Source organism: Strix uralensis, chromosome 5 (genome assembly GCF_047716275.1).
Source record: "Strix uralensis isolate ZFMK-TIS-50842 chromosome 5, bStrUra1, whole genome shotgun sequence".
In the NCBI taxonomy this organism is placed as follows: domain Eukaryota; kingdom Metazoa; phylum Chordata; class Aves; order Strigiformes; family Strigidae; genus Strix; species Strix uralensis.
Window position 1 is genome coordinate 65111110 of NC_133976.1, and position 144179 is coordinate 65255288.

Genomic DNA, 144179 nt, shown 5'->3' on the forward strand with positions numbered 1-144179 from the left:
TCCCTGTTCCCCACACTTCCCCAATCTTGTATCCGTAGTTACCCAGCAGATGGAAAGTCTGAAGCACAGTGCAACTTCAGGATATAAAGTTTTATGATAAGTCATCCTTGTAAAATGTAAGGTATTTTGATACCCTAATTAGCATGTCAGTCTTCAAAGTTTGATAAACATTTCACTTCTTAATGCTGAGCTTTAGCTAGTCAAGAACATGTACTTGCAAAGTCATGATTTATTTTACCTCTTCCTGGAGAGAAGTAATTTTGATGATGAGAGACTGATTTTCTTTTTCCTGATCAGGTTTATTTAGAGAGGGGAAAAAAAATAAAGAGAGGAAAAAAGAGAAAAACAAAATAGTTGTTTTTAGCATGTCTAGTTCAACATTCAAAGCCAAAAAGCAACAGACCACAAACACATCCAGAGCCCAACATGAAGCTGCGGTTTCATATTCTTTTGCTTCAGAGACCACAGCAAAAATGGGAGTGCTGAGACTGGTCCAGCTCATGAATTGTCACTGAAGGGTTTGACACAGGCATTTCAAATCAGAGTAAAACTCAAACCATTAGATGACAGGAAGGACGTATTCAATGCCAGAGTGAGCAAGTCTAGTTGTTCTCATGCTTGAGTTAAGACAAATCTGGAAAGCCTGTGTGCCACACTATGCTTTTTTCACATCAGATATGAAGAAAGGTAGTAGTATCCCACTCTGTGCCTCCACTGCGCAGGGAACAGTATCTAAGGGACTTATAACCACAACTACAAAACTTCTGATAATATTTCTCTCTCCCACCCCACCTCCTTCTCACAAGGTGAATTATGCATGTAATCTCAAATTAAAGCCAAACAAAAACATAAACATACTGCAGCAGAATAGCACCAAAAAAAAATCTTGTGTTCTTGCTCAGCATGAAAGGCTTTTTTTGATTTCTAAATACCCACTATCAGCAGCACACAGAGCTATGGAACACCAATTTACAGCTACACCCACACAGCAACACACAGAGATGCCACTGTAGTGTGAACAACACACATGGCAGCAAAGCAAACAAATGATCAGAGAGCCTAGCTCTGGTGTCTGTCAACACCTGCTAAACCTGCAGCCACATCAGCCTCATTACCAGACTGCTTTACACCTTTCACACAGGCTTTGCTACTCAGACACCTGGGGTACAATTCAGACACTCACATAGGCAGCTTGTGCCCTTTGAGACATGCCAAGGTGTGCTACCTGGCTTCCAGCTGTCAGTCCAGAATGGACAGGTTTCTGATAGGCCTTTATCATATCTGCCAGCCCATATGGACATCTTGTGTGGACATCTGAACAGAGTGTCCTGTCCCTACTGGTTCTAGAAAAGTCACATGAATTTCTGGCAGAATATCACAACTTCAAAACAGAGAGGGCTCAGTGATGGCAGCACAAGACCTGTTCCCTTTAGGCATAATTATATGCCAAACTATGCCTTTTAATTGTCTTCTTCATTGTAACAGACAATAGTTTAAAGAAACCATGAAAAAATTTCACGGTGTTTTCGTAACACTAATAAAACACATTTCAAACATTCTCAAAAAGCCTTAGTACCTACTGGTACTAAGAAGGTCATGCTGCTGGTTCTTACAGTCTGAGCGGTCATGCCATTGTTACAGCAAGGTGTGACATGCTGTATAGTGTAAGCAAAGAAATAAAAGCACCTACTAGCTGTTTATTCTGGCAGAGAATCTGCTGTCTCATCTCTTCTGACAGGTTCAGGTTGTTTTTTGCTTCTTCTAGCTCTTCTTCCAGTGATTTGGCTTTCAGCACAAAATGCTGGATGCTGCGTGGGGGGAAGTAAATCCAAGAACCTTTAGCAAGTTACTGTTGGTCATTAGATAGGCTTGAAATACCAAGAACATTATTTTTAGAAGCCACCAGGGACTTATTCTTTGGCACAGATACTTTACAGAAGAGCAACAATCAAGTTTAAGCCCGTTGGTTTTGTCCAGTAAATAAAGGCTCATGGATTCACCCTCTATTTATCACCCCCTTACACTCTCACAGTAAGGGATGAAACTCCAGGCAAATACAGCATCCAAGATAGCATGCTTTTGTTTGCATCCACCTAAAAATCTAGCTTGTCACAGTCAAATATATCAGGTTACCTGAGCACATAAACACATCTTTACAATGCTTTATTGTTAGCAGTTACAGAAATAATTTCAGTTCAGTTTTCAAGGATAAGCTCCGCATCATTTTCTTATCCTGATCTGATACCCCAAACAACATATATTTAACCAGTGGGGCAAGGCCCTTTTCCTGGCTTGCTCTGAGCTGCAGAACACCCCAGAGCACATGGTCCAACATGAGGGCACACATCCTATGCAGCTACACTGCAGGACTCTTGCCTTAATCTTCCCAGAAGATACTGGGAGTGGTTTGGCAGTTGACATAACTATCTCGCATTTGAATTAATTGGGTCAGATGAGCATTATAAACTCACTGTAAAAACAGGCTCATACTCATGGCATGCATCCCCAGGCTGCAGTAATACTAAGCTAGCGAGACAACTCATGTTAGTTCCTCAAGGGACTAGCAAAATAGCTCTTATGTGACCATTTCCCCTCTGCTTGGCAGCAAGTCTGTGGTCTAGCTTTGGAAGCCTTCCAGTGCTTGGCTAGTCTCTTAGTAATATTAAGCTTCCCCCCCGCCTTTTTTTTTAGGTTTGTTTGATTTTGCTTTACCCTAAGATTTTGCCTGTGTGCACCTGTAGTATCTCATGCTCATTTCATAAGATAAATGACTGATTTTATAAGAACCAGGAGGTACAGAGCAGAACAATCAGGCAAGATGATTAAACCTTACAGATACTACATTAAGTCAAGAAAGTTGCTGTCTTGAAGCACCAGTGAGGCTAAAAGCATAAAGCAAGGCTGGACCACTTGAAAGAAGATAGGTCTGCCCACAGCCATTACACTGTAGACCTGGTGCCATCAGGGTCTCCCACCTTTTTATTTGTTGATGTAGATCCTTATTATCTGCCAGTAGCTTATTGTTGGTCTCATCCACAGCTTCCAGTGTGAGCTTCAGTTTGTTATTCTCTTCCTGAAGCTTCTGATTGCTGTACTGCAGGTCCGCAACACAGGTTATCAAGTCAGAAGTCTCCCTGTTCCAGTAACAAAACCAGGAAAGATTGAGAAAGGCAATTTGATTTAATTTCAACTTTTCTAAAAATCCTGATGCTGTGTTGCGCTATCGCAGAGGTGAAAGGAGAGCCCACAGAATACTTATAACGCTACAGTGTTCTGTCATTTGCTCTGCAAAGAGATATTGGATCATCTTCAAATCAGTTCTCTAACAACCATTTTGTTTTTAAACACTTTTTTTTTTTAAATGTTCCCTGCAATTGGATGTCTGCATGACAGCGTCTTAAGCTTTTGCTAATCACCTCTTTGGCTATCACCAATACTTCTGTGTTAACTCCAAAATTGCTGGATCCTTTCTTTTCCCCTAGACCATCCCCCACTTATGCTTTCAACTGCAACTTGAACAAGAATCACCCTTCTGAGATCCTGAGAAATGATAGGGAAGCATCAGAAAGCAGATCTTAAGATTTTTGACTATGCATACAATGCAAAAGTTAACAAACACCAGAAGTTTCAAAGATAAGTGCTTTACTATTAACAGAATCCAAGTCAGTCATGCCTATTAAAAAACCCAAACAAAACCAAGGACCAGATTTTCAGGAGATAATGTCTTCTATTATCATACATCTAAGAACTTGGGAGAGGCAAGGAACCAGTTTGAAAAGAAACACATGGCAAACTCTGACCACAGAGAATTAAAAAGGCAAACGTACACAGAAGGACCAAGATATCAGTAGGAACAATTACTAGTGTGCTTTTAAGTCTGAGAAGAAGCTGTGAGGAAGAACATGATAGCATCAAGAGCTAGTGCAGACTAAGGTCAACATTAGAAACTCTGCCAAGATAGTTTTCTGCAACAGCAGTTCTAGGAACTGCTCTCAAGTAATTCAAAGCTAGGAGTACTAAATTCTGAGGAAGAACTGCTTAAATGAACTTACATGTCTCCTCTAGATACATCACCCCCAAAGGCCTCCAAGCTTCCTGATGTAACATTCATCTGGACATGTGTCTTTTTTGCTGAAAAAGGTGGGGGGTTTGGTTATAGAGTAAGAAAATGGAGTTTTCCCAAATAAAAATTGAATAAAATGGTCTGCACCTCCAGAGGTGTTTTGATATGTTTTAAATTCTGGGTCTTCCATGCTTGCCATTGGTTCCTTGATGGCACCATCTTCCCTGAAACAAAGAAGCATGAAGAGTCACAAAATCAGCATGACACTGGATTGCTTACCAACTTTTTAACATTTAAAAGCTTTCAGCCAAAACCCACACTGCAGTCAGTGTCCTGATACCATCTTCGTTCCAGAGTACAGAAGGTGCAAGCCACAGGAGAACTTTTTACTCTCCTGGTTTCACAGAAGCTTTTATGGGGTAGATTGATAAAAAGCTATTACCATTTTCTCTTACAGTCTTCAATCCATTCTTTCATGATGGCATGATATGTTTCCAGGTCCACAGAAACATCTTTCTGATCTGGGTCAAGCATGTTGCACAGCTCTTCAAGACCACTATCTTCCGATCCCCGACTAGTTGTATGTCTCAAATAATCAACTATCTTGGAAACTGCTACTTTTCCTAAAATAGATACAGGTGTCCACACATCAGACTCTGAAGTCTAGTAGGCCATTATAACAAGCTGTAAAAGGGCATGCTACTGATGTGCACTACTGTGTATTCAATTGGCCTCAAGAGCTGTAGACAAGCAATTGATCCCTGCAGCTCTAGTGTAACCTGGAAAGGAATAGTTTAGACCTTCTGTTTGGTTTTTCAAATACAGAAGTGTGAAAGTCCAGTTTACTAGTTTTGTGGACTTCAGTTTAAGAAGATCAAACTCAGCACACTTGTTATGTTACTACTTTCAGGTCTTTTATCAAATTGGGCAAACCCTGGGACTGACATTATCTTACTCTGCTGGACAACTCCTTTCTCTACAACTTTTAGTCAGGTGGAAATCAGAGGAATTATCTCTTGCTCTGAAGTTTCCCAAAGCTCTCTTTTCTAACAGGAAATAGTGTAAAAGAAATAAACAGTCATTTCCAATAAGGTTGATTGCTAGAAGCATGTTGCTCCTCTACTTCCTCTGCACTAAAATACAGCAAAGATCAGCAGTGGGGTGGGGGGGGAAGAGGATGAGGGAAGAGACAGGCACCATGCAGAAGAGGCACAGACATTTATTCTGCATCTGCCACACATACAGCCACCTAGCTAAGTGAGCTAGTTAGGCTAAGCATGTCACAGATTGGCATGTCTCAGGAATCATAACATGACCTCAGCCTTGAAAATGTGTTGAGAGGAGAATAAAATGGAGCCATGAAAAGCCACTGTCAAACCTGTATGCTCTATGTCACATGCACAGAAGATAGTGGTCAGTAGGTCTTCTTCACAGATCAAGCTCACATCATACGTGTTGTCAGCTCTGTACCCCACTGGCTGCTTCCATCCTATGAAGGGTAAGTTTGTTATTGTCCATCTTTATTTGCTCACAGTAACTTTGTAGTTAGAAGCTGTGGTGCAACAATATTATGTTTGTAATAGCACAAGCACACATAGCACACAACAGCTTGAATGGCACTTCTTAAAGATTTTTTTTTTTTAAAAAAGATGATATAAAACTCAAAAACGACCAGCCAGCTCTCTCCCACCCCCACCCCAATAAAACAAGAGCTTTTACTGCCAAATAACACCAGGAACTCTTCATAGCCAGAGCCTCCGAGTTGGAAACTGGTTTATGCATCTACTTCTACACATGCATTTTGGGCAACTTTGGCTATTCTTTTACATGAAGTAAACATATAAACCAGAATATTTTAAGAGGCCAGCTATTTCTTCCCTCCCCCCTCAGCTATATTGTAGCAAAATCATCATGGTCACATTATTAATAAAACAATAGTTAAAAAAACCCAAAAACCCCAAAGTCATTTACCTTTTAATATTAAAGGCAGACTAAATTATTAGCCAAATCTCTTATCCACAGAAAGGAATTAGCAAATTTGAAAAAGTTTTTGACTTGACTCATTACTTCCTCACTGCTCATTCACATTACTATTTTTTGGAGAAAATTTAATATTTTACTCAGCTCATTTTGCAGTCTTATTAGATTTAAGTGATTCTAAACTGTATCATTACTAGTTTAAGTAGTAAATAAATGTCATCTATGTATGCTGAATGTTCAGATGTCTAGGATTTTGGAGTGGGAGGGTTTTTCCCCCCGGATTTTTTACCTCTTTCACTCGAAGATAATCTCTTTGGCACAGGAGATTGGAGCACAGCACTTTCTGACTTTTTATCAGATGTGAAGTAATATAAATTTGGACTTGACGTAAGATACTTCTGTTCGTGAGGCACATCTTTAGATTCAGTATTTGATAAAGCACACATTTTGCTCTGGGTATTAGCATCTCCGGATCTGAAATAATATGGAGAACAGTCCTCCACGTGGCATACTGGCATCCATGAGTTTCTGGATCTCTCTTTGCTTTTAATGACTGAAAAGGTAGCACTTGCAGAACGAGAATCAGAGATACGCCTGAGATAAGGCGACAGCACCTGCATGTCTGCAGAGAAAACGCTGTCACTGCTGGGACTGATTAAGCATGGATCAGTACTATCATGACTTTTAGAAGTTATTTTCTTCAGTATTTCTTCTAGATTTTTTTTTATATTGCACTGTGGACTGTCAAAGTTCCGTGACTGAAATTTCGGTATCTGCAAAGCAGGGTTAGAGACTTGGTCCATCATTTGGATAGATTTGATCTTTCTGCATATACTGTCCACTGGGTTATGATGCCGTTTGTTAGCTCCATGTTCTGAAGACATTATCAATTCTCCTCTCTTGCAAAGTATCTGAAAAGAATAGGGACAAGATATAAGAGTCAGCATAATCAACATACACATGTTCTTCACACCAATTTTTCTGTTCAGCAGACAACTTGGAGCTTCAGTATCAAGTGGTTTGAAAATCCCTGGTCCACACACCAGCTGTGACAGAAACTTTCAGTCATGATGCTTAGCTCTCCAGGGAACTAGAAGTGATGTGGATTTGGAAAAGGGGGGGGAAGAAAGAAATACTTTCTGAAATCTCACTGCTTATTCTTAAATAACCACATTGGGGAGGCAGGAAACAAAAATAAAAACTGAAGGACCCCCTGCAACCTAGAAGCTGACTATCTTTTTTGCTTAAAGGAAACACTAACCAATATTACTCAAACCAATTTATCCCAGATTGGGTATTTCTTTTTATATAAAAAGCATTCATTAAAAAGAAACAAAAGCCTCACACAACTTTTGATCACATTTGTAGCATGTTTCCTGGTTCCATGGCTTTTTGCTCAGGTCTAACAGCAACAACTGTCCAACTATTTACTGAAGGTATCTCCTACAGCTGTAGACATTATCAGTTTCCGATCTCTTTCTGTGTCCTCCCAGTCAAACCCTGCAGCCACAGCCACACAAGTCAGTTGAAGTGTTCAGAGCTTGCAGCTTTCTCAAAACCATCCTGGGACAGGTTTCAGAAGCCAAGGTTTAAATGAAGTTTACTTTCAGGAAAATATTAGGCTGCCTTTCTGGGTTTGATCTCTGCAGGTACTGGGGGGGCAGGCAGGAAAAGAAAACCTACAAGAACAAAAAACCAAAAGCCGGTTGTTTCTTTTACTAATTAGCCACAACTACAGCTATCATGCTACCACACAGGGAATTACCCAAGAAACATACCCTACAAAGGCATTTCACTTCTGTTTGTACTTTTATCATCTATTCTCCCAGGCAATATTTTAAAAGATATTTGCAATAAGATATGTATGTGTGTGCGACAGTATTTTGCAGGGATAAAGCCATGTTTCAAGTGAGATATCCATCTCTATCATGCAACTTGCAACCACCTTCTCTGAGGTGATAGTTGGGAGATTTCATCTGACACTGTCCCACTGCAGTATTCACTCACAGTTTCTCACCCCAAAAAGGAGCATCTGCTGAAACATCAGCACTGAGAAAAGCCATCCACCAGCCAGTGTAACCCACTGAATGTGATTGGACTTGAACAGAGCACTGTGACAGGCATGAGCAGCTTGACTGAATCTTAATCATTGGAAAGAAACAAGAGGGAAACAAGCAATACTATTGAAAGTTAGCTATGACACCTACATCATTATAAGGGATATATTATTAAAAAAAATAATAACAGATAAAGCTAGATAAAGATCTGATTCTTGGGAGCTTAAGTGATATTTTGCACCCAATATTGCAGCTACATACCTACTTCCATCACTCTATCACTTTTAACTCCTCAGCTCTGAAAATACACTGTATTGTACATAAACTTGAGAGAAGTAGTATTAAAAAAACAAAACCCAAACCGCGCACACACAAAACACACCACTTTCTTTAGAGTAAGAAGCCGAGAAGATCCCAGTGTGTGTTAACTGTATAACCTACATGACTGAAAACAACCATCCTCAGATCCTCCAAGACTGGGTTTTACTCGTAGCCGGCCTATCAGACTAGCACCATCACAAACCAGACTTCTGTTAGGGGTAGAGGGAAATTAAACAACAGCTTTATAACTAGAGCTCACAAGGTGACATGTGAGTGGCACTGACATGGTTGCCTGCAGAACACCAGACTACCTTGACTCTGAAGGGATTTCCCCCTACGTAGTGCAAATACCAGCTTACACCCAAAAGGATATAGACTTCACTGAACTGTGCCTTTTTACTCAAACTGTGCATCAAGACACAAAATACATAAACTTCCACAAGTTAGCTCCCTGCTTTTCTTTCAGGTAGAAGAAATAGTTATTTTCTCAAAAACAGCAATGTGCTTCACTAACATTTAAGACAAGAGTTGCACTTGTATAAGCTTATGAAACAAAGAGAAAAATCACGTGTAAGCATTTATTAATCCAGGTTACAATAGACATAAATACTCAGTGTTTTACTTAAATTGATGTATTACAAGCTTCCTGCATGCCAGCAGCTGGGTTTTATATATACAGAGTCAAGATCTCAATTTATTTTTCTACTGTTATTTCTGTAAGTAGTAACATGTCCTTAGCCACAGGAAAAATTAAAAAAAGAAAAAAAATATCACAATAACTTTAGAGAAGAGACTGCTTTTTAGTACTACAGCCATTTTAAAATATTTACTCCTTAAAAATAAATGCCAGGAAGTTGAAGCAGTCTCCTATATTACAGATAAAGAAAGTCTTTTAAAAGAAAAACTTAAAAACATTGCAGTTAGATTTAAGTATGTTTTCTAAGTGCACAAGAGCCTTTAAGCAGATATAAGTAACTTTCTATTAAAGAATATTAGTCCTTTTAGCTACAATGTGTTTTTTATACATTGCTTGTAATTTCCCAGTTAAAAAAAAAAAAAAACACAGACCAAGACCTCATACTTACACTAGCATATGGAAAAATACCTTCTATTCCTCTCTAGTAAAGATAGCACAGGATAACAAAAAGCTATTTTAGCTGTTCCTCTGAGGAGGAACCTCCTCAGGATCCAAATTTAGTACTCAAATTAGGCGAGGGCTTATTTACTGGAAAATCAGCCTTACAAGGTACACCTGTGGCTGCCTGCCACTCAGCTCTCAGGCTTCAAGGGGCAGTGAGGTGCAAATCACACCAGTCTCCAGCTTTCTGGTTTTCTTTTTGTATTTCTTCTACAGCTGTTAAAAGAATTGCCTGGAATTTCAGTCTATCCTGAGGTCTCCCTGCTATCCTACCCTTACTTTTAAAACAGTGAGTAAATAATTATGCAGCTTACTGCTGTATCTCAACTTAGGTACCTGGGATGGTTTTTACTTCTATTAGCAGTTCCTTCTCACTTTTCCCACCTGCTGCAAAATTTCAGGCAGGAGCAGATCTCTCCTAGTTTCTTCTGTGACAGCTAGAGCAGAGAACCCAGAAACTGTATAAATTTCATATCTCTTAACACTTTTTAAAGGAAGGCAAGTGTTTAAGTCTCTTGGTCTGATGGTGTATTAAGGAGTCGCTTGTTGCTGTCCGCTCTGCACTTGGTTCTGTGAGCAAAAAAAAAAAGAATTTTGTAATTAAAACTGTTAACCAAGTCTTCTTTTTAGTATTATATTCTCAAACAAGATTTGCATTTTAACACTGTGGATCTTTAGGTATATGCTCTACAAATAACTGGAAATAGAATAATGTTGAGGGAATACTACTGCCTGCCCAGTACCTACTAACTGCATAGCCCATCAGACTTCTCCAAATGCTTGGAGAAATGACATCTCCCAACCTACCATGGGCTCTTTCAGCATTCCTGGAAAAAATGTAAGGAGTGCTCTCACAGATGCTTTATGATTAAAACCCAAAATGTGGAAGTGAGCTGACATTGCTGTTCCCTGTTTTGTGAGAAAACTCTTAAATAAAAGTGCTGTCACCCAGCAGCATTACCAAAGACTGTGGAGCTGATGCAATTGGTTCTGGTTTGATTAGCAGGTTGGTGTTTTTGACTAGACAGTCTCGATTCCAGGAATAAAGCTCCTAAAATGATATAGAGATAACAATTCTGAGATCAAACCAACCCAGGTGAGGATCTCTTCTATTTTCTCTTATCTTTGAGAGATTTATGTGTATGGGAAGACTTTTAACTTACTGGTTTGAAGAGAAGTCATCCCACATTAAAACAGCACCCCTATTTTTTCATATCCTGACAGGAACAAGTGACCTCTACGCAGGGAGGTTCCTCCAGGTAAAGATATTATTTGTGCTACTGTACAACTAGCAGAGTAGGCACTGTGCAGGTGCAGGAGCAAATGACCCTTGCCTATGGGCCTTGCAGTTTAAACTGAGAAAGATGGAAAGAAAAGCAGGGGCACAGGAAGCAGTGGTCTGAGACATAAACTAGGTGCCTGATACACTCCTAAAAGTCTCATTGATTTAGTCAGCTTCCTCTTCACATTACTTCAGATGATAAATGACACAGGACCTTGTAAAGAGTTAAGTCTAACCATGTAACACTTAAGCTATTAAGCTGCATGGGTGCAAACTCTTGTAATATAAAAATTCACAATAAAATTTCTAATTTTTAAAATAGCACTTGTAACAAGTCCTTTCCTTCGTATTCCTTCAGGACAGGTGGAATCACAGAGTCGTGCAACAACTGAATCAGCTTGTGAATTTTGTGCTATTTTATTCAGCTCTGCAAAAGGATGTGTAACTTCAGTGATGGGGGGAATCCAGCAGCAGGAAATTCCCACCGTCCCCATTTGCCTGGTGTGCAGTTCAAGTGCACATGGCTCATGGCCCGTCTTTGCTGTGCTACACTGTGTTTTGCTTAGGCTTCACTGTGGGCTGAGACAGGTAAGCACTGACAGACCTGGTTGAAGTGGTTTCCCACCTGCTTTGGGAACATCTGAAATGCCTGTCAGTTCTGATGACCTGGTGCATTAGGTAGAGATTATTTATTCTCCCCTAAATTGGACTTCTGCCTCTAGAACCAAGCTTTGTTTCAAACAACAACATTTGTTGTTACAACACAAAAAAATACTCTTATTTTAGTAGGGTTCCTGTTCTCTGCATGGTGGGATTAAAATACATGTTATTTAAGGGTAAAGCATACCTCATGTTAAGTATGCATGGGCAAATATTGAGACAAATGTTTTCAAAGTTTAACAAATGTTAATGCAGCAGAGTTCTTAAGTTACTTGGTTTGTCTTGAAAATAGTCCCCAGGGTTTTCTGTTTGGACTTTAACAACATTTTCCTTCACACAAGTTAGGTATTTTGCCTATAAATATGTGTATTTCTATATAAATGTATCAACCCCACTCCATCCCTCACAGCACGCATGGGCAAGGGAAAACAGCCCAAGAGGCTGCATATTTTACAGACCATGTTCACAGAGGTTGAGCTCTTTGTCAAGAATGTGGAGTCGGCTGTTGCAGTCTCTGACGCCTGACTGTCTCGTTATCATGCAGTCTCTCAGTGTAACTCACCTTTTTTCCTTTCTTCCAATTCTGTTGACTGTTTACAACAAAATGTTGGCATCCAGCTGCTCAGCAGCAGCATGTATTTCTTGCCCAGCTCCAGGGGTGAGACTGTGTGACAAACACACTGCTCAGCCAAAAGAAGACGACTGCATGCGTAATGCTCAGCATAGTTTGTTGCTTGCTAGGTAGCTTCTTGACAAAGACAAAAATGCTCTTTGCCAAGTTCATGGGGGTGGAAGAAAAGGTCAGATAATTCCTTGGCCTTTGGTGCTTCTGTCATTACAGAAAGGTATGTTCTGTGAGATACGTTCAGTAGTATCTGCCTGTCTGAAGAGCTGTACAGCTTCTGCTAATGTACTTTGTAAATGCCTGTACTTGAATGGGCAGGTCTCTTTTCCAGCTTGAAAACTGGAGTTTTTCAGCTGGTCTTTTTTTCCTGGTGTTTGCCCCAGACTTGTCCCTTACTGAAAAAAAAGTTGTACCATCCTATGGCTCACTGAACTTCAGAATACCTCTTTCTGTGATGTTTGTTTCTTTCAAATATTTGTGGATTTCTACTCTTTCCTGATACTTTTAGACATCCCTTACCCCACATAACATGTTTAACTTTTACTTATAATTATCCCTTGAAGTTTCTTCTCTTTCATCAATACCAGAATACCATATTTTCTGACCTACCTACTGGCCACCTACACACAACAGCTACACCTTTTACTCAAAAGCAAGCAATGGATCACTGGCGTCCTTACCAGAAGTTTAAAAATAGACAGGTACAATGACTGTAGTCTGTATTCTTAGGGAAAGATTTGGGAAAGTACACGGTTGTGACGCAAGTTAGTGATGTATGTTTGACTCCACTAGTTAAAACTCCACCACACGAGTACTTTTTTACCCAGCTCAGCACTGAACTCCAATCCCAGAAATTGGCTTTTTATCATTTACAGTGTCAGTATAAGCAGTCTCTGCCCTTTAGACTGTCTTTAAGAATAAGAATAGGTTATGTTCTTTCTAATAAGAGGTCCTGCTGCTACAGCAAGCTTCACTCTACTTCCCTCACTTAGGGTATTGATTACATGCCAAAGCCACTTCCTTATTTATGTGAATCAGCTGAGAAATGGCAGCATTGACAATGAGCGTTCCACGTACAGCTCATCATCCTGAAGTGCTGTAGTTTTTGTGTGTTATGATCCATAACCCAATTATAGGCTACTTCATTTTTCAAGAGTACAAGCTTACATATGCCCATACACATCCACACGGGGTTTTTTTGAATGTAAACACTCTCAGTACAGGCATTTCCTTCCCAAAATATTTCCTTCTGTTGCTGTTTGCAAATAAATAAGTCCCATATGCCATCCTAGAAGTGGTTAGATTTCTGGAAAGAGTGAGATGACCACCTTCTCATAGGATCATGACAGGAAAGCGCTATGAAGGCAGAAGAGTCTTTTAAATTTTAATCACTAAAGTAGAATTGACAAACCTGGAATTCTTTGTTCTGCATGTAGACTTCTTACACATTTCCAGGGAGGTGGTTTTGAAATATTCTTTTTTTGAAACACCAAAGCAACTTAGAATCAGTGGTCATAGTAAAAATAAATGGATTTAGGGCCCTAAGTCACAAAGGCAGAGAGAATTTCAGGGAAAAATAAAAACCTTCTGGGAAAAAAACGTTATGGAAATTCAATTGGGTTCATTTCACCTAATGTTGACTGTGCAAAATGCTGTCTGAAACCAATGAAGAGACACAGAGGGGAATTCAGTCCTTCTGATGCTCTACACTCTGCGGCCACAGAGTGCTCCTTGAAGTCCTCTTTCCCTGCACTCTGTGGTAGTGATTCAGATCCTTGTCAAAAGCAACTAGTGACATTTTAGGTGCCCTAGGGATTCTGCCTGCCCTTCCGCTGCTTCTCCACGAGTCCTGGGTCTCTTGCAGGTCCTGTGTCACAGCTGGCAGTCCCATGTACGTGTCTCAGGTGCCCTGGATGGTGTTTTGGGCAAGGTAGCCTGTCTCTTGCTACTGGTTGAAACTAAACACTTTACTTTTAGACACCTTAGTGCCATTGAGACATCTAATGGTACAGCATTAAACCCATTTAATTTAAGAGGATGCTGTCAAGGCCCTGCATTTGATCTTGAGCTGATGGTCACTTGACCCCACAATAAGCCAGTTCAGGTTTTGACCAGTCCAGTTCAGGTCCCTGCTGCCCTCCAGCAAGCCTCAAATAATCCCCAGTCTCTACAAGGAGGTGAGTGGGCCTCTGGAAATACAGCCAGGTTCAGAAGAGAGAGTGAGACTCCAGCAACACCAACTCAGAGCAGCTCAGACTTTGTAAGTGGTCAAAAGAAAAGAAAAGCTGAAGTTGTCTTCCTACAGAGTGGTAACAATGTAAATGCAATGCCACCATTCATGCCATCCATTCTCTTCCCCTTCTCCCCAGTTCCAACAGAAGGGGCTGGGCTGGTTGTCTTCACAGTTTATTTTGTGTTAACTTCTCTCATTCCAGTGGCAGGAGAACCAGGCCTTATTTTCATTGCCAACACATTCTGTTTTATCTACCACAAGGAGAACCATTGTGAAGAGAATATACTTTACATTGACCAATACCAAAGCTAGGGGGTTAATTTTCACAGACTCAGTTGTATGTTTTGATTCTGGCCCTGTGGACTGTACATAAAGAGAAGCTCTGAAGTCACTCCAAAAGGGAATAGGTGAGTAGCTTTATCTTTTCCAAGTCTCTGCTTGTTAAATGTTTCCTGGATGCAATGCACAGTCCCCTTCTAAAGCTAAGGGTTAAACATCATCAAGGAATGTCTCTGATCTGTCAGAGCAAGAGGAAAAGAGCAGGGAAAATGTAAACTTCACATTGAAGTAAATGCAAGTAGAATCCCTTCTGCTGTATAGGGTGCATCCTGGTATGGCCTTTTTAAAAAGATAGAGGTATAACAGCAGCTCCCAGACATCACAAGAGCTGCATGAGGCCAAAACCTGAACTTCCCTCTCATTTCTTGCACCTATACCAGAATGAGCTGCAGCTAACGCTGGTTCTGTATATTCAATGAACAATTCTGTCTGGCATGAACAGAGAACAGAGCAATATCCCCCCAAAAGCAGGAGAGCAATTGTACCATCTCTAACAGTGTGCTTCAGAGAAGTCTTCACAGACACATCATGTCAGGGAAAGGCTCATAACAAGCCTTAGCAGTGCCCATCTGCACACTCCTCATTCAGACTCCACATACATGAGCCGGTGTTTGTCACACATATGGGCTGACCCATATTTTGTTTCTGAGGCTGCCACAGTAAACTTTCTATTGGCCAGTTTTCTAATGAGAAAATTTCTAGCTCCCTGTTTGCTTTGCTTCTCCTTCTGCTCCCCTCTCCCATTTTACAAAGGAAAAAATGAAGGAGGAGAGATAAAAACCCTAGTTGCAGAACCACCAAGGCTAGGCATCAAGCATGATGAGCTCTTTGCCTGAGGACCAAACCCACTGTCTATGACTGCAATGAGTCCAACAATCACGTAGAAGTAGCTTATGGAAATGGCTTTTCTGCTTCCTGCTTCCTGCCTTTTTTCTGTTTACTGCTCCACCACTTGACCTATTCAAGCCCATGACCTGGGCTTTTACTCCAACCAATCCATGAGACAGAAAAGTGTTTCTGACTATTAGGCGTTGGGGTTTTTTTTGGTGGTTTTTATTCAGCTTTGTATTTTCACTTGTGTGTAAGAAAACTAGATGCAAGAGATCATTACAGAATCAAACAAGAGACTGCATCCTCTAAATGTACACTAACTGGATAAGTCACCTTTTTCTTGATGTTGACATGTTATGACCGGAGAGTAATTTACTAACTTTTCCAGCTCCCACAATGGATAGCAATCTGATATATGTTAGATTATCCTAGGTAAACACTCACCATCCATATTAATACCTGCTTCTGGCTGTGGTTATCGATCATCTAGCAAGAAGGTGACGTATTGCAAATGCACAGGGCTGATGCTGATGTATTCAGAAGGTATTCACCTGGCTAATGCAGTGCATCTCCAAGTGTATCCATCTTTCAATCATTTCTCTGTCTTGCCGCAAGACTACAGGTTTCCCTCAGGAGTCATCAGACCTTCTACTTCTCCATCTACAGGGCTGACAAGAGATCCCTTTAGACTACTCCGCCCTGCCACAGAGGGGGAGGGTACCTTCACTCTGAAGATTTAAAAAGGGACCCCCAAACCTGTAGGAGTTCTTGTGACACATTATTCCAAGAAAAGAAGACTGAAGATTTGCCACTGAACTAAGTATGAAGGTGAGTGAGACTCTTTTGGTGTGTGGGAAACATGTAGCTTGCAGTTTATGCTTTTTCATGTGAGTATAATATTTAGGAACTGCATGGGGCTTAATAATTTTAACTTTAAAATAACCTGAGAGAAATATACACATAGTTATATTCAGTGTGTTTGAATCAACTGCATTAAAAAACATTAATAGCACAATGTGCTCTCATAAACAAGATGCAATAAACCACTGTGAATCATAATGTTAGATGCTCTCTGTTGACCATCACTGTTATCAATACATGAATAAAAACATGGTCTGTGCGAACAAGCAGAGATGCAACTTGTTTGCAGAGGATTCATATTCAATGCTTTCATTTGCATGTGCTGCATCAGCGAACAAACTCCAGGCATCAAAAAAAGCCTGACATGTGTGTAATCATGGTTGATGCAAATAGTATGCTAAGTTTAAAACCTTTCTTTTCCTGAGGAAGTAGAGATCCACTCTCCTGGTTTGTTCGTTTATTTGTTTGTTTGGAATGGCAAGTCCCCTACGTTTGCTTGCTGTCTAAACAAGGTTTCAAAAGATCAAGATATATTGTCTTTCCCCCTTAGTTTGTACATAACTCTCATTTCTGGAGGATCCTTGTAAAGAGGAGCAGAAAAGGTGCTTGCCTAGATGGCAGTTCTCACCGGTATGGAACCTTTATAATGAATATGAGTAGAAAGAATAAAGTATGTTTGATTTAACATTCATCGTCCCATCAGATCACTGTATATTGAAGCTGAAATAGTCACTGAGCAAGAAGAGGTTTGGCAGCAAGACAGGGAGAAAGGAGTGTCTGGAATATCCTCACATTTAGATTTGGAGCTGAGAGGATCTACAGCTCTGAAAGGCTTTTCCTGTACCTTGTGGTTCTTTGTTGTGTACAGGGACTCCGTAAACTGACAGCATCTGCAATGGCACTGTTCCTGGCAGCATCCTTCATAGCTTCCTCCTGGAGCGCACCTCAGGTAAACTGCTCACTCAGGCTGAATGTGCAGCATCCATGAATCTCATAGGTTGGTGCTGTTTAAGTAATGGCATGCAATGCTGACATGTCTCTTTTCTCTTTCTTGGCATAAAGGCTCATTTCCAAAGGAGAAACTGGACTCCTCAGGCTATGCTCTATTTGAAGGGTGCACGTAAGTCCCAAGCTCACTGTGTTTTGAGGAGATAACTTTCTCTACCATTGGATTATTCCTGATCCGCTTGACTCCACACAAGCAGTAAATCCCCAAGGATGCTGTGGAGGTAAAAGTGCTGAGGCCTGCAGGGATGTGCTAATTAGTTATTTCTTCTTGTCTCTGAAACAGTGGCATCACCAGTATTATTATTTTTTAAAGAAATCAAATTGAAGAAAGCAAGTGTTGGAAAAAGAAAAGCAAAACAAAGTACTGAAAATGTATAGAGTTTGAAGCTTCATTGTAACACCTATTGGAAAAGCAGCTTCCTTAGAGGAAATAATATTAAAGGGGGTTTAAGACACACAGATATAGTTATCATTCCTTATTCTCACTCAGTAAGAGATCAAGAAAAATAGTGTTCTTTAAATTGAAAAAAAAAATTGAAGCTCATGATCCTGAGAGAAATGCAAAAGGGAGACAATACAAATAATAACAACAGAAAATAGAGGCCCCAAACAACTGTAAGTGTAACTGAGGAAGTTCTAGTGACATTAATAAAATTATTTCTATTCATAAAAGCAAAGAATTAGGCCCTTTTTTCTTTTGTTTAAATCTTCCAACTGAATAATGCACTGTGTTACTTCTATACTGACCTGTATATCATTCTTATTGGCGCATTATTTAATTTTTTTTATTTCTTATTGATGCATTATTTCATTTTTAAAATAGAAATATCCCTTTAAAAGACAATACTTTATAGTCCAGCAAAGAGATTGAAGGCTTTATGACTGTACAGCAGTTGAGGAAAGAGTGAGGAAAAGACAGTGAATTGCTCCCTGTGTACTGTTCCTACAGCAGATTAATATGAGAATGAAAAGTGCTGAAACACCAGTTCTATGGAATAAAGTATGTCTTGAGTGGTTCAGTTTAGGATGGGCTATTGCTGATTTGGAAAGATCCCAGGATGGATTTGTGCCTTCCATTTTATGCTCGCTGAAGTATTGCTGTAATTTTGTACTTTTAAAAGACTAATTTAGGGATCGTAAAATAGGAATTATAACAGATTTGCAAGGTTGTTTTCACCCTTTTCCCACTGCTTTTGTAGAGGGACGTCGATTCATTTCAGATGAGAACCAGCGAAAGGATCTGTTTGACAGAATGCAGCTTGGTAAGTATGTGTCCCCAGTTGTACATAACACATCAGTCTTTGCTCAGATTATGGGAGAAATATGTGGAAATTTGAGGGGATTTGCTTTCCTGGAATTACATTCAAGGAAGCCATTAAACTCCCTTTTGTTAGTTCCTTCATTCCAAAAAGTACACGATAAAGACCGTCTGACTTTCCTCTCTTGTGTACCACTGTGACTTCATTTACATAAGTGATGTTCCAGACTGACCTGGCTGTTAAGTGGGATTATCATCAGTACCTTTGACTTTCTTTTTCCACTGGAAAAAGTCATTTCAAGTTATTAATTGTGCTGAACTGACAACAGTAGACAACATAAATCTCTGCTAGACAATGTTTCTGGAGGAAACAGAATGCTGTAGCAAAGTAAGGAACATATGAAAAAAAAGAAAATGTTCTTTTTACCTTCTAAGGGACTTTAAAACAGCCTCCTTTTTAAAAAGATTGCTAGTTTCTTCTGTGTTAGATATTTATCAGGCTGGTTTTGAGCAGAGAATGTTATAGAGCGAAGGAGACAACAGTATTTTTTTCTCTTTGGGTCTCTAGTTATAGAGATAAAAAAGCAAAGAACAAAATAAATAAATGCCAGTAAGCACTAACAAACCATGCATCTCTGATTTTATAATTCTAGAAACACGCAGCCAAAACACAAATGCTTTATCTCTTTCTGAAGCTGCAGCACTGTTCCTTAGTTCCTTATGGAAAGCACAAGAAGAAGGTAAATGCATGTTTTGTCTTATCCTGCCTTTTTAAAAAAGGGTTCATCAGTATTTAATATACTAACGATTTAGTAAATTGATCTAAAAGGTTAAGATCTCATTTGAAATTAGATATTATTCCACAGAGTGCATTGTATTAGAGTCTACATTTACACTGTGTATTGTATTAGGGTGTACGTTTACACAGATTAGAACATGAATCAGATAAATGATAGTAAATTTTAGTAAACTTTCGTATATTCTGCTTTTAATTTGCTTTTCAGATTTTTATTGGTTTAGATTCAAGGGAATGGCTATTTTGAATTGAATTTTCCAAAACAGAACTCTACTGGGGCTTCTTTTTCTGCAGAATATTATTTGCTTGTGAAATTTTCATTCCTCCATTGGCTCTTATGTCCTGGTGTAAAGGCTAAAAAGAATCCTAAAAAGCTAGCAGATGAGCTGTGGGATTCACACCTGACTCGAGAGCTTTATCAGTGGCACAGCTGACAAGGGGTCCCAGCGACTTTTAGAGGCAGAGCCCTGAAATATCCTGAAAAATCCCATAATTCATTTATATGTTCCCAGCCTCCCAAAGATATTGTCTAACCCTCCCATCTCTCTGTCCTCACCACCAGCTACATGCTTCCAGCTCCTCCTTCGAAGCTCAGAACCCACGTCTCCCTTCCATAACACCCCCCAGCAAAACCCAGCTACTGAGTCAGGCTTAAATAACTTGTTTCCTCATCTCCTTCACACATATTGCACCCTCTTAGATGAGGGCCCCTATCCTATGTTCCCCAGCTCCCTCACCCTGCTATAGTTCACCTTTCCTCCCTAGACCAGCTTTCCTGCAAAGCCATTATCCTGAACACCTCATGGTCTGATGCATACATACAACTCACCAGGCTGAGACCCTAAATCTATGCTATTCATGTCCTCTGTCTTTCTACCTTTCACCTCTTCAGGTACATAGACTGGTTTTTTTGGAAATGGAGCTGGGAACGGGGAGGTTGTAAAAGGAGGATACACCCTGCAGGCTGTGGAGAGTCTGTGCTGTGCTCTGGTCCCTGGGTGCTGGCGAGGCTGTTGTAGCATATACAAGCCCAGGAGTTTGTCTAAGTTATGCTCTACCCCTCTCTGGTTCAGGACAGGGAGGAACAGAAGGTGGCTAGAAGATACCTTTCTTTCTTATTGTTCTGGTTGTGAGTTCCTTATTCAGACTCTTAATTTCTGTCATTATGACAGGAAGAAAAAGCACTTTAATTAGGAATGTGAAGTAAAACCCTAGTAAAGTAAGAGGTAGTTTGTACCTTTCACAGATGAGTGGTAAGACAGGCCTGTTACTGCCTCATCGCCCTTGACATCATCAACTGTGTGTGATAAATAACTGCCTTGCCATCCCTGCGATATCACCTCTCCTTGGTTATCTAAAGTACACACCTTTCCTGAAGTGAAGAGAGGGTGTGAGAAACACCTCACAGAATTTACCTGGTGTATGTGCAGATATGCTGGAACCACTCCTGTCTTTGACACTTCCTGAAAGCTCCCACTGTACCTCATGCAGCGCTGGGGGGGTCTGTGCTCAGCTCTCTCTTCCATGTCCTGGCAGAACTTTGCTAACCAAAAAAACTCAGTGGCATTTTGACTGAGAGAGAAAGGCAGAATTAACAATGAGCATAGTGCTTTGGACAAAATATATGAGCAATTCTAAAGATAAATCAGTGAAAGTGTCATTTGTGTGCTAACAAAAAGAGAAAATCCTCTGAAGTTCACTATTCATAAATTTTAGGGGTATTTTCCTGCCTGCTGTTGCTGTTCCAGAGGAGACGGTGGACAGCAACAGCCCCCTGAGAAAAAAGGTGACATATCTGAGAGTTAAGCAGCACTGGCAGTTTGTTTGAAAAATACTATGTGGAATAACACTGCCATCATTGTACTAGGGAGTAACAAGGCAGTGAAACCTGGGTAAGCCATACACTTTCAGAAGATCACTTTTAAGTGATTTTAGAATCCTCTTGACTGAGAGAAATGTGCAAATAAAGAACAAATACACTATTTTCTTCTGCGTGAAAAATTTGTGCTGTGTACTAAGATACCTCTCTGGACATGGTTTGTATCTTTGCTCTTCAGCAAACAGAAAAATTCCTACATTTAAAATGAGAGAAAACATGATTATTTCTACAGATGCCTGCATCTCTTAGCTAAGCAGTCATGTTACACTAGGCCTGTGCCTGAGACACATCTATCTTGTGAAAACTTTGACTGACTGAACTTTTCTTTATCTACAGTTTATTTTTCCCCATTGTGTCTTGTCTTACAGTTGAAGAAGAAAACAGTCATCACCCTGGCTACTTGACAGATAATCTATCAAACTGGTGAAATACTTCAAATTTCTTTAACATTTGTATTGCGTATACCCTGAAATCATGACTTGTGTAAACAGAGTATTTAAGTTCCCAAAGGGTGACGTATATATGCATTGCAAAATTTTGAATGCAAACGGATTAAAAGCTACTAGCTCAGATAACAAAAGCATTTGTAAAGTTCCTGCTTTATTTAGACCATTTTTTATGTCCCACCCAGAATTTAAAATACACTGTACCATTTTACCCAAAAAGATGATTAAAACTGTCTTTTTGGACAACGACTTCATTAAAAACAATTTTTCAATAGTCATTGTGACACCTTTTGTCACCTTCCACCCAGCTGTATACTGAAGCCTTTTTATTTCTGATAAAGGTAGATTCCTTCACCACTTCACTGCTGGCCCTGTAGGTTGCTGATGGTCAGTAAAGTCAGTGAGATATTAAAACAATCCAGCTATCTTTGACTCAAAGCCAGTGATTTGTTTTGCAGATATCTTTTACCACAGAGAATAGGCAACAGCACTTTCTTAGACCCCAGTGCTGTCCCATTTACATGCATGTTGAAACATACTCTGAACAATCCTATTGAGCAAGTCCCACCACATACAGGAATAGGTCTTACAGGATCAGGGCCTCATTATGACTATGGCATACAGTCACTACTGATGTCAGGAGGTGCAGCACTGCTGGAGTACACTGGTGGTGTACTAGGTACAAATCTAGTGTCACGCATGACAACAGGCACGCAGAATATTAATTGCATCGTTATTGTACTTTTTTCTTGGCCTGTTTTTTGAGCTGCAAAACTGGAATTATACATAAATTGGTTAATTATTATTCCATGCTGATAAGGATATGTTTAACATTATTTATGTAGTTTTGTGGTCTTACTGGAAAGCCCTCTGTAGTTCTCATGTCATTAAAAAGTAACCACATGATTCTTATGTCCAAGCAACTATGTTTTATTTTTTTAACCTTTAATCCTAGTCGTGCTCTTCATCTTATAATGCTACTTTCCTCTGATCTTTCTCATGACACTGCCAATTAATTTTATTAACTCATACTAACTATAATGGTGCTTCTCCTCAACACACAGAAATGCAGCTGGAGGAACAGAGGAATTAATTTCTATCATGGGACTATAGGTACTTTCAGTAATTGTTTATAATCTATATCATTTCATGGAGGAACATAACTGGAGAAATCAAAATGTCCTTGTTTGGTGATTTTTAAGCACTAGTATATCTTTCAATAGCTGTATATGTTGTATGGCAGAATGCATTAATGATGAACTTCATCTAAGGACCAATGGTATCCACCAGAATCTTTTCATTAATTTAATTGCTCTTGGTTTCAAGCCTACATTGAATATCTCAGGTGCATCTAAGTTATTTTTCAGCATATTTTACAGTATGATCAGTCAGTGCTCAGACAAAAAGTAGAAGGCTTATACATCCTTTGGTTTATTAGTATCATGAAATTCATATGCCTCTAAATGTCCCAGAAGTACAAAAACTGTACTAATCACATTCCCAGTTGACTGATTCTTGTACATATTCCTGATCTAAACTCACTAGCTTCAACAATTCTTTACAAATTTCATGAAATAGAATAAACATTCTGCCTTGTTGGTGAGCTGTTTGTGAAACTCTCTCATTTTCAATCTGGCAGATAATCGCTTATGTAACATAGCTGCTACCAAGCTTGTCAGATGTCAGTAACTGTTAGAAATGTGTGACATTTAAGTTAGGCAATCTGTTGCCTTGAGTGAATGAAAAGCCATTCCCTCTAACACTGCAAATTCAAAAAGCAGAAATGTTTTGCTGTAGTTAAATTGCCTTGCTACTGATGGGTAGTCCTAGCATTCAAGGCAAAACTAAAATAAGCCTAGAGGCATGAGGCAGAGGTCACTTTGGCCACTGTGGGACCGTTTCTGAGAAAAATGGGCACAGTATTCACATTAGTCATGTCCCAAAAACTGTTCACTTTCTGTCACCAGGCAGGTGTTCAAAGCATGTGAGCGTGCTGAAACAAACACAGTTGGGTTTGTGCAAGATGTCATGCCAGCTCTCTGCTCTTCCCAGGGAGCTCAAACACCGTAAGCACATCTAAGACAACCTGCAACCTGGATCATACATGTTGCTTATTTTTCTTGTCTGGGACTTGTCCAGAGAGAACTAGTGTAGTTGTTTTAATGGAACCCTAGCAAAACCTTTCCACTTTCCACGTTGCCTGTGCTGTGCTTCCATCACTTAGCAATATTTACAATATGTGCGTAGCGATCACATCTCTCAGCACTGCAATGAATCTGGGTCTGGAATGATGATGAACAGATGTTCACCAGCCTGTGGCTAGAACATTTTTAGGTAACAAAGTGCTGGATCACTCTCAGATGATGCTAATGCAATTCTGATGGCAGGGAACTTGGGGTGAAATGTTTTTCTTCCCTACAACAGTGCACTTAAATACACGCAATAATGTCAGATTTCTTGAAATAATATTTTTTTAAGAGAACATGACCTTTCAATCAATGTGCCCTTTAAATTGTTCTTTACTGGGACTCTCAGCCATTACATTCTTTGATTCCGCAAGGGAACTTTGATTAAAATCTCTTTGGGGAAGAATATACATTTCTGAACTCACAAAATGCAGTTGTTCTCCACTTTGTAAACTGTATGAAAGAAAATATTTGCAGTATCTTTGTTTTCACCACTTACACATGAAAAATAACTACTCATTGTTTTAATTACTTTTTAGATGGCTAAAAATAGTGACTTCTTTTAAATCCAATTAAGTTTTTGCCATAAAAACCTGAGCCTGTCTTCTGAGAGTAGTTATTCTTTCAGGTATCCAAATCAACTTAAGACTGAAAGTCCAATTTTAAAACTGATTTTAGGTGGCCAAAAATACAAATAGGCACCTAATCACTTTTATTCTATATGGCCTATAGTAAGAACCACATCATCAAATGTTGGTAGGTGTTTGAAAGGTAGGTGACTAATCAAAGTTGGAAATCTAGGTTCCCCCTGGGATTGACAGTGAAGGTAAATACCTCCGAAGGTTACACTGTCCTACCTGCTGAAGAACAGGCTGAATCAAGCCCTGGAATCTCTTTTCTTGAACAGCATGAGAAATTTTTGATGCACAAACTTCTAAAATAAAAGATGATTCTCCTTCCTAATGTCTTCATGTCAAGATCTACTTCTGAAGAGCATGTTCAGGCACTCTCTGTGTCTCTAGGAATCGAAATACTTTTGAAAGCTTTCTGTAAGGCAAATAAAATGTCTAATTCTTGTCCTGAGGTTCAATTATTCCCCAAGCACTTTGAAGTTTCAAGTGCTTTTCGAAATTATGTCTGTGGGGCAGATGTGTTCTTGGAATTCTTTTAGCATTATTTGTTATGATTAGGTCTATTCTAGAAGTGAAGTAGACCACGGACTAATGGGGCAATTGGAAGAACTAGAGTTACTCATCTTTGAATGTTGCCACATTGCTCTATGACATGTAGGTTTGTCTGCAGGGGAAGGTGTTACTTAAGGAAATTTAGTCAAGTCACATTAATTTCCTCCCAAACTAGTTTGTTAACAAACTTAGAATCAAAGACAAGATGAAAATAATGAAAGAGACATACCAGAGGAATCAGAAAACGAATGGTCTGCTGTTTATTGTGGGTCTACATAACTTCAGAAAGATGACTTCACTTGTCTCTAAAATTCAAATGCCCACTGCATAAGACTTTATGTTGTTCCACAGGAAGTATGTTTTACCACTGGATCAAGACACATCTGTGCGTTGTAAAAAAATGTTTTAAATGATGTAAGCTTACAATAAACAGCATAAGAAAAAAGAAAGATAATTTTCTTTTCAGTTTATCTTTCTTAATGCTGACAAGTTTTCACCAGTATAACACTTTTTTCTCTGAATTTTTTGAGCTCTGCTTTAAAGTTCATGTTAGTTTGGGAGGGGAAAAGGGGAAACATAAATGAAGCAGAAATTCATTTGGGACACCCATAATGGAGCTATCAGCATAGACTATGATTAATATAGATGATTATGTAAAGAAAGGTATGATCTGCAGTTTGTATAAGCTCCTGAGGGGATTGTAGCTTTCTCTAGCTTTATTAAGCCCGAGAAATCTTTTCTACCGCAAAGGGGCACAGAATTGTCATTTAAACTACTTTCAAGGTGAAATAATATTAGGCTTTCCAACAGTGTAGCTCAAGTAACATTTAAGATTCCCCTAATTACATCACACTGTCCTTAACACAGAGCTTGCCAAGCCTACAGGAGAAACTGTTGAATGGATGGAGAGACCCTGCCAGGGTGAGAGCAATGAATTCAGTTCCTGTATTCACCATGTTGCTTCTTCATTCCTTGTGGCAATACTCCAAGGGAAAAGGGAGACTTGATGTTTTGCCTATCTCTTTCGGCCTCCTCATCCTCATCGTATCTTTCATCCTCATCTTCATTTTCATCTTCGCTATTGTGAGGGCTGGAATGCTGAGAGACAGAAGGTGATGGTGGCACTGATGAAGGCCTGGGGTACCTGAAACCTTCCGTCTGGCAGAGAGAGAAGCAAATTGTATATATTATCACAGTGTTCCTCAATTAGTTGCACACAGCAATTGAAGGCTATCAACACTTCAAAGGAAAGCAATGGTGGGATGTAAGCTAGACATGCTCTGCACTCTAAAATTAAATTCCCTGAACCCAGATCCCCTCAGCCATCTCTGCCAGTAAGTACACGCTTAGATGGCACTGATCTTTAGCCTGTACCATAAACAATATGCTGCCCTTCCAGCACTGCTTTTGCAAAATACGACTATTTTTATTGAGACTTAAAACTGTCAACACAACATGAAATCCTATCATTCTGTACTCAGAACTGTAGTTCTGTAGTCAGAATATGCTTACTGAAATTCAGAATTCAGTCTGAAGTTTTAAAACAGTTTTCTAATTATAATGTCAGTATCTGCAAAACCAGAACCAAGCAAGGGGTTTTGGTCTGAGCCTCCTTTCTTCTTATTATTAAAAAAAAAAAAAAAGAGTTGCTTTCTGGAGGTGTCTGGAGGTTTGGTTTCAAATCACATTGTTCTACCACTGGATCTGAGCAGCCTCCCTTCTCAAATTGATGCTAATATGCACTATGGAAGAACTGTTTGAAGGTGTGCCTTTAAACTGACCCCTGGTAGTTCCAGCCACAGCCTCCATCCATGTTTTTAGATTAAGGCAATACTTTGCCTCACTTTCCCTAGAACATCCCTTCCCAGCTCCCCTTCTATTTGGTTTGTGCAGAACATCTCCACGGCATTTATCAGAAGCAAAATTAGAAGTTGCCACTCTTCTAACAGTAATTTCAAAGGCCAGTTCTTCAGCTGGTCTCAAGTGGCACAGTCCCATCCAGGTCACTCTAAATCACCTGAATTCCTATATTGCACCTGGTACCTCTAGTGTTTGCATCTGATACCATTACAACTCCTGACTGGACCTTTGGTCTGTGACTTGTTGAGCTTTTAACCATGAGTTCCTACTTCCCTTCAGTTAAAACAAAACTTATGAACTCTCTTCTCACTCTTTCTGTCACAGACACACACACTCTTTCTCTCTTTGTAAAGCAGCTAAAGTGCAGATGAATGCATCTCCAAAGGAAGACTTTACCTTTGGTGGAGCACTTGGTTCCATCTCAAATTTATCTGGGAATGTTCTGCTGAGGGCCAAGTGTCTGGCATGCATGTAATACTGCAACATAAAAGATATGCCTTTACAAGTCAGGGAAGTCTTGGGTAGATGTAAGCAGGGAAAAAAAGGAACATAAAATGCATATCTTCTAAAAGATCATGCTGAACAAAGGCTAGACAAGTTTTCAGCTAAGCAGAATCCAACTGATACTGCTGCTTGTAATGAACGCATTGCTGTGATAGTGAGCCATTCATGTTAGATTCCACACTGAAGTACAGTCTGGAACAGAAGCTGAATAAGGATTCTGTAAGACTAAGATGTATTAAGATGGAAAACAGCTCTTGTCTCAGTCAATGTAGTTCTTATTGAATGACAGGTATTCTTTATCCCTCAAGATAGAACTGGCTCTTTTTTAACCAGGAAATTTTATATCTTTAAGTGTGCATGTGTATACACATAAATTTGGACTTATCCTTGCATAAGAAGCATGTGTAACAGTTACGGAGAAGTAACATTTATGAGTTTGCTAAGGCCTGGTATTTAAGAATTTGGGAAAAATATTTATGGATCGACTATATTCACAAGCCTGCATCACATGTACAGAAAAAATAGGTTGTTGTGTCGGGGTCTTATGCTGTGTTGGGAACCATATAAAGAGAAAGGTTCTCACACAGATATCAGAGCGGGACAAGGTCCAAAACAGTTACAAAACTGACATACATGCATCCACTTCTTTGCTCCTCTGGACCTGAGAATACTGATTTGCTACACTCTTCTTAGTAGGTGGTACTGCAGTCAAATTAAAAATATGTCAAATTAAAAACACTATTTTGCCTTTAAGGCACAGAGGTAGTTTAGGAGTGTTGAGGAACCACAAGGCCCAGCAGCATTTTAGGAAGAACAGGTAGGATTTTTGAGAGTCCAGATGACTTTGAAGCACAAATCCTACTTAGTGTAGGGTTGCCAGCGTTGTCAGAGACACAAGCTTTTTCCATTGTCTTCAGCACCAGGAGTACAAAGACTGTGACTGGCTTCTGCTCTAACATATTAAGTAATATTTCTCCTTACCACTGGAAAATGGAAGCATTACACTGAAATGTAAAGGTAGGCTTTGCCTTTAGCACCTTTGAGAAGTGCATTTCAGAACAGGGATGTCTCCTTGCACTGTAGCATGATGCTGAAGACTGCTAGTTAGACCTATGTGTCTGGAGTTTTTAATACTTCTATTACATAGTTTCACACACCCTGCCTAGGTATCTCCAGTCCAACAGATCTGAGAGCCTTTCAGTTCGGTTTCTCTGGATGATCCTCTGGCGCCGGGACTGCTGACAAAATCCATATAGGAACTGAGTCAGCTGGTTGCATGATTCATCAGGTGAGCGGAACCTCCTGTCAACTATGTAGATGCCTGAAGGACACAAAATAGGTGAAGATGAGTGGAATTTAAAATGGGATCTGATCTCTTACATTTCCATTCGACCTTCTGTCACACAGTCTTACAAACATTACATGTATTATATGTTCTTTTTAATGTTAGAAGGCAACTATAACTGGAACATTTGTTACTACTCTGATAGAATGGAAAGCTACAGAGAAATATAGGGTTTTAATTTTAATTTTCTTTACCTTTCAGGCTGAAATTCAGCAAGCAACTCAGAGGCTTTGTTGTTGTTGTTGTGTAAGTATGTCCAAAAGGATTCAAGAGTTTCTGGATGAAGACATACAATTTTTATCTCCCATAATTTTTAAAATACTGACTGCTGTAAAAAGAATAATCTAGTGCTTTCCTAGTTTGTAGTAGAATTTATAAGTGTGGTCAGAATCAGTCTGTAGGAGAGAGGCTGTGTTTTCTGTAGAAATACAAGTGTTTCCATAGAGATAGCTAGCTCACATACATTAGTTGATATACAATTCTGGTAGAGAGAGGGCTGAGGTAAACTTTGCTTCTGTGCAGTTTGTCGAGATCAATCCTTTATTCGCACCACCTTCCTTACACCAGGGTGTTGGGAAGAAGAGGATACTAGATCTCAGCTGTTTTAATGAACAAGACAGACGCACAACTACCTTAACTGAAGTGCCCGGTGTCCCCTAGGAATGTACAGTAAGTTATGTCAATGCTCACATCTATGTTTTGCCAGAGAAGAGCAAGTGACCTGTGCTCTCAGTCTGTGACCTTTCTGAAAGCTCTCAAAGACATGTCTACTCAGGCAGGCATAGCTGTATTTTTCAACTGGCTCTACCCCTGCCCCTAGGTCAGGGCATAGTTGATACTAGTGTGGAGCTGTCATTGCCTGATTGGCAGACAAGCCAAGATACTTAGAAAGAGGCCCCACTTTGGGTACATTTTCAATATTGTCTTAACACACTAGGAGCTGGCTACCCTCCTCCTCACCACACTCCAATCACAAACCATTTCTAAACCTTTATGAGCAGATTCTTATTTGTAAGTAGGTTCCTTTTATTTTCACAGATTTATTTTTCAGTGTACATGATAATTTACTCTTTGTTTGGTGGGGGCAAGTTTCACTGGCCTCGAAGTCCCAGTGCATCCTTCTTGGACTATTCAAAGAGAAGCAGATTTTCACTGCTTCTTTTGAAGGGCTCAGAGCATTACAGGGTAACCAGAGGCATTAAAGGGAAGTGCTGGGAGACTTAAAGCAGTACGGAGAGTGCTGAGTTTAAATGGATGAAGATGACAAAAGGTTAAAGGGAGACAAATGAGAAAGAATCTGGACAGGGTTTGGATAAATATGACAGCTTGAATGGCTTGTTCAACATAAAGAGACATTCAGAGCTCTGAATATATTCCTCCAATGAACTCCATTGCACTAGTGAAAGCACAAAATTGAGGAGTAACAGCATCGTTGCTGTGCCTTTTTCTTTCCTAAATCAGAGGTGGTATTTTGATACAGTGTTAAAAATTTTACCATAAGCCGCTGGGTCAGCAACATGTTCCTGCATGAAACAGCCGAATCCAGAAAGGTTTGTGGTTACACTGGGAATGCCCATCACAGTACATTCAGCTGCCGAAAGAAACAGACAAAAAGCTTTGAATGGTTACACCTTGAGAGAAAAAAGAAAGAAACAGGCAGACAGAAGGTCCCATAACACTAGAGCTGCTCCGAAAATGTCAAGTGAAAACTATTATGCTTTGTTGTGGATTTGGAGAAAAAGAAAAAAATTTAAAGAGAAAATTTCACACTGTTTTTGTGAACATATCTTTGTGTTTCCCAGCAGCTAAACTGAAAACTCGCTGGGAGTTCAGTTTTGAAACAAAGAACCCCAATATATGGTCTGGACTGTTTCTTTGGATTTTAAATTGAAACCTATTGTACACATACGTTCATTACTTGTTCACAACTATTTACAAAACTGAATCTCTTAAGTGCAGCAGTGTGTTAAACTTTGTATTTTGATATTAATTGTTTGTAAACTGGTCCCTTTAGCAAGAAAAAGAACACAACAAACCCCATCATTAACTGAGGACTGCATTCAAAGTAGATGTAGAGCCAGTTTTATAAAACTAAAAAATATATGCATCTTTTGTAGTTATTTCTATCCTCACTGTAAGGATAACTGTTTACTCAGGCTTAAAGAGTTTTTGCTGATGAACTTAAGCCTAATCTAAGACAACATGCGGATATGCTGAAAGCCATCTACCTGGCTGTCATTCATATGACAATAAAACTGGTGTCTATAAAATAGAGCTATAAGTCTACCTTTAAAACAATCACTTTTTGTTTCTGGGAGAATTAAATGGGTATCAACAAAGAGAATCACTTTTGCATTAGTGAAAGAAAGAGAAACTACCCTTTTAACTGGTGTAAATCACAGCTTTCCTCAAAACTGCTAAGTACCAGTCTAACTTTTCTGTCCCGGTTTACTTTAATGTTCACTTCAAAATCATCCCTGGTTGTCACACTTTCTTTATACCTTAGCTGAGATTAGAACAGTAAGAGAAATTGCTGGAATGGAGGACAGTTGTCTTACTTGGAATTGAATAGTGGTCTTACTTGGAGAGAAACAGCTCTGGAGAATGAATAAATTTGCAAAATTTCTATTCTGATTCATTGGCTTACAACAAATGTTCTTCAGAGGGGCACCCCAACTTTCAGATGTGTATCAAGACTAAAGAAGGTATTTTGGAGGACATAAAAAACCCAGGCACCTTAGGCTTTGACCTTCATGGTGTTGTGGTTTAAACTCGGCCGGTAGCCAATCACCACGTGGCCAGTTGTTTACTTCCCCCTCCCCTCCCTGGTGAAATAGGGGACAGACAAAAAAAAAGAAATTCATAGGTTGAATAAAGAAAAATTTAGTAATAGTAACAAAACAACAGTAACAATAGTAAGTCCAAACAGGTAAAATACAGCAGTGGCTCACCAACCAGCGACCAGTACTCAGCCCACCCCCAGCAGTGATCCCAACCACACCAGAAATCCCACCGCACCAAATGGGAAACCGAAACCAAAACAGAAGCTGAGAGAGTACGCATCCCCTTATACTGAGCATGATGTCACATGATATGGAATATTCCAATGACCGATCTGGGCCCGGCCCTCCAGCTGTGCTCCCTCTCAGCGCAAGGAAAGTTAACTCCATCCTGGCCGAAACCAGGACAGTCTCCACCCTTATTCCATACCATTGACGTCATGCTCAGGTTCCAAATACATTCTAAGGAATCACCACCCCTTTCCCAGGTCTCACAGATATAATTTCCTTACCTATGGACCATCCTTCCAAAATGTCTACTGAGTTAATGTAGTCCATAACTTTGGGTAACATCTGTCATGACAGTCTTTAAGGCTGGAGAAGCGAGGTGGAGTTGGCTCAGTCAGTGGAGCAGGAGGCTTTGGATGTGGCATGAGGATGTTGCGGGGCACCAATTGCAATAACAGGCTTATTTAACAGTTCGATTCATTGGCTATTTTCACCTAAAATCAAATCCCCTTGAGGCACACATCAGACTTCTCCATCCTTCTGCATTACCCACCAAGTGCTCCCAGGTCCCTGGCCAAAAGTAATCCCACACATGGGTTTACCTTTACCCAATGCAGGAGTAACCCAGACTGTCTTCTCCATCATATTTTTAATACACACTATGGGGGCTTTATCCCCATGTACAGTATGTAGGAGGTTTGACTGAGCAGGGCCAGCTTGCTTGAAATATCCTCTGGTATTGACTAACCAGGTGGCTTTTGCTAAATGCACATCACAGTGTTTGAAAGTTCTACCACCCATTGCTCTCAGTGTAGTTTTTAGCAACCCATTGTATTGCTCAATTTTCCCAGAGGCTGGTGCATGGTAGGGAATGTGATATATCCACTCAATACCATGTTCTTTGGCCCAGGTGTCTATGAGGTTGTTTCGGAAATGTGTCCCATTATCTGACTCAATCCTTTCTGGAGTGCCATGCCACCACAAGACTTTCTTCTCAAGGCCTAAAATAGTGTTCCGGGCAGTGGCAAAGGGGCATGGTGTAAGTTTCCAACCAACCGGTGGCTGCTTCCACCATTGTAAGCACATAGTGTTTGCCATGCCGAGTTTGTGGGAGCGTGATATAATCAATCTGCCAGGCCTCCCCGTATTTATATTTTAACCATTGTCCTCCATACCAAATGGGCTTTAACCGTTTGGCTTGCTTGATCGTAGCACATGTCTCACATTCATGGATTACCTGTGCAATAGCAGCAATGGTTAAGTCCACCCCTCGGTCACGAGCCCATCTATATGTTGCATCTCTTCCCTGATGGCCTGAGGAGTCACGGGCCCAGCGAGCCATAAATTGTTCACCCTTATGTTGCCAGTCCAGATCTACTCGAGCCACCTTAATCTTAGCAGCCTGATCTGCCTGTTAGTTGTTCTGATGTTCTTCAGTGGCCCGGCTCTTGGGTGCGTGAGTGTCTACATGGCGTACTTTCACAACCAGATTCTCTACCCAAGCAGCAATATCTTGCCATAGTTCAGCAGCCCAGATGTGTTTGCCTCTGCGCTGTCCGTTGCTCTGTTTCCACTGCTGTAACCATCCCCACAGGGCATTTGCCACCATCCATGAGTCAGTATAGAGACAGAGCATTGGCCACTTTTCCAGCTCAGTGATATTCAAGGCCAGCTGGATGGCTTTCACCTCTCGAACTGACTCGATTCACCTTCTCCTTCAGCAGCTTCAGCGACCTGTTGTGTGGGGCTCCACACAGCTGCCTTCCACCTTCGATGTTTCCCCACAATGCGACAGGACCCGTCAGTAAACAGGGCACATCGCTTCTCATTATCCAGTAGTTTATTATATGGTGGGGCCTCTTCAGCACGTGTCACCACTTCCTCTGGCACCATTCCAAAATCTTTGCCTTCTGGCCAATTTGTAATCACTTCCAGTATTCCTGGACAGCTGGGGCTCCCTGTTCGAGCCCATTCTGTGATTAATGCAACCCATTTACTTACTGTTGGTCCCTCTTCATCTCTCCAGTCCATTACTGCTATGATGATGGTGTGCTCCGTACAAACTTCCGCCACATGGGCCAGGTTCACTAGACTTCACCTGGAACTGTGGGTAGCTGTGCATTATCTGGGTCATAGTAAACCATCTCCCCCATGGCTAGCTCCCTCAAGTATTGAATACCTCTCTCCATAGTGGTTCACTTGCTTGGATGACACATAACATCTTCCTTGAAGGGATACCTCTCCCTCACACTCTGGAGTCACCTCTGGAGACTGAGATATTGTGTCATCTTTCCAATTGCTTTCTCAATGCCCCTTTAAAATTTGACGGCATTAGGGTGCATTGAGCACCAGTGTCCACTAAAGCCTTATACTGCTGGGGGTCAGATGTGCCAGGCCATCAAATCCACATGGACCAATAAACTTGATTGTCACTGTCCTCCCCCTGGCTGGAGGCAGGGTCCCTCTAATGTTAGTCATAATACCTGCTGTCGACAAATGGGTTTCAGTCTCATCTTGATCCCTCACTTCTTGTGAATACAAATCATACGTTCTTCTCATAGGATCGTGAGCAAAGTCAACCTTTCTGCTCTGTTTGGGCACTTGACTGGAAACTGGAGCAGCATTTCTCCTAAAAGAACCCCGTTTTGTAGTTGTTCTTCCTTCCAACTCACGTACCCAGTCGTCTAGGAGGTAGGTAGGTTTTCCATCCCTTTTCCTCATGTCTTCTCCATGGTCACGCAGCCGATGCCACAGCTTCCCCCGTGGTTTGTACCGGTTCTCTCGAGTAGAGAAACAAATGCTCCGAATAGCCGAGATTCTAGTCCATGCAGGTGGGGAGTAGGACATGTCCTCTTTAAATTGCTGGAATTCTTGAGATAATTTCTCCACAGCTGTGACGAGGGAGGAAGAGAGACTTTCTTCATGTTGTCATAGTCGGTGAGCCAATTCACCCACTGTTGGTCCCTTTTCCTCTCTCCAGTCCATTACTGCTAATGCACTGGCATATGGTGATGGTGTGCTCTGTACAAGCTTCCACCACATGGGCTGGGTTCACTGGGCTTCATCTGGATCTGTGGGTAGCTGTGCATTACCTGGGTCATAGTAAACCCTCTCCTGCACAGCTAGCTCCCTCAGGTATTGAATACCTCTCCATAGTGGTCCACTTACTTGGATGACATACAAAATCTTCCTTGAAGGGATACCTCTCCCTCACACTTGACAGGAGTTGCCTCCAGAGACTGAGATTTTGTGTGTCCTTTCCAATGGCTTTGTCAATGCCCCCTTCCCTAGACAGGGATCCCAGCTGCCTCGCCTCCCTACCCTCTAATTCCACGCTACTGGCCCCGCTATCCCAGCACCGGAGCAGCCAGGTAACGAGTTGCTCACCTGGATGGCAGCTGAAATCTTTTCACATATCTCACAACTCACTCAGGGATAAGGATTGGGTGACTATCGCTGACTCTGCCTCCTCCTCCTGTTCTTGTGATGGGCCTGGTTCGTCATCACCCTGTACACCGTGAGGGGATTTTCTTGTGTATTTCTTCTTATGTATGGGAGCACCTGACACCATCATGGGTTGGTTCTCTGGTTCAGTTGCAGCACCCATCCCTGGGGTTGTAGTGGCTGCAGTTTTTGTTACTTTGCTACCAGATCCAGAGCCCTTCTCTTCCTTTTGAGGGTGCTGAACAGTGTTTAATAGCACTCGGTAGGCATGGGCTAGGCCCCAGCATGTTGCAGTGAGCTGTGCCTCTCTGGAATTACCCAGGCAACAACATACTTTTTCCAAATATTTTACTAGTCTTTCAGGATTCTGCACCTGTTCGGGAGTGAAGTTCCAATACACTGGAGGTGCCCACTGTTCTAGGTACTTGCCCATGCTACTCCACACCCCCAGCCACTCATAATTCTCCAACCTTGGGGTAGATTTCCAGGTGATACTCTTAAATAATTGCTTAACCCTGAACAAAACCTGAACCACATGCAGGAACACACTGGCTCCTAGCAGTGTCAACATTCCAAGGATATTTGAAAGTCCTGAATTTCTCAAATGCAATTGTAAATAGCCCCAGGACCGATGACTGCATTGTGTCATAGATCAGCATTATATAGTACAGCAAAAACAAAATCTTAACCCAACTCTCACGGGCAGTGAGCAACAGCATGGGAAATAGATACTGCAAATGAGGTGATAAAATCTTAAGGAGCCAAGCAATCAACATTATAACCCAATCTGTCATTATCTCAAACCTCAGGCCCCACATTGGGTGCCAAAAGACTGTCATGGTTTGAACTTGGCCAGTAGCCATTCACCACGTGGCCAGTCGTTTACTCCCCCCCCCGCCCCCAGTGAAATAGGGGAGGGACAAAAAAAGAAATTCATAGGTTGAATAAGAAAAAAAACAACAGTAACAACAGTAAGTCCAAACGGGTAAAATACAGCAGTGGCTCACCGATCAGTGATCAGTATGCAGCCCACCCCCAGCAGCGATTCCAACTGCGCCAGAAATCCCGCTGCGCCGACCAGGAAACCGAAATGGAAACTGAGAGAGCACTGTCCCCTTATATACTGAGCATCACATCACATGATATGGAATACTCCAATGATCGATCTGTGCCCAGCCCTCTAGCTGTGATCCCTCTCAGCCCAAGGAAAGTTAATTCTATCCTGGCTGAAACCAGGACAATAGGTATTCAAGTTCATAGTTTGACTGGTTTCATCAGGTGTTAAGTGCCTTTTGTAAATCTGGGACAAATTTTTAAAGTCAGAAACTATATACTCTCTGTATCTAGAAATTTCCATTTAATTCTGTGACATTCTCTACCACTGCACGTATTTGTGGTAAATATCTTAGTATGGTGTTACATAATTCTATCAAACTTGTTATCTTGAATTAAATCCACTGAACTATGTCAGCTGGTAGCATCAGATTTCTTGCCCTATGTTTTTCACTATTGTACGTTCCCCTAAATCTTCTTTAAAAATCCTTGAATCAAGTTAAGAATTAGGTTTAAAAAATGATTTTTTTTGTTCTAAAGCCACAGAAAAACAAAAGATTACATGTTAGTATGGGAAAGGGTCCAGCGCAGGGACAAATGTGAGTAGTTGTCAGTCAGGAGATGCCATTTTATACCACCTGGCCCCTGAATTTTGCCAGCAGTAAGACCTTTGCACTGCAGAGGAAACAGAGCCAAAAGAGTTTTTTCAGCACTCCAGAAGAAACTGCTGCAAAGGTATCCTGCATCAACAGAACAGGTATTCATCTTTCAATACTGGTTAAGTGTACAGATTGCTTACCTGGAGTGTAACCCCAGGGTTCATAGTATGATGGAAATACACCAAGATGGCAGCCTCTAACAAACTCCTCATAGTCCAAGGGCAGCAACGGGCTTGTCGAAGAAAGAAACTCTGGATGTAAGATCACCTGGATATCCAAAACTTACATTAGAGGTGAAAGAAAACCACCATCAATATATTTTAATTATCAATAAGCTTAAGCAATTTCTTCACTTTGGTCTTTTCCTAAGTATCTGGCCAACACCTCCTTTGACCATCTGTTCTCTAATTTACTTTCCACACTAAAATGTATCCGGCCTGGGTGCAGTCTTGTCCTGGAAACAGTACTGAAAATGAACCCTTTTTACGGACAAGTCTTCAGCTTTATCATTGTTGATTAAGGAAGACCATGTGCATTGAGAATTATGCCTAAGGCTGGGGCATTTAGCAATACTAAACTGGTTTTCTTGGTCTGTTGTACCAAGGTGCATAGTATCGGGATATCTTGTTCCAGAGGAGGCCTCAGGAGGATACAGCACTTCTGAGCTTTACTGCATCCAACTGCAATACAGGAATGCTTATGGTACTCAATGGATCTCTTGAGTACTGAGAGAATTTTGAAACGCCCATCATCACAATCCTGTGCCTAGGCTAATTAATCTTGCTAAAAGACAAAACTTATTAACTTAGGCTAATGTCCCGCTTTCAGGATCCAAGTTAATTTACCTGCATGACTCTGCAGGGCTTGCAGTCACTGCCCCATATTCCACTGCTAAGTAGAGAAGTGCCTTGTGTACGCTGTCCAGTCAGCTTTGGAGGAAGAAGTGGGAGGGAAGGGTTTAACCTTCTCTGGGCTTTTTTCCCCACATAAACATATTGAAGCCATTATTCCATGTCAAGGATATGCTTTTATCCTTTCTTAATAATATAGTCATGCTACTAACTTGAACAAATCAACACATGAATGTATTCAACCATGGGCTGTAAACTCACTATGCAATCTTATTTAATCCCAGTGAATCAAACAAGATTTTCCATTGGCATTGGTAAGAATATTTTTCACATGCCAACTGTTTCTGCATGGGTATGTCATACATCTCTCAAAATTACTTTCCTTTTGAAGTTTATGGAATTTTTGTCCCTAACATTCAGCTCATTAAGTATTAAGCCTGTTTAATTTTCCAGTGGTAATGAGAGTTTTGTGCAAATTTGACATATACCTAGCCAATCAAGTCTGCTGAGAAGCAGGAAGAGGTGTCTGCAGTGTTATATACTACTCGCTTTCTAATGACTTCAAGCAGTTAGTTCTGAGGAATTTTTTATTACATTTCTATACAATGCATCCTTCCACCCTACTTTTGTTACATCTAGTTTATTATTACCATATTATGTTCTCAGAGCTTATTGGAGACACACACTTAGCAGAGAATATGTTAAGCCAGGAAGAAGCAACTAGGAAGTTGAGGAAAATGATTACCCAGTTATTATCATGGATTTAAAAGCCAAAACACTGAGAACAAATGATATGTCATTGTCAGAGATTCTGTGGATCTGACTTTAAAAACAAGGTTTGGAAGAGGAATAATTTGCAATTTTAGGTTCTGCTTTGAATAGATAGATGATGAGACAGTCACAGTTAACAGAAAGAATGCCAGAGATTGCCAGACCAAAAAAAACTTTGGCAGACTTGTGAAAGCGGGATCTGATCATTTCTGTGGTCTGGCAAGATAGACATGGAAGTAAAGAAAGGATATATTTACATACATTTAGCTTCAATAGTTGACGTAAATATGAGCACAGCATGAACAGTGAGTATTTCTGCTCAGGATCAAAGCCCTGGTTACCTTCTACAGCAAATGCTATGTCAGGATGCTGTTCTTCAGAGATGAACCAATACTCCAGAAGTGTCTGTGCTCAAACTCTGGGCTTCCACTTTTAAGAAAATTAATCTATTACAGAGTTTTACATCTGGGTGCAAATGACCTGTGGCACTTTCTGGATTTCAGGAGTAGTAGCTCGTCATTCAATACAGAGGCAACAATGAAAACAATTCCCTAACATCAGATTCTAACTTGAAATTAACTTGGTTAAACAGCAACAGAGGATATCTGTGAAATGACTAGTTGTCATTCCTGGAAAGGGAGGAATAGGGAGGAAGTACTCTATTAGTATAATACAGCCTATCAGGAATTTGACTGCACTCTCCATACTAATAATCCAGACCGAGACTGTTTAAAGAAATTCCATTTTATATCTGAAATGAAAATGACAGAATGTACCTTTACTCTGTCTGTCCGGTTATTGAAAAGGCCAATGCGTCGGATGGTATTGAGGATTGGATCATTGCCATCATCAATCATGTTGTGGGTGGTCACTGGAGGCAGACAGTGTCGCTAAAGAAAGAAAAGGCAATCCATAAGCCAGACAAAACTGTTGGCAAAGGGTCCTGTTACCATTTTCTAAGGTCAGTGGAAGACAGTGGGAGATTTTGTCATTGATTTGAATACATTTTTACCCTTTCATTTTAAGGTAAGAAGGGAAAGTTATGATCATATAATGCTGTCTTCTACATAACTAAAGACACAAATGAGACCATAAAGTCTGTCACAGGATTGTTTCATCTACTTCAAAATAAAGTATTTGTTCTAACTTTTAGAAAGGCCTACCATTTAAAGGTTTTTAGTCAATATGTTATGAATCCTCAAGAGATTGGTTTTACACAAAGTTCACACAGTGCAGAAGAAACTAATTAGGAATTTTGGTGTCCTGCATGTGACTGGAGGAATATCCATGGATTCCCCGAAAGAATTAGTTTGGGTCATACTCTCATTAAAAACAATCACAGCTGATCTTTAAATGTTACTGATGAGAAGTATAATTGCTGAAAACTTCTTTTTAGATACATGCATATCACTATATGTCATCCTTGTACATACTCATGTTCATAACTTATACTAGATGTTTAGGTAAGTAATACATTTTCTGACCTGAGTTGAAAAGATGGCTCTTTTCATAATGGTTATATCATCTCGGTCAAAAATCTTGTTCAAGTCTGGAATTTCTCCTCTGCAGAGGCAACACAGAACCTATTTTACCAAATGACTTATTATCAGTTGTATAAAGAAAATGAAGGAACGTCAAACAAGCTCTGATCTGAAGTCTGCTGATGTTAACAAGAATCTTTCCTTTGTCTTCATGCCCCTTCTACATTCCCTACATTTTGTTCTCCCATACACTTGCTGACCTTTCAATTAGCTTCCAAAAAAGGTAAAGTATTCTTTTTTTTTGTTTTTCAGATACACCTCGTTTTTGCTGAAGTTCCGGTCATCTCATCTGTGCTTTGGGTCACTCACTTCCAACTGTCTTTTGAAAGGATATGACTAAACCACTAATACAAATTACTTTGTCTCTGGTGCTTTTTTAAGCTTGAGGTAGCTCATTTTTGACAGTGAGTAAGCCTTTGTGTTACTTAGACATCCCTCATGTCTCTTAAGACTCTTTCATAACAGGATGCTAGTACATTTAAATTTTTTCTCTGATTTGCCTATTGAACAAGTAACCTGTATATGGGACCCTTGTTCCATATCCTTCTCCTGTGCCCTTCCTATGTATGCCAGAATTTCTTACACAAAGAGCAGAAGCACAGAAACACTACAAGTAAGCCGGCTGAGTATGTGGCTCTGCAAGGCAGAGCAAAGTAACCTATATACTCACTTTAGTAGTGCATTGTAGAGTTTCTTTCCAAACTTTTCTTTCACGGATTGTGCAGTGTCCCTAGGAAAATAAATAAATATATGTACAAAACAGGAGAATCCAGGACCAAGAGAATAAAAGAGATTCCTACTGTTGGAAATTAAATTGTGCTTTCATGTATACTGATGGAACTGAGAATGCAGATAGAGGTCTGGTTCTCAAAGCTCTTTTATCCAGCCAGCAGCCATACTGATGGATTTCAACACAGCTGAGGATTTGACCTGTATCCAAAGATGAACGCACTGTGAAAGCCTGGAGCAGACCTCACTAGTCATTACTTCTGATATTTTGCTCTGATCAGTAGACCACACCTTCATCTCAGCTATGAAAAAAGAGAGCATATATATGACTCTACGTAGAGAAACATGATCATTAACATTGGACACTAATCAAGACTGAGATATCTCAAATTTAACTTGGCCTAGTAGAAAGATGTAAGATATAAGAGTTAAACAAATAGGGATTTTAAAGCAATCTTCTCCTTTCATTTTCTGCCCTATTTCCTAAATCAAAGACTTTTGAAAACAAGTGTTAGACTAAAAGGTAGTTTGCCATAAATTAGTTTGCAAACAACTTTCTGTAAAGCTCAGGCCATGTTTTAAGCTAATAATAAAGCCTATGCCAGACAAATGTTAGATTTTAGCTAAGAACGAACTCCAGTGAACAACTGTTCTGAATGCAAAGTCATTTATATTATCCTGCCCCTAGTTGAAATAACTTGAAAGTAAAGCGGGAAGTGCTGTTGTCAAAATAGCAAATGCACTCTCAATTTGAGTAAAACACACACTTCATGGAATTCTTCCTGCTTTTCTGCTTTCTAAGAATTATACTATGGGCTAAGACAAAATTTGTTAAGTGAAATCCTAAACTTTACCAAGCTGAGAATACCTGTTTTTAGTTGCTCTCCCAACTCACATAGACACAATAGTGAATGAGTCAATTTTGGGTGAGTTTTAAAGCAGCTAAATGTCAAACCAAATTGATTTGAATCCCAGCAAGCTAGTCTCCTCATGACTATATTTTCATAGACTCATGTCATGGACAATATCCAAAACTTAACCCAGATGGGATAGAATGGTTTTTCAGAAGCAGAAGAAACAAGAGATTTTATATCCCAGATCAGCCATCATCTATTCCTTTATAAGTGCCAACTTCTTTTTGTATTTAATTTTTGTGACATTCTTAAAATCATCTAATATTATTATGTGATACTGATATCAGGCGGTTTTATCCAGAGCTCCAGATGATGACAATGATAATGCTACATATGATGATGAAGATGGTCTTTTGCTTTTCACAGAGCAGAGTGGGAAGAGTAACTGGAAGCAGCATTTTTTGCATGATTTCACATCTTTAGGTTTACCTTTACTGTTACTATTGTGTCTGCATTACTGAGTACCAGAGAAACAACCATGTAGCAGAGATACAGCAGGGAAAAACCTTTGCATATTTAATTTAATTTAAACTTTCCTAATATCCACATATTATTTATTTAATACGTACCTGTTGTATTATATTCAAACATTACTTAGTTTATATAAAAGACAAAGCAGAGGCCAAAAGCACTTGTTGCAAGGATGGCTGTTTCTCACTGCACTCACATTATTTTCCTACAGTTCTTGAATAGAGTTCTCATTAAAAACTGGCTATGTTACCCCACTTTAATCATCTACAGCTAGTTGTGCAGATCCTCCGCACGTCCACAGAGGGTCCATCTCAGAGGGTGAGTCCCTTCACTCATCTTACACACTTCCTGAAGTGGTATAGGATGAAACATCATTTGGTGTGAACCATCACTCCACTGCCAGTGAAGGCAGCTCAGATGCATTACTTTTAGGAAACCAGAGTTGGACAACTAATTCCAACCTCTGCATTTGTGCTACCTGTTTCCAGAGTGGTAACCAGGTAGAATGTTTCCTGTAAGTCCCAAGAAGTTTTTGTGTGATGACTCCAAAGATAATCTAGAGAGCAGATAGCTTTCTCATATCTGTTGTCTTTTCCAGATATGGCAAAAGCTGAATGATTTCAATGATCCTTGTTAAACTATTTGTGTCACTGTTTTTGTGAGGGTTTAGCATCCCTTAATCAAAGACTTCAACTTGACTACTGATATTCAGAAACTGAGCCAGAGATCATCTGCTGAAGGCAGTTAATGAGATAACAAGAAAAATAGTATCCTCTTACACAGTGCCTTTCATCTACAGATCTCTAAGTCGTTTAGATTTCTCTCATTTTATAAAAATAGAACTGGCATCAGAAAGAGGTTAAGCATAGTGAGACACAGGCATAAAAGCTGAAGCTAGGTCTTGTGGGTTTTAGTCCCTTCGCTTTAAGACCAGCTTCCTTCTGCAGTAGAGTTTAACCGCTTTAGCCACCTGATAAGGTGCACATTTCCATTTCCCTGCTTAAATAATTAATCTGTAAATACGTTGAGTAAAATGGCATTTTTCACTTTTTAAAACAAAATTAATCCTTGATAACCCACCACTGATTTTCTTTATGAATTTGAACCTTCAGTTTTGCCATGTCTCTCAGTTCAGAAGTACCCCACAACATGTGTCTTTTCCTACGTAGAACCACACAGCAGTTAAAGTGAGGTGAAGGTTAAGTCTGCCCCTGCTTTGCTTTTTTGTTTGGGAAGCTGTAAAATAAAAACTGTTACTGAGAAGGGCTGTGAGAATTTTCCCTTTACAGCTGTACATTTCACTGCTTGGGTATGGCCACTGTTTATTATAGGCTATATAGAAAATTACAGACAATTCCTATCAACTGTTATTCTGCTGGATTAGACAGTACAATTTCCATATTTCTAAATAAAACAGGACGTGTAATTAATTTATTTTTCCCACCAGTGGCAGACAAACTCAGTCTGATAAACTAGCAGGTAGTCCTTATTTTGTGGAAGCTCAATGGCATGTTCAAAGGAAGTACCAGAAACAGACAGAAGAATTCAGGACACTGGATTTTCTAGAACTGTCTCTGCCACTGCAAAACAAGTACTATTTGCTAACTTGTTACAAAGAACAGCAAGGCAAGTTTACTAAAAATAACCTAGGTTGAAAAAAGATAAGTATTTGCCCTTATTTATCATTCCCATCTCTTTCATCCCCACAAATACATTCTAATTGCCCACAATCCTCAATTTTAGCAGAGCAAAAAGAAAGAGCATCATTATTCATCAGAAACTTTTGCATGTCTCCTCAACTCATTGTACAAGGTCCTCCGTAAGAATGGCAATTACCAGAGCTGCTTCCGGACTGCTTGTCCTTTCAGGGTTTCCACATTGAAATTGTTTGTCTTTGCTGGCATGATGAAGAACACAACAACTGTAACATCAGCCTTATGAACCTACATGGACACAAGATGCAGAGGAAAAAAAAACTCACTACAAGGTATCACAGCCAACTTTAACACTAAGAATTAGTCACAGGAAAAGCCAATGCACTTTGATTGGTTCTCCAGGAAGCCTCTGACCTTACACCTCTCCCTTCAGCTATGAAGTTTTTGTCAAGTCAGAGATATAGCTGAGGACAGATACAGGTAAACAGATGTCACCCAATTCTAATTTGGGCAACAGAGATCATAGAATCAGAGAATGGTTTGGGTTGGAGGGGACCTTAAAGATCATCTAGTTCCAACCCTGCTGGCATGGGCAGGGACACCTTCCACTAGACCAGGTTGCTCAAAGCCCTGTCCAACCTGGCCTTGAACACTGCTCAGGGAGGGGACATCCATAACTTCTTTGGGCAACCTGTTCCAGTGTCTCACCACTCTCACAGTAAAGAATTTCTTCCTAATATCTAATCTAAATCTTCCCTCTGTCAGTTTAAAACTGTTACTGCTCGTCCTATCCCTACACTCCCTAATAAAGAGTCCCTCCCCATCTTTCCTGTAGCCCCCTTTAAGTACTGGAAGGCTGCTATAAGGTCTCCCCAGAGTCTTCTCTTCTCCAGGCTGAACAACCCAACTCTCTCAGCCTGTCCTCATAAGGGAGGTGCTCCAGCCCCCGATCATCTTTGTGGCCTCCTCTGGACCCTCTTGAGCAGGTCCATGTCCTTCTTATGTTGGGGCCCCAAAGCAGGACACAGCACTGCAGGTGGGGTCTCATGAGGACAGAGTAGGGGGGGAAAATCACCTCCCTCGACCTGCTGGCCACACTTCTCTTGATGCATCCCAGGATACAGTTGGCTTTCTGGGCTGCAGGTGAACATTGCTGGCTCATATTCAGTTTTCCATCCACTAGTACACCCAAGTCCTTCTCCACAGAGCTGCTCTCAATCCACTCATCACCTAGCCTGTATTTGTGCTTGGGATTGCCTTGACCCATGTGCAGGACCTTGCATTTGGCCTTGTTGAACACGGGCCCACTTCTCAAGCTTGTCAAGGTCCCTCTGGATGACATCCCTTCCCTCCAGCGTGTCGACTGCACCACAGCTTAGTGTTATCAGCAAACTTGCTGAGATCTTCCTGACTTCTCATGGTTTAGAGGCCATGGCTTAGGATGTGAACATAAACTGCAAAAAATAAAAATCCTACACACATTTTGTCACCTGAAACAAACTATGTTGGCTCAAAGGAGTGAGCAATGAGTTTACTATCTGAGGTATGCTCAGGCATGGCGCGAGGGATTCCCTACAGCAGCAAGCAGAACTACTTTCTATAGCAATAGTGCCCCAGATGTATGGGCAGAAAAAGGCATGATAGCAACCACTATCTACCTGAAACCCTGGCAAAGAACCTGCCAGAGATAAAAAAAAAGCTGCAGGTAACTTCTTGCTCACCTCTCACATCCAGCTACTGAAAAGGCAAAAAGCATTTGCTGCAAAATCTGACCCTTTACTTATAGAGGGTTTCACTTGCTGGTTTCTCCTGAGTGGTAACAAGGTTCGGAATACCAGGTCCCTGAGGGACTCCTCGCATGGAGCAGAATGAGGTTGTATTCCTGTCAGCAACTATTTAAAGAAATGCTATGGATGAACTCTGTTCAGAGCTGTAAAATATTTTGAACTGCCTCGATTCTAAACTTTAGACACACAAACATGCTTTAGCATGCAGTTCTTTAAGACTGAGGTACAGGGAAATGTATAGTATAAAACAACCTATGGGAGTCATCTATCATTTTAAGATTCTTCCCTTCCCCCTCTTCAAGGCAGGTTCAAAGTCCATCATGCTATGATGTCTCAGTGTGTATTAACAATCTGTCCCACCATTCATATTTTATTTCCATAATGTTAGTAAGGTTTTCAAGTAGCAAAGGAAAAGGACTCTATAAAATAAGATAATTCCATCTAATGCTATGTATTTTTTAGGTTCAGGCACACCACTGGGATTTGTTTAAGAAGCACTATCATTCTCAGATTCACCAGTAGTACAGGTATTCTGCTGTTCCCAATGGAATTACTTCTTGAAATAATTACAGAGCAAGTGTTCTTTGAATAGCTAACCAGATGCTGGCATGCACATTGGAACAGTAATGCAATAAAGCCGGGCTCAGCTTATGGGAGAAGAAATTCCCAGTACACTGTTCTAGAGAGCTTTGGAAAACTAGCCTCAGTTTCCTTTGACTGTCCATCAGCCTAGCTTGTCATTGATGTCATATAAATCATTAAATAAGAGATTGCTGCAATCATTGCTCAAGCAATTCTTTCCCTCTTACTACATAAGACCTTCCACATTATTAGCATTCATAGTTAATAGCTACGTAAAAGCCATTAACAGGTACCTGACATTGCACAGCATTGCCAAACAATAGAAGTCAGCTGTTTGGCAAAAGCTGTGGAAGAAATACTTAAGTTATGAGGTGACCTGTTGTGTGAGTGAATGGATTAAGTATTTCCAGAAATTTCACAGGCTCTAATGGTGTATTAAGAGCTGGTGATGGTAGAACAAGTGTATTTAGGGCTTTGGAAATTAATATTTTTTCAGCCCTGCTGACAACATAGTATCAAGATTTTTATCCATATTTTCCGTATCATTTAAATGATAAGGTACAAAAGAGAGAGTCTAGGACAACAGGCAGTTGATCCTTGCTAGATGACTGAAAACTGACTAGCATTTTTTTTATTTTAAATGTTTCAGTCTTTGAGACACATCTGGAGAAGTTTTCAATGACCTCATTTGTAGGTGGTGAGTGCTCTGCTCTTTGATCATGACAAGGCCTAGGTCTTATCTTCATTAAAGTACTTCATAAAGGCATTTAGAAATATTGCACTCATTTTTTACCTGGGGAAACAGAAGCATGGAGGAGTGAGTGGCTTCTCCGTGCTTATTCATCAGGCCACTGCCACACTGTGAATTTTACTGCAAGATTCCCATCCAATGTGATAATGCTACTCAAAGATTTAAAAGAGCATGGTCAGGTCTTAATGGAATAAGCAATTTGCCTAAAAAGATACTTTTAAATTTCATCATTAAAGTATTATTTTTATTTGCCTTCTGATATGTAGACTCTCTGGGTAAATTATCAATTCATGTTTTCAGTATTTTTCTTGAAACACAAGGGAAGTAACCATGGATTAACTTCTTGAACTATGTAATCAACTATTTCTAAGCAGCCCAAGATTGTTATATACTCTGACGATTCAGGGAGAGAACTTTATGAAAACTTGGAATATCCCATAATTATTGTTCTATAAACCAAAGTATGGCATGAAAATTCTTGCAGGTGACTTCCATGGTATGATAAGTTTGAGCATAAACTCTATGTTATGTACATTTGCAGAAGCTTTCTTACCCTCAGCAAAAAGTTTAATCTTGATAAGGCTTCTAGAAACATATCAGCTCCTTTGTTGGAAAATTCATATCTCCCAGCAATGAAGAAAAATAAGGTCTTCTCAAGACTGAAGTCAAGGTGGCTGAAACCAAGCAAACAAACAGACAAGGACAAAGTATTTCTCAACATATTACCAAATACACAACAGTTTTCTATTCTGGAGGAATTTATTAACCCAAGAAAATTACAAAAGTGAGGCTTTTCTGCTGTTCTTTAACCTAAGGTGACTATCTTAATCTAATAAACTGCATCTTGGGTAAATAGTGAAAAAGTCAAGACCTTCTGCCTGATTCCACAATCTGTTAAGCAGAGTTAGAACTGGTGTCTAAAATTCCTTTAGCTTCTGACTGAGAAATCCCAGACATTCAAATAAGCTGGTAACATTTCATCTCCTCTATAAAGTACTTGTTAGTCTTCCTGCTTTGGTTCTTGCTTTAAATAGTTTTGGACAACCATTGCTAATTTTTGAAAAGTAAAAGCATACCCATAGAAATGACCTCGAATGAACTCTTGGATCCTAGCCTTGTACATGGAATGCAAATTCTGAAACTCATGCATTGCTGAAAATTTCTTAATGTTCAAGCCATTTGGGGTGACAATATCTGGAAAAGCAGAGAAAAGGCAGAGGTAGACATCTTCAGAGTCAGAGAAAACTTTAAGGGAAGAACCAATGTGTCTTTCAGTTGTCAGTACGTGAACAGGGTATGTACTCTTATTACTCACGGATAGGGAACAGCACTGTCTAACACAATGGTCTCCTCCACCAGCGTACTCCACAAAGCTACTGCATGTGGCACTCCACTGTCTATAGCACTGAAGTGGCTTTGTACCATTTTGACCTGTACTGAACATTAGCACAGACCCTGCTGAACAGTGAGGTCTCCCCATGCCCTTTTATCCTCTCAAGACTTAAGTATTGTCTCCAGTTAGCCATATAGTTTTTGTGCAATATGCCCTTTACCTCTTTATTCTTGATATCACTGTTGCCTGCATTACAACCATACATTGAAAGCTCTTGAAAGCAGAAACTGTGTTGTACTATGCACTTGTTTACTGCATGGCACAAGAGAGGTCTGTTCTGTCAAGACTTCTGAGGATTTACCAGAAAAGGGAGAATATAAAACAACTTTTTGAAAAGATCACCTTTCAGTAATCTGTTGGATTTCTCCTAAAAATATCCACAGAATAGTATGCTTTACACTTTTATGGCTGCTCTCCTCAAAGATTCCAAAGCATCTTACAATTAAAATCTGTTTATTTCCAGTATCTTCTAAAGGTAGAGTTATAGGATATACACAGAGTTATAAGGATAAACATAGCTTGTTCCAACCAACACTGAAATTCAGTCACTCTTCACCCTTCTGGTAGAGCACAGCAGCTATTTAAAGGCTTGCCCTAAATCTAGTTGAAGTAAATGGAAAGAATGCCTTTTTCTTTTCTTTGAGTTGGCCATGAAAGCCATGTATGGAAATGAAAGGGGAGGCCAGTTCCTCAGAAGATGTATTTCATAGTAACACAACTGACTTAAATAGACCTATTCTTATTTATGATACCAGCTTCTTCTTCAAAGGAGCAAGAAGCACTAATTATTAGAGGATGCACTGGTGCCAACTTCACACTTGTTTTCCTGGCAAGTGTCATCAGGTGTCTAGTAACCACAACCATTAATTGTAGTAATTTTAAACGTTCTAAGCATCTTCCAAAGGACATTCAGTAAGATCTCATTCCCTACCACACATGGTTCACGCAAATAAAACAGCATCTCTTTGATCTCAGTGCACATGGTTAACTCCCCCCATACATGAGGGTTTACTGATAGGACTACAATCTCTTGTTTGTCACCAATGCAGGACCTGAACATTACTTCTATTGTGGTCTTTTGGTCAAGGATGTCTGACATTCAGGGTTTCCCGTCCCTTCCCCCAAAAGCAGAGGTTTGCATGTCTAGCATTAAGCATCTGACCTAACACAAAACTGTCTCATTTCCGGGGAGACTTATGGAGACATCTTTAAAACATCTGTGGCTCCTTTGGTTGATTTCATGTCAAGATGATCTCAAAATAAGTACAATCAGTTTTCCATATACTGTCCAGTATACTTGCCTGACATTTTTCATGCAAATGCCACAGCCATTTTTAATGACATCCTTGAAATTTACAGTTTACTTTAGCAGTATATGTATTTCCCTGCCAGGTAAGTGATCTCTGATTAATCTTTATCTTGTAAAGGATTTTGAGGCTCTCTAGGTTAAACAGCAGTAGATAAAAATATAACCTTTATAAGCAGCCATGAAATACCAAAAATTTTGATGGCTCTGTCTGAAATACCACATTTGAAACTAAAGACCAGCCTTTACCAGGAAATCTACTTGTTAGGTACTTAGGATTTGGTTCTCAGTGACAAGAAAGGAGTCTTGGTGGGCCTGGCACGAAAACTTGTGCTCTTGTCTTCTATTGCCCAGCACTAGAAACTGCTCTGAAAAAAGAACTATGTGGCCTCATATAAGTGGGGGCTCAACAGAGAAGAAACACCCTGCATTTCTCTTTGTCTTTACCAACAACATATCTTCTTCTTCTGACCTGCTTCTTGTACAGCATGGAAGAACTGGATCATGCAGAACATAGCTTTGAGACTGCAATAATTTCAAGCTCTTCCCAATAAAGTAAGAATCCTTGACTGGGTATTTCTGGCCAGTTTCCATACACTCTCTCATATTTATTTATCAGGGAGTTTTGGACACTCTCACCCATCCTCTGCAGCCTGTATATAACTCACTCCCATGTTCTTTGATTCAACTGCAGCTTCATTTACCCTTTCATCAGGACTGGGGCTCAATCCATCTCTTATTTAAGCCTTTGAGATACAGAACAGACGCGGTGGCCCAAAGCACCCGGTTCACTATTTCTGCTCAACATAACAATAATATTTTGAATACATGTGAGGCAATGTGCCCTTGCCCTAGGGAAGAAGTGATGAAAAAGAGCTTTATTCCTATTTTAAGTGGTTTGGGTTTTTTGCTGTTTAATGAATTAATGACATTTCTATTTTAAAATTGTCCCAGGTAGGTCACACCAGAATGCTTTGACTTCTGTATTTATAGGAAAGAAACTGGCATTGATTCAAGTAATAATAGTACAGTGTGATGTTTTCTGTTGATTAAGTCATTAAGATTCAGGCTTGAATCATACTTTTTCAGAGTTTGCTTCTATGATTTTGATCAAATATATACAGATATGAAGTCTAGATCTAAATCTTAACCAATACCTAAGTCTCTTGGAATTCTGATTCAAAGTCTTCTCTACTGCTAATAAGAAATGTGTTTCATACCCGAATGAAAATATTAGAAATCCCATAATATCCGTTTTCAAATCACGGGAATATAACTTATGATCACTGACAGAATCTTGCATGATACATCGAAGAAAACAGGTTCAACACTAGATATTCAAGTTTTACAAATATGGTTTGATAAATTACTGATCAAATAACAACAGCAGCAAGTGAAATTGGCGTAATGCAAGTAGTCATTCTGCCAAGTTCAGACTGGCAAATCGGCCTTTGTCCTGGTGCAAAAGCTCTCTATGCAATCATGTCTACTGAATTTTAAAGGGGCTTTTCCAAGTGATGAGATTTATAATTTAAATTCTAATCCAAGTTTAATGTTAATTAGAAGTAGCAGAGACTGCTCTACTTAGCACACTTCCTCAGTTATACTGACTTAACAGGTTTGTTACAAAGGTTACCTCTCAATAAATTCAAATGAAAATAAAAGTTAATTATGCCAATTCCGCCTTCCCCTTTTAAAAGTTTATTTTTAAAGTGGATCAAGAAGTGCACACATTCTTTCAGTATTCACGTTCCTTTGCAGAATTCAAGCTTAATGATCTACTGAAGGATTGCTGACCTTTCTGAACCAACAGCCAATGCCTATGTGCATTTCACAACTTCAGAGAGAATAAATAGTATGAGAATAGATTCTTACACAGTTTATTTGTGGTCTAAGATTCAAAGAAACTATTAAAGTACTTATTCCCATCAGAACACCTCTTCCACTTATAACTGTCTCCCAGGATTTGGGGTACCAATTCCTACTGAATTTTTTTCTAGCTCTGTCAACATGAAGCATGATATGTGTCAAGAATTTTTTAACCCAAACATGAAACATATTTACTCAGTTTCTTCAAAGTTGCAAGAATAATCAAAAAAGCTCAGGCCTGTGAATCTCTGCATGGAATTCTCTTCAGCTTCAACTGATGTTCTATCTGTAAGCAGTCTGCAGATCTTCTCTCCCAAATTGAACTGGAGTCAGACTCATTTCAGTCTCCTAAAATCCCAATACATAAGCTATGTTTTCAAGAGTAGCTGCTGTGGTGAGAAGCTTCGTGTCAATATAAAACAACTTCAGAAGTCTGATTTTCAGAAGTCAAGTGCTCTGCACTTGGCAAAAACCAAGACCTTTCAGAGATATCCCAGATTAGATGACTGAACACTTAAATTACTTTTAAGACACAGCTGTCATGTTTAAAATAAAAAGGAAAAATCTTCTAAGTTCATCATCCTATTGACAATTAGTCATGAATAAGGCAAAAGATCCAGTGGACAACTCTTTTATCCTGATGCATGAACCATGATGTGGCTTAAGCATTGAAGTTAACAGTCCCAAACTATAATTAGCACTGCAATTCATCTAAAAAAAAAAATCTACAAAGAATAAGCAAACCAAAAAAAACCCAAAGTCATTTGAGCATTGCTATACTTAAAATAACCAACTCAGATGTGAACACTGAAAAATTGTCTCAAAATTGTTGTGCAGATTTTCCCCCATGATGCTTACCTGCAGATGGAGTATTGTGGCTTGTCCTTATAAAGCACTGTACTGATTTAAAGAGAACTTTAATGACACATCAAACTGGACCATGACCTTATTCAAACTCCATGCATGGAACATGAGACTAATACAAAGGGGAAAATCAGACAACCTGTTGGGTACATACCTCAACTATTTTTTCAAACTGTACTGGTTGGTCTAATAGAAAATATTATGTCTATCTATGAAACTTATCATGGTTAGGTCCTCAGATCATGACGACCACAACCACACTGCTACTCCAATCTGTGAGGGATACAGGGAAATGAACTGTATTGATTTACAGTTTGGTTTTTGACTTCTCATCTCTTTCAATATTTATTTTCAATATTAAGTAAAGAAAAAGAGCATTAGCATTGTAAAGCAAAACTTATCTAACATTCTGTTTTGCATATGAAACTTTTTGTTGCATTTCTAAAAGAATATATCACTCATCTCTAGCAAAGCAACAAATCTCACACTCTAAAAGCTAGTGAAATGTATTACAAACATTCCAGCTTCTGCTTTTGTCAGTTGGCCTGAGTACATTACCATGTACTGAGTACATTACTGGAAACCCTGCTATAGACAAAACTACTGAAGCTGAGATGTCCTTGCAGAGAAAGTCTAACATCCATGGAGTTAAACTAATGCTCTCCTGAAATGATACTGAAAGCAGTTATTAAATGGTGCTGAACTTGATTTCTTCTGCATTACACATGCTACTAGAATGTGTTTCAAGTGATATTACCTGCACTTTTCTTTTCAAAATTGGTTATTCTCTGTAGTGTAGACAGACATACCTATGCATGTGTCCTCGTTCTTCACGTTTGTATACCTATTTCTAATTATTTTCATTCAGCCTGAGGAAATGCAGCTACTCAGAGGAAATATAATAAGAAAACAGTTCAGGTCTTACCAGGATTTCTTTTAAGCATATGTTCTGCTTCTATAGCTGTTATCTGTGAAACTGTGGTGAACACATGGGCACAATGTACAGATGCCCGTTCCATACAGTATCGATGGTAAATCTGTCTCTCTCCTGCTTCCTTGTCAATGTCAAACTGTTAAATAATAAAACAAACAGAAAAGACACCTGTGTGATATGCTCATTAGACTTATTACTACAAAGAAGGTCTCTTGTGTTAAGCTTGATTTCCCCAAGAAGTAAGAACCATGTGATTATGCTGTTGGTTTGTCTTTCTGTTTTTTGAACCATTTTATCAACTTCAAAGAGTTTGAAGGAGCAAGAGAGGTCTCAGTTCCCACATGTTTGTGAAAAAATGGCAGCTCTGCAATGGAACAAGACCTACATTAATGATCCCACGAAAGGTAAGGATTTGTGCTATTTGGCCTGCTGGCTGGCAATATATCATGCTGAATCTTGCCTGGGCTTGCTGGAAAATTTGGGAGAGCAGGGAAGTTGCTGGTAACTGAAGATATAAGGGAGACAATTAAAAAGGAATGGGGATGAGGAGAGAACCTGGGGACTGGGTAGCATGGTGGGAGTTATGGGTAGGCAAGAGAGAAATGGGGTTGTGGGGGAGAGGTAGGATGTAAAGACTCAGTCACAAATCCTGAGGGAACAAAGAAAATAGAAAATGAGATATTTTCTGATACTCAGAGATGTTCTTCCTCCAACTCCACAACTCTTATTTGCTGCTCCTTTTACTTCAATTTGAACTTCATTAATTTCTAAAGGCAGATGTAAATTAAACTGCTAGATAAGACCATCCCAAATACCAACATATTTCTAAATCACCTTTAAACCTTGCAGCTACCCCTTCTTTTACTTGAGCTTACATTATCCTGATGGGAAGAAAATACACAATACCTACTGAACCCATGCTTAAAGGTTCAAAGGTTCACTAATGATGTCCACTGCAGAATTGCTACAATGCAGTCCATAAAAGAATAATGCTAATGTGGTGTAAATCATTACAATTAAATTACAATCCTCTTAGTCTTACATGATGTTTCACTTCTGGGAACAGAAGTGTTGACCTTCTGAGGTTAACAGCATGGGCACCAAATTGACTGTGTGGGTTATGTGGAGAGTGACAATGACTTTCAATGAGCTTTGTCATTATCACTGTCTAATACTAGTTGCACAGCCTGATTTGCATTTGACTCTAAGTTCATTGACCATAATAGATTTAACCATTATTATAGGCTGGGCAGACAGCACTTTCTACAGTTAGGACTACCTGACCTTTGCCACAGCTAGTTGCTTTTAGGACTTTAGACCTTAGTCAGAAGTAAAGCGATTTAGACCGTGACTTTTTATGCTGAGTACATGCTTAAGGTTGGTAGAGAACATACTTTAAGAAATTCCAGCAAATGTGAACCATTTCAGGGAACAAGATTTAAGCAAATAATTTTTTATTTTTACTTAGGTATACAGATATCTTACAAATTTTTTGCTAAGAAACTTAAGTGCTTTTATCCACTGAGCACTCTAATTTTGCAGTGGTGCTACACTGGTGGTGCAAAAGCGGCTTCCACTGTATTAGTTGAAAATACCACCCTAATGTGACCAAAAAGAGTCTTGAAAAATCTCAGCGGAAAAGCTCTAGAGAAACTAGATGCTTAATTTTGTATTGATGATCCTGTATGTCAAGAGTTTCTAAGTTTGCTGAAGAGATTTTTAGAAAAGCTAGGAAATATGCTTTAACACATAATATGCTATACGTTATGATACCATTTTTCAGTTGTATCATCATCTATCGCACTTTCCGCATTCCCCATGAGAATTTTGGTGCATGAAATACAAACGTCACAAAAGAAGATCTTTTCTCTAGAACATATATCTCATTTGTCACATAAATTGAATGGTAGAAAAAGTAAAGGGCAGAAGGGTAGAGAAAAATAAAGGTGAATTAATTTAACTCCTCAGAGTGTCACAGATCTCTAGTACGATGCTTTGTTTACCTTAAACCGATTCACATGCAGTTCTTAACTGTGTATTCTTCCTTTTCTGGGACATTATCTTGATATCTTTGAGTCCGGCCTGTTGAAGTGTTGAGCATTCACATCTACGTCTGAAAGTCAACGGACCTATGCTCTGAAGTTATAAAGGACTAAGTACTGCTAACTCCAACAAAAGCTTCCCTAGAAAAATGTGCGTGATGTAGCTATCTCCCCTCATATGAGTGTGGTAAACTAATTAGCTAATGTTTCTGGAGCTTCCAGATACCACTAATGAATGCTGCAAAACAGCTCTTAAGAAAATCACAGATATGATCTTCAGAGCAGAAATCTTAATTGCACGTTGTAAACAAGGTAGGAAGCTGCATATTGAACAATAACAACACCAGAAATCATTATGATTGTTCAACCATCCTGTGTACCAAAGATACAAAATGGGACAGTTCTTTAGCACGCTGGGCAAACACGCAAATGGGATGCATAGTTTTGACTGTGCAGGGGTACCGCAAGTTTTTTCAAATACATCTGACTTTGTTTTAAAAATAATTTTAAAATTGCTAGCAAACAAATAGCTGGCCAAACTTTAAAAGGTTTTTGTTCTCTTTTCCCTTTCTCACCAAGAATGGGTTCAATCACAAAATGTAATTAAAAACTAAATTTGGGACATGTTCACTAACTGTAGATAAACACACCCTCCAACACTACTGGGAGAAAAGTTCATAAAAGGATTGTTCAAAGCACTACGGCTTATTTCTTGCTAGCTTTTATTTCTTTGATTGCATGAAAGCATTTTACACATTTAACACATACACATATTGATGTTTATTTCTTCATTGCTATTCATTTTTTTATCTTCTGGAAATGGGAAAGATTATATTTTGCATATGCTTGCATGACTTTTGGCACACTTTTTCAAAGGTACACAATTCCATGTCTATTAGCAAGTATAATCTGAGGTCACAGAATTCCACATTTCATTTGCTTTCACTCTCCAGGAGTTTTCTCCACCAATCAGTAAAGCAAGATCTTGATCTTTGACCTCACAGTGTGGAGTAAGAAACCTCATTGTGCAGTTCTAAGCAGGCCAGATGACTGACTTCAGAAAATAAGCCTCAGAAAAGTTGAAGGACAGATTAAATGGAACTTAATAGATGAGACAGTGCAGGAGACAAACTTAGTCCACACAGTACTGTGCAAAGACAGCTGAGGTTGCTGTGACAGTATCAGCTCCAGAATTAGAGACGATACGGAGCATGGCACTGTATTGAGCCAAATATGCCAAAATGAAGCAGAACAACAGTGCAGCTAGTTTGCTCTTCAACCCCAAACCCCCACCCCCAAAATGTTTCTGCTCCACAATTGGCTCTGCTGTCTGTGTGCTTGTCCACCCTAGCTCAGGCACCTTGAAAGATGTTCACATTCAGGGAGAGGAAAGCAAAGTATCTGTGAAGTGCGTCATGCTTACTTTTGTTCATTTGCTGTTATCAGCAAATGGGAATACTAGCAAAGCCACAAATGAAAGCTACATCAAGAGAAAACCAGATCTAAATCAGATTAACTGTTTATAGAATCATTTAGGTTGGAAAAGACCCTTAAGATCATTGAGTCCAACCGTTTCTTCCCTCAGTAACTTTTAAAGACAATTTCAATACCCACTTCACTGTAAATATTCCACTGCTGCTCCCAGTGAGGACTCCCTCCTACTCTGACCATTAGAAACCAAGAAGATTATCAGAATTTACATGATACCAAGGATTAGAGGGGAAAATGCCTTCCTTATAAGGCCACTCTAATTTCAAAGCAAAAACAGGAGGATGTTTCACAGGCATAGTGCTTTGGAGTAAAACTTGCATTAGGTGCAATGAAATTCTGAGGAAAAATTTCAGCTCATTTCTGTCCTTTCAATGGATCCATGTGATTAGCATAACATTTCATTCATGTCTTAAAATTCACCATGTTAGGGGGCACAGCAGGCGATCACTGAACCTCCCAGCACAACATTCTATTTAAGACAGCTAAGATGATCTTCGAATGCAAAAAGAAGATACTATCAAGCAGTTATGGGACACTGGTGTTATGTTTCTCTTGGAAACAGTGAACAGTCACTGAAGTAATAAATCCAAATCAGATATTCCTACTTCAAAATGATAAAGACAAATTGCAAAGGATTTACAAAAGCACAAAAAGAATGATTTGAGAGTGGAAAAGGAGGAAAGACTATACTATCCAAGTAAATACTTATCCGAAAGACAGATAAATTATTTGTCACAGAATGCATACAATCTCTAGATACTGATACTAGACTATGCTTTCATATAGTAAAAAAAAAAAAAACTAACTATGATGCAAGTCAACAGAAGTTAAACCAAGACAAAATCAAACTGGAATTAAAATACGTAGTTTTTTTGATAATGAATAAATTTGTCACACCTTTGCATAAATAATATAGATTCCCCTCACCATTTGAGCCTTACCTCAAGAGTGAAGAGCGTTTTTGTAAGTAGTTTGTATCTCAAATAAAAGTTATAGGTTTGATGCATGAATTTTTAGCTGAGGATTTTAGGCAGAGAATTAAATGATCTCTTCTGGTCTTTAAAATCAGTGGCACACTCAAGTTCACAGGCAATTCTGCAGTGGAATCAGGAACAGTCAGAGATGGGCCTGAAGTTCAAATTCCTTATTTACCAAAAGGTAGAATGGAAAGATCTTCACTTCTAGCATAATCACTGGCTGCCATTGTCTGAATTATGTAAGAATTTTTTTTTTTAAAGTCTAGTTTATTTCAAACTTAACTCCCATTGATTGTTACCTTGTGCAAATAGAACTTTCATTCTGGTATAGCTCTGCCATGCCAAAAAAGAATGAAATTACACTTCCTGGATTAAGTCAGATTTCCATTAGCTGCTCTACTAACAAAGCAGATCAGTTTTGCATTAACAGTGAGTTCAGCGACAGCCACAATAGTACTGTACTTTTTTTGGGGTTTTTTTTGTTTTTCAAGTAGGTAGTGACGACATTACTAGGAGAAGTCCTAAAGCAATGAAGAGAGATTTCAGGTCCTTGGGGAAAGTGATTAAGAGGTCGGGGGCACAAATTGTGTTCTCCTCCATCCCTTCAGTTGGGGGGATGGATGAAAAAGAATACAGGGGAACTCAACAGATGAACTTGTGGCTCCAAGACTGGTGTTACCGTCAGAGCTTTGGATTTTTCAATCATGGGTTGGTATACAGGGCACCAGACCTTTTGGCATTAGATGGAATGCACCTGTCCCAGAGGGGGAAGAGGATCTTGGGGCAGGAGTTAGCTGGGCTTATTGACAGAGCTTTAAACTAGATTTGAAGGGGGAAGGGGGGAAAACATCAGCCCATCTGAAGTGCATGTATACCAATGCACACAGCATGGGTAACAAACAGGAGGAGTTTGAAACCATGATGCAACAGGAAAATTATGATGTTGTGGCTATTACAGAAACATGGTGGGATGTCTCCCATGACTGCAGTGCACCAGTTGATGGCTACAAGCTCTTTAGAAGGGACAGACAAGGAAGGAGAGGTGGTGGGGTGGCGCTGTATGTTAGGGACTCTTATGACTGCTTTGAGCACAAGTGTAGCGAAGACAGGGTAGACTGTCTTTGCGTTAGAATCAAGGGGAAGGCCAACAGGGCAGATGTTGTAGTAGGAGTCTATTATAGGCCACCTAACCAGGACAGAGAGGTGGATGAAATATTCTATAGGCATTTAGGAGAAATTTCACGATCGCTTGCCCTTGTTCTTGTGGGAGATTTTAACTTTCCAGACATCTGCTGGAAATACAACACAGCAGAGCGGGACCCGTCCCAGAGATTCCTGGAATGTGTGGGAGACAACTTCCTGACGCAACTGGTGAGTGAACCGACCAGAGAAGGTGCCCTGCTGGATCTCCTTTTTGTGAACAGAGAAGGACTGGTGGACAATGTGGTGGTCAGAGGACAACTAGGGCACAGCGATGATGAAATAATAGAGTTCTCTATTCTTAGAGAGGCCAGGGGAGGGCTAAGCAGAACTGACATCCTGGACTTCCAAAGGGCTGACTTTGTCTTGTTTAGGCACCTGCTTGAAAGGATCCCTTGGGAGACAATCCTGAAGGGTATAGGGGTCCAGGAAGGCTGGGCACTCTTTAAGAAGGAAGTGTTAATGGCTCAGGAACAGGCAGTCCCCAGGTGCTGTAAGAGAAGCCAGCGACAGAGAAGACCACCCTGGCTGAACAGGGAGCTTTGGTTGCAACTCAGGGAGAAAAGGGGAGTTTACAGCCTTTGGAAGAAGGGACTAGCCACTCACAGTGATTACAAAGAGGCTGTGAGGCTATGCAGGGCAGAAATCAGGAGGTCTAAAGCCCAGATGGAAATTATCCTGGCTTCAGCAATCAAGGATAACAAGAAATGTTTCTATAAGTATGTCAGTAGCAAAAGAAAGACCAGGGAGAGTATCCATCCCCTGCTAGATGCAGGGGGAAACATGGTAACAAGTGATGAGGAGAAGGCTGAAGTCCTTAATGCCTTCTTTGCCTCAGTCTTTAATAACAAGACTAGTTGTATTGAGGGAATCCAGCCTCCTCAGCCAGAGGACAGAGACTGGGAGAATGATCCCCCCACAATCCAGGAGGAGATAGTCAGTGACCTACTGCATCACATAGACACACACAAGTCTATGGGACCGGACGGGATACACCCGAGGGTGCTGAAGGAGCTGGCTGGGGTGCTCGCCAAGCCACTTTCCATCATTTACCAGCAGTCCTGGCTGACCGGGGAGGTCCCGACAGATTGGAAACTGGCCAATGTGACGCCCATCTATAAGAAGGGTCGGAAGGATGATCCAGGAAATTACAGCCCTGTCAGCTTGACGTCGGTGCCCGGGAAGCTGATGGAGCAGCTCATCCTGAGTACCATTATACAACACTTGTGGGACAACCAGATGATCAGGCCCAGTCAGCTGGGGTTTATGAAAGGCAGGTCCTGCTTGACAAACCTGATCTCCTTCTACGACAGGGTGACCTGCTTATTGGATGAGGGAAAGGCTGTGGATGTTGTTTACCTTGACTTTAGTAAGGCCTTTGACCCCGTTTTCCACAGCATTCTCCTGGCAAAACTGGCTGCTCGAGGCTTGGATGAGCGCACGCTTTGGTAGGTAAAAAACTGCCTGGATGGCCGGGCCCAGAGAGTTGTGGCGAACGGAGTTAAATCCAGTTGGCGGCCGGTCACGAGTGGTGTCCCCCAGGGCTCAGTTTTGGGGCCACTCCTGTTTAACATCTTTATTGATGATCTCGACAAGGGGATTGAGTGCACCCTCAGTAAGTTTGCAGACGACACCAAGTTGGGTGGGAGTGTTGATGTGCTCGAGGGTAGGGAGGCTCTGCAGAGAGATCTGGACAGGCTGGAGCGATGGGCTAAGGCCAACTGTAGGAGTTTCAATAAGGCCAAATGCCGGGTGCTGCACTTCAGCCACAACAACCCCCAGCAGCGCTACAGGCTTGGGGAGGAGTGGCTGGAGAGCTGCCAGTCAGAGAGGGACCTGGGGATGTTGATTGACAGCCGGCTGAACATGAGCCAGCAGTGTGCCCAGGTGGCCAAGAAGGCCAATGGCATCCTGGCCTGCATCAGAAATAGCGTGGCCAGCAGGGACAGGGAAGTGATCTTACCCCTGTACTCAGCACTGGTGAGGCCGCACCTCGATTACTGTGTTCAGTTTTGGGCCCCTCACTACAAAAAGGACATTGAATTACTTGAGCGTGTCCAGAGAAGGGCAACGAAGCTGGTGAAGGGCCTGGAGCACATGTCGTATGAGGAGCGGCTGAGGGAACTGGGGTTGTTTAGTCTGGAGAAGAGGAGGCTGAGGGGAGACCTCATCGCCCTCTACAACTACCTGCAAGGAGGTTGCAGAGAGCTGGGGATGAGTCTCTTTAACCAAGTAACAAGCGATAGGACAAGAAGTAATGGCCTCAAGTTGTGCCAGGGAAGGTTTAGACTAGATATTAGGAAGCATTTCTTTACAGAAGGGGTTGTTAGGCGTTGGAATGGGCTGCCCAGGGAGGTGGTGGAGTCCCCATCCCTGGAGGTGTTTAAGAGTCGGGTTGACATAGCACTTAGGTATACGGTGTAGTTGGAAACTGTCAGTGCTAGGTTAATGGTTGGACTATATGATCTTCAAGGTCCCTTCCAACCTAGATGATTCTGTGATTCTGTACTAAGTGGAACAAGAGCTTGTGCTCCTATATTGTCAGCATAAAAGCTCTTGACTATTTATTTTCATTGGGATTTTTAGTACTTTTCCTTTTAGACTTCTTGGGATAGAATTCTTCCACGATTTTGCAAACTTGATTCAGCTGCACTTGTATGAGCTGAATGTAAAACGTTGCTAGGTGTAAATAAAAGTGTTACATATTGGCAAGGCAACTTTATATAAGGGAAAAGGCAATGAAGAATGAAACTAATTTTTTTTCTTCTCCTTAGAGCACTTTTTCCATTATAACTCAAGGTGATTTTTTAGTAAGAAGCATCACAGGCTGAAGCCTACAAACCTCTCCATTATGCCAGGCCAGTGGTCCACAAAACCATATCAGATGGTCACCTCTCAGATGAAATTCCAGGTTAGATCATTTGCCAAAAATATTGTTCCCAATACAGCTGTTGATTCACCTATGAACTTGCCTGGATCATCAGTGTCTCTCAGTCAATTTATGAAAGGCGTTCATCTCATTAAAATCCTAGAGTGGTGAAATGAGACCAGAAAAAACCCCAACCAACCAAAAAAAAACCCTAAATAAGCCAATACCCCTAAAGAATGGGGAAAACAATAAAAGATCAATATTCTTGATTTTCAGCTGAGAAGTCAGTTCCTCCTGAAGAGAAAAAGCTCCACAGGCTCAGAACTTTTTTCACAGAACTTCCTACCTCCTGGATTAGCTATTTTGGTTCAGTTTATTTTAGCAACAACCATAACCTTACCCTCACCAGTGTAAATGCTACACTGGACATGGGGACAATGGGGAATAAAAGCCTTGCCGGTTGGACTACTTAGACCTACAAAACTTCTTAAGCATAGTTACATCTATGATAATATCTCTGTTGGGAATTAAGATCATAACATACCTGGCTTGTTACTGAAACTAGAAAGTGTTTACTTTGGAAGAGTTCAAACCAGTAATCTGTATATAGGGTTAGCAGTCCCTGACCCAGCTGTTTACACAGGGTTCTTCAGACGCCTGAAAGTAGATAAAAATATCATCCACTAGCACTTACCATGCAAGTCACCTTCTGTTTTGTTCTCTTTGTTTTCCCTCCCTTCCTTCTTCCAGTATCAGAGTGATTTAAATGTGAATCTAGGAACTAAAATGTACACTGAACAGCTGTTACATGGTTATTGCCTCAGATTTCTTTAGCTCAGACATAGGCCCATGTGTTGTTTGTGACATGCTGCTGAGGACACAACAGCGTTACTTCTGGTGTTCACTATGATCCTGTACACACTGTTAAGGGTTTAACACCCAGGTTTCCACTGCAGCAGAGACAGCTAAATTTCTCCCAGTCCGGATGAACTGAGTTAAGACTGTAAGAATATAAGAATTGTATAATCTCATACAGTAATGCTGTGTAGTCTCTGATTGAGGCAAAGAGCAGTGGCTCAGTAAGAAGTCAGGAGTCAGACAACATTACAGTCTTACATCCATAGTGCACCCTCCTATCTTCCAGTGATCTACAGCTCTTATCTGCTAGGTTGACTGGGTTTTCAGTCCCCTAGAAAATGTCCTTTTACCGCTTACAGAGTGACATGCCCTAAGCTCATGAAACAAAGAGTTTTGGTAGCCTATAGTTCTGGCCTCTAGGTGACTTAGGAAGTCCATAAAGAATCGTATCACAGTGTGGCAACCCTTCCCTAAATCATTCTTACCTTTTCCCCAGAGGACTAGTAAGGCTGAAGGTCACATTTTCACAGATCCAGTGTTTCTGAGGACTATGAGAAGACCACATAGAGCCTTCCCTTCCAGTTTTATCACCTGACAGGGTCTGGTGACTTGAGTTCTTTGTTCATAGAAGTGCTGGAGAAAATGTCAGCCACCCTGCACTGGAACAGCCCTTTGCCTGATCACTGATATTGACATTCATTCCAAATAGGTTAGGACTTGGGCCAAAGTATTCTCTGGTCTAAAGCTATTGACCTCACCGGCTTACTTCAGAGAATACATTTCTACCTTCTATACTTGTGTCAACTGGCACCTATTAGTTTTTCTAGAAAGGCGAATATAATGTGGTATTTTCCACTCCAAAATCCAGAGAAAGAAAGAACATCTTGGCAATCCTTTATATTTTTAAAAGAGATCTTTCAACTCATATTTTCTGGTGCTGCTTATCTAAAGGGGTGGGTCAACACTAAAGTGGAAGTGTACCACACTGTGTAGGCATGTGCACACGTGTGTGTGTGCGTGCGCAGAGTAGGCAGGGCTGATGGACAGTGGAAGACAAACTGAGAGTGTGTTACCGTGTCAGGGCTAACAGGAAATATTACAGTGAGGAACCACACACTGGTCACACACACCCAAGGCACTGTGAAAGGAGAGAGAGAAAGGACTGTGATGATGCCAGGTAAATATCTTTCATCTGTCATGAAATAATCATGTCATGATTTTGCCTGTGGATCCCATTGTTAAATCCTTCAACATTGCAGAAAAGCACTTGGCCTCAGGGGGCTGAGTAGAGCTCTCTCTAGTAGGGGTTCTAAGCCAGCTTTTTGTAGACTGTGTTGGGGACTAGAAAAGGGAACATGAGGTTTCCTCTTTTCTCTGTACTCCTGTACATGCCTGATTGTCTCTAGGCACAATTAGGCCACACGCCTTCCTTTTGAGCTGCAGTCATTTTTCTGTGGTATCTGGCACAGCACATACTACAGTTGCATCTTTCCTACCTATCATCTCAGCTGCTGTGCTTAAAGCTGGTGGAAATTGTGCTCTAACCATGAAATGCTGATCAGAAGTGAGAACTTAAAGTCAGTTATTATTATGCTTTAAAGGAAGAAAATTATGCAATAGCACTGAAACAGAAAAAACAACTATTGTACTTTGGGGTGGGAGGGGATGACACAACCTAAAAAGATATTGTCTCATTCAAAGATTAAACATTAGGAAGCCCTGGAGAATCTTCTTCACTGGAAAAATTGCTTGTTTGACCTTAATAGTTTACTAGTAGAAGACAGCAACAAGAATAGCCTCTGAAAACTTAGCTATCTCTATCATTTAATTACTGTACTCTAGATCACCCTCTCCTGTTTCTCAACTGACTTTTGGGCCAGGTTGACCTTTTTACAACCAAAGGAGCCCTCATTAAGATATCTGATCTCTTACTAGAAGTTAACTTTGTCAGGAAGAGCTTTAGCACCCTATAAGCATGTTAAACAGTAGTACAACAGTTTGGCATCACTTCCTCTATTAGTACCTTTAAACATCAATCTGTCCACAGAGGGCATGAAGCATTATGGTCTAGAAATCCACAAGTTTCCTCCCTTAAGTATTATTTACAGCAGTTTATAGTAGTACTTTAAACTGATACATATGTTTCATTCCATATATTCTCAGAATAAATTCTGAATAGAAATTTCTGTATTTATGACGTAGCTGATAGTTACCAATGGGATTTGTGAAGCTTTGCGGAAGGATGGACAGTACCTTATCACATAAAGTTGGCCATGTCATGTGTGAACAGTAAAAATTATATTAATATTGTGACTAGATTATAAATGTATTAAAATCTGTGAGTCTGGTCAGATGCAAGATCATTACTTTTTCTTTCGAGTACACAGACAAGAGCGAGGCCCTCAAAGTTATCATGAGGGGAAAAAAAAAGTTGCTTTTGAAAAAAGCAGACTATTTTGCCAGACTACTTGTAGCTCACCAAATTAACCAGAATACAAAACAAACCAAAACTGTTTAAAAATTTTCTTTACAAAAGGAAGGCAAAGCTCTGACATAGTAATTTTAGCATCAGTTTGTAAAACAATCAGCATTGTCTTATTTTTAACCCTAATTTCTCATTTTAAATGCCCCCCCTCCTTTTTTTTCCCCCACTATGGCTTCATTACTAACAAATTATGTGTAAGAATGCAAGGGTGAATGAATAAAGTTACCACTGAAAAGTCCCCACTTTCTCAAGTGTTAAACCTGAAATTGCATGGTTTTAGTTCTTTCAATCTAGCTCCGTCCAGAGAAAAATAATTTAATGTGACTTTAAAGCTACATTTTGCATGTATACACATAAGGAGAATACGAGGGAGTAGGAATGTCTAGACTCCTGAAACTTGGGTCTGACAGCATGACCAGGTTATTCATGCTGCTTCATTAATGCACCTAACAAACATACCTAATTTAGGAGACTAGTTTTCCTAGGTGATAGATGGAGACAGATCTTTCAGATGACAATCTGAGGATGTTTGCCTTACACTGACTGTGGAGAGGCCAGTGTAACTCCACTGATGATATAGGGAGCCTAGGAGGAGAAACCACCTATGTTAGTTACCTCATATTGGGCAGAGAGAACTCCCCCTTACACATTACCATGCTGCAACCTTTATGCATATGAGTAAATGAGTGGAGAGAGTCTTCTACACTTGGTGTGTTTAGTAGATGTAGTAGTTACCTTTGGTGGGAAAGAAAGAAAAAAAAAAAGAAAAAAAAAAAAAAAGAGGAGTAGGGTGAACGACTGTTTCCTTGAAGTACAAGGGAATGGCAGTCTATTCTGTGCTTCTGAATAAGGCCAGTAGCACACTACTTGCTTGAGCCTTGTCTCTGGAAGACACTGTTTTACAGTGTGTCAAGCTTCAAACATCCAACTGAAAATTACCAGCTGAGTAATTTTTTTCATTGATTTTAGCCAAGGACAGTGAATAAGGCAGTTGTTTTAGCCTTTTAACTACCTTTACCCTCAATAAGTGCTGGAATGCAAAAATCTCTTAAATTCAGCTTGTCCGTAACCATATTAGAAATCCCAGATCATGTAATGTACCTCTGCTGAAGGCAGTGCTAAAGACACTTAAAGGTCCTTAAAACATTGGTTTGTGTTATGCTTTGAGTGAAAAGACAACAGTGAGAACCAAAACCACTAAACAGTTTACAAAAATTCCAAGAAACAGATGTGGGTCTTTTGAACTCAGAAAATACTTCCTACATTTGCCAGTTACAAATTAAGCCTAACCTGAAAAGCCTGAAAGTAGAAGGGCTTATTATGACTTGCAAGAATTAAGAAGTAGGATGGGGAAGAAAAAAACCCACCACCACTTAATGGAATTCCAGGGTAATTTCAGCAAGAGGAGGGCTACTGGCTCTCTTTTCTACTGCCTTTCATTAAGAGAGAGTGCTGTGAGGCTGCACCTGAAGTGCCAGATGATGACTACAGATGAATGGATTTTACATTCACTAGTTACTCATGCAGCTAACAGTAACTCCCAAACCATAGCAATCAGCTCAAGCAATGGATGCCTTTCCTGAACAGAAAGGGGAAGCATCTTAAGGACAAGATTCTCTTGACTTGCAGTGATGCCTGGGCCTGTAACTCTCCCCTTCCTTTTGAAAACTGTCCCAAATCATTGAAAAGAAGGTTAAGAATCTCTGTTGGCAATCTCATACTGCTGCAATATTACTCCATACATCAGTGGATTGAACTAAGTCACTGACTTGACTGGAGGCTCAATGAGTTTCAGTACTCTGCAGTGCAAATCTGGTAAATCAAAGTTCACTGAGGGTAGTGGAAGTATTCTAGACTTCACTGAGCTTTAAGACCTGTCAGATGCCATAGAGACAAAGGCACTCATGCCTAGACACCTCATGGTCTTACAAATACAATTTCTTGTTCTCTGGAACTGCAAACATATCACTCAGCTGTGGGTCAATCATAAGTGATCACACAAGACAGAAAATGAAATATATGTAAACAGTAAACAGAAAAGGATGCAGGAGCTGATTAGCTGGGGGCGGGGGGGGGGGGGGGGGAAGAAGAAATGAGAAAAATGTCTCTTACCTGGTCAAGATTGTTGTAAAAATCTATATTGGCTGCACACAGGTATCTCCCAAGCAGAGTCGCGTGGGTAGTAAAAATTGTGGCAACAGGAAGTTTCTGAGATCGAGACAGTATTAAACCCACTCCTGCCTGCCACTCATGGAAGTGGGCAATTACATTGGGCTTGTCATCAAACTGACAGGAAAGCTGAAAATAATTAGAAAGAACATACATGAAACACACATTACACATTATCCTCCCCATCATCTCAGCCCCAGAAACCTCTTTTTTTCATGACTTCTCCTGTGTGCTTGCTTACTTTCACATGACAAAGCAGTACAGCATTTTAAGTGGTCATGTGTCTTGATTCCCATCAGCCCCAATCCTTAGCCCAGGAAGCACATGTGCCTCACTAATGCCTCAGAACAGTATCCTTCCTAGAGTGTTGGAGAGCTCCAGCAAGCACAGTCACTCTTCTTTCCTTTAACTTGCCCTTCTGCTCTTGAAACTCTTGTTTGGATAAGAAAATCATGAGCCCCTATGACAGACAGATGATTCTGCAGATTAACAAAGCTTCTTCTCTTCAGGTAGGCTGTGGTAGAGTGACAAGTGAAGTCACAGTGCTATCATTCTTTCTGTCTGTCTATATTCCCTGAGCAAGATAGTATCTAATCACTGAGATATGGCTTAACTGGCTTCAAGGACAGTTTGTGAGTGTGACAACTTGACTACCATAGGAGAGAAAAAGGGAGTTTGAGATCCTACTTGTAAGAGCATCTGGTGACAAATAATGAAATTGAGAAGAAACAGAGAGAGAAGTGACAGTAAAGACACAGAAGATTTCACATAGGGCAGACCACCACCCCCACTTCATTCTCCCAGAAAAATATAGTTAAATGACCATGTAAGAATTAAGTTGTAAACACAAATTTGATCTACATCAGCTATCAACTTCCTTAAAATCATAGTTTTTAAACTGGAGAAGAACAACCACATTCCAAAGCTTTTTTGCACTGCTGACAAGGCTGAGGTTTGAAAATCTCTAGATTTAAAAAATGTACCTCTTTTAAAAACCAGGCTGTTAATGATCCAAAAATCACAGCATCGTTGGCTTCTTGGTCATGAAAAGGGATCCCTATGTTGCTGACATCCCAAAATTCACCTTTCCACCTGTCCAGATTCCAAGCTGCTGATCCTATATCAAACAGTAAGACATATGGGCTGCCTTCTATCAGCCATCTTCCAAAAAAGACCTGTGGGAAAGAGGCAAGGATATAAGCAGAAAATGTTGAAGTGAATGTAAAGGCCAGTTAGCATAATTATTTTCATCCACCAAATCTTAAGTATTTTACATAAGGAATATGCCATCATAGTCCTACATACCCAGGATTTGTGATTTTCCTTGCAAAATACATGGAGTAATACTGGACCAAAGGCAGGGGTAAAAGGAAACTATAATCTTCTGGAACATTTTGTTTTTAAGACTTTCATTTTAGATTTTCATTGCAATCTCAACTGTTTTTCATGAAAAAAATCTTAGGAAGACTATACTTGGTTGAATAATGAGGCCTTATGTTCTTATTGAAGTATCTATGCAATTTTTGTTCTTATTTCAAAATTATTATTTTCTTTCAGTCAGATTTGTCATCAATCTTTTGCCATTTATGCTAGATTACTAGTGATAGATTTTGTAGGACAGGTGCTTGGGACCTCTACCTACCATGACATTTCCTCACTCTGCCCAAGCAGCGCAGTTGATGTCCTTTGGCAGACTGGAAGATAAATCAGAAGGTGTAATGATACCTAAAACCACATCAGCCTAAAAACACAGATTTCCGGCTTTATCTGTATCGGTATAGTTAAAGAACTAGTTCACTGATACAACCTACCTGCCCAATCAGGAGATTAGGCTGAACGATAATAAGGCAACACAACACAGCTGGGCCCACACTACAGACTGTACCAGTCTGCACAGTCAAATTATTTTGACCACTGAAATGGCTGTATCAACAGAGACATATTAACCAGGAAGAACAAGGTACTATAGGGAGGCTAGGGCAGTTTATACCCTGTGCAGAGGAATCTTTTATGTCACTGTTCAATCTCTTTTCATTCACCAATCCCTGGGACCTCAGGAGTTGAACCCAGCCCTGATGCTAGAATGGGCTGAATAGAGGTCAGATCTTGAAAACAATGAGATGAAAGCTCTTAAACCTGTTTGCACAAAAAATACAGGGTGTAACAAAGACAGGTGTATGAAGGAGGGTTGGCTCCTTATATACTTATTTCAGGCTATCCGGGTTTCTTATTCAGGAAAATAAGGTTAAAAAGCAGAGGGGTTGTGTGAACCCAAACTTCATCTAAATATGGAGTCAGGTTGTGGCAAGGAACACACCTGACCTGAGAAGTTTGGAAGTGTTCCTAGGTCCCCTGGTTTAAAGGGGATGTTGTGATGCATAAGCAAAATCCAGACATAAATGTTAATAGGATAAGCGCAGCTCCTGGAAACTAGAGCGTCTTTATTAGAAATCAAAGCTATACTTGACATACCTGGGACAGATTTGCTGCTATATATGAATACTCCAGCAGCACAGTGCACATGTTAGGCTGGCAGAGTTTGCTGATTAAATTGAATGTATTGCTGGGAACAGCATGAAGTGTATATATAGCATCTCAATTAATCTGCCCACAAGTCTTTAGCTGTTTTTCAAACAAAGGAGTGTTACACAGCTTGCAGAGACATCTTTTTGTAAGCAACAGAGGCAACATGGAAAACTTGATCAATCACTTATGAAAATCTGATTAGAAAGAAGAAATGGCAGCTAGATTAGGCCTTTTAGTTAGAACCTCAGCGTGAACAATGCGAGCATCACACAATGTTAGTGTCCCCAACAGACACTTTCCCAAGCTGTGGCACATGCATGTCCAACAATATGCTTCTACCTAATATGCAACAGGGCACTAGATCCTAATAACAGCAGGACTGCTGTTACAAAGGGAGATAACACGTTGCCAGTGCAACAGCTGGTAGCAGTCCAAGAAATTTATGAATTTCTACATTAAAGTGTGTTGTGCCCCTCAGCAACAGAACCTTGTAAGAAAGCTTCCTTGCTGCTGCCTCTCAATGCTTTTCACATCTGCTCAGCACACATTATAAGCAGACAATTTTTCCTGCTACAAACTAGTGTCTCTGAGGGAGTTAATGCTGAATCAGAGTGAAGATGAGTTCTAGATCTCTGATGAGGACTGTCAAGGAAGGACGTCAGATTTAGCATGTGTTATCTTCCACCAATTTTCAGATAATCAATTGTCCTCAAGGCTGCAGCTGCTTGCAGTTCAGTAGCTTGTCCATCAACACAACAGATTCTACTCCTTTCAGCAGATCACCTTTATAGGAGGAAATTTATTCCTAGTTTATTGTTGGAGAAACTGATTCACAGAAAGGCTATGAGGTTTGACTGAGATCACACAGAAAACACTGGTTAAAAATGGTGTAGAAAATACAGATGAATTCACTCATGCTGTGGTTTAATCTCTCTTCCTAGAGAAGACTGATAGTTGCATTGATCTGAGGAAGCAGATTCTTTGTCAGTTGGGTGCTTTTCTTAAATCCACCTGTGGTATGTCCCTTTCTGGCTTTCAACTCAATATAATGTTACATAAGAAAAATTGTGACCTGGTGGAATGCTCTTCTCTCTCCAGTGCAAGAACACCAAATGTAAGGGTTCAGGCAAAGTAAGGTCATAATATATCTACTAAAATCTCACTGTATTTAGAGACTAAATAAATCATTAATCCAATTAAGCAGACTTGCAGATAAATGACTGTTAAAACCTGTAATTGGATAAACTGGTTCTTCCTCAAAAATAACCTTTAATGAATTGACTCTGCTGTTCTAACAGTGAGTTAGAGCCTTTCCCATTGTGACATTGACCAGGACTGCTGTGTCAAGTGGAACGGCGAGAGCATTAACCAAAACAGTAATCTCCTCAGTCAGCTTTGTTGCCCTGGGAAGCAGTAGCACATCTGATTTACCTGACACCCTTGGCTTTTCATGGTGTCCATTGCCTTCATAACTGCAGGGTTTGGAGGCTCACATGCTTCCACCTGAGTCTTCACATTGTGCTCAAAATAGGGACCAACCAGAAAATAGTTTTCACCCCATTCATCTGCTGTAGTTTTGGCTTTTGTCTGGATCACAGTGTAAATGCCTCCCACTGCAAAAGAAGATCACAAAGAACAAAAAGTAGAAAGCGGCACAGACCACAAACCTCTGGCATAAGCTCCAACCTACCTGTGGATCAGATATAGCTCTAGTTAAATCACTTCACATATTCAGATTTTAAGTGAAACCAGACTCTAACAAATAAATAGAAGTTCACCCTCTTAAATGGCATCAGATCTTCACAGATCAATTGAGGAGTATGTACCGATAGCAGACTGTGCATAATTCTTAAATGACAATTTAATGCTTTGCTTAGTCCTGGATGACTGCATATGGCTTCCCTGAATTTCTACTCTAATCTCAAATGGATGCTTTCTATCCTTAACTGTTATTTTTATCTAGTCTGTGATTTTTTAAATTTCTTTCAAGTGTTTGAAGTCACACCACAAATGTTCAATATATTATTTTATTCTTCTGTTAATCCCCCCTTTTTGGATTGTGAAATCTTTACACTCGGATTGTGAGATTCAAATCCTGGGGCTCATGCTTTCACTCTCCCATGCCTAATCTTGACTTTACTGCATCCCAAGCACAGCCTTCTGCTATTTTATTGTAGCAGTTATAATTTTCAAACATACTTTTTCGTGCTGTGGAAATACATGTGGTGAGAACTGAGCTGGCACTTCCAGCTTGTTTCACTGAAGGAAGTTTAGGGACTGATGGATTACATTGACTACTGACTATAAAAATGGATTTAAACCAATATCCTTAAACCAAAAGGTGTCATGTTCCATTACCATTCTAGAGTTGTTAAAGTTGGAATGAATGTAACCTACACTGCCAATATAAACGTCTCTAGCACCTTCCACCAAAATATTGTCCGTTTTAAAAATAAATGCAATATTAAAATGTATAAGACCATGTGACAACGGCATCTCCTGACGAGGTCAATACAGATCTATCTAGTCTTGCACTTGGTATGCAAGATTCATTTAGGCTGCTCTTCCTCACAGCTTTCCACAGCCAGCCCTGTAAATCATGCATCGGCAAGGCAGCCTTGCAAATCTCCTTTCCTGCAGGACCTGCAGTGCCAGGCAGTAGGCATTCCATCACCACCAATTCAGAAGAACAACAGTGCATGCTTGAATCCAGCAAGTGGAGGGAAAGGCAAGGGAAGAGAAAATCAGAGGCTAGGTAGCCTCTGTACATCAGAGATAAGTTGAGTGTAGCTCCAGTGATTTCGAAGCATGGTAAGATAAATGAAGCTCAACAGGTACAAGCAAACAACAAAATAGGAAGGGACTTAGTGTTCCTACACAAAAATTTAATCCTCCACTGAATTTGGAAATGTTTGGTAATACTTGCAGGCAAGAAGACTGAGATACGCCTCTCAGCAGTGACATCAAAATTACACAAGGAGTCAGCACTGAAAGTTGCCAGTGATTGATAGCAGGTACTCCAGACTTAATTTTCTAAAGGTACTGGGGTATCCAGAGGTGCCAATGCACCACGTCCAATTGCATACAGCAAGAATCTTGAGAAGTTACCAGATTCTCCTTAAAACTCTGCCACAAATGTCCACTATTTACAATAGAGAAGCTGAAGTTGCTCAGCACTTTGGGAGATTAGTTCCCAGATTAATTAAACTGTATCAACTGACAACTACATAAAGCCTTCTGCCAAGCCTGGTAGCTTGCAGCCCTGAGGAACTGAACAACAGAGCTGTGTTTTTAACTGTGCTCTTAGAAAAGAAATTGTGCACTTAAAATTATTTTCTCTACAAATATCCTATTTGTTTTGAATACTGGAAAGATCCCTAGCCCTACTATTTTTATGTCAAGATGTCTCAGGATTCTAGGTATTTTACAAAGAAAAACAAACACAGTTCAAATTTACCAGCTTGTGAATTAGAACTATTATAATAAATTATTACCCTACATAATAATTCAGGACCTAAGAAGACAAGAATCTTACAGATACGTGTTCCTAAATCAAGCTCACAGTTCAAGAGTTTCATGTCATATAGCCATGGAACTGCAGAAGGAAATCTATTCGTAAGACTATTCTTCTCCATTTCATTAGGACCAGAAAGCTAAGAAACTAACTTACAGTCATCATACTCTTTCATGGCTGATCTAGACAGGGATTTAGAGCAATTTTAGGTAAGTGACACTACATATTCCCTCCAAGTTCCTCTGCTCACAAGCTGAGAGAGACTATTTGAATAGCTTGGATTCAGATAAACATAAAATTATATGAGACAAGTCAGAATGTTCAACCCATAAAGTGATACAGTTATGATGACACATCTGTTCTTATGGGGTGATAAATACATCATATGAGCCTAAGGCACTTCAACATGGATAAATATGGGGTTTGGTAGAAATATTAGTCACAAAACTAGTTGGTTTTAATTGGCAGAAATACAGAGCTTACAATAAGGGAAGATTTTTGTGCAAAGCAGCCTGGTGACACAGGGAAAAGAGAAAATGTGTACTTGCAAGACAAAAGACACTAAATAACATGATAAAGCTGTATATGACTAGAGTGGTGCAAACCTCTTTCCCCACCATCACAAGAGTGGAGATCAGCCTCTTTCATACTGCAAGGCATTCAACATTGGGATCGCAAGGTTTCCACAGCTATTAATTTTAAGAGCAATAAGAAAGCTGCAGCTCAGGAGCCAAGCAGAGCCTGAACCTTTGTTTTGTATAGCCAACAGCTGAGTGTTTCCTTTCACAAGGTTTTGCTTAGGATCACTGTGTATCCTAAAACACGCCCTGCCAAAGACGTATGTTCTGAGGGAAGGAGCAGAGAGTATGCTGTGCTCTGTCATCATAATCTCTCACAGCAAGGTAAAAAATATTTCAGGGCACTGATTTGCCTGAAATGCAATGAAAAGTATTTAGGATAAAATCAGAGTACATTTTACAGACTGTGAAAACTCTTCAGAAGATAGCTGTGATAAAAGCTCTGGGTTACCTGGATCCAAAACGTGCTTTTGTCTTGTTACTGTGGAAATATGACTCACAAAGCATGTCTGTGCATAAGCTTTAATTGACAGGGGAGGGAAACTGCGCAAGTGAAACTATGTATGTGGAAAGTGTTGGGCATGACTTTAAAAAAGACATCTTGAGAAGAACAATGTCTAGAATAATGTATTGACTTTTGAAATTACACTTTCCCATCAGAAATTCAAGGAACACATTATATATCATTAAGAGATAGCTTATATCTGCTCAGTCACTTTGAATTCCCTGGAAATACCTGTGTCAGTAAGCAATGCATTACATACCCTACTGAGTAACAGAGTAAGGGTTTACATATTCACTTGGAGCCTAAGAGAATTCTCAAATTACTTCCAACAATTTGGTAAACCTCCTTATTCTTCTCTAATATGATGTTTTAAGGTCATATTATAAACAGAAAACCTTTCTAAACAACAGGGATGTACCAAAATCCCATGATGTTGCAAGTTTCTGTATGCAGCCTCTGAAGTTTTGTACTTTGAAAGAGGTTTTAAAACAAACAATAAAAGACAAAACAAGAAATAGATGCAGAATCAGGAGAGATCAGATCCAGAGAATTGGTTTGGATCATCACAAAAATGAGCAGTTAGCAGTAAAATGTGGATACAGGGCTAGTTTAGTGTTCTGATCTCCACCAAAATGCTTTATTCAAATATTTTAAGTTTTAATCATTTCAGAATGTCCTTGAGAGAAACATATTTATATTTTTTTTTTAAATGTGTTTTTAACTTTTCCACCAGAATAAAGGAAATCAAGTTAAAAAGGAAATCAGCACCAAATCTTTTTCCCCATTTACTTCTTTTCCACTCTTCCTCTTTTTCCAGGGAAAAATAAACTGGCATGAAAAGGGAAACTAAAATGCTTGGGAAAGAAGAATTTGTTAATTTAAGAGAAGTTTGACTTTTTTTTTTTTTAGTGACCTCTTTAAAAAATAGAACATGAAAACAAAATATTTTCTCAGAAAATATTTCATAGAATTTTTTTTTAAATTTGAATGTTTTCATATACATTACCACTACCACGCCAAAACTTCTCAAAACTGCCAGAGATACTCACCATTCATCTTCCTTGCTCTTCCACTCGCCCCACATTACAGAAGGACAGAGGCAAGGAGCAGCAGAAACCAAAAAGGAAGGAGAGAGATAGGAAGCGAAGCTATGTAAGTGAGACAGAGATAAGTGGAGCTTGTCGCTGATTGTCAAGTCCTTCCCCACACACCTTTGCTACACAGAGACGGAGGATCAGGGTGTTCCCACAGTTCTTTGGCTTCTTTGCTATGGCCTGATCAGGCCACTCTTGAAGGCACTAAAGCTTTCCTGAGTACCACAGCTGCCATGGAATCCAAGAGAGCAGTGGAACCCCAGATTCAGGGCTCAAATTGATTTCACTGCCACAATTACTAGTTACATGAACTAGCCTTTCGCCCCTTCTCCTCAGAATATGTCTCTGATCTAGAAACATGTGATAAAATTGGGCTTGAACTTATCTTTTTCTAATGTTTCATTGGCATTTTATTTATTTATTAATTGCCTGTTGAGATATCTGGGGACCATTTACAGAATAAGGTTGTAAAATGTGTCAGGTGAAAAAAAACCCAGCATCTTCAGATAGGAGATACTTTTCATGTATTTTTTGGCCACATTTGTGACTGGGGCTCATCAGAAGATAGAAGTTCTCTAAACTCTGTGAAGTTGTGCCACTCCAAACATATTTTGAAATAATACTGAAATACTGAAATTTACGACAGATGTCCACAATACAGAAGCTATTTCTGTGTGCATCACCCCCAATGCACAAGATTTCATTTGAGATTGATTTGACGTTGTTATACCACCCCACTCTAGAAATGCACAGAGCTCTGATGCTGTGTTTATGCCAAGTTTATGCCAGCACATCCTCATGCTCCACAGGTGTGTCACAGATTACAGCATTCACCTTTTCCCAAGGAACTTTCACCACATTTAACACAGAGGAGGTAAAATGCTTGTCCTACTGACTTCAGTGGATTCAGGATTTAATTTCCAAGAGTCCGGATTTTCACCAGAGAAACTGTTCATGAAGCTCTGCTGCAGGGAGAGCTGAACCAAGGTTTGTTTTTAGCAGAGCCTTTATTCCAATAGAGATGGAAAAAAGTATTTAGGATTCATCCACCAGTGACTCTTGAGCTAATCTCTTCACAGCTGAATGATGATACAAACTGGCTGTTTGCCCAGCATTTTTAAGCATTCTTCCATTTTCTATCTAAAAACTGTTAGTAGTACAGCAGAAGATACTGATCTAAATATTACTGGAATGATTTTAAAGAAATCTTTATAGAGCACAGACCAGATCTTGAACATTCTCAATCCTTCTCACTAATCTATCAGAAAACCCACTGAACTACAGCTAACTGTTATTCTAACTTGCAAAATTAGACTTCTCCCCCCTACCAAGATTAAATACTTCAGTTTTCAGTCGGCAAACATTTAGAAAGAGGTTAAAGAGGATGGAGCCATTTTCACTGTGGAAAATGTCCAGGACTGCTGCCATTACTCCTACAATGGCCTCTGGCTGCTCCCTGTTGATCATTTCCATCTGTGGGACTTCAGTCACAAGATCTACATATCTTGTAGTCACTTGGTTTGTGCTCCTTTTTATTGGCCTTCATGTTATGGAGGAAAGAAAACCAGTCTTCTTTTCCAACGTGCACAGAGATATGACCAGACCTGGCTTTACCAGAGCATGGTGGCCAGGAGAGAAGGGGAAGGGTGAAAAATGCTGAGCTTCCCCATGATTCATCACCATGTCATGTGGCCCTGCAGTGCCTGCTGGGGCCCTTGCCTGTCTTCTTTTTTCCCCTTCTACCACAGAAACACAGTAGATGTACTTCACAGTATGGGTCTTGACCATCAGTGAAGAGCCAAATAAAGTGAGGAAAATCTTGCAAAACAAACTACATTTTTCTCATTTCTTTGGCAGGGGACTTTCAATGCAAGATGATTTCAATGTTGTGCTTGGTTTAGGTGGCAAGCTCCTTTTCACATGACCTGGGGGAAGGAGGGAGGGAGAATGACACTGGCACACGAGCCTTTTTTACTTCTCATTCTCTCCTTCAGCTGCTCTATCTCTGCTTGCTCCAGACAGACAAGAGGAGAAAGAAGAGTAACTGAGATGCTGGAGCTTTCCAATACATATGTCAGAGGTTGCCACTTAGCACAAGCAGCAGCCAGGACAGAGAATATAAAAAGGAAGCATGGAGTAATAGAAAGCTCTGTCTTGTTAGAGCATGTGTTAAATATTTAGACTTTAAAAAAAAAAAAAAAAAAAAGACACTTTCACTGTGCCAGCTGCTGAGAAAGAAGTGATGAGACTCTGGAAATAATGGATACTTGTAGATCTCTGAGCACTGAACTCATACAACTGACTCGTCCTTCCCTACAGCTGCATCTCATGCCTCAGCACCAACCAGCAGCATCAGGGAAATACCAGTAAATGCTTGCTCCCCATGGGCAGCCTGGCACATGAAGACTCTCTCACACTGCATAATCAGATGTGCTCCAATTTTCAGGACCCCTTCATCATCCTCAGACTCCGAAGAAGAATATATTTAAGAGGTTCAGAAAATAGCTCAGCACCTGTAAAAGGCACTATTTACAGGTGTGGGGATAGATGGGGATAGATCTGTGAATCTGGTAGCATGTTCCTCATAGAGAAGAGGACATTCAGCCTTATTGTCTCTGCCACAGAGAAATGGAGGAACCACTAAGGAGCAGCACTGGTCACTCATACCCAAGCCCCTAGTGATGCACACAAAGTTAGCACAAAGACTTGAACTCTCTCCTGTCGGCAGCAGCAGCTTTATATCACTTTAGCAGTGCAAACCAACTTCACGCTGCACTACTCTGACTCACCTTTGCTTTGCCAGAAAGAAAGAAACCTTCACGTTAAATGCTCAAAAAACCACTTTCAGGCAATAAACCAAGCTAATGCTTATCTTTCCCTCTATATTAGGAACATATACAGCAACATTAAAACAAAAATACTAAAACACATAGCAGTACTAAATCTATGTGGGGTCAGCCTACTTAGTCAAGTATACAGTTCTTCCTCCTGCTAAAGGAGGATGGAAATATACAATGTAAGCTATTATTTCCCAAGTCTATGTATCTTTTGTGATGACTCTCCCTGTATTTTGTTAGCTACTCTCTCTCTCTCCTAAAAAACACAGTGCCCTAACATTTTCCCAGAACTGTTTATAACAGGGAACAGTATCTCACTGTTTGACTTAGACATTCAATTGCCTGGAAGATATAGGAAAAAAACTTCAGTATCAAGAATTTACCAGAAAAATAAGCTGAAATAAACTTTTTTTAAAGAGTTTTTGCACAGATGTTTCCAGTCAAGGTTGAATAATGGAAACTTTGCACAGAGATCCAGTTCTAATGAAGAAATTGCCATGACTAGTTCAGTCAGCTCTGTTTGAATATATGGGTTTGGTAAGTGGTATAATTAACAGCACCTTATTTTTAAACTAACTGAATAAATATCACTCTCATATTAATTCTCTCATAAAATGTGAGAATAGTAAATTTTAGCTGTGCCAGTTGATTTGGCGTCAGTGAAGTCAACAAGAACTACGTGGATGATTAAATGATTCACTGCATTTTGTACATACACAGAAAGAGAGGTAAATCTAATTGTGTTTTACTTTTTCTTAAACATATTATGTGGTATCTCTAACCAGTGGGTCCAGATGAATCAGAAAATATATATACTATGGAATTCAGAGATGTTAGCGAGAATAACTGAATTTCCTAGATTTCTGGTGCCATCTGCTTGTCAGTGCCTTACTTATCATGCACACCACAAAAGTAAATGCTACATGCTCCAAGTTCTGACAGTAGTAAATTAACTCAAAAAGCCTGACTGAAGCTACTGAAAAATAAGCCCACAGGGATTCAAAGTGCAAAAGCTACTCTGTACTACCTCCAGGTATTGATACTCCTCACCACCCTAAAAAAAAGCAATGTAAAATTGCACTGCAGTGCAGATTAAATACTAGAAGCTATCACAGAATAGTAACTCCAGTTTCACAATGGGGATAAACCCTAGCACTGTCTGTTCCTCTCACACACATTTCCCCTTCAGAGTTAAAATTTTAACAGATTACACATCCCCTCTCCTGACTAATCTTTCTATTTATCTGCCAGGACAGTAAGACATATGAGGTCAATCATTTACTCATACTAACTCACTTTTTGGTGAAAATGGAGCCTGTTTCTCCTTGGTGAACTACACCTAGCTGAAAGAGAACAATTTGATGAGTGAATTAGAAATGGAGGCAGAAAGATCTTTGTGTAACAAGCAGTGTGCACTTTGCCTGACAGGCTGCATGCAGTGAACAAATTTTCAATCTGTAGACATGAACAAAGCAAAGCATGAAGTCCCTGTCTGGCACCACCTGTGTTTGCAAAGACCAGTCCAAAAGGGTTTCAGCGGGCATAAAGACTGCTGGTCATTGACATCTGGTTTTTGATCAGTGGCTTCAATCCAGCTATGTTTATTTATACTTGTTTCAAATTTGGCCTCTTCTTCATACTGTTATAGAAGGCTGGGGGAGACTTCTGAGCTACTTTGAATCTGATGACTGCTTTACAGCTCATTTTCATGCATTACACTCCCAAGTGAATTTGCATGGAAGGTAAAATATAAATATGTACAAAGCAACATCTATATATCCATACATCGGCACACCCAGGCATAACACTTACATGTTTCTTTAAACAACCTATCCCTGGTGGTGAAACACGTAAAGACAGACATCCTCACTATAGGCTCATTCCACACAAGCACAGGCAGATGCAGCCCACACACAACATGCACAATTACACATGCTACATGCACTCCTTCGAATGCAACAGTTCTGCAGCTGATTTCTCCCCAATCTCCCCTGAATGCCCTTCTTGTCCAAGCCCTTCATACCTCCCTCCGCTCCTGTGAAAACAGCGATAATAACTCCTAAGAGTATTGTACAAACCTTTGTTGGTAACTTCCCAAGAGACTTCAAAGAGCAACAAATCCTCCACTGGTAGGTCTTCATCCTCCCACTGAGGAAGCCCGTTAAGAGAAGTCATGGACAGTGATCTAGCCAGTGGCATTTTCTTCAGCCCTTGAATGCTCACCACACAGGCCACAACAGTTACCAAATGTCCAGTTAACGTGGCAGTTCTTGGCAGGTCTGTTTAAAGCAGTCTGCCGGTGTGCTGCGCTCCAAGGAGAAAATTATTCAGATAGCTGGGAGCTAATGGGTTTAAACTGTCTTATCACCAGCATTAAATTGGCTCAGTGAAATCCTCAGAGCTTGAGAAGCAGCTGCTCGTTGAGGTAAGAATTTAAGACTGACCTGAGAAAGGCCTTGCTGTTTTGGGGCCAGGGCTCATTCTTTTTCTTCTCTTAAAGGGAGGTAAAAAGTGGGTTTGAGCCCCTCAGCCACAGCATTCAGTATCTCCTCAGGGACAACTGAAATTCGACAGTTGTGAATTCAGTGCTGCCCTGAGCAAACTCCAGCACTTTGAGTTCACCACCTGATTTGAGTCCAGCCCCTGAGTCCTCCCCTCAAGATACACCCTCCCATTAACACCCATGGACCTTCTCTATCTGCTGGCCACTTACCAACCAGGTTAGTAATGATGTCGCTCAGATTACTTGCCAGGTTAAATGCTGTTTGCTATTCTTGTTCAGTTCAGCAGTCTATAAGCACTAGTTTACCTCATACCCTTCCCACACAATTAACTCCAGCTTTGTTCTCAGGGCTCTGCACAAGCTGTTGGCCTCTTTCTGCTCTCGAGCAGCCCTGCAAGCTTTTACAAACAGAGCTACAAAGGCTCTATCCCTACTTTGTCACGCACTTTGGTCCTCCTTGCAGCCCTTGTCCCTGATTTTCCACCTGGTTTCTCTTTTTCTATGCCACAGCTCTTTTCTGGCCTTCGCCCAGAGAAACTAGTGAGCAGTAAGCCAGGGAACAGTATGCCTCTGTCTTGCTCCAGCACAGAGCTGGGATGCTGTAAGTGGTGCACACACCTGCAGAGATGTCAGTCCCTAATGTGCAACCTGAGATCCTCAAAGCTCCACAGAGCAGCTGCTTGCTTGGAAGATGCTTATGTGCTTACACATCTGGTTGAGAAGCCAGTGCTTCTGGGACAGCTGTGTAAGTCAAATCCGATTCTGATCTTAGAGCACAACCTGCCCAAAATCTGCACTCACCCGTGAGCAAATCTCCAGGTGAGATCTAGGGCATTTCTGACACTGTGGAGAATAACATTGGAACCAGCAGGCATGGACTACATAGTGGCATACAGGGAAAGGCTCTGAGCTCCAGTAAGACAAAACAGGTGATTGGTTTAGAAGACAAGCAGTCCACTTGCATAAAAGTCTCTTAGACATAACATACAGCTGAGCCTACCTTAACAGCTAACTATTCCCCAAAAGACTTGGTCTTCTACTTGCAGTTCCCATGCTCTCTGTGCACTTACAGCAGTCGTCCCATCCCTGAGCTGATGGATACAGCTCACTGAACTAACCTAAGGATGCAGAAAACTTTTTTTGCCAAGTTAGGAACTAGAGCTGTCTCCACAAAGAGCCTGGCAAGAGGGGATGAAGCAGCATGGCTGGGAACAGGGAGAGACAGGAAAGATGAGAGCAAATGCCCCCTCACCTTTCCAGCCAGTGGAGCTGGCATGGAGGCTCAGCTGTGCTGTGCTGCTTCACCCACCAGCTCGGCTGTGAGTCCAGGGAAAGAGGTTTCCCTTCTAGGTTAACCGGAAGGCATTACAGCCTGCCCAGGGAGGGATTCAGGGTTTTATTGGCTGGGCGTCTCTTTGCCTTCATGGTTTGAGTTGCCCTATTTACCAGTTTATGAAAAAAAAAGCCTGAACAAGAATCATTATTTTTGGAGAAGTTATGGCTTTTACTAACTGGAGTAGGTAGAAAACCATTATTATCCTATAGGTTAAAAAATGTGTTACTTAAAAGAAAAAACAGTAATATTTTAGGGGTCACTTCATTTCTGAATCATCAATTGGCCCAAGTCATATTTTTATATCTTTCCCTGGAAACCCTGAGGGCAAGGCTGAAAGCAGCCAGTCTCACAAAGTCACAGGTGAGAGTGGAGAAGGTAAGAACAAAACAGCCCACAAACCTATCCTAACTCCACGGACTCGCGTCAGCTCTGTGTCAACGAGTACACTGCAAACCCAGCGCTTTTAAATGAGACGGCAGGGACGGTTCACCCCCCCCCCTCCGGGTCCGCCTCACTGATTGCGGCCTAAGGACCGAGTCCCTGGGCGAAGCGGCGCGGGGCTGCTTCGCCGTCCGCCGACCCTGGCGCGGGGCCTCTCTGCGGCCACCCTGCCCGCGGGCCGCCAGGGCGCGCCGCCTAACGGCCGCCATGTCAGGCCACCTCCCTCGGCCTGGGGCACCCACTCACTGATGGTGGCTCAGGCACTGGGGCGTCTCGCTGGCGGGACTGCCGGTGGGGGTGTTTGTAGAGTCAGGCAGTACACATAAACTTTTATTTAGCAAAAATGAGACTGCCACTCGAGGAACTCGCACTTGCTTGCTCTAATTACAAGTAACTACCACAAGTTGCAGCTTCCCAGAGGGAAACCAGGTGGGTTTGCAGGTGCATGGGCCTCATCGTCAGTGCTGGCTGGCTACCTCTGTCCTCTGTAGTCCTTTGAACCTCATTCAGGACATCATGTTTATACCAGTTACCTCTCCAGAGATGACATACAAACCACTAGTAGTGATGCCAGATAAACGGTTGGCACTGGCTCACTGACATAATCACCGTCCCCAAGCCTTCAAAAGCCTAAAAACAGTGCAAATAATTTTAGAACAGTGGGATGAAGTTGTCATAATAAAATTTTTAAACTCTGTATAGGCTGTGGTTTTCAGGTTCTTAGGTGTCATGTTTTTCCAGTGCTCTTTTTTTTTTTTTCCTGTAATTAGGGGATACTTCTTTCACTTTTTGGATTTGGCAAAAGGTGATATAGCCCCTTAAACCTTGGAGAATGGATTTGGAAGAATCATCAGATACCGTGAGATAATTTTGCAAGCACTGGCAACACCATCATTGTGTGAACCTGGGCAACTCATGTAACTATCCTGTACTTCATTTTTATCTTTCACAGGTTAGAGATAATACTCATGGGGGTTTTTAAGTGTTTCTGATCTTCTGACAAAAAGTGCCCAATAGACTATGAACATTAGTATTCCTTCATAGTCTGAGTACATTTGACTTTATCCAATCTGCATGTCTTAAAGAAGCATTTTTTTCCCCACAGTGCCATCCCAGATTCCTGGGGTTTTTTTATTAGTGAGGGAAAAGCATATGAAGTGCCTAGGAAAGGTTAAATCCAATAGGCAGCTCAAAAACTTTCATCCCTGCAAATGCTCTCAATTACTATAGCAAAGGGCCCTATTCATTGTAGTTATGGCCTGCCAGGATTAAGTGTGGGATCTCTGCGATGCACGTGGAGTTATCTATGTTTACTGTCATAAAGGAGATAATGCATGTAGTTGTGCACCTACAGCAAAATGACCTCTCCAGGAGAAAAGCTATATTCTGACATTAAGAGTGGGCAAACTTAGCACACACAGTGGAGGGGCAGTCACCAAGAGCAGAAGGGAATAGAAGGGTAGTCACTAGCTCTCCTCCACGTGAACTGCAGTGAGGTGCAAGTGGTGAAAGGGATGCTCTGCTAATGCTACAACAATGTGTAATTTTTGTCACAGAGGCAGGGAAGTGACTACAATTGTACAGTTTGTTCCTTTTTAGCAAAACGGAGGAAAACTGCTGAAGTGGGAAGATGGAAACCTACCCAAAATAGTAGTTTTTGAAATATAACATTGATTAAAATATTTTCCAGAAATCTGGAAACAAGTGAAACTGCTTTTGAGACTGGCCTTAGTTCTCATATTGCACTTAATCCCAAAGTATACAGATGTCCTCTGGTAATGTATTATTCAGAGTGCCTCAGTTCTGCTAGGCATCATTTGTTATCCTACCAAATTCTTTTTCAACCCACAGAAGTGAAGTAATTTCGGTTGCAAGAATACTGGACAATAAGAAGGCTGAGTCTGCAAGGTCTTTGAAGAGAAATCATACAAAGCATGTATTGTTTTTCCCAAATTTCCTACAGTTCTCTGAGATCACAATGCAGGGACAATGCTGTGCATTCTACCCTACCTATAACTCTTTTTGAAACTGTTCTCTCCCAGGGTGTTGTCTTCTCTGCACGCTTTGACCCAACTCTGTATTTTGGTAGAGCGAAGTTATCTGCAAAAACTAACTCAGGACATCACCTCAGGATATGAGTCATGGATGTTGTCGTCACACCACAGTCCCTCCAGAAGAACCACTTCAGACAATCTTTTTAGTTGGAATATCAACGTCAGCCCCCCTGGCTGCAAGTGAGAAAGTACGTGTTAGGGGAAGAAATGCTCTCAATGTGTGGGAGTTTATAATGAGATAACTGTCTAGGTGTGGCTTGTTTTAAACATAACTGCAGTTTCAAGGTTTGCCTACGTTAACTGTAGGGGAAAAATTAAAAGACATAGATGTTAAAAATACTCATATACATTGAGTCAAATTTTACAGGAGGAAGCTAGATGATTTGTAGCAATCACAGATGTACACAGACTGTACTTCACAAATAGAGCAGTAGGTGGCACTGATGGTATTAACATGAGTTCTCCAGTGTCTTCTATTTGACCAAAAGGCTGTTTTATCCCTCTCCCTAAATCCTGGTTCATGACAAACTTTAGTTTTATGAAGCCCGTGGAAACAGAATCACAACACAATCAGCACAATGGTCGATCTTCACCTGGAAGAAAAGCCCTTGCCTCAGGCTGAGACACCCAGGGAAGAGAGGAAAAGAAGAGAAAAAATGGGATCCTTAATAAAATGAGCTCTTAGCACTCAACAGTGTGGGCTGCCAAGACTAGAGCAACCCTTATGAAGAAACTTAAGGAACTTTGAGATAGAGACTGTGCTTTATTTTGTACCCCTACAAGTAATATCCACTCTTTTAATGGGGCACATTACAGAGATTTGTTTGTTGACTTAAAAAAACCCCAGTATGATAACATTAGATGTCTTTTTTTTTTTTTTTTTTCTCTTCATCTCAGGTTTTTGGTTTTGCCCCTTTGAACTTCTTTGTGGTATTTCCTGTCTTCAGTTACCTAACTTCTAAAGATGTTCCTTTGATCTCCATGTGATGTAGGCGTCTTTTTTACCCCACTGGAAGGCCTCACCTTTGCAATTTAGGTGTACAGATAAACCTTCCTAAAATATTTTAGAAAAAACCTCAGATTTTTACTTAATGAAAAAAAAGTATTTTCCAGAATTTTAAGGTAGAAATATCTGTTTTCTGTGGTTTAGTTTTGTTACACAACCACACAAAGATGTCAGCTGCACTTGTTTTTAACACTTCTAAAGAGAAAAGGGTAAAGTCTTACTATATTTTGCTTCAGAGTCTAGCAAACCTCATTCTAAATCCCAAAGTGGTAGTGAAAATTAGAATAATAAAGCAAACCTGCCTAAGTGATGTGTCTAAATTGTTCACCAGCATCCTCCTCCTTTTATAACGAGGCTTTGTGATCAGGCATCTTAGCTCGCTGGCCACCTGCCAAGCTATCCTGCGGTCTGAAACCCAACAGGAGAGCTGGATTATGATGGACAGACTTTACTTAATAAATAAGACTTAAGAAATGCAGAAGGAGTGTATGGGTATGCATAAGAGTGCTTGAGATGTTGCAGGTCTTTAGTTACCCTTAAAGCATTTGGCATTCAGTGTGTGGTCAAACTCTAGTCAAATTTGTAGTAAAAGTGTCTGTAAAAATTTCTGGGAGTTTTACATCAGGTCCTAGTAGCTGATAAAATCAGGACCTGTTCTGAGGAGGTGGGGGACACATGTCTGTTAGCTCAGCTACCCTTGTCTCTCTAGTTGAGACACAGATATGATTTTGCTCCATTCAATACCCATGGTAAATTGCTTACCCCAGGGAGCTCTGAAAAAATCTGTTGGTGGGGATGTATACCCCCCCATCAATTAGTTCTGATGGTTCGTGTTTATCAGCCTGATCTTACTTTCCTAATACTGTGGGCTAGAAAATCATGTATTATTAAGCACTCTAACCTTGGAAGAAGACTTGAGCCTCAAATTCAGCCTCAGACCCCTGCATTCTAGGATAAATGGTTGTTGAGAAATTCCTGGCTGAGGATACTCCCAAATTGGTAGAGACTTCCTCAATCCTGAATCCCAAACATATTAAGGATAATTGTATATTGTTATAAGCCCCTTAAAGCCACAGACTGATAGACATCAGTTTACATCAGCACCATAAACTATTTTGTACATATTTATTAAAATACTACTAAAAAAACCCCAGGTCTTCATGACATTTAGGCTGCCATGAAAAGAATAATTTAGTTTTGGAAAGAAAGCTGCCTGTTCAAAACCATAACTACTGATGAGAGGATAATAGCAGTTGCGTGGCATGACAAATATCTAAACAATTTTATTTTCCTACCACAGCAGAATACCTATAAAAGAAATTCATGTTTCAGAACAGCATATGAACTCCTAGGAGTGTTGCTGACCACTCCTTATGCAACGGCTGCCTTCTTTAGGCTTGATCATAAAGGCCTTAGCTGTTGGGGAATCAGACCCTGTCAGCTAGATTGTTCCTTTTTGCTGCCATTTACCTGTTTAATGTGTGGGCTCTCCTGAGCTGCTAGCTTTGCTGTGCAAAGTGAGGCTGTCTGAGCAGTCAGCTGAGGGTTCCCCAGCATTGTTAGCAGCATACCAGAAAGCTGTTAGAGGACAAAGCTGTTTGCAGAGAATATCTCATTGAGAGAATAGCTCATTTTCTAGCACATTGGTCATTTAGGGTCATTGCAGAGTTTTGGGAAGATCAGGAAGTTGTTCAGAAATGCTCTAGGGCCAGCCCTAATTGCCTGCCTGAACTCAACAAGTTCAGATCATTCCAGCTGTGAAGGAGCGGCCTTCACCCCTGCTTTGTGCAAGTCCAAAAAATTCTCCAAATCTCACACAAGTGGAGAATTGTTCCTTCTAGTTACAGCGACCCTGTAAAATGGCCAGGAGAGAGAAGAGGCTATAAAACATTTTAAGTTTTGGGGAGTGATGTGACACAGTGGACTTTTCTCAGTGACATCTGGTATACATTTTGTCCCAAATAGGTGTGGAGTGCGTGGACTCCAGAATACACCAAACAAAGGACATTCATATCAGGTGGTCTGAGAGGCTGACATTCCCAGCTCTGCAGAGCACCGTGGGCCTCTGCTGCTTCATCCAGGAGAGTGAGAATGAGAGTTAGCCATCCTGCAGATATCAGTTTGCCAGGGGCAAGTTTAATATTAATCCTTTTGGACTTGGCTTTGGAAAAAAATGCCAGCTTGGCCACTAAGCTGGATCCTGATAAGCATCAGAATGCTACCATCCTATTCAAAGTTTAAAATAAACGCTGCAATGACCAAGTATCCCTCTGAGGGACAGGGCTGTTAAATGCGTAAAAGCTGTGCTACAAATTATGTATGCCATATTACATGTGAGTAGAGATGTGGAAATGTTCCCATTTGTAAGTCACCTCACCCCAGGGACCTGAAGTGATCTCTTCACAAAGGATGGACATACAGCCCACATTCTCTGAGAGAGCAGTCTCCCTTTCTGTATCTCCAGCCAGGCAGTAGGCATGAGAGACTGAAAAAACCACACTCATTCTTTTGGGAGATAAACGTACAGGCACATGCAAACACAATTTCTGAGAAACACCAAGATTTTCTGTATGATGTCTGATATGGCTATAACTTATAAAAGTAAAATGCAAGACTAATATATACTGTTTTGACTGTCTTTTCTACTGCACAGTGCCATGCCCCCATGGCATGTAATTCAGACTCATGTACAAAGACACTCGCAAACACTTTCACAGCTATACACACACACATTTGCTTTGATATTTGTTTGTTTTCTGTGATCAGCACAGTTTGTCAGTGTTTGTGTAACTTGTATTTTCTCCTTAACTGCAAGTGGTAATGACAGAGAGACTGAAGCTTCATTTGCCTAATATTCTGGGTTTCCCTTTTTCTTGTGATTCCTTTTGTCATAATAATTGTTCTTGCCTTCTGTTACATCAAAGGGGACTCTTTTAGTTTTGGGGTTTCTTTTTGTCAGAAATGTTAAAAAGTTCAGGCTGGGTATGAATTCTTAGTACATCTCGTATCTTGTGTGACCTTGGAGGAATTGTTATCAGGGCTGGCAGCTCAACTTCACAGAGCTTATCTGCATCTCCTCAAATAGCCAGGACTGCATCATTTTACTTCTCTGGCTGCAAGCAAAGGTTTCTATGCTTTGAAAGACTATGCTGCAAACTCAAAGGTGTAGTGCTGAAAGAGGCATTTCCATTCATTCAGCTATGTAAGTATAGTAAGGACTTAAAAAACAGGTTATCCCATGATCAGCATTAAGATTGAAATTTAACATGTTGAAATTTAACCCCATTCAACAAACCACTTAAGCATAAATCCTACTCAGTGGAATACAGGCACTTGATCTAAGGTGACTGTGGTCTTAACTTCTTTTCTGTCTGAGAACTCCACTGACTTTGAATGTCCTTGAAGAATGTCAAAAGAGATGTTTCTGGTTAGTCTTCTTTTATCTTTCAGAAAAAATACTGCAGCATTCAGAATCAGCCCGGTACAGAATTCATTTAAAAAATATTTATTTCCCTCTACTGCACAACAATTTGCTATGGGAAAAACAAACTCAGTAAAATGAACAGAACGTCAACAAATACTCTTCTAGACTGATCTTCAGTCTGAGAGTATCAGGGACAACCCTATTGTCATATGTGGGTAGGAAAATGAGTTTGATGTGATTCTTAGACATGGTAACCATTCCTGATTCCCAGTAATACTGGGAGAGTATGCCAGTATCTACTACTGGTGGAGACTGCTGAATGAACAGAGAATTTGGAAATCATTGAATTTCTGTCTTATTGTCTGAAGTACAGAATTAGCAGCACAGAGAAAACTGTCTCAAACAAAAGGTCTCTTTTCTTCCCTTTGTCTTTTCATTTAGAACATCTCACAGAGCAAGAATTATGAATATTCCCTTCCAGAAGTCAATGCTGGTGGGAATCCACCTTCATGCTATTTTGACAAATTTTCTGGATTTTTTACCTCAGATACTGAATATGTAAACACGTCTAAATAATGTTGAAGAGCTATTAAATAGGAGAGCATAAGGGAGAAAATATTTACTCAGAAATCTTATTTTGCATAGCCATGGCCTGGGCCAGACTGTTGTTGTTTATGTTTGCAGGTAAATTATTCATTTCAGACACTGAGCAAATCCAGCCCTCCTGAGTCTTACCTCTGCAATACACCAATCTAAGTTAATTATTTGCATGACTCCTTTGCTTGCACAGAATAATAACTCACATAGCAATGGTATCTCAGGAACGGTTTATGAAATTGTAGTACATCACAGTGATTGGTGTGGATTTTAGGAAGACCTTGTCTACTGTAGCCTGTGAAAAGCTTTGAAAGTTTTGACTTACATAAGGCTGGGTTCACAGACATGCATTAGAGGAGAACTGTTCATAGGAGAAAGGAATGCCCAAAATCAGGCATTGCCCTGAGAGGCCATTACACTGTGCCATTGTGTCATTCTGGACCACGATATAAGGATCTGACTTTTAAATGGTTTTGGGCTCCTGGTCACGCTGGCATTAGTGAGAGTTCAGCATCTACGTTCCACTGAGAATTTGTGGCTTCATTGTTCTGATTTATGTCTGTAAATTGGGGAAAACAGCATTTCTTTGCAGCACAAGGCTGACATGAAGTGTGTAAACACAATGATAACAAGAACTCTGGGAGCAACTTAAGACCCAAGTCACCTACTTATCATAAAACACAGTTCGAAGTTAGCTGGTATGAAAGTTATATAAGCATGTATAGCAAAATGCATGTATAAAACATTTCTATTGCTCTACGCCTCCGTGTTCTTTTTAACACTATCTCACTGTTTAAACCTGCCTTCAATTCCCTGCCCCATTTTTATCGTTCGACTACTGAAAAAGCAGCTGATTTAACCCTACGTCTGGGCTTGGAACAAGCCCACCTCTTGTTTGGGTGATGGCTGATTACCACTAACAGCAGTCTTGTTTTACTAAGCTCGTAGACAGCTGCTATGCAGACTGACAATAAAGCAAAGGATGCTACTCATTTATCTCAATGTTCTGGATGTGAAGGTGGAAAACTCAGGCTCTTTCTCCTTCACACACATTTCTTTGGAATGCTATGATACAAATACAGTTGTAATAGCATGTATCTGAGACTGAGCATAACTCGGAGGACTGAGTTCCAGTCCTGTGGCACAACCATGCCAGTAGAATCCGTCCTGTCTCTGTTGTCTGACTCTATCTGCTTGTCTCTTGCCTGACATTTGCAGGGTAGTCAGACTTTCTATGCTGTAGCCTGTATCTATGTATCTGCAAATGTGAGGGAGTCTAGGTCTTTCCAGCAATTAAAATAACATTACTGGTCTCACCTCATGTGAGTCGAGCAACTGTCCTCAGCACTTTCTGAAGTGTTCTGAACTGTTCTGTCCAACAGTACTACAACGTCTTCTGTCAGACCAAGGAGTGACAAAGGTACCTCTTGACACATAGGAATGTAGTTAAAAACCTGTAATGCCTTTCATGGCATGTATCAATGAGCTGTACAAACAAAGCTTATACAATATAAACATGAGTCTATTATGTTCAGAAAAAAAACCTCACAGACAGCTTTTAAAAGTACTATGGCAATATAGTTATTAAGATATTTACATGGTTGATATTATACTACATTATGGATAGACTCCAAGAAACAGAAAGTGATAGGCTGGTGTTGTGTAAGCATACATAGGGAAGCTATTCTACAGCCATGCGACTGCAATGAAGTTAAAATACAAGATCTTGTGATAAGAATCCTAAGAAAAAATAATTACAATATAATTAATGTACTTGCATAGGGCTTACAATCAGTGATGGCAAAAAATAATCTGAAGAACCTATTTATAAAATTTCTATTCCCTAGCCTGGGATACTCATTCCTATTTAAAAATTTTGAACCAATCCCCCATAACACCCACAAGGCCACTTCATCACTGTTTAAATTTCTTAGAATTTTCCTTCATTATGTCATCTCTCTAGAAGTAGAAGTTGGTACAGTGAGGCTGCTGATGTGCTAAGAAAAGTGCTCATCATACAAACCAATATTCTTATTCCTTCAGTTCCCTGCTTTACCCATATCTACTGACTCTTTTCTTGTAACAGACTGTACTTTTTTGTAGTAGAGATTGTCATTAGCTCTCTGGTTGCTTAATGTCTAGGCACAAAAGATCTTACAGTGTTTTTGAGTCTTATGATCGCTAACAAAAAACCCCCCATGGTCTCAGAGGGGATTGAAAAAATAGTTGACAGACACTAAGCAACAGCAGCTGCCCCACTCAAGCACTGATTACCATGTTCCTTTAAAGATGTCCCAACCTACTTTGGGTCTCAGTTTGCTGACCACAGAACAAGGTATGACCCTACACGTTAATGGGTGAGGAATGCAGAGTGATGCAGTCAGGGACAAAACCCAGTTTTATTGTAGCTGAGTGATCTTTAAAAATCAAGACTCACTATCAGAAGGGAACAGGGCCCACTCCATATCCTCTGAGACAACTGATGCCTCTTCATGCACATCAGTCTCAAGCATTCTGCCAGATAATGTCCCACATCACTTTGAATTATTTCATTAACTGAGAACAAACCCAGGAAGAACTGTGCAAGGTAGCCAGCTAAATGTGCTCAGGTGAAAATTGCTAATGGGTGTGTCCTGCAAAGAACAGCATCTTATGCTATTTACATCATGACAGCTGATCATGAACAGTTCTTAGCAGGAACCTAAACTAATTTAGCCAGGTGTGAAAAGCCTTCCAGTAAGATCTTCACATTGAGTTATAAAAGCAGAAATTGTAATGTCCCCTCTCCTACCAGTAAAGAAGCCTAGCATTTAGCCTGTGACTGAGATTAAACATCCCCCAAGGTCTCCCCCAGTTACCCTCCGTAAATGCTGTCACCAGCATCCCATGCATATTTCACTAGCTACATGATACTACTTACTACATCACAGGGTAGCAGTTATCTTGCAATGTGACAGGACTTCCATGATCTTTTAAGAGGAGCTACAAAAACTAAGCTACTTGCTTGTGAAAGTGTTTTAGTCCACTACTCAAAGTGTTTTAATGGAGCTAGAAGAATCCTTTAAGCTAGAAAAGACCATGTTATGAAACAAGACTTGCAGGCCCCTGAATTATGATACTAGATGGATTTGATACCCTTGGACATTTAGGTTGAGCAGTTCTAGGCATGCCAAGCAAGTACTGGCTATTTCATGGTTTGTACCTATTCCATAATTGTAAGTGATTAAGAAATAAAACTTTGGGTGTTTTTAAAATTTGTTCTCATAAGCAATTATGAAACAATCATCACAAACAATTTAGAAATTAAAGGCCTGATTTGACTTGTTCTATAAACAAGATTACCATGGGATTCCAATCTAACTACAAAAAAAAGCCTTGGATTTTGGTAACCAAATAGAAAAGAATCTTGTTTTTTCTAAACATTATGAAAACTAGACACCAATAACAAGCAAAGAATTGTATCCAGAAGAGAGAAGGATCTGCAGGACCCCTTTTCTAGGCCAGTGACATAGAGAATGCTGGCATATTTTTTGGCAGGTGGCCCAGAGGCAGATCCCCATTCCATTTCCTTTACCCATCAGTAAAAAAAAAATAGTACTGTATCAGAAACAAGTCTGGGATAAATGATTAAATTATAACAAAAGGCTTCCAGTAAGGTTGTATTAGTGAAATCCCACCACAGGTGATTACTACATTGTTTCTAACCTTTTAAAAGATGTGTCTATACTTCCATGTAGCCTGTGGTAAACATTAAAGGAGGACACTAGAGTGAGCTAGCTATTTTCAGTACTGAAAATAAGTCACTAGGACAACAAAACATGCCTGAAAGTTGCTTTATTTGTTCATAACATCTGTGCGATACAGCAAGCATAAGTTTAGCTACTGTGGACAAAGCTCACTCTGAAAGAGCATTAAGTGTTTACTATTGAGATGTACAGTGAGTAGAGCCCATATTTGTGTACAATCATGCTGTTTTTCTATTGCTGGAATCTAACATTCATGAGTTAGAGATCCTTGAGATCTTTCTGGATGTTCCACAATGTATCTGCACTCTTCTTCAGCTGAGCCACCTCATCATCCTTCAGCTTTTGGTTGATGACACTTGTCAATCCAGAGGCACTTAGGACAGCAGGAAGGCTCAAGAAGACATCATTCTCAATGCCATACATGCCCTGACACAAACAGGAGAGATCACTCAGACATGAACCCATCACCCCAGATGTGCTTTTAGTTTATATAGCAGGAAGCTTTGAGAGCAGAGCTCAAGACTATCATTTTGCAACCTGCAGAAAATTTTCAGTCACAATGTATTTGAGCAAATAACTACATAGCTGTTTCAGACAAAATGATTTGCAATACTGAGATGGCTGATTTCAGAAAGCCGACCTCCAAACTCCTCACTTTGGAATCACAGCTGGGCCTCCATAGAGTTCTCTATTTTTGCACTGAAACTTCCTTTTAATGAATCTGTATGCCACACATGGTAGACTTTACACAAGGGTAGGACAACATTGGGTAGAGTACAGAGAACTTGGTTTTAGCTCCATACCTGTGAGGAGGGTAGGCTAAGAGGTCAGACTAGAAAAAAACCTGCGATACTAAGCTCCTATTTTAAATTCAAAGTGGTATTTTAGAAAGCTCCCTTTGTTCAGCACCTACTGACTTAGGCGACTACTTAGCTTTTCCAAACCAAAATGAACTAGAGCACCCAATTAGACACCACATCTTACCTTTACCAGTGTCGAGACTGGATGAATCCGGTACAAGTTCTTCAGCATGGATTCACAGAGTTCAGCAACACTAAGGCCAATAGCCCAGTTTGTGTACCCCTTAAGTCTGATTACCTCATAAGCACTAAGGAAATATTGAAATACAGTTGCATTAAGATGTCTTCAAGACACTGTGTGAATGCTAAGACTTAAGATGAATGTTTCCCATTTAAAAAAAAATCTGAAACTCCTGTGACACATTGTAAGTTTTGGTATTAAAACAAAGTAAGAGAGTTATATATTTCAGCATTAGAGGATAAAGTATAAAGCCTACATTATCCCATATGTATAATAAAGCCCTATTGTTCTCGCAGGATTAGCTGAAAAGAAAAATAGCTTCCATCTATGAAGAGTTCTTAGTGTTAAGTAGAAAGACAGACACCTACAACTGAACAAGGTCTCTATTCAAGCTAGTGGCACAAACATTGAGTGCATTTGGAACCAGTAAACATTTAGAGTTGAAGCCATGCACTACCTACACATGCATCCTAATTTTTCTTTTTTAAACATCTGCATACACTTTATACCAGTATAGTCTCACTTGTGAAGTAAGGACAAATGATTTTGCAGCATGTATAGTTACCTCTAGACAGATTTCCTTAAATCAATGAACAAATCTTCCCAAATAACGCCAATGCTCTGCTGAGAAACATACCACCTTCTCTTCGAGTCTTGTGCCCTCTGAGCAAAGTTAACCCTTTAAGAAGCTACTTAGGAGAAAAAAGTGCACACAGCTCTACGCACTGCAGTTCTGAAGTGGGTATGTTATGCAATAGTTTGTCTCGCTGCAGGATAATAAAGCTTACCAACTGAAATCCTACATTTCTGTGTTTAAACCAGTAGTTCCACTTACTCACGCAACCCCCTAAATAAAAAGCCATGAAAGCTGCAGCAGAATGGAGAGGCACTGACAAGGACACAGCATGCAGACTAGCTATTTTCAGCATCACACATCCACCTTATTTTTCAAGTTATTGTACCTGTCAACCACTTGCTTGTGGACATCCTTCCAGTTCTCACCATCTTTGTCAGTTCCCATGGCAGGATTCAGTTCCTGGAGAGGAACGCCTGCCACATTAACTCCGCTCCAGACAGGCACTGTAACAGAGAGAGGACGTTAAGTTTTAAAAGCACTTAGCAACTCCCCTCTGCTTTTCCTAAGATAACCGGAAACAAAGTAATAGTAGCCAGAACCACAATAATGTTTGAGACAGATTTTAAATTCTCATTTAACTACAGTTAATTCTGAGAACTCTGGAGGTCAAATTAGACTATTTTAGTACTAACACTTTAACAAGTCAATTGCAACACATCAACAACAGATCTTTCAGTCCTCTGAAGGTGCAGACAGCTACTTTTGAAGTCAGGAACCTCAAATTCTAGCCAAAATATACATATTGGCTGTTCAGCCTTTTAAAACTAATTTTACTGAAAAGTTGCAGCAAGTAAGTATTTGCTGTCCCCCACTAATCAGTATTAGGGGTAGCCTTCAAGAATTCTACTCTTATTTCCCTCAATAACAGTAACAATATGCAAACTGAGACTACCAAGAGAGGAATTTGCACATCTCCCTTCATACTGGAAGCTTACAGGCAGCTTTACTCATTCTCCGTTCCTGTGAAGTGACTAGGAATTCTTAGTTACTTCAAAGAAAAAGCAGCTATAACACTGAAGCAGGATGAGTTCTGTGTATGCTCAGCCAAGCTCTGCTTTCATTAGCATAGGGCTGGTTTCAGTAAATACTGTTATTGATCAGACACTGCACTTTGATCAAATGTAATGGGACACTGAAGAGGTAGCTCCCTTAGAAATACGTAGCACTAAAATACAAAGCCGTACCAATCTATATAGATGTTCTGCATCATTTCAGAGTTGAAATACATGAACTAAGACAAGTAAGATTCGATTTCATACGGTTTTAAAACCATCTTCTCTTAGCTAGCATGAGGAAAAGTCACAAGATAAGGTAAGGGATAATTTTGTTAGCCCAAATCTGGATTGCTAGCTTCTTCTACCTGCAACAAGCTCTGCCATTAACCTAACAAGAGCTAAAATTGCTTTCAGAGGAGAACTGTGCTACAGGCTATGTCATGATACTCCAAAACCTGATAAATAATAGTAAGCTGTAGCCTTCAGGACACAGCTTTAGCTAACAAAACTGGCCTCTTCAGGGTTTAATCTTACAGCCACAGTCACTTTTATTAGTAAGTGTAGCTAGATTTCCTAGACTTGTCTCAACTCTATTCTTCATAAAAATACAGCAAAGTGCTAGTTACTCAAGCTCAGCTATACCTGTTCTTTTGAGTTTTATAACACCCCTTAGGCCTCAACCTCTAACATTGTATTGCTTATTCCCAAGGAGGTCAAAACTGCTTCTTACCACTAGAATCACCATGTTCTCCCAAGATCCAGCCATGGCAGCTGGCTGGGTGGATACCAAGTCTCTCAGCCATAAGATAGCGAAATCTAGCTGTGTCTAGATTGCAGCCACTTCCAATGACACGGTGTTTTGGCAGGCCACTCAGTTTCCATGTGACATAGCTTAATATATCCACTGAAAAGAAAAACACAGTAAATGAAACCATTCACATACACCAAGAATGCTCCAGTAACTACTCTACTGCAGGTAGTAGGGCAATCAGGAGGATTCAAAACAGTTGTGTTCATTAGTCAAAGTATCTTAATATCAAAATAAATGCACCACCTGAAATTTAGGACCCATCAAGCTACTGTTCAAAGAAAACTGAGGAAGGACTTTGGAGATTAGAATCCTACCAGCTAAAGTTGGAGGCACTTTTGTCACAGCTAAACCCCTAGGGCATCCAGAATTGCACTGAACTCCTGTGTCTGAAACATTCAAGCAATTTCCCGAAGTAATGTTACCTTCTACTTCACCACAGTAAGAGGTAAAGCAATTTACAAAGAATATGTAAATCTTAAACATGTCTCAATTTCCAGCTGGTAACTGTTTAAGAAATTAAAACTGAAGTAGACTCATGCATTAAGCAGCTTCTGCACTGATTACCTCTGTAGCATGAAAAGCCAGATGAACAAAATGCTTAAGCTGCATGCAATTTTACAAAAACACAAACCTAGGTTGGGGGGATGTTAGCAGAAAAACCTCTAATCCACAGGTCAAACAAACAATAACAAACAGGCTGCAATAATTAATTATGACTCCAAAACTCTCAAAAGCTAGACAGTTTCTCAGGAGGGCATGTATCTGTGTGTATCAAAATACATCATTTGCTCTGCTCAGGCACCAAAAGCATGTCACCTCAGTACAGTTCACACCTTACTGTTACAAGTGGCATGCTCATCAGGCACAGCTTCCCTACAGCTTCACTTGGGGCAGTTCCTGCCAAGATCACATAATCTGTACAGGCTACAGAGCACCCCTCTATCAAACAGCTACAACTGCTCCAGACAGTCTGGCTTTCAAATCAGGTGCTGAGACACACATCCAGACTTTGAGCTCTTTGTCATCTCATCATTTGCCTACAATAGGGCTCTCCACAGGACAGGCTGCAGACAGTGGTCTCTGAGCTAGAGCCCAGGCAGATTCGGGGAGGTTAAACAGGGAAGGACACCAAGGTCACACACCAACACACATGCAGTAGACACCCCTGAAGTCCCTTCTGATGGGCTCACAATAACTTCCACTATATAAGACCAGCAGACAAAACTCCACACAATTTGAGAAAACAAAGTATTGTAAAAGTTCTGGAAAAGCAACATGCAATTTTCGGGCAGCTGCTCTACTGGAAAGAAGTCTATAGCTTGAATTTGACCTTGCTAGAACAAGAACAATTTGATCTTTGACTCAGTTTGGTTTTTAGGTAAGTGTTTAAAATTGCACAATAACCTAGTACACTAGTATTCAGTAGTACTAACTGTATAGCAGCTAACTACTCAATCAGCTGAGTTGCTAGCTTCACATACAGTTTTAACTCTACAGAGTTATCTTTAAAAGCAGCATCACTTCATTGCCAGGGTTCTGTAGTAATGGCTTCACTCAGATGTTGAATCAAGCAAAGACACCCTACAAAAGACATATCAGAATATACAGAGACACCCTACAAAGCATATCAGAATGTTTGCAGTCAGCTTTAGACATCCAAATACCCAAGCTGTCCCAGTGCAATGAGATGCCTGCAACTGAGCACAAATACATGTAATCAGTTCTAACTAAATCTTTTCTAATCTAACTGAACTATGTAGTATAGTTAGCCTTTCCCAAGCATAGGCTTCAGCATGCAAATTCTTTTTCCTAAAAATATAGCTAAGACTATAGGGTAAATTCTTCATCTTGAAAAACGACCATATCATATCCAGACACAAAAGAAAGTTATGATTCACAACTTAAAAGCAAAACTACCTACTGCATAAGCCAAAGTACGTAAAGAACTGAAGCATTTACTATGAAGTATGTTTTTAAAAGATGGACACCATGAGAAGTCATGAATAAACAAAGCACTGGAGAGTGTAGAATATTTGTATTCTGCTGTTATCAACTACATGGCAGATGTCCACACAAAGCCATTAATTTTCAACGATCAATTTGTATTTGAGAAAAAACAATAAAAGAAAACACTAGTTCAACAAATATAATTTGTAAGTGTTCTAGGAAAAAGACTGCCTTACCTGGGTTGGAAACCACCAGGATGGTGCAGTTGGGGCTGTATTTGACGACCTGAGGAATGATGAATTTGAAGACATTCACATTCCTCTGAACCAGGTTGAGACGACTCTCCCCCTCTTGCTGACGAACTCCTGCAGTTACTATCACAATCTTGGAGTTGGCTGTGACAGCATAGTCTACAACAGAGCATGGGGGAAGAAGATTTAGAATGTGTTAGACATCACTAATTTCAGTAGCACTGTGTTCATACAGGTATTAGGTGTAGCTTCTCCACTGCGCATACATTCAAACTCAAAAAACATGAGACATCAATATTAAAGCCAGCATCATCTCTTAGCATTGCCCTGATATATCAATATGCGGGTCTTGAGAGTATATTCAACCCCTCAGAATCTCATTTCCACTATCCAAACAACAATACTATTTCTTCTACATCAGAGGCACTAGAGTTTCATTAAAATCAGTTTTACTCAACAAGCCCAAAACTGTAGAGTGGCCATCAGAGATGTAAGAGAAAACCCAGATTAAGAGCCACTCCCATTGTTATGGTGTTTGTCTGAACTCTCACCCCAATACATATACTTTAACTTTTCAAATGCCAAATCCTTAGAGATATTTAGGATTACACAACTAATGCTCCACTACTAAGCAAAATCACAGAATATCAGTATTAAATAAAAGAAACTGAGATTCACCTTTGTCTGCCACAATCTTGTGAGTGCGAAGGAACAAGCTCCCATGCTGTAGATCCATCATTTCTCCTTTTAGTTTGTCTTCCAAAACATCAACCAGAGCAAGCTCATCACAAAGACCCTGAAAACAAAGAAGTTTGAAGGAGTCAATGAAGCAATTAACTTGCATTTAAAATTACCCCTCAGTTGAGCTGTATTACATTTTAAAACAACATTACACAGCTGAAAGCATCTCTTCTCCAAAGGTAAACCAGTAGGACAGCACTATCTTGGTGTTCTGATGCATCTCACAGTAACAAAGTCAGAGGCTATTACAGCACAGGTTCATAAATTCAGACTTCCCAAAAAAAGGTATTATCTGTGGGGAGTTTGAGTGCACAGCTAACCCTTTATTAGTAAGGCACTGCATGATTTAGTTATCTACAGAAAAAAGTTGCATCTTTCAGAGTTGTAATAAACCCTCTAAATCTATCCAGCAGATAGGCCTATTTTAAGTATTTAAATACCCAGTAGAACATACAACATAATTATCAAATAAGTATTCTCTTGTAACATTCCTTCAACCATTTCACAAAAATATAGAATGGGAACAGACTTATTTTCCTCAATACTAAAAAGTATCAAAAAAACAGATTCTTTATCCAATTTTTCTCTACTAGAGCTACCACATTGTATTTCCTTTGCAGAATAGATTTAGCCATGTATGCTTGTTGTTCAGCCAGGTTAAGTTGAGAGATAATGTCACATAGTGTCAGAACAGGAAAATGATGAAATAGGGGAGTAGAGAAAAAAGGCATTCTGCTCTAATGCAAAGTTTTACTGCCTTTTGAAAGAAGTGTTTAATACCCTTTTAAATTCTATTATACTTAAAGTCTTATAATCCAGTAAATTATACTGAGATTCAAATTCCTACTTCTCTATTTTCCTAGGTATCTACACCCCATTTGAAAGCAAAGCCATTTTTATGCTATTGAAAATATTACTGCAAGCAAGCTTCTTTGTTTACTTTTTATATAAAGGTAACACTCATTACTTCACATGGAAAGATTAATTATTAGCATTCACTAAGCTACTTTAAACATACAATAATAGGCACTGGTTTTCCTGTGAAAAAATATATTTAACAGCAGGCATATTTAAGATTTTCATTTCATACTTTAAAGTAATGTTAGCATTTATTGCTTTTTTGCATTGCTTCCTTTCACAGCTGGTTTGATCAACTGCTGAAGGAAAACCCTAAGAATCTATATCTGCACTTGCTCTGTTCTCAAAATAGTCTGGAAGGTAACATTAAAGTCTCAGTTATTTAAACACCATGGAAAAGCATCCTTCACTGAAGTCACTGGTGTTAAACTAAAAAGTTAGTGTAATCATAATTTGATAAAAGAATGTGTGCACATGTGCAATTATGGATAGATTTATACACACAGTCTGACAATATGGGACTTTCAGTAGTAGGTTCAAGGAGCCAGTTCTCACTGAAACAGAGAGCACCTGGAATAGCTCCAATGACTAATTTCATGAATCAGTGTTGCCTAGAGAAGAATTTAGCTCATTAGCACACACAGGAATGAAGTCCACCCAATCACCAAACGCAGCTTAAAATATTCTCATTGAAAATGGACAACTTGTGACTGCGGAGATTTCTGTGTTTCCATTTCTGAAACAGTATGGCAACATAAGTGACCTGTCTCTAAGTCAGAGGGAGCTAAAAATAACCAACATGGAAATTTTATTGTCATTCAAATTTATATATTAAATAATACTAATTTCAGTTTACTGATTTAGTATCACACCATTTAATTTTATAAATCCATCTAAAACTCAACTGCATCTACATACAGGATATTAAGTAGATAGGAAATTTAGTACAAAATTTCATGTCATGGTTTAACAAAAAGACATCTTGGGGAGCCAACCATCTCACACATTGTACTGTCAACAGCCAGATGAATGAGCCAGCAGCATGCCCAGGTGGCAAAGATGACCAACAGCATCCTGGCTTGTATCAGAAATAGCATGGCCAGCAGAACTAGGGAAGTGTACTTGGCACTGGTGAGGCTGCACCTGAAATTCTGTGTTCAGTTTTGGGCCATCACTACAAGAAAGACATTGAGGTGCTGGAGTGTTTCCAGAGAAGGGCAACAAAGCTGGTGAAGGGTCTAGAGCACAAGTCTTATGACAATCATCTGAGGGAACTAGGGTTGTTTAGCCAGGAGAAAAGGAGGCTGAGGTGAAACGTTATCACTCTCTACAACTACCTGAAAAGACTTTGTAGCAAGGCGGGTATCAGTCTCTTCTCCCAAGTAAGAAGCAATAGGACAAGAGGAAGCGGCCTCAAGTTGCACCAGGGGAGGTTTGGATTGGGTATTAAGAAAAATTTCTTCACCAAAGGGTTATCAAGCACTGGAACAGCCTGCCCAGGGAAGGGGCTGAGTCACCATCCCTGGATGTATTTAAAAGACATGTAGATATGGTGCTTCGGGACATGGTTTAGTGGTAGACTTGGCAGTGCTAGGTTAACCATTGGACTTTATGATCTTAAAAGGTCTTTTCTAACCTAAACTATTATGATTCTAATTCAGTGACAAGAGTCAGATGATTTTGTTACAAAAATGTTTTATACAGCAGCTTATACTTGTGAGAGAATGAGAGGGAGCACAAGCCTGGTTGAAATAACCTCCTGTGATGCCATAATCCAAGCTTTAAAAGTTTAAAACCAGTTTTTACTCTAGGTTTGGTGCATACAACTCATTAGTAGTAAAACTTTGTGCCTAGATCTCTGAAAGCACAATTTGATTCTGCTTAGAGCAGCATATTAAACACAGATGAATGCTGGATTGTAGTGAAGTTTGTGGTAACTTCACTTGGCTCCCTCACTGTCAACCTTACAGGTTACAGTACTCCTTCAAAAGCAAATGAGTTCAGACCATGGGTGACAAACATTTGCCTACAAGATAAATATAAAACCCCACAATGAACTGTTATTGTTTTTCCATTAAATTTCTCCTTTAGTTATAGTTCTAAAAACTATTTGTTATTTTCACATCAGTACTTAGTTTCACAAGGGCCTTTTCCTACTGTCAGTTTTTTCTTGCTCACAAGGCTCATGAATATCAGCAAGTGAAAATGCTTGAAATTTTTAAGAATTATTAAAAACCCAGTACTTTAAAATATGCATCCTCAAGGTAACAGGTAGAAGACAGATCATCTCTAAATAAGATACAGTTGGTTTAGTAGTACATGCAAGATTTTTAATCTGTGAGCTACCTGATTTAAGATCTGCCCCTACAAGTGGATAGGGCATATCTGTTTATGCCATCTTTTAAAAAAAGAAAGGTCTGCAGCTCTCATTTGTCTGTTCAAAAACAGCATGAGAAGAATCACATTTAACTCATTCACAATATTGTCTAAAAACAAAGTGCAAAGTACAAGAGAACCTTATTGCATAATAAGCCTTTGCTTTGCTCAAAGACTGCAACATAAGATTCGCCAAAAAAAAAAAAAAAAAACAACCAGAAACCAGTAACAGGAAAAAAGTCTGAATAACCTCTTAAGCTCAGTCCTCTATTTCTAGTTTTTGGAAAACTAGCTAAAACCCCTCTGAAAACAAAGTCATACAACTAATCAGTAAGTGCTTAAGAGAAATAAAGAAACCTACTGAAGGGAATAGCAGTATTTTCAGTTATTACAGCACCTATGTATTAGAAGAATAAAAAGCAAACACATGTAGTTCTGATTCCTATCCCATTTTTCATGTGTTTCTGCTCTGTCTGCATTCTTTGCCCAGCGGAGCTCTCCCACCAAGCAAACTCCAGCTTTGTTGTTGAAAAATAAGAAAATTAAAGAGAAAGCAAAGTTTGGCCATGGTTTCAGAGCCACTGCTCACTACATTTTCCCAGCAGCCTGAAAAATAACTCTGCCTAATGAGAGATTGCTAAGCACAGATAGAAACGTGAGAGAACAAGGAGAAACTGAATGGGGAGGTCAGCCTTGCATGAACAATGTAGGTCACTGCTTGCTTACACAAACTGGAAATTATTTACTCCTATACTAACTTTCCAAATTTCTCACCATTTGCAAAGACAAACAGGCAGTGCAGAACTTTACAGTGGTGGGAATTGAATAGCACGTTGTCCTTGAGCCGTACCTTTCCAAGGACGCTGATAGCACAGGCCATCCCAACTTGTCCAACCCCCACAACAGTTATCTTGTTGTTTGGGCTCGTGGTTCCTGCAGCAGTGGGGGTCATCAGCTTCTCCTTGAGAGTAGCCATGGTGTTCTGCAAGGAGAAACAGAAAGATTTGTTTTAAAGTAAACCAGAGGGAACCAAAACAGATGCTCTGAATTGAGAAGGTCATCTGCCACAGCTGGACACTTGCCAACAGAGGTGCTGCGAGTCACTGCTGATGCGATTTATGCCAGGCAGCGCACAGGCACACAGCCCTTGCTTGCAGGGCTCCTTCCATGCCACAGGTGACCAGCTCACCCACTCCCACTTGGCCACAGGGCTCTAGCTCACATTTCTGCCATCCCACTCTGGTGCCCGGCGAGGGACTGAAGAGGGGCAGAGGCTATTTTGGCAGCATATAACTGAACATCCTTCGTTTCCCGGACAGAAATACCTTCCGCATTAATGCCTCTTCGGCATTCACCTCCTCTTAGAGCGTCCACCAGGGCTTCGGGCTGTGGGCCCGGTAGTAAAACCGCGAACCAGTTTGGGAGCAGAAGCCCGCTGGAAATTCCCCGGCTCGCTTCCATCCAGCCCCAAGGCCCCTTCGCTCAAGCCACGGCGCCCTGCGCGGCGCCCCCGCTCACCCCTCCCCTGCCAAGCCGCGGAGGCCGCCCGCCAACCTGCAGGGGGCCGCGGGCGGCACACGAGGTCACCCGAGGGGTGTCCGCGCACCACCGGCGGCCGAGCCAGGAGCCGCCTCTCAGAAGCCGCAGCCCGGCTCCAGCCACCGCATCCCGCCAACGGCCCAGACGCCATCCGACCGCCAAGCAGGGATGCTCGGCCTCCGGTGAAGGCGCCCAGCCCCGGCAGGTCCAAGCCGCCCGGGGAAGAGAAGAACAGGCTGGGCCACGCTCCAGCACCCCCGGGAGGGGAGTCGGCCAGCCCCCCCGTTCCCGTACCCACCAGCAAGGTTCAAAGCAAGGAGAGGAGAGCGGAACACGGCCAGTACTGTCCCCTGCCCGGGCAATGAGGGCTCCGCAGCGGAAGGGGTGGGCCCCGCGCAGGGCCGGGCCAGGCCGCCCCCCGCCGCGCTCTCCTGGGCGTTCCCCGGCGCCGCTGGGGGGGCGGTGGCCGCCGTGCTCAATCCCCGGCAAGGACGGAGGCTCAAGGATGCCGCCGCCCCGCCCCCGGCTCCCCCCGCCGTCGCCCCGGTTCCCCGCCGTCCCCGGGGCCCGATGCTGTGGGGAAGCGGTCCGCGGGCGGCCGGTTGGGGGCTGGTGGGTCGGTGCTGTGGGCGTCGGCGTTGTGAGCCGGTCGCCGCTCGTGTGGTAGCTGTCACGGGGAGCGATGGTGTCACGTTACCGTCGCAATTAGCTAACGACGAGGGGAAGCGTTACCGGCGTTTCACAGGGCCGTAGGCTTGGCCAGGAGGAACGTGCAGAGGGATCACTGCAAGCAAGAAGTTGTGCAAAACCAATTGTTATGTGATGATCCTTTGCCCAAGTTGTGGTGTCTGATTTTTCTGCTAATTTTTGCCCTGTAGCTGACTTCGGTTGATTTTTTTGTGGTTGAACAAATCCCGACGGGACAATGGCACGCCTGGAGTAACACACACGCGCTTTGGCAGGAACAAGAAATGTAACCTGATGCAGTGTCGCCACCGCTCCTGCCCCCTCCCCCTGCTTCGGCCCTGTCCACATCACACTCTCCGTGGCTGTCTCGCTATATCCCAGCAGAGCATCACTTTGAAATTGTAATATGTAGGAGCTGTGGAATGAGCTCCTGGAGTGTGAATGGAGCTTTGTGCCTTGTTAAAGTAATAAGCACATCTATCACTGTAAGTAACAGTAAAAATCAGATATGACATGACAAACCTTTGCTCTGACCTGTGGAACATATAAACTGAAAATCCGGGTATACGGTTTGCCGCTATTGCTGGGCAGAGAAGAACAAGTAATTTGTTGAAATTCCTGCAGGACCAATACATGCAAAATAGAAAAGAATAGCAAAGAATATTTCCTCCTAATGCTGTAACATTAGTTTTTTCTAGCTGTAAAGGAAAAACGTAGAGGCAAACCACTGAACTGTACACATTTAGTTGCACTGGGGAAAAAAAGAAAGCTTTAGGTTCCTCGTCACACATGATTAACTTTCTCACAAGAGAGAAAACAGAGTGGTGGATTCCAGAGTCCTCCCAAGTAAGTCACTGGGTTAAATGTGACTACGCAGAGAGGCTAGCCCTTCCTGGCTAAGACTATGGTTACCTTTTCTCTGTTTTTGTGGCCAGTTAAAGGTTATATTGATTTTTTTGCCAGGTATTTTGCCAGGTTAGTAATAACTGGATAAATTCCCTCTGTCTCACCAAGCAGCCAAACAGACGCTGGTGCCAGCATGAGGGAGGTGGCAAGCACAAATGGTAAGGAAAGGGTAAAACCTGTTTTCCTGCGCAGCAGTACAGATTCATCTGGGTTTAAATTAATATCTAACCATGACCAGCTTTGCTTCTTTACATTGTTTGACATTGCAAAGGGTCCCCTGGAGGGGAAGGAATGAGTTAAGCCATCCACATGGCACTTCAGGTAGTGACTTGCTATGAGCAAATAAATTCAAGACTGGTAACTGCAGTTGAAATGGGAGCTGGAAGCAAATAATAATTACACAATAAAATATAAGGGTAAGAAAGTTTATCCTGTATAATCAAAATGGGAACATGCACAGCTGAACTTTGAGAAAATAAAGGAGAAGGGAGAAGAAAAACTACAAGAGAGGTTAGGGAAGGATCAGAGTAAGGTATTTCCATTCCTCAACCAGAACCAAGGGCCTGTGCTTGTCCCGCCAGCGCCTGTTGTGAGGATCATTCACCACTGCATTATGTCTTCTTTGGACAGGATCCTTCTTTCTCCTTATGAGCATTCAACAATCAATTATCATAGTAGCATTTGTAATTATTAAATGGAGAGGAAAATGCCACTTTCCTATTTGCAAGATCTTAAAGCTTTTAAAGGCAGACTGGACCATGAATCACATCTTACAACAGCTCTCCTCCTTTAGATAAGGCTTCATTTTGCTCTCAGTGTTAAAAGCACAGGATATTTAATCCCCTCCCTGAAGCACTTGTGATCTAAGTAGACAAAGGTGTAGAACGGCAGAAGAAGGAAGATTATTCCCTCTTCCTGCTCTTTGTTATTTACTTATTTATTGTTCCAGACGGTGGAGGATTGAGGCACAGAGAGGTGAAAAGATCTCCCCAAGGTCACATGGGAAGTCTCCTGGTGACAGGTCACAGTTTCAAAGTTCAACTCTAGTTTGGCAACATTGGCATTTTTCATGAAGCGCAGTTTTCCTGAAAAAACAAACCCTAGTGTTAAGGGACATAGTCTAAATAAATTTGCCTGGTAACCTTCATACAATTACAACATTCTTCTGTGTGTACATTTTAGTCATGTTTAACTTTTGGTTTGTATTCAAAGTCTGTAATTAGATAAGTCTGAAATACTCCACTACTTGCATCTGTCCCACCATCTTCCCAAAACACATGAAAGTATACAGGATTTCCCTGCTGGTTGTTGTTTTTTTTTTTTCCAAAACTGCAATTAAATCTAATTAGAAACAGAGGTCTCACTTGAAAAACTCTATTAATGGAACTCTCTCCCACAGCAACATGTTGGTGGTCTGATGGCCATGGTCTTATGATGGTTGTAGTCCTAAGGTAGTAAACGTCATGAAGAATATAACCTAGGAAGAGAAGAAACCCATTACACCACAAGAACATGGGATGTAGGCCTGGTGGCAGGAGAACATAAGATAATAGGTGATCTTCTGTCACTGTGGTAGACCTGGTAGGTCATTGGGCTGTGGGATGGATATGCTCTAAGCGTTATTTCACAAGGCTGTAATGGAGAAAAAAGGATTAGTTGTCCAGCTTTGCAAAATACAGAGAACTGAATTCATCCACTGGGAATCATGAAGTGCTGACATACCTAATGCTGGCCGATGCTGAATTAAAATTCTGGTCCACCTATATTTTAACTCTGTGCTTATTTATCTGGATTTTCCATTTGAAGAGAAAATACATCACATAATAAAGAAAAATTATCTTGGAGGGGCAGTTTTGCAAGCTTCTTTTACCTGTTTTATTTGAAGGAATGTTTCCTTATTTTCAGCAGTGGGCCTAGTTTCTGTTTAATTTTTGCTTAAAGATGTTATACATCACTGTTATACAGATAACATGTTCATAATAGTTAAGTGCTTTATAATGTAGTTAATAAAAAAGAAACCAAATATGCATCACACGCACGTGTGCACAAGTTTGCACAGTGATCGCCCACAGATGAAGTTCCTAGTGTTGGTGGAAGACGTAATAGGATGGAAATCTTTTCTTCTTTGAATGAAACTTCCTTATTAGTTCATCATAACAGCCCACATTTTCAAAATAATCTTGATTTACCCTCTATTTTGGGGCACTTGTGTATGTAGGTATCCCCAGTATCTCCAACTGCTTGCACAGGCATGCAGAAGCTGAACAAAAAAGCATGGGAAAGTCTGGGCACCGTGGCAATTGAAAATGGGGCTTCTTTCTGCAAACCTGCATCATGGTGGAGTGGGGTCTGTGCTTCAGTGTTTGGGACTACTGTGCAAAAGGAGTGAAATGTGATGATCTCATGTAATGAATTTCTTGGATGTCAGAGGAAACAATTATAAAATTTTGCAATTAGATAACTAATAGCACTCAGTTTGTAACAACTAAACTGCATTGATAGCTCTGCCTCATTAAAAAGTTCAGGAGAAAAAACAGCTGCTGAATAAAGTGATACGACACAAATGGGGCAACATGGTACTTACATGATACGCATATCTGGCTCTGGCAAAGGACCTGGCTTGGGAAGGACCTTCCCTCCTTCCTGTGCCCTCAGTGACTCTTCATATCTTTTCATTATGGTTCTGTCTTCTCCCCACTGTGCCAGTGTAACTGTTGGGAAGGCCTCGTAGGATCTCTGTCATCATCTTGGTGAAATATAACCTTAAAGGAAAACAAAAAGGAAAGAACATCCTAAATCATTTTTGTCAAAGATCCTTTCTAATTTAATTTTTAAATCATCAAAGAAATATTTTGAAACATTTCCTACTCCATTACAATCCGGTTTGTACACCATCCATGGATAAATAGAAGTCTGTCTTCCACAAGGACCATTCAGCCAGTGCCTTCCAAATGCAAGCAAAAATATATAGAATTGGAAGTTTGTATGACATACGGACAGTGATTTTTATCAGTAGGTGAATTTCCATACAATAAGGACAATTTCTGTTCTCTGAACTGGTTAACTGTTCAGAAAATTTAGAATTCCAAAGATGGACTTTGTTCATTTTATGTCTGAAAAAGTGAATATGGCTTTGTCAGCCTAACACCTTTCCAGACATGAGTGCAAAGCCATGTTCATGTTGATGAGTTTTTTACATTAGTGCAATCACCTCCTGTAGTGACATACTGTAGCATATCTGCCTGAAGAGTGACGTCTGCCACCACAATTTACCTTGGTACAAAGATTTTTATAGTAGTGCTGTATAGTATAATGTATTACATTACATTATAGTATTACAGTAGGTTTTTCCATAGTGCTTCATGTAGAAACACATATAATCTCTTTAATGACTTCTGAAGTAGTTCCACAACTGCTGGACTTATTACCTCTTTTGGAGTTGATTCCAGGTTTCCTTGTATGCATGTCATACTTGGAGAAGGTACTATACTATTTGAATCCCAGAATCTGGACATTACTTTCATTGAGTTTTGCTAAAGAACAGATTTATCTCTCCCATTCTCTTCCACCTAGACATTCACTTACATGATCCCACAATTTACCTTGTTAAATATTACCGTAATTCTGAAGAAGACCAAATGCATTTTTGCCTGTTTTGCAGAAACACAGTTCTGCCCATGCTCTGTAGTACAGTCACAGGCTTCCAGCCACTGCCTTTGAAGCAGATTGCTGATGTTAAGGGTCAAGGTTGATTGATCGCCCTCCTTCTTGGGAAGTGTCCATTGATATCTGAACTAACCTTTGCCATATCGCACTCTGACTTACACTGCTCTGCAGTTCACAGAGCAAGCTTTGTGGAAAACACTGTGAACACAACTGAGCTTTCAGGAGCATTATTTAACATGTTTCCCAGTACTGAGGAATGTTTGGCTCCCTTGCTACGACCATGTCCTGTGTGAAGGCTAGGAAGGACACACTTTGCACTGAACCCACTGGGGACTCGTGGTGGTAGAGGTTTGTTGATGGACGTGGGCAGAAAGCAATAAGGCGATGTGGGGGAGCATCCTACCCTTAATGGTGTTGGCTTTGTGGGGAGGGGGAAGAGAACTGTTGGCAGATGCAGTGTGTCAGTATGTATCTGAATGCTGGGGAGACTCCTGGAGTGTCCTCAGTCACAGCTTATTTCACCTGACCAGTGTATGTCCTGAGAGGTGGCAAGTGGTAGCAATGCAGGGGCTGCTCCCTGGAGAAGGCATGGTAGCTTAGCACTCTCACGCCAAGCCTGGCGGACTTGGCCATGAAGGTATGTGAGTATCTATGCCAGGTTGATCTCATTGAAACATTTTCTGCATTCCAAACTAAGGAGTTTTCAAAATCTGAAAAAAAACCTCCTTGCCTTTAAAATCCCAGATGGTGTCATGCTGAGAAGAACGGCTATGCTGTGAGTCCAGAGTGCCCCTTGACTCTGCTAATCTGTTCCTGTGGTTAGTGGGTTTTGCAGGGGAAAAAAATAGTTACTGAAATTGGGGACAGACACAAGTCCCACACAAAGCAAATGGGGTTACATTTTCCAGTAGTGGTCCTAGAGGGTGATACACAAAGATGAGGTAAGACATCCGTAGACACATTTTGCATCTTCTCCTTCAAACTGTAAAACATTTCCCAGTTATTCAACCAATCAAGCTTCCACTTTGGTTTGTAATGCTGTAGGCAAAGTGAGCCATGCGCTTTAGGATGACTGCAACAAATATCTCTGATTTGGTTTTAACCAGTGCCCACTTGTAATTTCTATGATTTTTTTTAATTATTGTGAGGAACTGTTACTTCCTTTAGCACACAACATTACTATATGCTGAAAGAAGAGCCAGTCAAATGCTTCATGGCTGGAATTTGGTAATGTGACCTGGCAGATTTCAGTGCAAACTTATTGCTCCAAAGCTGGGTCAAACCAGAAGACATCAGAAGATTTTGCTTTCTGACTGTCTGGCTCCATGTAAGTACCATTATTCTGGGTATGGAGACCCCTTTCTTCTAAGCGAAGAAACCAAGACATAGAAACTGTTCCTCAGTTCTGCAAGTCAGCCCCAAAGCAGATTTAAGATATAGCTCATGTTCTCATTGCTCATGCCACCTCCTCCAGGCACCCCTCACCTGCCACAGACACCCACTGATCTCTGCATGTAACGCAGACTCCCAGCTGTGACTCAGAGTCGCACCTAAGTGAGATGCTGCACAAGAGAGGACTTGATTGCCTTCTGTTATGGTGAGTGAATAAAGGGAGCCTTCTGGGGGCCCTATTCCCAAATTCTCTTGCCTAGGGAAGCTAGTTTCATCTCCCCACCATAGGCAGCAGGAAATCTCCTCCAGAAGCAGTTTAAGGCATAGTAAGAGATGCTGGCTTCAGAAGCTAAACCAGCTTCTGATGTTTTTGCCCTACGTTGGCAGCTTCCAGTTCTGCATCACTGTTTGCTGCTGTCTTATCTGTATTGCTATGACTGCACTGGCTTGAAAGGAAATCCCTGCTTTCAGGGAGGTCATTTCTATCAGTTTGTTATCCAACCCCATGACAGTGACAGCAGCATGAGAACAGGAGCGGGAAATTACAGTGTGGGTGTAGGGACTCCTTTAAGTGACTTCCACCATTAAAGCTCTCCATTTACAGAGCAGCCAAGGGTGAAGTTACCCAGCAGAGCCCAGTCAAAGGACCAGCTCAGCACTGCACAAATGGGCAAGTCTCAAAACGCTGACCTCCACCCCTGCTCATCCTTCGCATCCACCAGTTTTGATGCTTCTTTAATCTCTTCCTGAGCCAGTTCAGCTTATTAAATCATCTGAAGACTATCACTTTTATTTCCTTGAAGTAGTGTTCTGTTCATTAACCAACTGACTGAGTTCAGTGACGTGCCCAGCAACCACCAGAGACAGCTCAAGAAGGGCCAGGATGAGCAGGCACAAGGAGGGTCCCTTCCCTTTGCTGTGGCTGAGAAACACTGAATCAGCTTTCTGCCTTTCCTGTAACTTCAGCCTAAATTAAGCTCATGCACTGAGCTGCCTTCCAGAGAAGCTTACATTTCCACAGCCTACAGAAGGAGCTGAGGATGTAGATTAGTTTAATTGAGCTAAATTTAGTCTATGTGAATACCTCTTCCTGCACCCAGTGTTGTAATTCCAACACTTCTTATTAATAATAACTCATGCACATAAACTATTGTAAATTGTCTTGAATAGCATAATCAGCCCCAGCAGCAATATCAGCTATCACAGGCTACATAAGCACAACATTTTTTTCCTTGGCATGTGCCAGAGATTTACTGCACACATTTAGCTTGTACTGTTGAAACCTCTGTGTCATTGTAAATTTACTAGCTGATGCTGAGACATATGTGTGTGGGCAGCAGGAGATTCAATAGGTTCAAAAAGTCACAAGCTCCCTGTAATTTGTTGATTTTCTTTTTAGCACCTTAAGAAAAGTAGGTAGAAAGTAACCCTGCCTGGATTTTAGTTTAATTGTCGAGACTTGGAATAGTAATTAAAATTAATAGATTTAAAGAGTACATGTTAGATGGCAGGAGCTTTTAGCTTACAAAGGTGCAACTAGAAGTGGTTTATTTTGAAAGTTTAAAAAAATAGGGAAACATTTTGCATGAAAGCCATTCTGAAAGCAGGTAAAAACTGTATTTTGTGTGACCATGAATTGTTTTATCCTTTTATAACTTTATTGTGACTGCTCTGCCTGCTTGAGCTGGTCCTATGCCTGAAGGATGGAGGCCCTTATCCTAGCTATTTTGAAAAGTTCATAGAACTGAAGACAAAAAAATTAATGAACATTATGTGATAGGTATCAACCCCCAATTTTTTCCAAATCATCCCTTTAGTTACAGATTGGCACTCTACTCATTGCTGTCTTCAGTGATTGCCATATTTATTTATTTCTACATCAGTGAGTAGATTAAAAGCACTTAAAACTACATGATATCCTAAATTTATTGCTTACTTTTTTCAGTACAGCTTATGCACCTTGTAGTCGCTTACTTTTGCAAACCTCTTCCTGACTGAAATTATTGAATATGTGATGCTGCTTAATGCATTTCAAATTGTATTGTATCTGCCTGTATTATTTCAAAAATAATATTATTGCAGCTGTTGTATCTACTTGGGGATGTGGTGCTTACCTCTCAAATCAAATAAACACACAAAAGGGATTACATTCCACTTTAGTTGTTTCATCATTGTACAAAAATTGTCTTGCCATACGATAGGAAGTATACTAAGAGGACATTTACGGTCCCGCATCCCTGATCATTGCTTCATGTAATAAAGGAATTTGACATCTGTCCCTGTTTGTACAAGGTAATTGTTTGCTGTCATGAGTTCTAAATAGCAACTGAACAAGCTGCGTGAGCATGGATCATCATCAATTGGTTGTTGCTGTTACTCTTTGCACTAACTCTTTTCTTCTAGTTCCGCCAACACTAAGACTTCATCAATGCTAGAAAGGACTTGGCAGTAAAGTATGTGGAAGTATGCCAGCCAGTTCTCCTGGTGGAGGCTCATCTTGTAGAGCAAGATCCTGTTTCTGGGACAGTTTATGTCACCTCTGCATATAAAACATGCTGTATCAACCAAACCACCTTTGATATCTAGCATGTATGTGTGTATATGTAGTTAGAGAATAGTTATACTATAGCATAATTACATTATTCCATATAGTAATTGCTCTGGTACAGTGCAGTATTCTGACAAGCTTCAAACTGATGTTACTGTAGCAGCAGCACTTCTAAGAATAGACCAGGGCTCTGCTTTATTTTTGGTGTAGTAAATGACAAAAAAATACAGTTGTGACTTCTGGGCAACTTCCCAGTTGCCTTTTAATGTACCATTTGTGAACTGTAATATTATCTAAGTATCAATTATAAGATGTTAGCTATTAAAAGAACTCAGAAAAAATATGCAGAAAGAGCCCAGACACCTTCCACTTGATTTTGCCATGAAAAATGCCTGTGGGTACTGTTTTGGGCAACCTTTGCTCCCATGGATGGCTGATCAGCGAAGGAAAGTACATCACTGAAGGATCTGTCTAGCATGAGGCTGACGCCATGATTCTGAAATCTGATGTGACAGAGGCCATCCTGGGCTTGCTCAGTAGTGAGCTGTTGACCTAGCGAATTTAACTGGAGAAAACACAGATCCGTACAGACATTAATTGCAGAATATCAGCGCCTGACACTTGATCCTGAGGGAAATTTGACTAATCCTAATATACAGGCTGAAGGGATGAAGTGCCTGTAGGAGTGCATACCTCTCACTAGGAGGTGAAAACTGGTTTAGAAAACTTCTCAATGGGGAAATGCAGGAGAGATGAATACACACTTTAATCACGGGATTTTTCTCATCTACCTTTAGATAAAAAGAACATAGGCTTATAGTTGTCTAGCCACCTTACAGTGAAAGGAAAAAAAGAAGCTATTTTGATTCATCTGTTCTAATGCAGTCATCTGTCATGGGGAAAAATGCATTGAATCCTAGAAGTGCCTGCACTCTGATAGTGGGCTGAATCATTGAGGGTAAAAGAAAAATATTAATTTCCAGTCTGATCAGTGACTCAAGAAAAGCGGGTAGGGACATGTAGCAGGGGAAAAGGAGGAGGTGGGGTCACCGTTTTGGTACTAGCCCTTCTTAGCTCAGCATAAGCCTGTCATGAAGCTGCACCTTCAGAGCAAGGTGAAGGTCATTCATTACGCTGAGCACTGGGCTGTAGGGGACAGAGGGCATGTGCTCCTGTTGTGCCCCTGCTAGTTTCAAAGAAGAATTATTTTAGCCAAAGCAACTGCCAAGGTCAAGTGACTGCCTGTGTATTTATAGTAGCAGGGCAGTGCTATTAAGCAGTGTTCAGTGCCCAAACTAACAGAGGAAAATGAACAGGTCTAGGAGTGCCATCTCCAGCTCAGGTTCCCTCTGCTGCTCATGTGCTGGAAGTCCGGTTTACAGCTGTAATGAATTCTATCATGATCTCATTAGTGGACATAAAAAAAGAAAATCAGATTGGGTTACTGTATAAATGAGTCACAGAGGACTCCTGCAAAGAGTGCTCTGTAAAACCGGCGTTGGCCAGTCCTTAGGGAACTGGTGGCACTTCAGGATGCAAAATGACACAAGTGCTATCATCAAAAAAATAGAAAAAGATAAAATCTAAGTGCTTCTGGCTGTTAAGGGCCTCAAAGGTACTGGTTCTGGGAGTTTTATGCTATTTAGACTGGTGTGCTTATTCACTGATAAAATGTCTTATAAGGTAGCGTTTGGTATTACAAAAGGTTATGGGTATTTCTATATCAAACAGCAAGGTAATAGCAACATCTCTCAAATAAGCAGTTGTGAAGTACATGTGTCAGGAGCCACTGAGGTTGTCTAATTATGTAACTAATTATGTCTGTCTCCAGTGTTTACATTGTTCTGCCCTCACTGATGCTAGTATGACCCTCACCTATTTCAGGCAGCTGGGTCAGGAAATAAAGGGTGCTTTCCTACTAACTTTCTTATAAGCCCCTAATTGATGCCGCTCCCACTCTGAGTATGCAGAGTCTCCCAATTACTGTGGTCCCTTTCCAACTGGTCTGAAAATTGAAAAACACAGTGGAGATGGCCCAGCTTGCACTGGTCTGTGGTTTCCTTCAGGTGGAAATGAAGATCAGAGCCATACTGTTGGCTGGTTTTGTTGGCATCTGTCTTTGAAGACAACTTTCTGGTTTGTGCTCTGGAGGGATAAGTCTGTCAGCTAGTCAGCTTAGAAAGTGCCAGGGTAATGTTTATTCTCCTGATTCACATCTTCTGCTCTGTGCTCTACTTGGAGCTTCAGCCTGAAAGTCAGTGGAAACTCCAACTGGAGCAAAAAAGTATTACTGCTTTTACAGAGGCTTAAAGGTCTTTTGGGGGATTTTTTTTGAGTAGTTTGTTGGTGTGGCATTTTATGCTCTGGGATCACACAATCTGAGATTTCCAGGCACAATCATTGCCCAAGCAATATTATGTCATGGTGACTCACAGTGTGTTGCATCTTTCTCTACCCTGTCTATCTTGGCTGCCCATTTGTTCAGCACCATTGCCTCCTCCAAAGTTATGTTTCAGCCCTGTTCTTAGTGAAATCTACTCTGCCCTGAAGTCCATGTCAGGGTAATATTTGTGTGCTGTGTATTCAACTCCATAGTATTTGTAATGATCACATATCAGCTGATAATTTATTTTCATGGTATTTTCTATTATCCAGTTACTCTTTTAACTATGAAGCAGATTTTTCTTTCAATCACAGTAATCTATATGAAAACTCCATTGTCTTTAATAATAACTGTACTATCCAGACTTAAGTTCCCTTTGGTCCTCCCTTCAAGGTCATTGCTTCTCAGCCTGAGAAACTGTTGTGGTTTAACCCTAGCTGGCAACTAAGCACCTTATAGCTGCTTGCTCACTTCCCCTCAGTGGCGTGGGGGAAAGAATCAGAAGGGTAAAAGTAAGAAAACTGATGGGTTGAGATAAGAACAGTTTAAAAAAATAAAATAAAATAAAATAAAATAAAATAAAATAAAATAAAATAATATTGTAATGAAAAGGGAAATAACAAAAAGAGAGAGAAATAAACCCCAAGAAAAATAAGTGATGCAAATGAAAAACAATTGCTCACCACCAACCAACCGATGCCCAGCCTGTTCCCGAGCAGCAGCTCCCCGGCCAGCTTTCCCCTAGTTTATATGCTGAGCATGACGTCATACGGTATGGAATATCCCTTTGGCCAGCTGGGGTCAGCTGTCCTGGCTGTGTCCCCTCCCAGCTTCTTGTGCACCTCCAGCCTCCTCACTGGCAGGACAGCATGAGAAGCTGAAAAGTCCTTCACTTAGTGAAGCACTGCTCACCAACAACTAAAACATCAATGTGTTATCAACATTATTCTCATCCTAAATCCAAAACACAGAACTATACCAGGTACTAGAAGAAAATTAACTCTATCCCAGCCAAAACCAGGACAGAAACCTTAGGAAATACTACCCAAGCACTGACTGATCTTTCATTTTCCCCTTTTCCAAACATTTTTCTTAGCATATATAGGTAGTCTGTAAATGTGGTTTTGTTTTTCTTTTTTTAATTTGCCCATCTACTAGGTGCAGAAGAACATAAACCTAGAAACAAATTGTTTTACAGACTCTGTGGTCCAAAAGCACAAACTTACAGTTGGAGCTTGAGCTCTCTTATGGATGGAATACAGCATTTTACAGTAAACATGTAAGCCAAGAGCAAATACACAGCTCCAGATAGGGTTAGCCATCTGGGAGATGGCAGTATCAAGAGACAATATAAAAGGGGTTGTAAAGGCCCAGGGGTTTATAATTTATATGTACTTGGATTTGCTGCCAAATAAGGAAATAAGCGAGACTGTTATCATGAAGCAAAAAATCAAGACCTTGAAAGAACGTAATGCTTAATTAGCACTGTGAGTGACAGTCTCTGTTATTATTATCATGGCATTTCATGTTATAACAAGACAAATAAATAAGGGAAGGAGAGGGTGGTAATCATAGAATCAGAGCACAGATAAAGCTGAGAGAGCATGCTAGAGATTGTATGGGTGTTGAATTTACCAGAATGACTGAGGCAGCAGCTTACAAACACCACCACCAAAATCATAAACTAGAGGATTTATGAGAGCCAGATTAGGTATAGCCACAGAAGAGAAAGAAACACCACAAATGAGCTAAGGAGATCTGTGAGCTTTTCCTGAGTGCTACGAGTCAGTCTGCTCAGAGACTGCTGGCAAGTCCCTTCCCTTCTCCGAGGCACACTTCTGCGTTTGCACTCCTTTTCAGTGCTTTCAGACTTGCAGAAAACAAGCAGGCTGCTGCACCAAGTGTCATTTTAAGGACTGCTGTATCAGGTCATTTAGTCCAGTATCCTGACCCTGCATTGTTGCAAAAAATAAATACAGAAGCAAGACAAATACCAAGAGAATTTAATTCTGGCATGTCCTCCTACCTTTCAGCTACCAGGGGTTTAGGGATGGTGTTTGATGCTAATTCTGTCATTTACAATGATAGATTCTTAACAACACCCTGGCAAGGGTATGACACCAATGGTAGAAGGGCGCAGTGGTTAAACCGTGGGGATATCTGGCCACAGTTGTTTCAGAATGAGCTCCGGTACAAAAACCCAGATCTAAACCAGCACTTCAGTTCTGGAGTCCCAGCATGGAAGGCACCTGGGAGATTTGATCCGTGCTTATTCCTCAGTAGAAAAATTTTCAGCTCATGGCTATGTCTGCTTTGTAATAATTTTACTTTACAGGTAAACAGAGTTGTATAAAACATGCTTGTTTTAACTTTTCTTAACAAGGCATCTCCAGTAACGCACATTTGGAAGCAATTATTAGGCAAAGCCAAAAGCCCCGCTATGGTACTTTGGATGGAGGTGACCATCTCAGGCATTTTAAAATGCTCATTAACACAAACAAGGAATACCACTGCCTGTGTAACCTAGCCCTTCTGGAAGGTAAATCCATCTTTCTTGGCTCATGTGACCCCTCTCAAGGACAGCAGGGCCATTTGTGCAACCTTGTTGCCTCAGGGACTTGTAAACTTCTTTGACTTGGTTAGCATCTTGCTCCATATTTAGTTCCATTTATCTCAGTGGGATTGCTTGCAAAGTAGTCAGGGCTGATACAGGCATTGTAAACTGGCTGAAACAAGAATCTTTTGACCACCCGTGAAAGCTGACAATGTGGAGAGGTTTAATGTTGGCAGTGCTTCTTATAGTTTTTCCTTGAATATAAAGAAATTTCTTTAACAGATAAAAAAAATTTCATGTCTAGTCACACCTATATTTTCTCCTTTAAAGCAGTTACATATTTTTTAGACAGGTATTTGCTTGCTTTCACTGTTAAAATAACTTGTCCCCCAAGCAGAATGTCAGATATTTACATTTTGCCAGGGGCCATTCATTTAGATATTCTGCCTGTCAGGCAGAAGTAAGCTCCAAGGCATTTAAGCAAGGAAATTCAAAAGAAAAATCAACTTCAGAAAGTCATGCTCTTCCTCATCAGAGTCTGGATTCACTGAATCCAGTGAAAGGATCTCAAAGCAGCATCCCAAGAAAGAAGAGAAATTATCAACATTGTTACAAGAGAGGTCTGTCTATTCATGTACTGTGTTGGTAAAATAGAGTATTCACAAAGTATTAGTAGTCCAGACATATGTAACCCCAATTATTGAGTGCTTACAATTGACATTTCTTTTCAATAGGTTGTTCCACATACACAGCCACACAGGAACCTTACATAGACTCAGTCTTTTGTAACTGGATCTTTTTCAGAGCAGAATGAGAGCCTATAACATACATGAAAGACAGTAGCAGACGAAAAATGATAGAGCATGGATTTTCATCACATTTTAGTTTCCGCATACACTTAAGCCATCTCCCAGTTAGACCTGCTGGAGTTGGATTTGTTTCTTTCCCAGTAGAAAGGGAAAGTTGACTAAAAAAAAAAGATAGATATTTTAAATTTTCTTCTTGAAATTTCTGTTTCCTTCTTCACATTCATACGCACAGATTTCTCCATGAAAGTAAACAGCTGGAGGAAAGTTAGGTTAAAATTTTATCAGAAACCTTAACTTATCACATAAAATCTGAAGTCCCTTTGTGTTTCCTCAAAGTCTGTAGTAAGTTTGCTTAGCTATTCCTCTCTGCTTTGTGAACAAGGGCTACCCAGAAACATCAGCACTCTTTATGCTTCTTGACTCCAGTTGTACTGGAGATAATCTTAAGCACTTAAGAGGGTGGCTGTAACTGCTATACTTACTGGAGTCAACAAGAAAACAATGATGAAGCTGTTTGTCCAAAGTCCTCTCTGCTCCAGGGAACAGAGCAGTGTACCAACCTCCTCCTGTCAGCCCTCTGGATCAGAGCTGGGGAGACACAATGCTCCAGTACAGTGTGTCTCCTCTCCAAGCTGCTTGGTTTTTTTGGTTTTTTTTGGTTTTTTTGTCTGCCCTGTCTCCTAAAAGGTAATGCAGCATCAAACCTGATAATTTTTACAGTCTCTGCCTGTGTGTGACTGCCGCTCTATTCTTTCTTGAGAACTTCTGAGTAACTCCTGGACGATTTCAGTAACAACATGAGAGAGGAGTTGGGTTCTGAAAACCACTAACTTTCTACACTCACCAAACAAGGACTTGGAGAGGAGAGTATTTTTCATGCTTTCTTGCAAAGTAGAAAGTTAATGAGCTTGAAAAATTAACTTTTTTCATGGACATTAAAGAATCTATATGATAGAGACATTTTGGAAAACAAGACTTCATTCCTTTTGCAGCCTGTAGCATTGTTTAACGTGCACAGTCATCAGAACAAGCTGGAATGAAAGAATCAGCAGATTTTGTCACTCATGCCACGGCAGGACAGCAACGGTACCATCACAGGAATGGGACAAAGAGTAGGTGTTGGCCGGCATGCGCACACAGCAAAAGCATGCAGTGGAAGCATAAACTGGGTGGCTGGGAAATACAAAGGAGTCTGTGGAAAAAAACCCAACTAGTTTGTTAATTAGTCAAAAAAGCATTGCCCACACAGCTTGTTTTCTTTGTTCTTTATCCGGGGCAGGGTTCTGATGAAACAGAAGAGACAATTGTGTAATGTCAGTGCTTCACAGAAGGGTGGTTGTGGCTATGGTAAAACAAAACCTTGAGGACAAGAACCAGCAGGTAAAGCTGATTTGTGAAGATGTATCACCAATTAGTGCACGGGCAGTGGTGGCTGGAGACCAAGTGAGTCTGGAAGAGAAGTACAAGTGCTCTAAGAGAAACGATGCTGAAAGAGATGGTGATAGGGGTTGTGCTTCCATTGCTGGCACACGTGCTGATACAGATGCTTGTTCACTGGGCTTAGTTCCTGATGAGTTCAGTGCCCCCTCCAAGACACCTTCCTCCTAGCTGCTCCCTCTGCCAGCTAACACTCTCCACTGGTTTAACCAGTGCATCTCTCTTTTTCAGACTAAGCCAAATCATCTTTTGTTTCTGCCTGTCAAACCCGTTCCCATTTTTTTCTCATCTGCTGGCTGAGATGAATCCGCCCAAACACAGCCTGACAAAGCTACAAAATGTCCATCTGTGAAGCAGCCACACACATGTTCCACAGTGGGGGCCTCTGCATTTGTTGGTTTTGTATGCAAGAGGTTCGGCCACCAAGAAGTGGTGCAGCACAGGTCGCTTAAGTGATGAATGACTAAAGCTAACAGGGAACATAGACAGATGGTAAGTTACTAGCTGTGCTTGGGACATGCTGGTATCAGTTTGGACGGATTCCGGTTTGCATCATTTCTTCTCTCATTAGATCTCAATAGGCTTTTTCTTCCCCCATGTATTCAAAGCCAGCAGTGACGACAAAACTAGAAAGTAGCATGCTGCGGTGCATCTGCAAGAGTACACAAGGGATGATTTAACTTGCACTGTTTCTCAGGACCAAACTAGCACAGGTTTTGCTACCAGTTACTCTCCTGCTCCCTTAAAAAAATCATCACCCTGAGGGGGTTTTTGCTCTTCCTGAGAAGGAAAATTTCCACTTTGCATTTCAATGAAAGAAAGGCATTCAGTCTCCTTTCCCCGCCCCCAGACTGTTTCCTGTGCAAACCCTCTGACTTTCATTTTCTTTCTGAAGCAGTTAAATTTGCATTTCACTGAGCCCTCTCAAGCATCTTCTTTCTCAGCATGTGACAGAGGGCTGTGCCGGCGGACGTGCTGGGGTGCACATCTGGCTCCTGGAGTTGGCTAACGGAGCCAGCACCAAGTCCCTTGCGGCACGACCCCAGCGACAGCAGCAATGTCAGCTTTTCTCCCGGCCCGTGGCTCCCTGTGCCAGAACAGCTACTCTTTTCCACTCAGGCTGTGTATGTGTGTGTCTGGATGGAGGCAGAAGGTCACACAGTGGGATGCAGGCTGTGACACTGACCTGTGAGAGATAACTTCACATGGAGAATTAGTGCTTGCAGTGCACTGCGCTTTACTGTATGAAGGAGACAGTGCTTGGAGCTTTTTAACATTCACACCACCTACCCCTTTTAGGATGTTGGAAGCCCAGAAAAACTGGACTGTCTGATGGACCTGAGTCTGAATGGGGTGGCTCCAGCATGAACATATATTTAGCAAGGTGAATTCCGACCAGCATCATTGCTTCATGTTTTCACGCTGATATACCATCTGTTTGCATGCAGTGGATAAGCAGATTTGCTATCCCTCATTCAGCTCCATCATTCAGCTCTAAGATGGTTTGGCTTCCAGAAGTAAACTGGAAAAAAATAGCTTCTGCCCTTGGGTGTGCTGAAATTTAGTGAGATGAAATCCTGTCCATGACTGGTTGTGGCGGGGTTACATACCTAAGTGGCACAGTGGAGGAAGGACCGAGAAGTGGCAAAACATAGTATCTCTAAGTGTGCTATACTCCTCAGTCAGGATGTGTCCAGGCAGGTCACACTGAAGAGGAAAGATTTTTGCAAGATAAGGGGCATAATAACATCTGAATGATATTATATATAGACACCTAATTCACACCTACTGCATCTTGTGCTTGCTGGGAGCAGTAGAAGCCTAGAGCTGTCCCATTGGGAGCACCTTGTCACCATCTCATTATGCTGTGGCTACAGGACACAGCAGACTCTCAGGCTAGCATGTGGTAAGTGGCACTGGTATCTAAGCCACCAAATACTACATGACCCTCCTGCTGCCAGGGCTGAGTAGTACTGCCCTCCGTCCTGCTATCTGCCCTGCCTGGTGTAGCATGCCCCAGGGAATGAGTGGTGGGAGCTTGGCTGGAGAACCCCTGTGGATGGGGATAAGGACTCTGTAGCACTTGGGCTGGGAGATGGGATTTTGAAGAAAGTGGGATGAGTGGTACTCGTACTCCAGCACACAAACTGCAAAAAGCATTTAGGAAAATGTACATCTTGGAAACAAAAGTTTTTCACAGAAGACATTTTCACAGAAGACATTTAGAACAAAAGGATCCAGTCTAACATATAAGGAAACACTAGCTGGTCAGTGTAAAGAGCAGGACTTCTACTGATTATTGAGGGATATGCAAGGTGCATATCCAAGGAGAACCAGGGAGGGAGCCAGCAAGCAAAGATAAGCCTGCTTGATTCTCTGGTTGTAGTAACACTTTCCACAAAATCAGCATCTTTCCTTGGAATATGTGAACTCCAGTGAATCTGTGTGTCATGATGGAGATGCTGGGAAATTTCTAATACTTCTAATCTGCAAATCCAAGTTGTTGGTGGTAGACACAATTTTTCACTCATCAGCTTTATGTTCAGTAAGTGGGCATGTATAATGGATGTACAAAACAAACGTGAAAGATGGCCTTTGTTATTTGAGCACTTTAATTAGAAAGTCTTTTTTTCAGACAACTGTACCTCACAAGGAAATACTGTGTGAGTTTTTGCATTACGGATTTTCAAAATGAGTTCTTTATTTTAATGCAGATAAAATGAAAGAGCTAATAGTGTGAGAGTGTATTTTAATTTTTAGCTGTTTATTTCCATGGCTCAGTTCCTGATCAGAAAGCCAAATGGGCTGGAGAAGCTGGTAGATGAGATACAGTCTTTTATCTTTAAATCAGCTCGAATTCTGCTTTGGTTGCAAGTGGCCAGATTAAGTTAGTTACCATCCCAAACCTACGGCAATCCTTTTCAATAAGAATAGGTGGTCCCTGCCCATGTTACTAAACTAGAGGTCAGTGTTCAGATGTCAGGGGCTTGTTCTGATTTCTGCGGTGCACAGAGATGATAAAGAAGCTAACACAGAAAAGCAGAATAAAATCTAAGTAGCAGAGACAGAATTAATTCCACTACTCAGTAACATCACATCACATGTGTCTCACTTATATAGTGGTAAAGGCCTAGAAAAATAATTTTAAAGTGATTTCTGGGATCAGCCATGAGGGTGAATGACTGCATACTGAGATGGCTATACTGCACAGGGGTGAACAGCTTAGAAATCTGTAGCCAGTTGATAGCTCCAGTTAAAATATAGTAAAGGTGTTTATCAAGATCCACGTGATGAGGACTGTGCTTCAAGAAAAACCAAGATGTTCCACGAATGGGAGAAGTCATAGGTTTCACTTCTAACGGCTCTGTCATCTGTAGATTCTCCGAGGTCTAATACAGGGTGACTTAATCAGCATTTCCATTGCTTGGGGCATTACAAATTCTGTTTCCTCTACCTAATCCCTGTCTCGTGAAGCTTCTGGGAACCTCATTTCTCTGTTTTCTGTCAAGATGGTTGAAATTGGCCAAGTAATTCAACATTTATGGAAGGAGAAGGAAAGAAAAGATTAAGACAGAATGGGATAGACAGCATGATCTTCCTTCCCTGAAGAAGCAAGCCGAAAAGCCTCATCAGGGGGATTTAAAGCTGGATACTCCAATTAGCATTTTAGGGTTTATTTTCCAGTGCTTTGTTGTTTAAGCTATGGTACTTGTAGTAAGACCAGCAAAAAAAACCCAACCCAAAACCCCACTGGTTTTAAGCTGAAGCAACTTGAGCTTTTTATTTAATATGTCTGGCTGGCACATGCTGGCATTGCAAAAAGCTTATTAATCATTTATATTTGTCTCTTAATGGTTTTATCTTTACTCCCTTTGATTTTGATGTTGCTGTGCCAATTCCAGGTAGATGATTAAACCTGAAAAGTGTACAAAAATAATTGGGAGCACCAACACCACAGCAGCCTGGTTTACATCACGGCAGCAACAGATACCTTACAAGTAACCACGTAACATCACTAGGAATAACAACAGACTTGCCTTCCACTAGGTGAGAGGATTTTAGACACTAGACCAGTACAGCACTTGTGGCAGGAGACTGGTGAGGCAGATTTGCTTTGGTTTGTGGACTGATGCTACATTTGATGTCTGAACAGAGTTGATGTCCTCCCTCAATTCCTTCTTTGCAGAGTCTGAAGGTGGCTAGCTCTTTAGTTATAACTAGATTTGAGAGGAAGGGCTGTATAAGGCAAGGCTATGTACCTGACAAAGCCTGGAGATAACAAAGGTGAACTCAGCAAAGCCCTTGCACCCACTTGGCTCTGCAGACCATCTGAGCTGCCCCAGGGGACAGCCTACACCTGTGACCAGACCCACATGCAGAGCAGTTTAAGAGCCAGGGCCAGAAAACCTCCAGTATGAACCGTCCCACCATCAGCCATGTGACACCCACCTTTAATACAGGAGAAAGAGTAGCAGGTTGGAAGCCAGCTTTTTCCGAAATAAGGGGACTGTAAACAAGATGATACAAGACAAGCCCCAGAGATGCAACCACATGTGGCGATGAATGAAAAGTTCTGTAATCAGGCGGTGGTTGCTGATGGTCTGTTGATGTGGCTTGAGCGTGCCTGTGTGTTATCTGGCAGGGCTGTCCCCCTTCGTGGCCTCTCTTGTTTCCCTGTGGGCTTTCACGTGCTCCTGCGGAAATGCAGGAATCCTCCTCTGAGACCGTGGAAGGATTCAACCCTCTAAATCACGTTATTCCAGCCGGGCTGTTGTTCAGCATTCCGTAGTAGAAAATGGTTGAAGTTACGGAGTAAAAAAGAAAACAACAAAGAAACCACTTAGTATCCAATATTACTGAAGCCAGAGATTTTTGGAAAGGAATATCTTTTGTTAGTCCCTGGCAGGCAGCAGGCTGGTACTCTGCCTGAAGTCAGAGCTGGGCTGGGAACAGCGTGGGATTTGAATGCCAGATGGAGCAATGCTGGACATATTGTCTGGACTTTGTTTACATTTGGCCACTAAGCCTGACTCAGTGCTTTTCAAAACATTTGTTATATAATCTGCGAGTAATGTCCTTTCATTTCACGGCAGGGTGTGTTTTTCATATTCTAGCCTTTTTGATTCACTTTTCACTTAAAATGTATTTCATGACAATTTTTGTTAGATTTAATACAGGGAGGGCAGGAAAGAAAGAAAAAGAGGCTGTGGAAAGTACAACTTGTTCTGTTAGTAGGTAAAATATTTTCTGTGCTCACAGATGTAGTAGGCTTTGCTCATTTTAACTCAACTAAACTTAATTTAAGGGCTCCAGCTTCTCCAGCATTATCAGGGGCAGCACGGGGGCCTCACCGGCGAGGAGCTGCCTGGGCTGAGTGGTGTAAAACAGAGTCTGCAACGCTCTTCCGTGAAGAGGTGGCTTGTTTCTCTGGCTGTACTGCTTGATTACAGATGCTAATATCAGCTTCTCCTCTTATAGAGATCCTCTCCCAGGAGGGAATTAGGGTTTCCTTAGCGTGCAAAACAATGGCAAACTGCTTAATAGTCTCATTGTCTTGCTCATACTCAGCAAAAGGGCAATTCCTGGCTGAGGAAAGCTGGAGTAGAAATCCTGTAGGAAAGATTTACCTTTAGCAGCTTCTACTTTAGCTTTGTTGCTGTGTAAGTTGTGGCTATTTCAAATCACAGAGCTAACTCTAGGCTGAACCTTGGGAGACAAACCTCGAATTTTAATTCTGTTTGTGGTAGTGTGCAACAGTATGTCAGAAGCTGAAATGACAATAGCTCCAGAAGTTACATTCCTGGCTTTTAAAAAATGTTTCACCCCAAGCACTGGAGGAGCTATGGATGCTCATTCTACCATGTGTTTTTGTGTTCTGACGCTGTGCAGAATCAAAGTACAGCAGGATGGTAGATTTGGTAGTACAGATTTGGTAGGATTTCTGAGGATTTCTTTTCTCACCCTCTGGTATCTAGTATCTGAGCTAAAAAAGAGCGATAGTTAACTGTGAACAAAAGCAGGCTGTTTTGAGAGGCAAAAGCAGTACTTGTGTTTTGCAAATTTCTACAAGAAATGTAGTATTTCCATACCAAGATGCACACATCAGGTGAGTAAAAGGGAGATAAAACCTGAAACCAAGCATGTTTTTTTATGGAAGTGTATAACTTTCACAATAGAGATGTATGACATTTAGAAATCTGTAACTTTTTAGGGAGAATGTTGGAAAGCACCCACTTGAGTTTGCTGTGCAATTATATACTCTTTCATGTCAGTAACCTGAGTTGTCAGTGCACATGTAATTAACAGAGTGAAAGTCCTATTTTGAAGATAATTGGAATGTTTAGGTTAAATAGGAAAAGAGCCTTGTTTAGGCTAACATGCTTCTTATTTCTCAATGAAGAATTAGTTTAGCACTTCAATCTCCTATTCATGCATTATAAAGTCTGGAAGCACAGATGGTACAAAAAGGAATTGTAGGAGATCATGAATGGTTCTTACTCTTTACTGAAAACACTCAATTTACTTTGTTATTTCAGGGAAAAAAAAGCATGTTAGAGCATGGGTAAAGTGCTAATATTTTTCCATAAGTTTCTAAGCTTTTTGGAGTTTTTTTTAACTTTCAGGTTCTAAAATAAGACATCCTATTTTGTCTCTCTTTTTTTTTTTTTCTTTAGCCTTAATGAAGTCTTGCATTTCTATAGCCTTCATTTAAGATTTATTCACACCATGTTGTACCTTAGACCAAGACCTCGATAAATTACCACTTAAGCAATGTATTTTGATTTCAGCAGATCTTGGACTAAGTTCCTGGAATATCTGCATACCAGGCAGACAGTGCAGAATGAGAGTCTTACCAAAGGAACAGATTAACATACTATTCCCATTTGGAAATGGGAAGATGCAACATGATATTTTGAGAACCAGAGTGGGAAGTAAACAGTAAAGGCAGTCCTTGCCTACAGCACAAATATTTCTAGACTGCCTCTTGCTGAAGTTTCTTAGAGATCATTTGCTTCATAGTGTGTTATTTTGATTCCTATTGCTGCAACTTTCTAATTGTGCTATCATAAATTGTTTGCCCATGCAATGGCCATGTTTTACTCACCTTAGAATGTCTTAGAAAATTTTCCTGAAAATTCTGCCTGTGACCATAGTTATTTGATAGAGGATGAAGCTGACTGTGGTTATAGACTACACAGAACCTTTGCTCAAAGTACAGACAGTGAAATGTCGACTAAGTTGTTGCTCTGGTGGTTTTAATGGTTGACATTTGTTGGGTGGAACTAAGAGAAACAGAGTTGGGAGAAAATCCGTGGGACACTCCTGATTAAAGCCTCCCTCCCAGTATATTAGCTGACTTTCATGAAGCGTTATGTCACTTTAAACAGTTTATATGCTACTAGAGAGCAATAAACACGTTCCTGTGTTTAACTTGGTAACCCTTGAAGGCCTTTGCAAGTTGCAAAATATCTTAACTGTTACTGGGAACTTTTGCACCTTAGTGCAAAACAAAGCATGTTTAATTGTTGGCTTCCATGTACAAACCCAAGAAAACTATGAGAAAGGAAATTTCAGTCTCAGGAGCGGGTAAAAATATTCAGATTCTGGAGTAAGAAAGCAGGCTGTTGGAGAGCACCAGGAGGTAAGCCAGGCTTTAACAGGACAAGAAAGGGGAAAATCACTTCTGAAGCAGGAACATGGCCCATGTGGCATAGTGACTGATTTTGAGGCTTTTCAAGCCTAGGGCCATTATGCTGCAAGTTCAGTTCAGTGGCAGGGGGGATAGCCCTGCCCAGAAGTGCTCTCAGCTCCTCAGTCCCTCTGCCAGCTCCTCATTCTCCTCTGCCCCTGACGGGTGGGTGTCTCCAGGCAGGAATCTGCCCTATCTCTTGCCCCAGCAATTCTCTCTCAGGTCTGTCCTCAATTAATGGGGAGTCAGTGGCAGTGCTGCTTTCTGGGCCAGCATCCTTAACCCTTTCCTTTGCTGTGAGCTGCACACCCTGCTTGAGGCAGGCAGAGGCAATGGCAACAGACATAAAACCACATAACGTGAAAATGTTGACTTAGTTTGGAAGGAGAAGAAGGAATAAGAAAGGAGATCAATAGTAACCTGTGAGAGTGAAGAACCACAAGAGTTCCTTTCTTGGTTGTGCAATGTCCTTCATTAGTTTTATGTTTTGTTTGTAATTTAGAAGGGGCTTTGTGTGTTAATTATAAACTGGAATTTAAATCGTAGATTGTGCACATGTGAAACTGTGGATTTTAAAGAAAATAAAGAGAGTTATATCTTGTATAAGCGGTCTGATGCCACACAAAGCAATTCAGTAGCTAGTCATGACTTGTATTATGCCTGTTAACCCCAGCTCTTTTGTAAAATACTGGTAGCGAAGGTCCCTTTCCTGCTTTTTGAAGCAAAAAGAATGTTAACAAAGCACTAGGAAGCACATCGGCGAACGAAGCCTTTACAAAACCAGACTGGCTTTCTATCAATGCACCAAACAGAAACATAGCATCTTTCTGTATGTCCTCCTGCAAAGGTTAGAAGAAAGAGAAACAGGCTGTTTATCAAAACCTCTTGTATCTGCTAGTGGTAGATTGTTTTGCCCTTCAGTAGTAGATAATTAAAGCACTGCTAACCTGAGGGCTGTTAGTACCCTTGACCACCCAAGAGGAGTGGGAGATATTTTATTAAGCAAGATACACAAATGCATCCTTCTCACAATCTCAAAGTGGCTTTGAAGGTAAGAGAGGCCTTGGAAAGATATATACTTGCTAATGATTCCCTCGTTATAAAATCCATACCAGTCGCATGGCTTTGTTTATTCAATGGTTAAATATTAGCTAAACTACAGATAGGAAAGAGTGACTATCTAGGCCAGCAATCCTTGGTCCAAGCTCTTGTCCCCCTTGAACCTTCCCTCTCTCCCCAGTCAAGGAAAATTCTGGTGACCAATTCACCCCACCATCTCTTTGGCTAACATCAAGGGAAGAAACCATGGGAAGGTTTGTGTTTGTCACCTGGAGCTGCTCCTAGGTGGGGAGACTGCTGGGTGTATGCTGGGAGAGAGGAGACCCAATTCATTTAGTGGATTTTTCTAGCAGAACAAATGTGCATTATATTTGACAGCGTATGCCGTGAGACTTCAAATCCCAGAGTTAGCAACATGGCATGGGATGAAGAACACTTGTCTGTTGCCTGACCAGGTTAATTTTTCACTGACTTGAAGAGTTGTGGCCTGCCCTTCCCTTACTCTCAGTTTTTTAACAGAGAAAATAGCTATCAGTCAATTTAGTTTTAAATACATGAAGGATGGATGAGAGGAGAGAGCTGAACACTCACCACAGAGATTTTTTCTCGTATTACTTATTTGTTGGCAATTACTCTTTACACTTTAAGGGCTTTCCAGTCACATGGACATTTTGCATTCATTACAACAGTATTTTCTGCTGACGTTAGCATTTTCATTCTCTGTGAGTGGTTGCCTTTCTCCTAGTTTCTGCACTCATATGAACAGTCTTTGAAGCATCCTGGATGACCTCCAAAAAAAAAAAACAAACCAAAAAAGCAAGGCCCTGAAAAGTCCTCCTTTGGTTTCCTCACATCCGTTTTGTTCTCCCTTAAATTACACTGCTACTATGTTATTAAGAGCTGAGTTAGAAATAAAGGAGTCAGAGGGGTTCACTAACGACAGCTGTTCCCCTTAGCCTCAGAGAGACTTGCACCAACCTTTGGCCTCCTCCTGAGGGAAGGGGAGGAGAGGGGTACCCCTTTTTTTATTTACTGCAGATTTACTGACACTGGTTGACCTATTTCAGTTGTGCATTCATGGCTGCGCATACTAATCATTCTTGACTTTCAATTTACGATACTCAGACAGACACCATAGGTTATGCTAAGCATTTTGGGCTCTGTTGTGCATGGGCTAGCAGCAGGAAATCCTTCATTCAGAGTCCCTCAAGTGCAGAAGCTATACCTCCAGAGTTTTGGGACAACCATGTCTCTCCAGAGGCCTGGGCTCTCTTGATGAGCTGCGGACATGGCATTCACGTTTCAGGCTGCTGTGGAGCTGGAGAAGTGACTGACCCATTTGCCCTGCAAAGTGTCATTTCCGCTTCCTGAAATGAGTACCAAATGAGTCATTCATCTAAAATTTCCTTTCTTGCAGATTTTTCTTTCATATTGATGCTGCTTTCAGAAGTACAACCAGTTCACACTTGTTACCCAGGCTCCTCTTTCACACACCGTTAAACCACCTTGTCATTTCCTTGTCATTTTCTGAAAACTTTGTTCCATAACTTCTCCACTTTATATTCCAGTAGTTGTCATTTAATTTTCATCTTTTTGCCTACCAGTGTCCTAGTGACACTCATAATATAAAATTATTCAGAATAATAAAGGCATTGGGACAGAAGGAAGTGTTGTTCTTGTTTCTGCCTTTGCTACTGGCAAGTACAGTGACCTTGTCCTTGGAAGCTTATCTTTGCATTTCCTCCTCCGTGACATGTTGGTCTTGATGGTATAAATTTCAAGGAAGTAACTCCAGTGGCCTATCAAAGCCAACCCAGCCTGGGCTTTCTGCCAGGGCACTGTGTGTTTCCTTATTGGTACTTTGCGAGCAGATTCAGGAGACGTGTCAACCATGGGCCTGCTGCTGCTGCTGGCTACTGTGGGGATGCTGTCATCTCCTCCCGAGAGCCCCTGGAGCAGGACAGGTGCAAGCTTGGCCTTTCTGGCTCAGTAAGAACTGGTTTGAATGTGACCATCCTCAGTTCTGCAGGAGTTTTAAAAGTGCTCAGCAAAGCATTTTTCCTTCCATAAACTGCTTTAGCTGCAGTCATGAGCTATGAAATTAGCTCCAGGAAAGATCTGCACCAAGAGCTGTTATCAAAATATCAGCTCAACATTACTCATGCCAGTAAAAATACAATGGGGCAATTGGTAAGAATTTAAAAGATTGAAAAGAGGAACACTCTATTTCAACCAACCAATTTACACTGGGTTTGTCTCTTTATATCATCATATAAAATGCCATACCTTGCTATGGCATGATGTACATAGAGAGACACATCATTTCATTGGTACTCCTCAAAATGGGAGAGCGGGTGGTGGAATATAAAGCTGTTGTATTAGCTGAGTTTGTAAAATGCAAAGAAGACCTTACGGGTTCCTTCCAACTTGAAATATTCTATGATTCCGTGATACCATGGCAAGTATCTCTTTACAGGTGTGACTGCAATGGCTTTAACTGAGTGGTATTCCTAACTAAAACAGATTAACTAGAGCAGTGGTTCTCAACCTGTGGTACGCAGACAGGTGGGGGACTGTGATGTCATCACAGGGGGTCTGCCAAAGGCTTAAAGCGGGGGTGGGGAATGTCCAGCCTGGAATCATTTGGTCTGGCCCGTGGCAAGCACTGCACCTCGTTTTCCCACAGCCCCCTCCCCTCAGTGCTCCTCTCATACTCAAGCCCCCCCTGCCTGCCCTGACCTGCGTGAGAGGTAGCAGCACCCTTACCTTTGCTGCGTGACTCTCCCCTCTGCCCTCAGATTCACCAGCAAGTCCCTCTGTCTCTGGGCTCTTCAGGGCTGGCCTCTGGTAACAAGCGTGAAGGTGCTCTCCCAGTCCTGGTGCTGCCCCTCGAGACAGTCTAGTGCTTTAAATCTTGAATTAAGTCTTGGTGGTCCGTGGCCACAAAAGGTATTTAAAGGGGGGGTCTGTGGTGAAGGAAAGGTGGAGAAACCCTGAACTAGAGCCTTACATGAAGTTCACACACTGAGCTGGCGATGCAGACTCTAGGAATGTATCCCTTACGAAGATGTTGGCCCCAGCTTGTCCCATCTGAGTTATGATTTGTTCTGTGGAGGAGCTTCTCTCTCTTCATTGCCTGTGCTCCGAATTGGGCATCCTCAATTGTAGGGGCACAGTCTTTTTGCCCCAAATACCTACCAGTCTTCTAATTCTTGAGGTACCTTGAGCCTTCTGTAACAATCTGCCTCCAACAAAGAACTTTTTGGTTCTCCTTAGGGACCCGTAGCCATTTTCAGCTCTTCTTAATTAAGTGTTTTTCTGAATAAATCTCTCTAGTAGTCTTTTCTTTTTAGCTGATTTATGACTCATGTGAGTATTGCTATTGAGTTTGTTACCAAAGGCTCTATTCTGATGTTTCTAATGGCATTTGTGATGGAAAATACATGCTTAGCCTTCCTGTTATGCTGCTATACCAAAGATGATGAGATCTGACAGCGGGTATCCAGATATAACCAGAGTAGAGATCTCCAATCTTTTCCAGTATTTTCCCCATGGCACAGACTACATTTAAGCTTTTGGTGAACTGATTTTAAGAGCCAGGATCTCATTTGTGAACTGACTCAGCTCCATTCAATGCAAATAAAGGACATGTTGAATTCTATGGAGCTATGATTATTCACTTCCATGACCAACAAGGGACTAATTGTGCTTGGAGTGAAATAAAAGACAAGGTGCATAAAGCTTTGTCCTCACATGAAAAAGAGTCCAGGTAGTCCAAGAGCCAATGATGCCAACTTTTGTGATTTTTCAAGATATAAATAGAAATATAATTTTTCTTCAAGTCCATGGCACCTGAGATTGTGTGATCCTATGAGAAAACCATCTCTTCTAACTTAAAGTTTGGGGAAAGAAAATAATCTGTGTATCTATAGGTGTACTCTAAAGAAGCCAAGCCAGAAGGCAAGTAGCAGTTCAATGTTTAAAATTAAGAGACAAAGACTTACTATGAATTTTTTACAGCAGAGTGAGAATGGAGCAATCCACCCAAACTTTCATCCTGGGTCACAGTAGTGGAAATAGCTGTCATTCCTGCAAGGGAGCTATTGCTTTTTCTATTGCTATTTGCTATTGCCCCAGGTAACCCCAGGCTGGCAGAGGCACCTTGCACCTTGCAGTGGTTCTTTCCTGCTTGTCAAGCTGGCAGCCACATCCTACTCATGTGCAGACAAGATTTAAGAAAAAGGAAATGCTTCAGAAGTTTATTCTTGGTCCTCAAGAAGCTCTTGTGTGCATGGCAGGGGATTTCCAGCAAGTGTCTCCAGGTGCTTTGGGTATCTTCAGTTTGTGGAGTGAATTCACCTTGCCTGGATAAGGTGGGAATTCAGGGGAGGGTGATCATGCAGGAGCAGAAAAGCAGGCTGCAGGGGCAGTGTGACAAGCCAGATAGCAAGGACAGGCAAAGAGAACAGCCTGTGGATAAAGACAAGAGAGTGACATTTTCAGAAGCATGTCATCTGACTGCTAGCAGGCTCAGTGTGACGGTGCCTGTGGGTTTCGGACCTGATCTGGTAACAGAATCAACAGCCTTAAGCTCGGTTCTGGGACTACCTGTAAGACTTGCAGAAAGAGTTAAGTGAATCCTTGAGTGCCAGCAATCAGGATGGGGAGTCAATGGGAGTAACTCTGGGGTGTGCCAAACCTCTCTACTCCTCGGGACTGCCCTTGCTTCATCCAGGGATCTCAGGCTTGATGCAAATTTTGGTTTTAGTGCAAGAGTTCAGATCCCTCTATAAATTGTGGAACATGAAGATGCCAAAATTTTTTTCAGTGAACTTCTAAGATAAAATACTAGCATGTGTTTTGGCGCAGGCACCCTAATCTTGCTTCCTCCTTCCTATATCCAGTGAGCGCCCTAATCAGCAGTCTAGGGGACCGGTCTTTCTCCCTCTCTCCTTTCTCTCTCTCTCTAAAATACCGGAGACATATCATGACTCAAATTTCATAAAAATTCTCAGAACACAACTCACGTGCTCACTACTTTGAAAATTTTGAAAAATATATAGCTGGCATTTGTTACAAACTCAAAGCACAGCTACAGTTAATACAGACATTTTCCTGCCAGGGGCATGGGAGGCTTCAATTTAAATCAGAACATTGCTTTTCTTACATACTGGCCATTGCAGAACAGTTCAGGTTTTCCAAGTTGCAAAGTTTTCATGGTAATTAGCCAATGTACGAAACAGAATTATATTTCTTTGTCTTCTTAATTGGCGTGTTCTAACCCACTACAGTCAAACTGCTCTGTTATGAAACCAACCTACTAAACAGTGAATGGCTTTGCATAATTACCCAAAAAGAGTATTTCATGAAATGTTAAGTTTACTTCCCGCATCTACCTATATATATATACGTGTGTGTATGTATATTTTCCTTTTAAATTATTAAGTGTTTATACACATAAACAGATTTAAAGAGCACAGAGAACAGTGTACATACAGAAATGTGGCACATTGACTCATGTCTGTTGTGTTTTAGTCCTATGCAGAAACTCATTTCAGTCCTAGTGAATTTTATCATCACTTTATCATACAAAGAAAGGCTAATTCTGATCTTCTGTATGCCAGCTTCTTACAATAAAGGTATGCTAACTTAAATAACAAGTCAACATCCTGTGGTCTCTTGGTGTTATTAGAATGACATTTTGATATGCAAAGGAGGCTCTGCCTGACTGAGGCACTGCTCGCTGAGCACAGCCTTGTACTCGAGACCTTTGACATATCCTTGATTTCTGTCATCAGTCCAACACAGGGCAGGGGGGAGCCAGTCGGCTGGGCACTCACAGCAAGGGTGGTGGCAATGTTTGCTTGCTTGAAGTCTTGATGTGGATTTGGGTGGGCTTTGTGTCTACTTTCAGATCTCATTTGTGGGGGAGAAAAAAACAGAAGGATGAGACACTAAGTGCTGGGATAAACTGAAGAACTGATGAGTTGTTCTGATGCAATGTGTGTTACTTTGTAAAAGGATGTTGCTGTTCTCAGGAGACTGCTCAACAGGATACAAAGACATGTTTTCATTCAAAATTTAAGCAAACTTAATTTTGCATCTGCTTTCAAAAATGCCCAAGCTCAGACAAAGAGTGAGAAAGCAGAAAAAATGTTTGTGGGGCTTTTTTTATCCTCCTAGAAAGTGTCAAACATCTAAAGAAAGGTTAATGAGGTAATTAGCGATAGAACAAGAGGGAATGTCTTTAAACTCCAACAGGGGAGGTTTAGACTGGACATTAGGAAAAAAATGTTTCACAGAAAGAGTGGTCAGACAGTGGAATAGGCTGCCCAGGGAGGTGGTGGAGTCACCATCCCTGGATGCATTTAAGGGTCATTTAGATGAGATGTTGGGGGATATGGTGTAGGGGAGAACTTTGTAGAGTAGGGCTGATGGTTGGACTCAATGATCCCAAGGGTCTTTTCCAACCTGAATGATTCTGTGATTCTGTGATATCAACTCTACCCAGCTCATGTTGAAGAGCATCCTCTGTGCACCCTGTCTCTGCCCAAGCATACACTGTTCCGCAGCTCAGGCAGTCAGCCAGTATTCAGCACCTGCAAGCTGTCTCCTTTTGAGGGAAAAAGAAATGACAGAGTCAAATATTTATTTGATACAGTTCAGTTTGTTTATAGAGACCATATAGCAAAGGGCTGTTTATCTGGCCATGGGAGAAACTGGGGAGAAAGATACCATTTTTGCCCCTCATTGCTTTGAACCTTAGTTTAAAAGTCTGACAGGGTCAGCCATCAAGTGTCCGCCTAGTATTTTTGCTGCTTCCTGTGGCTTTTCTACTGTTTCACCTCTCGTGGTCAAAGACTGTCTAGCTGCTGAAGTTTCATCCACCCTGAACAGCAGCCATGTGTTATGCTCTCCAGCTGCAACGTGAGATGCCCTGAGGAGCATTCAGAGAAACATGTTATTCCCCCCTTCCCAGTCCCCAGTCATATCTGACCTTGGCAGAACTCTTGCAGGAGTGCCAACAAAAGTTTGAAAAATGGTTAAGACCGCAGGGTGACATAACTTGTACTGCCTGATGCTGTCTCCTTGTTTCCTTCTATTTTCCGCTTGACCTGCATCCATCTCTTGCCTCCTGTCCGAGATAACAAGATGCCTGGGCCACTGCCATCTTTGTTCTGCCTGTGGACAGTTTCTGATGCAATGGGGTCCTGATCCACTGAGGGCTTATAGGTGCTCTGGGCATACATGGAAATAACAATGGAGATATTTAAGATCCACTTTGGGCCAGGTGAGCCATCAGAGTGGCCACTTTGATATTTTCAGAGTGGAAGGTTACTCTGTCATTTGGGCACCTCTTGCTACATATAGCTCATTACGGCTGATAAAGCCTCCATAGGCAAACACATTTCAGAGTGCCACTCCAAAGAGGGCATGTGCCTTATAGAGCTAGCTTCTCTGAGATATAATAAACAACTATTGGCGTGTCATTATACAGACATTACTGCTTCCAGAGCCAAGCTGTTGTGTAGATCCTAGCTCTGCTGGTAGCCAGGCGTGACACTTTCCTACTGGATTTCAGTCAAGTACCTTAGAGTGCTTTACAAACAGAGATTACTTGTGCTTCACAGCACCTCCTGAGGCACATAATATTACCTAATGCCCAATAAGCAATGAGACAAACAGGAAAAAAATAAAAATAGCTGGCGCTATTAGCTGCCCAACCCAGAGCAGCAAAAGTCTGATTTTTCACTGCAGTGCTGAATTTTTTTGGGTTGGGTCTGCTCACTACATCGATGGTGTCCCCAAACAGAGGCACCACAAATGAGCAGCTGTTTCTGCAAGAGCTAGGGATCTCATCTTGTTCTACCTAAAAGTCAATTACCTGCTGATCAAAGAGCCCAAAGCCCTTGCTCAGCTCCCAGCCTCCACCGAGCTTCTGGACTGTGCCTGGATGTGATGTTCCCATAGCTCTATGTGGGTGCGGAGATGTCTGTTACAATTTATTTCTGTAGCAACAAAGCTAGGTCAATTTCCAGCAAACAGAAAAAGGAAAAAAAGTATCTTTTAAACTTTTAGGATGACTGTCAAAAGAGAATAAGACACATACAACTTACATTCCTTTACAGGAAACCAGCTAAGATTTCAGGTGACAGCAGTAGATGAGGAACGGCTCAGATGAGAAAGGTTATGGGCTGAATACTTTTCTGGAAACTGGTATGAACAATGAAGTGAGTGAACACAAGGTTATTTCCATAGTTACATGGAGAATTACATGCAGACCAAAGCTGGACAACCTTCATCTCATGATATTTACAGCAGGATCTGATGTTTTAATCTACCCGGACTCCAGGAGAGTCATTTTACCTTGATGCCATTTCGTGACTGGGTTAGTGTCTGGGAGAGTCTTGTTTACAGCAGGTTTTGTGGGCCTGGATGGAGCAGGACAACTTGCTTCCCCAAGGAGGGCAACCTCACCCATCATGCCAGAGGCTCCTGTCCTTTCAGCATCCTTCTTTCCATACCCTGGTAGGTCATCCCCTTCCTCCTACAGCTATGCACACATTGCAAGAAGGGTTCAGAAAATGTCTTAAGCAACGGTCTCTCCCCAGAAACGTTTGGACCAGTTTTGTCTCCAACAGCACCCTATAGACTTACAGCATACAACTGCAGTGCCTGGAGATGTCCTGCTGTACCCTGAAGTGTGGAGAGATATATTGGGTAAGCACAAGTCCAGCTGTATGCAGCCCTATCCCCTTTGCAGAAAACACAAGGAAAATCTCACCCAGAGGCAGCCATCATGTGAAACTGACTGCTACCAACTCTGACTTCGAAGGTGGTAATTTTGGGAGACGGCATAAGGCTTTGCAATACAATATTCAGATGAGGATTTGGTAAAGCATCATTCTCATTGTCACAATCTTTCCATCTCCCAGATGGAAAGATATTTACCTACTTAAAAAAAGAGATAAGCTGCAATTTTTTTTTCTCTGTCTGCTCATTCTGCATTTTTTTTTTGGCGGGGGGGGGGGGGGGGGGGGGAGGGAGAAAAACCCAACAAAACACCACAGAAGATAACATAGTATTTCTAAACTGCTTTGGATTGACCTCTGTTCAGTCTCTCAGTCCTTTGCACAACCAGGTAATGGCTCCTGTGAACATGGGGCATGGGTCTGCCCGGTCTGAATACCATAGTCACAAATGGACTGGGGCATTCAAAGCAAATTAACTGCTCAGGCCTGAGGAACGCACATGCTTTATAACAATTCATTCATCCATGTGTAGAAAGAAAACAAAATTCTTTACCCACGTGGCTGATTGCACAGCATAAATAGCAAAGGGCAAATGTAAAAAAATTGCTGAAGTGTATATACCATTGGTATGGTACTATCAGCATAGAAATGCTTACAAAGATAGTTAGCTTACAAATAGAGTTAAGGACAAAAGCTTTGGATTAATTGTTGCTGCAATTAGCTGCATCAGGCAAATGCAACATTAATCATAAAGGTAAAGCACTGCAGGAGTCAAATAGTTTGGGGGAAAAATAGCCATGCCTTTCAATTTGATGTGTCTATTTTACTGACAGTGAAGATCCTGATCCCTTATGTGTCTTCTGTTTAGCAGCATACAATTGATATGGAATATCTTCAAAAAATACTCAAGAGGCAGAAAATATATAGTGGTAGAATAAGCAGTTTCCAGAAAAGGTTTCTAGTTCTATTTCTGTTTGTTTTCCTGTTTTGTCATCTTTTCTGCAACTTCAGTTGCATAAGAGTTAGTCAGAAACAATAACAAGAAAATGCTCTCTAAACACTTCAAATGATCATGTAATATACAGAGGTGGAAGTGCAGCAGTAATTCAATCCCATATTTTAAACAGCCAACGCTAAGCAATCACCTTGTCTTGTGCACCGCCCCGCCCCGCTGCGTGGGCGAAGCAGAAATATATGACTGACATGAAGGTCAGGTTACTGTTCTGGAGTTATAAAATGACAGAGAAAGAACAGAAAAGGGGAATCCACTTAAGATAAAGCCATTGCCGATCCGTACAAGGGGATAAGGATTTTTGTAGAACCCCCTTTTTTTTCTTTCTTCAGAATTATCCAATTATGCAAGACAGCCCCGGCTTTCATTTTGAAGAGGCAGTTTCTAGTCTTATTTCTACCCTCCCTCTGCAAGGGAAAGCAAACAAAACTAACAAATGCCCAGATAAATCTTACCAAGAGTCAAACCAAGGGAGACAATAGAAAACAGCCTTAACAAAATTTCACTGTTTCAAGAACAACAGACTGCTTAATGACTTCAAACACCAGGAGCTGATCACACTATCAAGAAGATTAAAAATAAAAAGTCCCACTGGGTTGTTATACTCCAGCTTACAGGATATTTCCTGCTCATTTACCAGTTGTTCCATAACCCTACTGAAAGCACTCCCCATCCTTATTTTCCTTAAAAACAAAACCTCCTTTTATTCCAAGCCTGTGCATCCTCCAGAATGACTCAGCTGCCTGCAGTTCTGCAAGGCTGCTGCTTAAATTTGGGTGCTATGAGAGGATATCCCTTTAAAAAGGAAAAATTCCCATAAAACAAGTGGTTAGAAAAAAGGCAAGATTATAAAAGTTTGACTCACAAGTGCTCTGCCTTATTGTCTGTGTTATAGTTAAGAAAGGAAGATGGGAGGTTTTAGAGAGGCTAGGTCTTAAAATAGGCAGGAGAGTAGGCTTGAACACTGGCAGCACAGCTCTGCAGAGAGCTTGCAGCATTGCAAGTGTACTGCCATCTCCCTTGTTCCCCATCCTTCACACTTTAACAGCTTTATTTTCTTTCTTATAAAGAAAGCATCTTGAAGGTGTTTCCAAGTTACGTGCACAAATGAAGAAGCAGGCAAATGAAAACTCCCAGAAAGAACTGCTGTTGGGTCTGTGTGCACTCAGTCTGTGAGGTGCTGCCTTTTGATACTGCAGTGTTTAATAAAGGTCAGGAAGCAAGAGGAGGTTGGCATATGTGACTGATATCTACCTTTACACTATACCAGATAAAGGGTTATGAGAAATACATGTTCTTATTCATAAGAATTAGTCATTTTCTATATGCCTCAGATTAGTAAGAACCTTCTTTGATTGACATGTGTCTTCAAACTCACTTTTTCTATACTTCTGAAATGTTTGGCAATGACTGCCTTCAGAGAAACCCTTCAGGAAAATGGGTTTTCAAACTGGAATCTATGGCTCTACATCTGGATGTGCACATATGTATGTGGGTGTATCAACAACTAAAAAAAGCAAGCACAGCAAGGCTGTTTTGTTGGCTTATTCACAGAAGAGTCAATACTTTCATTGACTCTTTTTACTGGTTTGCATATTAAAAAAGTTTGGAAGTTGCTAGGGCTCTAAGCCAATCTGATCTTCCTGTAGTGTTCCCAGGTGGGCCAGGATTTTAGAAAAAAAAATGGAAAGACAATTCATTTGTAGAAAGGTCCCCTAGGAATAAAGCCAGAGCAGGAAGAGCTAATAGAGATGTACCCAGACAGCTGGCAGCATAGTGGCTTCATATTCTGCCTGTCATATGTTCAGTGCTGAGCTCAAGGGTTTTAAAGTACCTTTTATTCCTAGCCAGGCATCTGAGGTCTGCATGGTGCCAATTCATAATCATGTTTTTCCTCCAATGCCAATTTCTCCCACGGTGCCAATCCATAAGCACATGTACTTCCTGTGAGGGGTACTCAGGCTGTTGAGGAACTTTGGGAAGAGAGTGTGTCTTGTGTGAAAGGCAAAGAGGGAACAAAAAACAAGTATTGCACTTACATAGCAAGATTACATCAACTTTTTCTTTTCTCTCGATTAGCATATTCATAGCTTGGAAGTATCGAACACAAAAGTAGTGCAAATTAATTGATTGTAATCCCTTGCATACCGTGGGAGACTTCTTATATATTTTATTGCTGACACCAGAAATACTCTGTGGAGCTTCACTTTGCATACTAAGCTTGAAAGTGCTACTTTCTTTTATTGAATTACCTGGGGGAAAAAAGAAGTTTTCAGGCATCAGGGCTTCAACAATTGCTGGGTTAATTGCATGTTAAGAACTCTCTTTTTGGGGTTTGTGTGCTTTATATAATTAACAGACATAGTTACCTGAAATGCAGGCAGCCAAGGTAGTCATATAGAAAAGATGCGAAACAATTCCTAAAAGCAAATATCAATTTACAGTGAATCATAATAAAATATTTACTTCCACTGCTTGGTATTCCTGGGAGATGAGTGGTACCTTGAGTTACCAGGAGCATTTCCCCTTTTTGACTTACTCCCTTTGCCCAAGGGGGCCATGAATAACAAAAGCAAGTGAGAAATAATAACCAAGCAATACTAGGTTCCCCTGCTTTATACAGCTGCAGTTGTGTGTGAATGACAGTGTTTTTAGAAAGAAGAGCCATTCCCCAAATGTTTGTGTGAAAAACAGAATCAAAGTGTAATTTGTGTTGAAAGGGATCTCTGGAGCTCCTCTAGTCCAGCCTTCTGCCTAGACCACGGTGACTTTCACAGTTAAAGCTGGATGCTCATGGCCACATTCCGAGCAGCTCCAAGGATGGAAATTTCACAGCCTCTCTGGGCACCTCTGAGAGCCTGACTCTGCCTTCTCACCCAAGCAGTGGAGGATAAAGACAGATCTTCCTGGAGATGTCTACAGGCTGAACAAACCCAGCTCCCTCAGCCTCTCCTCATACACTGTATGTTCCAGGCCCCTAACCATCTTGGTGTCCCTCCACTGGTCTCTAACCAGTTGGTCAATGGCTTGTCAATCCATTTATGTCAAGCAGGAGTGGAAACCTGGCCACAGGTCTCCATCATTCAGAGCAGGTGTATGAAGCTTTGCAATCAGGAGAGGATTAACCTTCCTGCAGATGTTTCAAGTACCCTCATTTGAGGTGTTACAGGTGCTGTACTCAGCTGGCTGCATTCAGACAGCCCTGCTAAATCTGTATGATTACACCAGGACATTCACAGGATCTAAACCGATGTTAATTTGTGCCTCTGCTATGCATGTTGCATGAGGAAGTTGTAGTTAGAGGTGTAACATTCATGTCTCTGTCTAAACTTGGGATGGTACCTACAACTGGGCTTTAGGTCAAAGGTGGTTTAAATAGTGATTATTTCACAAACTTCCTTTGCATTGACCAAATTAAAAAACCCAATCTTGTCCTTGTTAAAACTAGTGGACAGATATGCTTATGCCAGGCTCAGCACTTTCCAAAGTACAAAGACTGCAAGCACTAAAGACCCATCTCTAGGTACACAGCACAGAAGAGCTGTTTGCTGTGGGTTTTCTCTGTTGCAGAGGCGCAGAGCTGCTCTGCAGCTTGTGCTGGTGCTTGAGGCAAATGCATGGCGTTGGTCAGCCTGAAAGGAGTGCATGCGAAAAAAAGACCTTGGGCCCTGAGCTTTCTGCAACTGAGTAAGGGAGACACTCCCCAGTGTAGAATAAAGAGACTATATGCCTATATACCTATTTTGAAATGAACAAGTTTAGGTCAAAGAATAAATATTTCATGTTACACTGTCAGACTACATCAGGAAAAAACCAATAACTCCCATGATACTTTGACTCCTTTTAATAGAGATAAGATCCCCAGACCAAAAACATCTTGAAAGATGAAGAAAAGCTTTGTGCCATTACAAGGCAACATATTTTCAAAACTATTTCTAGACTCAATCTGTATAAGCAATACAATTTAGTTTGCGTTTTATGACCATTACTGCACACTGCTTTGAGCTTGGGTTGGGGTTTTGTTGGGGAAGAGGGAGAAATGATTGAACAGTTTGAACATGGCTTCCAGAAAGGAGAAAGGAGAGCACCATACTTGGGAAAATGGCTCCAGGCAGGGATGGGAAACCCTCTTGTCAGTGAAGTCCAGACTGATGGTGCCATGCATCTGTGGGTATCACAGAGCAATCTTAAACTCCAGACCTGTGTTTCTCATTTAATTTGCACAATAAATGTAAGGTTTGCATCCCCCCTGTCATTCTACCAGTGGGAAAAGAAGAGCTTCTCACACAGTGATGTGTAATCCCAACCCCTGGTCGACCTATGTGAGTTGCACAGAAAATCTTCTCCCCCCCATTTGAAAGGATTTCAGCCCCATCAGTGCTCACCACAACTAATTT

At 40.9% G+C, this 144179-nt stretch overlaps 4 protein-coding genes across 8 annotated transcripts in view; 1 reads left to right on the forward strand and 3 right to left on the reverse strand.

Moving 5' to 3' along the window:
• The window catches only part of IRAG2 (inositol 1,4,5-triphosphate receptor associated 2), a 40094-nt gene extending 33167 nt beyond the window's left edge, over positions 1-6927 (reverse strand). Inside the window, exons 1-8 of the mRNA XM_074871364.1 lie at positions 6333-6927; positions 5442-5552; positions 4506-4686; positions 4211-4287; positions 4053-4131; positions 2976-3134; positions 1691-1808; positions 239-289 (exon numbers count right to left, since the gene is read on the reverse strand). Of these exons, the coding sequence (XP_074727465.1) occupies positions 239-289; positions 1691-1808; positions 2976-3134; positions 4053-4131; positions 4211-4287; positions 4506-4686; positions 5442-5552; positions 6333-6927 (1371 nt within the window). The remainder of the gene's footprint in view (positions 1-238; positions 290-1690; positions 1809-2975; positions 3135-4052; positions 4132-4210; positions 4288-4505; positions 4687-5441; positions 5553-6332) is intronic.
• Positions 6928-16351: 9424 nt separating this feature from the next.
• On the forward strand, positions 16352-21758 carry SPX (spexin hormone). Its single transcript, XM_074870255.1, has 6 exons — positions 16352-16357; positions 17259-17339; positions 17453-17510; positions 18598-18660; positions 19310-19396; positions 21700-21758. Exons 1-6 carry the CDS (start codon positions 16352-16354, stop codon positions 21756-21758), a joined length of 354 nt encoding a protein of 117 aa, XP_074726356.1.
• A 3626-nt stretch (positions 21759-25384) lies between these two features.
• GYS2 (glycogen synthase 2) lies at positions 25385-80886 on the reverse strand. Of its 5 annotated transcripts, XM_074871398.1 has the most exons (18): positions 80662-80719; positions 75702-75800; positions 71487-71668; positions 68513-68704; positions 67473-67658; positions 53430-53574; positions 48149-48266; positions 47626-47746; positions 44134-44240; positions 40854-40913; positions 40127-40205; positions 39419-39532; positions 37866-37949; positions 37161-37287; positions 30352-30447; positions 28669-28832; positions 27404-27484; positions 25385-26305 (listed from the first exon to the last, which is right to left on the reverse strand). In XM_074871398.1, the coding sequence occupies exons 2-18, from the start codon at positions 75706-75708 to the stop codon at positions 26084-26086; spliced, it is 2085 nt and encodes a 694-aa protein (XP_074727499.1). In that variant the 5' UTR covers positions 75709-75800; positions 80662-80719; the 3' UTR covers positions 25385-26083. The 5 variants fall into 5 exon arrangements, with proteins under 5 accessions (XP_074727499.1, XP_074727496.1, XP_074727501.1 ...); XM_074871395.1 differs by lacking the exon at positions 75702-75800 and having other exon boundaries at positions 80662-80886; XM_074871400.1 differs by lacking the exons at positions 75702-75800; positions 80662-80719 and adding an exon at positions 69172-69223 and having other exon boundaries at positions 71487-71588.
• A 12877-nt stretch (positions 80887-93763) lies between these two features.
• LDHB (lactate dehydrogenase B) lies at positions 93764-105341 on the reverse strand. Its single transcript, XM_074871378.1, has 8 exons — positions 105185-105341; positions 104198-104329; positions 100051-100168; positions 99358-99531; positions 97094-97267; positions 95694-95811; positions 94675-94798; positions 93764-94116 (listed from the first exon to the last, which is right to left on the reverse strand). Exons 2-8 carry the CDS (start codon positions 104321-104323, stop codon positions 93949-93951), a joined length of 1002 nt encoding a protein of 333 aa, XP_074727479.1. The 5' UTR covers positions 104324-104329; positions 105185-105341; the 3' UTR covers positions 93764-93948.
• Positions 105342-144179: the final 38838 nt, after the last annotated feature.

Coding starts and splice junctions, on each gene's coding strand:
- SPX (XM_074870255.1), top strand. Junction 17,511..18,597: donor GCTCTATTTGAAGGGTGCAC/GTAAGTCCCAAG, acceptor CTGCTTTTGTAG/AGGGACGTCGATTCATTTCA. Junction 19,397..21,699: donor ATGGAAAGCACAAGAAGAAG/GTAAATGCATGT, acceptor CTTGTCTTACAG/TTGAAGAAGAAAACAGTCAT.
- LDHB (XM_074871378.1), bottom strand. CDS start 104,323: ATGGCTACTCTCAAGGAGAAGCTGATGACCCCCACTGCTGCAGGAACC. Junction 100,169..104,197: donor CTATCAGCGTCCTTGGAAAG/GTACGGCTCAAG, acceptor CTTTGTTTTCAG/GGTCTTTGTGATGAGCTTGC. Junction 95,812..97,093: donor AGAACATGGTGATTCTAGTG/GTAAGAAGCAGT, acceptor TCTCTGTTACAG/TGCCTGTCTGGAGCGGAGTT.
- GYS2 (XM_074871395.1), bottom strand. CDS start 80,782: ATGCCACTGGCTAGATCACTGTCCATGACTTCTCTTAACGGGCTTCCT. Junction 44,241..47,625: donor GATTAAACTTTTTGCTGAGG/GTAAGAAAGCTT, acceptor GTGTCCATGTAG/GTTCATAAGGCTGATGTTAC. Junction 37,288..37,865: donor AGCCCTGCAGAGTCATGCAG/GTAAATTAACTT, acceptor TTGGATATCCAG/GTGATCTTACATCCAGAGTT.